We start from the raw sequence: 121,896 nt of genomic DNA, 5'->3' as shown, positions 1-121,896 counted from the left end.
GTAGTGTACTACTTCAGCCCACCGGTGTGTTGGAGAGTTAATTTACAACATTTACAATTTGAATATGACGTTTCGCTGGTAATTACATCCAGCATCATCGGGCAGCGTGCCAGAATAGTGAAGCAATCCACCTGCTTTCGGTTTTAAATATAGAAAGATGACGTAATCACTAAACCCATCAGGCGCAGAGATCAGAGGCAGAGGAGGGGGGTTATTTTAATTGACTACTATATTTAGTATACTCTTTGGTTCTTTCGGTAAAGTCACGTAGGTATAAAATAAAATAAATCACGACGTTTCGATCGCAATACAAGCGACCGTCATCAGGTGGAACAGATACAACAGGAGAACTGCTGACGTAGGAGAAAGAGCTGCTGCAACAAGAGTTCATATAGGATGTTGGTGGGCTCAACCCAAGGGTAAGTGGGCGGAGCTAGATAATTTGTACGGAAATGTAAATGTGAGAGATTAGCATGTCAATGTGAGACGGTCCCAGTCACCGGAGGTGTAATAAATCGGCATTTTGCGACCCCCACTGCTACTGTGTAGCATATTATTGTGCCAGGGACTCTATGAGATGATAGGACAATAGTCTGAGTCCATAATTGCCAATAAGTAACGGCTAAGCGGTTACAAGTGACTCAGAATTGTGCGCCGTTGTGTATACAGTCCACGACTTCCCTGAAGGCATTCACCTTCAGTGAGCGCGATGCAGATCACACACGGTTCGAATTCGACCCTCGATCGATGGCTGTGCCATCGCCGCACACGCATCGAATAAGAAGCAAGGGACAAGTCCTTACTTACTAATAACTCCTATCATTTTTCATTGCTGGAGGGGTTGCCCCCCCCTACCTGATAATTCTGGCTCTGCCATTGATAAGGTGGCTTGACCAGGACACGTGCCAAGATCGATGAGACTGGAGACGGATTGGGAGTCGATAACAAGCCCAAGAGGGAAGCCACCACTGCAGAATTGGCGATGTGAGATCAGCCCACGCACACGGGGAGATGCACTGTGCCATGAGAGTTGGAAATTATGTGGGCAGTGCTTCATACAGCCGTGGATGTAATATGGACGTCATTGATGATGGGGTCAAGTCAAAGGTTCCCGGGATATTTTGACGAGTGAAGATATGATAGGAATGGAATGTGGCAAGTCATCCGTACCCCCTCAGCATTTCCCTATGCAATAGCGTAACGTACGTTTGCACGGTGTGATACAAAGCCAGCCCTCTCGGTATGCGTTCGGTAGCAGTCATCGTGGAGAAAGAGGAACCAGGTGACAGCATTCGCATTACATTTTGGAAGTCCCCCTCTCCCCGAAACTCACCATTGTTACCCCAGCCTATGTTGCAAACGCGCCGTGCGTTTGCAAGTGCCGACAGGACATCGCTGTGAAGATATCGAGAAGGTTAATAGCAAACGTGGCGAGGCCACCGAGAGAGACTCTGGCTGAACGCGTCCACCACTGCTCCCCGAAACGGCGTCATCACTGGCAGTGGCGATGATGAAGAATCAGTGTGGGAGGCGACTGCTTTGAAAGGAACTCATATTTTTTTTTATTCTTGGTAAACGAGTACAGACCGTGGTACATTCCAAGAAAAATTTTAATAGACCCCGTAAATTATGGTGACTTATTTGTGTTGTATATGTTAAGAATTGGAGTCCAACAACGACTTCCGAGCGTGGGGACCAGCTTGCCCTTATTCTGACAATGAATCCACATCGCAGTGCCTTGTTATGTGTTCAGCGAGTGCTTAAACTTGTTGGCCGAAGCTCGTGGAGGTTACACAATTTTACAAAACAAACTGTATCTGAGCTACACAACTTACCCATTGTTTTTGTAAGGTAAAATTATGTTTTGCATTTGTATCTGCAAATTTATTCGGTTGCGTAACATTGAGCATGATGGATGATATATGAAAGCACGTTTCAGAAAAGATTACGCATGTTTAAAATGTTTCTCGAGCCCTTTTTAATTGGAAATAAAACACATCATCACAATCACTTCTTTTGGTTCTTAATTGTAGATAAACTGTATCCCAAAACTGCAACGAGGCCGGTATTTCTGAACCAGATGCAAGCATGGAGACACAAGGAAGACTTCACCGACTCGATGAAGGTATAGACAGATAATTACAACGTTAATATTTAGAATATAAACCAACTGACGTTTTTAACTGTAATGGCATGTGTTAAAGTTGTTAAATCGTGTTGAATCTGACACGTGGACTGCTTTTTCCCTTGTCCCAGTTGACTATAATTCATTTGTGATCATTATCCAAGGCGGCATGATTTCCAGGAAAAGAGCGAATGTCGATTGTGAACGTTATTGTTGAATTATTATCAGTCTACCCAACGAGTTCACTGTTTTGAATCTCCAATTTTATATGATGTAGGCTGTTGCACAAGTTAGGAAATCTCAGTCAAAATAAAAATCGAAAAAAATACATTCTGTGTTTATGTTAAGGGTTGTTATTGATTGGTTTCATAAATATAGCTTAATTATGTACTACATCAAAGAAGTTAAACTGAATTTCCCATCACCATCCCAGTGTCGATTAAATAGCATCCCTTTTCAAGAAAGGTGAGCAAGTGTTTTTCATCTGAATTGCAGTTATAATTGGTTGACATGCTTTCCCCAATTAAAAAGTGGCAGTTGCATGTTTGGCATTTGCCGAATCACGGCAAAGGGCCTCGGACTAAACCTCCAGGAATGTTCCCAATCTCGTCAGACCCCAGAGGCTCAGCAGCCTTGAGCCTGGATAGTGCTTGGATGGGTTGACCACTAAGCATGCCGGGTTGTTCTCGGCAGCTTCGTGTCTACGTGGGTGCCAAAGCAGCACATCCACTGTTCTACGACCATCCTGTCCACCTGCACTGACCAGCACGGTGAAGTATGGTCAACTAACTCCCATGTCATGGCGCGGAGAGGTCTAGAGTTTTCTTGTGTTGCCAAATGCTGCTAATATGATGTACTCCCAGAAGGCTGGCTTATGGAATGTGCAAAAAATACTGTTGTTGTATATGTAGAGGGACAGATATGTGCAGGATGTGCATTGTATACGTTTGGTTTTATGAGTGGATAACATGGGGGTTGTTTGAATACCAGCGGGAGGATGCTGCACCTGCCATCGAGCAAATGGACTGCAATTTGCCTTTGAACCTGCAAAGGAAAAGTTCAGCAGCAGGTGTCTCTCGCTTCAAAGGTGACCGAGACTTTCCTGGTTAAAGATGGCTGGGTTTGAAGGGTATTCCACGAGCAGAGGAGCCGAGGTGGTCTTGCAGAGCGAACTATGTTTTGAATCTAGCTGGTTGCACTGGGAATAAAGGTGACCGATGTTTGTGTGTATGTTCACTGTGTAAGCGTCACCATTGGGGAGGGGGTGGAGTGGTGGAACAGTGGTTAGTGCACTGTGCGTTGAACCCGGCAACCTGAGTTTGATTCCCAGCCACTGGCCAACATCCTTGGCCGATCATATCAAGAACCCGTCCTGGGCCTTCCCACTTCTCCAACTCGCAATGACCAGTGCGGTAAAGTACAATATGGTGTCATGTATTCTTTTCTCATAAACTATATAGGCTGTATACCATATTCATACAAGACGCGTAGTACACTGCAACCACACATACAAACACTCCACTATTTTTCGCCAGTTCATCTGCCACCTGGCAGAGACCTCGAACCACAACTTGTGATTCCGCTGTACACAAACCCTGCCACAGATGCAGTGGTGATGTCACCACCACCATCACAAAGTGGATACACTCAACAACTGTGCAGTGTCGTATCGGCTGCCTGTCTCAGCATATATATGTGTACATTTACATATACCGGAATTACATGAACATACATTTGACGGTTACCGTATTCAACATCGGCGCAACAGTGTTATCTTAAAGTGCAGTACTTCCAAGGCATCAATATAATAGTTGCATAGTCAGGTTAACAAGTCTTCGTCACCTGGGGCACGAGTTTAGAAAATGCTCATACAATCTGGGCAGGCAGCGATTGTAGTAAGATCCGTAATGCCGTTAGTGGAAACGTACAGACAAAATGTAAGTGACTAAGCGAGTCCGAGCCAGAGGGCGATGCTGTGGACACGCCAGAGGTGGCCATGGGAAATGTCGTCACTCCCACCAGCCAATCAGCTGTCAGGAAGACAACGCCGTGCAACGCGTCCGGCGTGACGTCGTCGCTCCACGCACTTTTGCAATGCTGTGGCTGCGGTAATGTTTTAATGTTGATTACATTTGTTATAAATGTGTTATTAATACTTATGTCAGCAGTAACTATGTTATTTTACTTATTATCGATTGACTTTGACAATCGGCATCTGAGTAATGGTGCTGGAGTTGTGACAAGTCTGAGCTGACGCAATGTTGAAAACTGCACGAGTCGTTCTGGAGCTTCGGGAGTGTGTACAACGATCCAAATTCCATTCCAAAATAAATTTTAGACTGTACCTCGATACTTCCACTTCTCTCTCTCCAGCTTCAGCAACCTGCCTTAACCAGCGTGGTGAAGAATGCTCAAACAACCCCCACGACCCGTATGGCGTGGGGAGGCCATCATCCAGCAGTAAAATAAAAAGGCAAAGGGCCGTACGTGTACATGTATAAAATGATGCAAAGCAACGGTAAATCGTAAGTGATACAAAGGTTGATAGTGGTCTTGCTGAAGATAACAAGGTCACCAAGGATGCTGTCAAAGATGCATGGATCAAAGTATTACTCTCAGGTTTGTTTAAGAAACGCGAGCCGGTTGCGTCTCAATGCGTTCAAATTCTTAAAATATTATCGCCGTCAGAGATCAGCAGCTGTAGCATCACTGCGGATCCGCCCAGATCTCGAGACGCCCCCAGCACACTCCCCGCGGATCTCAGAAGGACTTGTACACTGGCTCGGGATGCACTGCTGTTGGCCGCTTGATGACAATCTGCGCAGCGGGAACACCACGAGAGGGATTGCGTTATGCTTTATTTGTGTTTAGCAAAAAAAATATTTCACTTGAGTAATTATCCCTTGAGGTGCCACATCCCGTTTGCAAGGCTGTCCCGGGCGTGAATATCAAAGCCAGTCAACACACATGTACAGCATTTAATGGCGCACACCACCGGTTCATATGGAATGTACTTCAGCTGTACCAGTTGCAGACATTGTGCGAGTGAGTTTTACTGAGAGATTTTCACAAGTTGAGGCTGAATATGTAGTTCTACTCTACGTGCGATCGTCTTGCTAAGTGGAAAGTGTTCACCTGCGTCCTGTTGGGAGCTTCGATTTCCTCCCCATGAACGCCTTGTTGTTGCACTCTATGGTATTATGTTTAGGACAGGTGCCCACTGCTGGAATGAAACGAACTCGATATAAATGCATGTTCGTCGTCAGCACGGAATGCAGCAGTACTCACCTTCTTGGTGATATCGATGGGCTCTTGTTTGGCTTTCCAGCTTTTGAGGATGACCGGATGTTTGCTGCCAAGATTGGTGTTGCTAATTGATGTTAACCCTGGAGAAGAAGAAAAAAAATCACCAAGCTTTATTACAGGGGAAACGAAAGTGATGAGAACTCAAGCTGTGCAACCAACGTTGTGAATAATAACAAACTAAATATAAACGTCATGCGGAATTCACATTCTTCAAGGGCGTGGTAAATAATACTCACAGGGCACGTAGGAGCTTCTTGAAGAGGACCTCAAAATGCCATGCCTGTAAAAAAGGAAACAAACATGTTTGGAAACAATGCACAATGGAAATAGTCAGCACCTGCAACAAAAGCGATTGTGTTTGGTTGTCAGTGTGGCTGTAGGGCCAGCTTAAGCAGAGGACACTCAAGGGGGCCATTTTAGTTTCATCTTTGCTCAAACCATTGCCCTGCGCTGATATTTTAGGGCAAATACCGCTCCGTTGAAGTAAAAAAATGAATGTTTGCATTATTTTATGGCCTCGGCAAACAAAAATATTTGGCGAATACAATTGTTTAATAATGGGGCGCGCATAGACGCGCAATTGATGCGAGTCGTGCCAATGACGCAGGCCCTGTGAGGGTTACGGAGGCTCGCACACGTTCTTTTGGAGACGTCAAAAAGAGTTCCTACTTGTCAGAGTTGAGTGAATCCTTTTGCTTCTTGCAGAGACAGAAGGCCAGCAGCCCCAGCAGTAGCAGCAGCAGCAGCAATCCTCCCAGCACTCCAAACAGCACGCCAAAGAACACTCCACGGCTCACTCCGGTCACATCATTCTCACAAAACTGTCCGTTGAAGTTTGCAGGACATCTGTCAGAAGAAGAACAACAACAAACCAACGGTGTTGCTTAATGTCAATGTGATTGTCAGCATAACAGGTGTCTCACTTTGTCTAACGCCTGGAATTCATGGACACTAGGACCTAGGTTGTTTCCTTTCATCTGTACTGTGTTTAAGAAATGTACATGTCCTCTTCTGCTGTTGTATCACCCATGCTCTTGGTTGGTAGCTTTGGAACTCTCTCTCATCCTCTCTTTTCCCAAGTGCCGATAATATAGCTTATTTCAATAAACGCACGAGAAATATATCTGCTTTACTGTCTATTGTGCTCGATGTTGCTGGACACTTTGTGTTATAAACCTTCATACCAGCATTCAAAAACGTTATCATAAAAAAATGTGCACAATTCCATCGCAAATTCCAATCCGAATGGACGCACGTATGAGAAGAGGTCTACCGAGGATATGGAGCGATGAGATCGGTTGGTGTGCAGATGGATCATTGCATTGCAGTAAAGAAATGGGGAGGTCTCCATCCAGCAGTGGATTGATTATGGCTGATGATGCTGAATTCCATAACTCACGTGCACTGGACTCCAGCTGCCAGGTGCTGGCAGGTGCCACCGTTTTTGCAGTAGTTGGTGTCGCTGCACGGGGACTTGCAGATGACTCCCTGTGCGCTGTCTAAGATTAAAACGTAGCCTTTGAAGACTGTGTCGCAGCTGTAGTAGTTGAGGAGGACGTCTCTGGGAACTGTGGCAAAGGAGAGGTGGGAGGGACAGGTTAATTTGGGGGGACGTGTTGGCTGCACTCATGATGAGTATAGAAACACAACTTTGCATTCATGTTTGTAAATACAGACTCTCTAAATTGCATGCTGTGTTCGTTAAGGAAATGGCATGTCCCGTTCAGTACACAAAGGTCCATTCATTTCGGTAAATACAGATGTTTCTAAAAATCTGATTTGTTTTCACTTTTTTGTGTGTTCTCTGAAAACTAAAAAAAAATATGTATCCTCCAAGAACAGTTTATTTAGATGTTGAGTTCCTTATGATTATGATTCATAGGCCATGCGATGATCTGACCAAATTTGTGTTGTTGCGACCTCCACCACCTGATATAACCAAACAAGATTAGATTGTCATGTGTACAAGCATTCAACGTGCCGTGTCGTTGTGTTTCAGCTCACCAACCGCTAAGTTGGAGAACAATCTTCATAACCTAATTTGGAAACTAGACAGGACGTTTCATTTGAGGATGCATCAAACGTCCTCACTAAAACATCCAGGAAGTCAGAATAAAAATCCAGGATGTCAGACTATTTTAGAACTCTACTCCGACTTCCCGAATCTATTCTCAAGCGAACGTCATATCTAATCGCTGAATATGGTTTTGAGAATTGTTCTCTCAACTTGCCGGTGAGCTATTTGATTCTGGTTGTCTATTTCAGGTGGTGGAGGGTCTTAACGATGCAAATGTGGCTGGTTAATTTAGTTGCCTAACTCACAAATCCACTGTGAATCGTAACATTGACTGTGAAAGCCGATGTGTTTCATAACACTGTTGTTGCTAAGTCAGCGATTGAATTTTTCATGAATATCAACGTCACACAGCCCTACTCACCGATTGATTCCACTGTAAGATTTTTCAGGTGGATGGGTTCCAGTACTCTATTTTTGCTAAACGAGGCATTAATGCGTTGCTCAAGTGTGCCGTTGTAGATCGTTAACACATTTGCTTGGGACGTATATTTGAAACTGGCTATGATCACGGTTGTCAGCTGCGAGCCACTGGTTCCACTGGTGTGGACAAAAACACAACGCAGCAGTCAGTTTCACACGCACAGCAGAACAACAAGAATAATAATAATAGTAACTGAGTTCATGTGGTGGATGCGACATTCTTATAGCGCAAGGCTGTCCATGGAGGAAGGCGCTCCATTTCACAGTCTGCAGCAGTTTCACGATATGGGGCGATGTTACGATGTGTTATCGCAATTGAGTACTTTTTCAGCATCGGGATGTTTTGGCTATGAGAACCCGGATGAAATCCATGCAGAACCAGAAGTTAAATCATGAGATTATTTTAAGCTCGCTTTCAGGACAGGAAGTAAAACATCGTACTCAAAGTATTTGCTTAAAGCACTTACCTAAAGCCTGCGAGAGCTGTGCTGTCATAGATCTCAATTGCACTCAGTTTGTCTGCAACCTGCAGAAAGAAAGGTTTACTTACTCGCCACGTTTCATTTTGAACAGCAACAATGCAAATGTAGATGACAAGTGATGTTTAAACACATATATTTTCTTCGACATGGACACAGCTGTAATTTGGGAAACATCTCCATCATACTATTGACAAATATTTACTTTGCTAGAATATGTATTTTGCAATTCGATATGACATTTCACTTGAAACTCTGCCAAGCATCTTCAGGACAGGATAATTACTAGATAGTGCATTTCATTCCTGAAGGTAGCAATGAGTAAACATGCAAGGTGGGCCTGGTGGTTTGTGTGCTCCGTGTGTGCTCCGTGTGGCCACATCACGGGGCAAGGCAAGGTTGACCCTATTGGGGCTGCCGTACGTCAACATTCTGAGGAAGCAGTTCCCCCCTGTGAAACATCACTCTGAATCGATTGAGTGACATTATATTTCATCAGTCGTGTAACGCTGTGTGGAAGCTACTTGGCCTGTCAGTCCGAATGAAGCTCCAGGGTGTTCTCATCCAAAGTTATGCCCTCACTTCTCTATGCTTGTGAAATGTGAAGCCCTTTAAAGGAACATCTGTGCCAGTTTAAAACATTCAGGCTGACCTGCCTACAGCCCATCCTGGGTTTAACCAGACATGATTGTGTGATCCATAATAGAGATTTTTTTGGGTTAATTGTGTTGATTGTGTGAGCAGCTTACAGATATCATTGAAGATCTGGATGCAGTCTCATCATTAAAGCTTAATTCCATAAGTGCAAATTGCCTCAAGCAAATATCCTGCAGATTGAACAGAACACATTCAGAACTAAGCTACAGAAACATAGACTACACAGGAATATACTCACAGCCTTGGTGTGGTTCTTGGCATGCACTGTGTAGTAATCACTTGTGGTATCATTTAACTCATTCCTGTAATTTTCATTTAAGAACTCCAAGAAAAGCCGGTATTTCGCTTTCAGATCTGCGGGCAAGAGGAGGAGATGAACTTTGGCAACGTGTTCATGTTCATCCACAGCACACCAACCCCACTGCTTGTGACCTCATCACCGGCTGTCAACACAGATGATGAAGCTTCATCTGTCAATGCAGATGATGTAGCTTCGCTCGCTTGCCCACCGCTCACCTCCTGCTGTGCCGCCCGGTTCCTAACAGGCCACGGACCGGTACCGGTCCGCGGACCGGGGGTTGGGGACCCCTGACATAGACGGTAACCGGTCGATCCTTCTGGGTACCATTCGTAGCACGTATCATGAGAATAAGAATCGGTATAAACGGCTGAATCGTACGTGCCCAGCGCAGACGCCTTTCTGCCCACGTGCGGTGTACAGCGTGCGCACGGTCACCTGTGTATCTTAACGTGGCCTGAATGATCTCCTTGCCGTTCTGGCAGCTGTCTCCCCTGTAGCTGTCTCCACAAGAGCACTGCAGCCTGCACGTGGCCGTGTTGACGCTGCACGTGCCGTTGTTATCGCAGTAGCTCTCAGGGCAGCTCAGCCCGGGGCACGGCGACTCTGTACAGTCGCTACCTGCTCCACACAAACAAAACACACACGTGGATTGAAATTGCAAACAGACTCAACATTTTTATGTTATTGCAAAATCACATCAACAGCGCTTCGTAATTTATGTTCTCTTTTAACGAAAGTCGCCGTCTGGAACATCATTATCAGTAAACAATGCAGCCCCCCCCCCTCTCTCTCTCTGCATTCACGTCTCTCCTCAAACCCTCTTTCTCACCCCGAGCCGTCACACTCCCTTAATTGCTTCCTGTTTTTGAGTGAATGGCTGAGTGAGCGAGTGGGTGGATGAGCGAGTAGGTGGGCGAGTAAGTGGATTCGTGAGTGAGCGAGTGGGTTGATGAGCAAGTGGGAGGGTGAGTAAGTGGATTCGTGAATTTGTGAGCGAGCGAGTGGGTAGATAAGTGAGCGGGTGAATGAGTAAGTGGATTAGTGAGTGAGTGAGCGAGTGAGTGGGTGGGTGAGTGGATTCGTGAGTGGGTGAGTGAGCGAGTGAGTGGATGAGTGAGTGAGCAAGTGAGTGGTGAGTGAGTGGGTGGGTGAGTGGATTCGTGATTGGGTGGGTGAGTGAGTGGTGAGTGGGTGGGTGAGTGGATTCGCGAGTAGGTGAGCGAATGAGTGGATGAGTAAATGTGTGGGTGAGTGGATTAATGAGTGGGTGAGCAAGCAACTTTCTTCCCTTGCTCTTGCTCGCTCCCTCCCATTTTCTTCCGATCTCCCTGTGCGATTGTGTTCTCCGAGACTCCTGTTACCTTATGGATGCTCTACAATTACAAGTTGTTGTTGTTGTTAGGACTCACTGATATGATTTTGCTGCAATTGCACACTCGTTATGACCTGGCTTATAAGAGTTGCGCACTTATGAATGTAAGACTTAAGATATCAACGCATGGGCCTGACCTGATGTGCCCAGCTTGCAGGTGCACAGGAAACTGCCGAGCGTGTTCATGCAGTTTTGGCTGCTGTTGCAGACATTTGGGCTCTCCACACACTCGTCCACGTCCATGCACAAGTGGCCCCTGAAGCCGGGCAAGCAGCTGCAGGTGAAGGAGCCCGGGCTGTTGGTGCAGCTTCCGCCTCCGCCACAAAGCGAAGTGCCGTCGCACTCGTCAACGTCTGGCACAAAGAGAAGAGGAAAGATGCGAGGGCCACGTTCGAGCAGACCAAACCCCTCCGTCACACGCATGTGTCTCTGCATCGACAAAAATAAGGTGTTTTACACATGCCATCCGCCACACATCCTTCTGGGAGTGCGCACATGTTGTGATGTTTATTTGATGGTGTGTCATACATTCAAATTGTACCTCAAAATGCTGAACATTGAGAGCAACATTTTAGCATCATTTGAGAGAAAAGAGCGCCGCCACACTAACATTCAGAAATGCTTTTTGTGTTTAGTTGTCCCTCCAGCATTAGCACGGTTGGCTATGTGCAGTGCTAAAGAAGTTCAACATACACATACGGTCCACGGTTGGCGGTGAACATGACACGAACCAAAGAAAACGCCAAAGATACAACTCAAACACGATGCAGGGTACGCGGTCAACACGGCGCGAAGCAGTTGGGGTGAAAGTAAACACTTGAACTCCCGACATCAGGGAAATTCCGGGGAATGAACACCCAGGTGTCCAAATCAGCTCCCCTGTAGGATCCACCAGTTCCTTGCGCCGGCTCAGAGTGCCCAAATGCAGTGCTGAGAACTCATTCACAAGGCCGACGTGATGTTGCTTACCCAGACAGGACCTCCCGTTGCCGCTGTACCCGACAGGACAAGGTCCGCACGTGAAGTTCAGCGATGGCGCGGGCAGGTCCGTGCAGGTCACCCCGGAGAAACACGGGCTCTTCACGCAGGCGTCGTAGTCCTGGTCACAGTAGGTTCCAACGTAGCCGCTCGAGCACAGGCAGCTCGCGACCTACACCCACGGGCGCGCAGAGAGGCCACATCCATTGGGAACATGTTGATATACCTCCGACGTGCAAGGGCCGGTTGGAAATGGGAAAATGTTTTTTCCATCGTTTCAGTTGTCTGTCTGCCTCCTCTCGGAAACGTGAATGTGGTTTCTCATTTTTATGTAATTGTATTTGTTTCAATTCATGAAAATATTTCACCTGGGTAATCATCACTTGGGGTCGAACATCTCGTTAGCAAGGCGATCCCCAGGTGTCGATTGTCCCATACACAGCACACGCGTAACAACGCGAGTACACACACTTATTCTAAATCTAGCACGCGTGAGAATATCAACACCCATCCTCGAGGTCCTGTGGCACCTGAAACGATGCCGAGTCGTTGGAGCTGCTGAGCAGCGGCTGCGAGAAGTTGCAAGCGGCGTTCCGGCTGCAGTTGCACACGGTGAGCGAGAGCGCCACCCGCAATGAACTCCCTCCGTCCGAGGCCACCAGCCACACCAACGCCTCCCGCGTGGAGCTGGGCCGCCACCCCACCGAGCCGTTGGCTGGGGGAGAGCGACCGCACGTGGAGGGTGAGAGTGGTCAGGGCGATCGTTTAGCTGCTGTCTGTCCCTCACGCACGGCAGCGGCAGGGTTCTGATTGCAGTACGCATGCACTGGCAATTGTGCCCACGTAGGGCTTCCTTTAAATTAATTTAGGAACACCTTATATTTACACAATGTATAGACACTGATAAATATATGTCGGTTTAATTTAACGACTGCCGCAACTGCAAAGAAGACATCTACATCAACAAGTAATTTCATTAACCACGGCCATTCCATTGCCTGATGAAGGCCTTCACCTGCCATTGCCACCTCACACAGCTCTGCAATGCCACAATCCCATTCACTACTGCGCTTGCACTGATCTCATTGCTCCATCTCTGTGGTGGTCTCTTTCTCACGTCCATCACCAGTCTTATCTCTTGGCCATCGTCCCTCCTAGCCATGATGGGTCCTGCTCAACCCACTTATTTTTCTGAACATTAAATATGATGTATTTAATTTGTATTTGGCCCCTGATCTGTTTGTTCCAATTCCTGTCTCTTAGTGTCTTCCTGAGCATACACCCCTCCGCACGTATTTATGCAACTATCAGCTTTTTGTTTCATTTTCTTAGTCAGTTTTCATCTTTATGATTCATATGTCATAGCCGGTAACAGGCAATGGTGATTACACAAAAGAAGACATGCATCATGGCTGGGAAGCAGTTACCCAGAAAACAGTTCCGACTCTTCCTGCCACGAAGGTTTGTCTAACACACAGTGGATAAACGTTTTATGACAATGATATATTTACCGTAAATTGTGAAGTCTGAAGAATTCGGAGTGATCGTAAGGGTGATGGGGTCTGACTCGGGATCCACGACCGTGATCTGTAGAATCGTCGACTCATTCAACCGCGCTTGAACCTCGGTACTTCCGTTGATAGTTGGCGGCTTGTTGCCTGTTTAGTAGAGGATGGAGCGTGATGAAGAGCAGTATTTTATGGGGAGCTAGACATGACATACAACGCATGTCTGATGTATGAGACAATACATTTTTACTTCAGTGCAACATATTTGATCGGTTTTGAACATTTGACAGTGAGAGTGTTGTCTCAAGAATGGACTATATAAATATGTGCAGTTAAAGCGTTTATCAGTACAAATGTTGTAATTACGTGCACGTTCAATGTAAATATCATGGGACAATGACGTCGCTCAGTGGTAGCGCGTTCACTGCTTGTTGCAGAGGTTCACGGTCTGATTCCAACAGGCCACCCTGGTTATTAATGCGGTGGTATGAACCATAAAAGGCAAGTTGTCTGCTGCACAGTGAATGTTTAAGATCGCCGGATGTCAATCAACCATTGTGTGCCGGCGTCATGGTTCAAATTTACCAAATGACTAAAATGGGATTACAAATAGCAATCATCGCCATCCTACTGGCAGACCAACGCCGGTTTGTAGACCAGGTGGTCAGTCATCTTCTGCCCACATGAGCAGCTGCCACTTGGGGTGCCCTTACAAAAGTTGGAGATGAGATGCAAGCCACTTATGGCGTGTAAGGTGCTCTGAGACGCTGCGGTGTGAAGGGTGCTCCATCAAAAACAAATCGCTGCGATCAGATCACAAGGCCACTGATGGATTGTGCTGTTTTCATCGAAAGCTGCCCTCATGCTCACGTTGTGCTGCAGGATTCCCTGTCAGTTGCGAGTACTGCAGCCGTACCTGGGAGGCCTGGCCTGGGGAAGCAGCTGTAATTCCCTTCATTGTTGCGACAGTTTTCGGTGACGTTGTTGCAGATGAACGTGTTCTCCGCACACTCGTCGATGTCCCGGCAGGTGGGAGGGTCTCTGTAGCCGGGGAAGCAGCTGCAGTTGAAGGATCCTGGGCTGTTGGTACAGCTTCCATGACCACCGCAAGGGGACGTGACGTTGCACTCATCAATGTCTGACAAAATACATAGAGAAAATACCCGGGGTCACATTCGGTTACTTAAATATCCAACACCACTCCTGCACATTCGTGGATATCAGAGGCCAGGCCACAAAGCAGGTGAACTGCTGGACTCGTAATTGAGATCAACGATCATTGATTTTAAAGTCAACCCCATAACAAGTGTTTCATGATTCGTACGTGAAGATGTCCTTCAAAATAAAATGCTGCACCTATTTATTACCGGCAGTGTCAATTTATTATGAATCTGGTATATCTGCAAATCTATATGTGCGTCAGCGAGAGTAAGATCATTTATTTTACCAAGAACTTCAGCCGATATGGTTTCGTTAATATTCATTTTTGTACCCAGTGCCCTTTACACTGCGGCAACCCAGAGCGTGTTACAGCACATCTCATCTCAAACATTCAAAAGGGCACCCCCAGTGGCAGCGGTCAATGTGGGCATAAGGTGACTGAGCACCTGGCCTGCAAACAGGCATTTGCCTGCCAGTAGGGTGCCACGTTTGCTACGTGTAATCCAAATTGAGTCATTTGCAGGTCATTTTTTTAACTTGGCCAATTTGGACCATGACGTTGGCACACGATGTCATACTCATTTCGAATTATGTGAGGGGAACTTTAACATCCACTGTGAAGCAGATGGTGCATGTAGCATTTTATGCTTAATAAGCACACCACAGTATTAACCAGGGCGGTCGCTGGGCTCGAGCCGCAAACCTCTACAACAAGCGGTGAATGCGCTCCCGCCGGGACGCGTCACAAGGCCGACGTGATGTTGCTTACCCAGACAGGACCTCCCGTTGCCGCTGTACCCGACAGGACAAGGTCCGCACGTGAAGTTCAGCGATGGCGCGGGCAGGTCCGTGCAGGTCACCCCGGAGAAACACGGGCTCTTCACGCAGGCGTCGTAGTCCTGGTCACAGTAGGTTCCAACGTAGCCGCTCGAGCACAGGCAGCTCGCGACCTACACCCACGGGCGCGCAGAGAGGCCACATCCATTGGGAACATGTTGATATACCTCCGATGTGCAAGGGCCGGTTGGAAATGGGAGAATGTTTTTTTTCCATCGTTTCAGTTGTCTGTCTGCCTCCTCTCGGAAACGTGAATGTGGTTTCTCATTTTTATGTAATTGTATTTGTTTTTATTCATTAAAATATTTCACCTGGGTAATCATCACTTGGGGTCGAACATATCGTTCGCAAGGCTATCACGGGTGTCGATTGTCCCATACACAGCACACACGTAACAACGCGAGTACATACACTTATTCTAAATCTAGCACGTATATTCTATGCATTTCTACAGTGAAGAACACGCCCAGTCACACGCATAAAGGCATGTATATATATATAAATAAGTAGCCTATACCGACCAGTGCATATCGAATGCACTTTAGCTGTAATCGTTTTTTGTTATTCCCATCATGTCAGTGGTACGATCGCTGTGAATGCAGAACAACATCTCACAGTGCACGTGGTTGGCTTTACGAGAGTACGCTACGGCCACGTGAGAATATCAACAACCATCCTCGGGGTGCCTCAGCACCTGAAACGATGGCGAGTCGTTGGAGCCGCTGAGCAGTGGCTGCGATGAGTTGCAAACGGCGTTCCGGCTGCAGTTGCACATGGTGAGCGAGAGCGCCACCCGCGATGAACTCCCTCCGTCCGAGGCCACCAGCCACACCAACGCCTCCCGCGTGGAGCTGGGCCGCCACCCCACCGAGCCGTTGGCTGGGGGAGAGCGACCGCACGTGGAGGGTGAGAGTGGTCAGGGCGATCGTTTAGCGGTCTGTCCCTCACGCACGGCAGCGGCAGGGTTCTGATTGCAGTACGCATGCACTGGCAATTGTGCCCACGTAGGGCTTCCTTTAAATTAATATACGAACATCTTATATTTACACAATGTATAGACACTGATAGGTATATGTCGGTTTTATTTTCACGACTGCCCCAACTGCAAAGAAGACATCTATATCAACAAGTAAATCCATTAACCACGACCATTCCATTGTCGGATGAAGGCCTTCACCTGCCATTGCCACCTCACACAGCTCTGCAATGCCACAATCCCACTCACTACTGTGCTTGCACTGATCTCATTGCTCCATCTCCGTGGTGGTCTCTTTCTCACGTCCATCACCAGTCTTATCTCTTGGCCATCGTCCCTCCTAGCCATGATGGGTCCTGCTCAACCCACTTATTTTGCTGAACATTTTAATTTCTTTAATTTGTATTTGGCCCCTTATCCGTGTGTTCCACTTACTGTTTCTTAGTGTAACCCTGAGCATACACCCCTCCACACTTATTTATGCAACTATCAGCTTTTAGTTCCATTTTCTTAGTCAGTTTTCATCTATATGATTCATATGTCATAGCCGGTAACAGGCAATGGTGATTACACAAAAGAAGACATGCATCGTGGCTGGGAAGCAGTTACCCAGAGTACAGTTCCGACTCTTTCTGCCACGAAGGTTTGTCTAACACGGTGGATAAACGTTTTATGACAATGATATATTTACCATAAATTGTGAAGTCTGAAGAGATTGGAGTGATCGTAAGGGTGATGGGGTCTGACTCGGGATCCACGACCGTGATCTGTAGAATCGTCGACTCATTCAACCGCGCTTGAACCTCGGTACTTCCGTTGATAGTTGGCGGCTTGTTGCCTGTTTAGAAGAAGATGGAGCGTGATGAAGAGCAGTATTTTTATGGGGAGCTAGACATGACTTTCAATGCACGTCATATGTATGAGACAATACATTTTTACTTTAGTGCAACATATTTGGTCGAGTTTGAACGTTTGACAGTGAGAGTGTTGTGTCAAGAATGGACCGTATAAAAAAGTGCAGTTAAAGTGTTTATCAGTACAAATGTAAAGGGTGCTCCATCAAAAACAAATCGCTTTCATCAGATCACAAGGCTACTGATGGATTGTGCTGTTTCCATCGATAGCTGCCCTTATGCTCACGTTGTGCTTCAGGATTCCCTGTCAGTTGCGAGTACTGCAGCCGTACCTGGGAGGCCTGGCCTGGGGAAGCAGCTGTAATTCCCTTCTTTGTTGCGACAGTTTTCGGTGGCGTTGTTGCAGATGGATGTGTTCTCCGCACACTCGTCGATGTCCCGGCAGGTTGGAGGGTCTCTGTAGCCGGGGAAGCAGCTGCAGTTGAAGGATCCTGGGCTGTTGGTGCAGCTTCCATGACCACCGCAAGGGGACGTGACGTTGCACTCATCAATGTCTGGCGAAATACATAGAGAAAAAACCCGGGGTCACATTCGGTCACTTAAAGATCCAACACCACTCCTGCACATTCGTGGATATCAGAGGCCAGGCCACAAGGGACTTCTCTGTCGACTTGCCAAGACACTTCTCCCCATCGCCAGTGTAGCCCGCAGGGCAGGGACCACATTTGTAGCCCAAAGACGGAGGGGGCAGGTCTGTGCAGTTGATGCCCGGGTAGCAGGGGTTGGTCACACAGGCGTCCACGTCCACTTCACAGAACTGCCCAGCGTAGCCGTCCGAGCAGTTGCAGCCGGCGACCTGACATGTCGACCAGACGGAGCAAGCGTGACAGCAGAACGCGTGGCCTCAGTAACGGAGCTGTGTGCACCTCCAAATAAAATACGCAGTTGATTCACATACACACACTGCTTATTGTATTAAGACTGATTAATGGTATGCTATTTGTGTTTGTCTTTGACTGAAAATGCCAAAGTACTGTAATTGCCAAATACTATAATCAAGAATCGAACTATGTGGTTTCAACAGCGGTAGTCTATGTAACTAACAAGTCACTCCTTGTCGTAACTCAATCAGACAACGCTGACTGCTGTACAATATACTGCTCTCACTTGGAAGGTGGACTGGTTGTGTTGCACGCTGTACAGTGGTTCCGAGTAGAGGCAGGTGCTTTTGGCGCTGCAGTTGCACAGCGTGAGGCTGAGCGCCATCAGTGTCGGGGCCAGGCCGCCATCCGTGGCCACGACCCTAGCGAACACCTCTTTGGACGAGGTGGGCCGCCACGTCACCAAGCCATCGCCTGGCGAGACACACGACCATCAACGTAAAATAAGGACGGTCATAGTCATAATCATTATGCGTATATCCAGGTAAGCCATGCTGAGACCGAATACTATTTTTCAGGAGGGCGCATCTACATTTCAATAAATTGGCAAACCACCAAAAAATATGCAAATCTGTAAATGACGAAAAACCCCATGACAGAAAAATGTGCGCAGGCCGGGAAACAAACAGACATAACAACACGCAAAGGTGTGCATTGAATGTATAGAAGCTCTCAGCTAAATGCACGGTATGGTGATTTCTGTGAGAGGAAATGAGAGAAACCAGACAAACTGCATAACAGGGGGAGAGAACACGGGCTCGAGTCAGGAATTGAACCCAGGCCCTTGTTGTGAGGCACAAGTGTCACCACTGCGCCATCGTGGGAGTCGTGGTCAACAGCATCGTTGGTGGATTCAAGAGCATTTGTTTATCTTCCCACGATTTCACAATCGCCATTTGTGGAACCACTAGCAAGCAGCTGCCAAGAACAGATTTGTGACCGTGGGCTACAATTTCTGAGTGATAATTACATGATCGAATTCCACCACAGACTTTGTTCAACGACGTTTTGAAACGTCACATTTCTTTTGCAAGGGCGACATGAGGATAACAAAGACATCTTTCTTGTCTGAGACTTGGCCATTGCCACAGGTCGTGTAAACACATTGTGTAAACGTCATATAAGATTACACATGCAAATTAACTTGCAAATAATGGGCTATTAATTGCACGTGCTTGTGATAAGTCACCCACCCTTAGGGTGTGATGTAGAAAAACCTGTTTGTGTGTGCTTTTCGTACTTGATATATTGAGATCTGCAGACGTTGGGGTAATACTGATGTTGACATTATCCCCGTTTGGGTCCGTGACGGTCAACTGAACGCTGCTGGCCTCGTTCAGACGCGTTTGGATGACGTTGCGTCCTGTGATGTTGGGTGGCGAGTTGCCTGTCGAGAGAACCAATGCCATCGTCAGACAAATGCGATTTTATTGTTGTTGCTGGCAAACACAATGTTGCATATGAAGCCAACGAGTTGATCTCAATACACTTTAACGTTAAAACAATGACAATGCTACGGAGGTTGGGCACTTACTGATGATTTTGTTTTCGCTTATAAAAGCATCCGAGGCTTGTACAGTTGCTTTGCCGAAATCAAGGTCGCCGGTACTTAGAACGTCGAATATGCAGTCCTGGTTGCCTTTGCAGGTGCTTGCAATTGTGTCGAGGTTTTTGCTCTCGCTGAGAAGCTGCTCGTAGAAGGTTGGAACAAAGTTGTTGTTGTTGAAGATGTCCCAGCTTTCTCCACTTCCATACTGAAACAGGGAGCTGCTTGGAGTCACTTTCCCTGAGGAAATGAACGTCAGGTGCTGAATAAAGTTGACCAGACAGATGCTTGCATTGACAAATGTGGTGTGAATCTGGAGAGCTGTAGCGAATTAAAATGCCTCAGACCAGGTGGCTCGCAATTGGAAGGTTGCGAGATCAAGTAAAAAGTGGTTGTCCTATGGACAGATTCACCCCACTATAGGAATGTGGAATTTGCACCCCTGTCTCAGTGATGTTATCAGGAGGTGAGCACTCCCTACATGCTCATTTGAGCAGCAAATCACTTAGACTTACTGGGACAGGCATGGATATATATACAGGCGGCCTCTAATTCACGCCGTCTGATTTACGATGATCCACATTTACAACTTTTATACAGTGCCACCCTGGATTGATTTACGATGCATCATCGACACAACTCTGAACAAATTTGAACAGAGTCGGTCTGGTTTCCAATGTGACTTGGCGTGGAGCTTTTGTATGATCAAGTGTTTTGTGTAATTTTACCGATTAAACCCTTTTAAATATTGCTGATAAACGAAAAACACACATCGGCAAGTGATGTTTCTACTGTTTCAACTGTCTATGAGAAAATAAGGGTCCGATTTATGAAGGGGTTTCTCGAATAATCGTATGAACATGCGTCTGAAGATCCCGAAACCGTAGACGGACTTACACGTTGATCCAAACTCGTAAAATATCTTGGATTCTGAAGGAAGAGTGGTTCCGTCGAAGGGCAGGATGGTTCCGTCGGAAGCCTGGAAGTCATCGGTCTTGTTTCCGTTGAACACTCCTAGAAGGTTTCACGCGGCAAGGAGGGGGGTGTTGGATTGTCACGCGCTTGCCGGGGCCTTTCTCAACGCAGCATCCTCTCGTTGCCATCGCGACGGCTTTCCTCACCGAGCAGCCCCGTGGTCCTGCCGCGCATGGCCTCCGGCAGGGAGACGAGGAACTGCAGGGCCCCGACCGTGGCCGTGACCGTCACGGACGCGCCCGACGAGAACGAGGCCAGGAGGCTCCCGTTGGTCGCCATCAACGTGGTCCCGTTTATCGACGTGGGATTCCCTACGGGGGTAGACACATTGACACCGCTGTGTGTATATGTAACAGCACTTGCTCCTACTGTCTGTTCAGGCTATATGGGAGATCTTTGTCTTTGTATATCTATACACAATTTTGACAGATGTTGCACAGTACCTGGTGTAAAACATCGATACGAGGAAGACAAAGGCAGCCGGGCTTGGTGTTCTGCCGTTGGCTAATTGCTTTGCTACAGGAAAAGTGGTTAGAGGGAAACTTACCTGTCACGTTGAAGACAACGCCATTCAGGTAAAGGGAAGTCGTGTTGTCCACATTCAACTTCCATTCAACCTGTTGATTAAAAGGAAGCTGGTTGTCAAGCTGAGACTTGTCCTGACAACGTAAAGCATGCGGATTGGCATCTCAAGTAAGAATCCGGCCGCTCAATGTAGCGATTTGCACAATGGCGCTTTTTCGACAACGCAGACTGGGGGTTGCTGCAGCTGTCGCCATGGTGAAGAATGCTGAAGGGCATTTTATATCTTGCTAAATTTGGCGGGGGCAAGGAAGCAATCATAATAACAATGAAGAACATTGTTATTGCGCCTAAAATATTATTATTGAAACTTTTTTGCCATTTAAAATCATTGATTATTAGTATTAGGGCTAAATCAAGGGATATAAACCTCGCGGACCTGTGTCTGATTCCCAGTCACGGCGAATAGTAGTGACCAGTGAGATCTGAACCAGTCCTGGGCACTGACCAGTATGGTGAAGTATGGTCATACAATCAACATAGCTTGGAGATGCTTTCATCCAGCAGTGGATGGATGAAGGTATCTGTAAACTATTATATGTAACAATAATTATGCACTTTATAAAGCTTGTAATATTTAACAGACACAATTGACTGTGACTGTGAGGTGCAGAGCTGTTGGGGTAGGCTCTGGTTTTAGGTGCAGGCAGAGATCCACAAGTTAGACCAAGACGCAACATTTTGGAAGATCTCAATTTTAGCTAAAAACTTTTATCCTGTAGAAATCACTTTTATCCTCCAGAAATAAATATCGTGCGGCATTGGGCAACGTCTCTCTTGTTAGCACGAGGACTTGTTGCATGAGTACACGCACAATCTGAAAAGAGATCCTAAATTGTCCTCAATCTGATTGTCAGAATGCTTAAATCTGCAACGCGACCCTACAGTGGATATTGTGGAAGCAGCGGGGGCAGAAAAATCTACTTTTGTTCAACTCACCACCGGAGCACGGACCCACAGGCCCAACACATTAAGCGGCCAGAAACAAACAGCCCCAGCAAAGTTGTAATAGAAAAGACTGAACACGTTTCTTCAATTGACAAGATGATATATTTTTTTGGGAAATGAGAACAATGGGGGCATTCCAAAGTGGAGCAGTGCGATGGAAGAAACAGGAAGAGAAGAGTTGTGACCTGCAGTGTGGTGAGGGGTTGAGCGAGGGGGTGATTGAGAGGGTGAGCGAGTGGGTTTGTGAATGAGTGTGAGGAGTGGTGGGGCGTTGGTTAGCGTACTGCACTACGAACCCGGCGACTCGAGTTCGATTCCTGCTCATGGCCAACAACGGTGACAATGATCTGAACCGTTCCTGGGCCTCCCCTAGGTCGACTCAGCCTCAAATAAGTAGTAAACATCAGCAAAAATGTAGCTAGCCACCCACCGCCTCGTGTGCTGTGCCGGCCTTCATATGTGCTCGGTAACAGCACTTGCCCCGACAATCTGTGAGAAAGCTACACGGGGGATGTTTGTCTTTGCAGGTGAGTGAGTTATGGAATTGAGTAGGTGGGTGCGTGAATGGTGGTTGGGCACAATGTGGACCTTGAAGAGCAGGCACGACTGGCTTCAGCTGAGCCAAGTCAGCCAGACAATTGTGCTGTTCTCACGTTTCAACATGAAAAAAAATGCCTTTGTCAAGTTTTTTTTAACGTAAAAAACCCCCCAACAAGTTTGTCGAGTTGCTGAGGTGGCGAAAATTCCTCAACGTGGGTGAAGGAGCACGCGGGAGCACTGCGCTCGGCGCTCACCGCGGGGCTGCCCAACTGCCACGCCACCAGCGCCACAAAGCTCGTGGCCATGGACGTGTGGTTGAAGCCGGCGCGCTGCGTGCGCCCCTGGATCCTGAACTTGGTCCCGTTTCCATTGTCGGCGATGAGAAGATCGTACTCGCCCAGTCCGTTGAACGTGTAGCCCACGCCATCCATGGTCGTGATGTGCGGGTCGCCATACATCCAGCCTTCGCAGCGGCGCGAGCGTTCACACGAAACGGGCATTGAGCAGCAAGTCCAAAAACAAAGGTAACGGTGCAGCCTTGCCACATTTTTTTACACATCCCATTAGCAGCATGACCTTCTACTAGTGCATACATTTTGGCAACATTGATTCAATACAAGGAAAGCTCTGGACCGGTCTCGACACCCAATGTCTTATCAGCAGAGCCAGGCCAGCCCAAACCAGTGAAGGTGAACTTCCCATACGGCAAGAACTACACAACACAAATAAAATAAAAATGACACGTAAAGACCGCAAGCCTCACGCACAGCTGGCCCCGCACCAAAATAATTCGAGTGTATTTCACATCCCGTGAGCCACACGTCCCGTGAGCCACACGTCCCGTGAGCCACACGTCCCGTGAGCCACACGTCCCGTGAGCCACACGTCCCGTGAGCCACACGTCCCGTCAGCCACACGTCCCGTCAGCCACACGGCCGGCTGCTTTTGCAGCACTCACCAAACCGGGGGGGCCTGTACCCCCAGCAGGAGTCGGCAGGCCGCTTCTCGTAGTAGAGCGAGCAGTAGGAGCTGTCTCCCGAGTTCACGCAGCAGTCGGTATATGGCTGCACCTCCTGGACTGTCGCGCAGCAGTGAACAACGTTCGGCTGAATGTGTGGGCTCACAGAATCGTTAAGTGAACACAAAACAACATATACGTTATACGTTTCTGTGCATTAGTTGCGAGATTGTAAAATATATGAATCATCGCCGTCGGCCACGGTAAATCCGCTTCTTCATAAACACCTCCCCACACTGCCACCACCGGTAGCTGATTTACTACAGTCAAGGGCGGTCAGTAGCGTAATCATCACTCTTCTATTGCTACTACGATGGTTCCTGTTTGTGTCTGTAAACCTCACTCATTGATTCCTCAACCCATGTTGGGGACTCGCTCTACCATACTGTTTTTCCTCAAGTGCTCTGTGTTCAACCACCACACTGCAGGTCACAACAACACACTCACTGAACCACCCACTCACCCACCCACCCAACCACCACACTTAAGGTCACAACTAATTCATTCATCCACCACTCACCCACTCACTCACTCACCCACCCCACTACTACACTTCACACAGCTGCACTTTGGATATCCCTCCCATCATCTCTTTTCCCAAGTCCTCATAATTAGCATGCTGAATTCAAGAAACATTCTAACCATTGCCTATCACAACCTTGCTAGTTCCGTCTGTTGGTGGCCACGTGACACATTGTTCCCTTGGCGCTGCGCTCAGTGGCTGCGCTAAAAGAGAAGCTTACGTTTGTATTTGTTGGCTTCGCGCGGCAGCCACTGGCTGATGTACACATTGTAGTAGTAGTAGAACAAGCTGTAGTCGGAGAACCACCAGGGGTTGTTGGGCGGGTCCCAGGGCGTTGGCAGTAAGCGCTCGTGCTGGCCCGTGATGAGGGAGCCACGAACATCGTAGTAACAGCGCACGCCCGATCCGTCAGGGTTCTGCCACACGCTCTGCAGCGTGTACGCCGCGCCTGACAACGAGGGGAAAGCACGGCGGTTCACCGGACGACCTCACCAAATCATCTCAAGGCCAACGGATCGCCCGTGTCATCTCAAACGCAAACCTCCAAAGCGTTGGGCTTCGCAGGAATTGTGAACGCCTATTAGATGGCTTCCCCTGTGCCGCGACGTCGGTTGGGGGAGTTGCTCCGGCGTCCTTCACCACGCCGGTGAGTGTGGGTTGGTGAGGGCTCTGGGGATGCCAGCTATCACTCAACAACTGATGTTAGCCATGGCTGGCAATCAAACACAGGTCGCCAGGTTCATAGCGCAGTGCGCTCACTCGTACAATCGCCGCTGCACCCCAGTTATACAATGATAGATTGGGGAAGAGGAGGGCAGAAAAAGCGCTTTAAGGACGTCCTCAAGGCCAATGTGAAGAAGTGCAACAATGACATTGGCTCGTGAGAGAATACTGCCCAGGATCTCAGCAAAACCGAAACTCTTAAGACGACAACAGGAGGAGGAAAAACGGGTGCTGCAGGCGCAGCTGCAGGCGCAGCTGCAGCGCGTCGCAGGCCACGCGAGCGAGCCAGGGCGACGCGAGCGAGCCAGGGCCACGCGAGCGAGCCAGGGCCACGCGAGCGTGCCAGGGCCACGCGAGCGAGCCAGGGCCACGCGTCCTGCGGGGAAACACGTGGGGCACCAGCACTGCGATGACAGAGTCTGACGATCGCCAATCTTCAGACCCGCAGACACCAATGGAACACTGTCGACCTCAACACTCTGAGGGATTGCTAAAGAAGAAGAGACTAAAACAATCAAACAAAATAAATTAATCGTAAAAATCAGTCTTGATGGGAATGAGGTGAAGATAATTTGACTGCGTTAATTACCATCAAACTGCTTGGTGGGAAAGTTATAGTTTTGAATGAAGTCCCCATTGATGAACGTAGAGTCGAGCCTTCCTTGCCAGTATGAGCAGGGACATGGATTCCAGAACCAAAGGTTACTCTTCTGCTCTGTGTTGACCCAGCGCAGACAATCCCGCTTGCTGTTCACGTTGGTCATGCTGTTGGTCTCCAGTCGGTACAACCACGTGCCCATTTGGCCTGCCAGAGGAAAAAGACACAAAGCCATGGTCTTGTGAAAACCGTTTGCATCGGTTGTGGCTGTTTTGTCTTGTCAATAATAACAATTTCACTGTATACGGTGCCATTCATACTAATGACATCCCACAACGCTCTACATTGATCATGATTCTATCTACGTGGCTTTACCGAAAGACCCAAATAATATTCAACATACTGTAAGTCATGGCCGTTTTACCCGCACCTTGGCGTGAGCGGCAGAGTGAGCAGCTCCCAATCACAAGGCCTCGAGCTCAAATCCTGGTTGGGGGTTGACTCGGCCCATCATCCATTCAAGGTCAATAAAATATATACCAGTTTGTGGGGAAGCCAACAGTGGCTGTCTTACTTATTGACTCGTCCCTGCCATAGGCATGTAGAATTTCCACCGCTGGCTCAGGGTACTGAGCTGGAGAAGAGCACCGCTGTGCTCAATGCTAATTTGAGCCGGGCCACTTTCAGATTTTGATGACGCGCGGCGAGCCGAAGGCTCAGCGAGGGCGACCCACCTGTGTTGCCCACCACGCTGTCCGGGCTGTAGCGCACTGCAACACTCTTCGTCATGATCGGGTCGTTGTAGAACACGTTGTATATTCCCCTTGGGTGAGGATCGGTGAGGATGGGTGAGAGATGGGTGAGAGAGAGGTGAGGGAGGGTGAGTAAAACGTAGGATAGATTAATTAATCGGAGCAAATCCGTTCGCTATGTATGGTGCGAAAGAAGTTCAACGTACATACGTACACCCGACACAGCCAAACTAATTAATGGTCATCTGAACGAGTGTTGAACAACACGACAATTGATACTCAGCTCACCAGGAAGTTGAAGAACACATTTCTAAAATCAACTTGTGTAGCAATTAGATACGTGGCGCTGCACTTTAAACGATATCAAACATCATCAGGACAAGCTCGATGAAGTCAAGCGTAACAACATAGAAAGTCAGATGGCTCGTTAAAATTCAGCAAAGAGGAAGCTCAGCTTAGAGGATAGTGCAACCCCAAAAGTTACTGCCACGTGACGACATCTCGAGACAACAAGACGAGGCGGCACCACTCCGGCCTCTTTAAACATTCATGTAGATGCTATGAGGAAGGGTCAATGCCCATCGCATCGCTTTTCCTTTGAACGGTGTGCCATGGATGAATGTGTGGAGCTAGTGTCTTTTGTGCGCCACTGCCAATGCACCAGTGACAAATAATTTGCTTCATTTAATGAGGTTCAACTGCGGCAGGCAGATGGTCGTCAAAACAACAATGATAGTCGTCGTCATCGGGAGTGTCATGGTGTCTAGCCCCCACGCTGCTGTGCCCGTCTGTGCTGCAGCAGCAGCAGCAGCGGTGGCAGCCGTCGCTTGTTGCTGTCGCACGAGATGACCGTGGCGCGCTCGCCAGGCCCGTATGCACTACTCACGTGTGGTAACCCATGAGAACCTTGTTCAGGTTCGGGTCCCTGTTCAGCGGTTGCCACTTCATGCTGTTGTGCTGGAAGATGCTTAGGCAGAAAGAGAACACTCCATCTGTTGCAAGAATGGCCTGAAACGTGTTGGTCTGTGGGGTCGATGAACACAAACATAACACAACATGAAACGAATGCCTTTCTAACACAGAACACACTGACACGCAACATGAAACGAATGCCTAACTAACACCGCGTTGACAAGGGGCGTGGACACGTGATCCGTGTGTGCATTGTGGTTTCACAGCCTGCGGAGGGGGGCATGGGGGGCTGGGAGCACGGGGACCCAGTGGCCTTGCTTGGGGGTCTACCGAACCAGCAGTGATACATCCACTAATCTAGGGGGTGAATACGTCCGACAGTAATGGCCAGCGCACTGCGCTCAGAGTCAGGCAACCTGAGTTTGATTCCTGCCCCCGGTTGGCATCAGTGGCGAAGCGGCCCTATGCACCCCACCTCGCTATCCTGCACTGACCACGATGGTGAGCTGTGGTCAAACAACCGTCATGACTTACGCAGCGAGGAGATGCCTTCATCCAGCAGTGGATTGACAAAGGGCTGAAAGTTATTGTTATTGCGTGCATCTGCCTGTGCTCTTGAAACATTCTCTCTCTGCCTTCGTATGCACAGCTCAGAACTATGCAGCCAAAGGGACGTTTATTGTCGATGCACTACACTGACACGTCACACGTGGACTACCTCTCCAGACCAACAGCCTCTGTCATGGCCTGTGTTTTACATTCCAGTGACTAAGGCATTATATAAAAGCAGTTTTTTCCTCTTTAAATATTAAGTTCACGTTTAAATTGGCAGGTGTATCGTATGGAAATGACAACAGAGAATGATACTGTAATTAGAATTCAAACAAATTAAACAACTTAAAAGGTTCGAACTGTATAACTGAAACTTTATTTTTAATTTAATGTATTGATATATGTAATAAATAATAATAATGAACTTACAACTCAATACAATTCCAAATGAAGGTCTCTCATGCCATGTCAGCCATGGATATGGTTTGATCATACTTCACCGTCCTGGTCATTGCAGGTTCGTGGAAGAGGGGCCCCAGACTGGCTCAGATATCGCTCTCCACTGATGTGAGTCGTGGTCAGGACTCAAACTCAAGACACCAACGTTCATAGACCACTGAGCCACCACTCCATCACAACCAACACTCGATGCCACGTGAAGTTGCACAAATATTTTACTTGACATCGTTACGAATACTGTAAACAATCTAAACAAGCTGACATTACACCTCGCAATAGACATCTCTCCGCATTAAAAACAAAAGTATTTCTGTCCCCATTTCACCAGCCACACGGCCTTCTGCAAGTGAATGTTTTTAGCCGCATTGGTTTAAATCGAGCAAAATATGGACCGGTTTTGACACGCAGTATCTCACCAATGCAGGTGAACTGCCAATCACGTTAATGGATTATTTAGTGAATTGTAAATATAATTATTGTTTTGTGTTAAAAAAAAACAATGTGCTGTGTATATCCAAGGCAAACAATAGTGCATGCAATATCAACGATAAACTCAGAACAATTTAACCTGCAGTGCTGTAATAGCCACCACAGGAGTGTAAGTGCCATCACAGGAGTGTAAGTGCCATCAGAGGCTTCCTTCAATGTTTGTAAGTGAACAGCGAGCAGTCTGCTCGCGCTCCCGCCAGGGCACCGTCCTCTGACAAGTCTACAGCACTAGGTGCCAGCAAGGGGCTCTCTCTCATCCCGAATTATATTCCAATTGTGCTACTGACACCACATCGTACTTCCCTTGTGAGAACTCTTGCAGCGAGCAGTGCATCACCATGTGTTAAAGAACGTCTGACCTACAATTGAGCTCTTTTTCCACAGTAGGGGCACACCTATTACACACCTCTCAAGAAGTGTTCATTTCATGTCAATAATGCTGATATGACAATTCCTTAACGCTAAAACTAAATCAAGTGAAAGTGTAAATAAATGTGATTTCATTTTTTCGTGCAGCCACGCTTTCCCATTTTGAGAGCACCATCAGCTCGTTGGACGCGCGAAGCCAGTTTAATGAGGGGCGGCTCGAACCCGCGATCTTGGCGGGCCGGGGCTCGTCGCGCGCAATGACCCCTCACCCACCTGGCCTCCTCCTGCAGGTGGCCTGCTGGGAGACGCTTTACCTGTGATCCTCCGCTCAGTCCACTCGTGACACACTCATTGCCGCAGACACAAAAGTGTGGAATGTTTCGCGAGGAGTGTACGCACGTGTTGCGAGTTGTCGTTTTCTGTCACGGCCGGCACATTATCCCACGTTACTTTGAGGATCCAGGATGGTTGAAACGCGTTTACTGCACTGTAATCGCGCGCGATTACATTTTTCAGTGTGGTCACTATGTCCGGCACTAGATTCTGAGAACCGTCTAAGTTGTATTCCTGATGACATTAACAAAAAAGACACACATCCGTACACTGTGATTGCTGTAGCAAGAACACTCTAAAGTAATAATGTAATGTACAAAAAAAGTGTAAGTGTTTACGCAATGCAGGCTGTGTTGTCTGTGAGCTGTGTGTGTGCGTGAGCTCAGCGTGGGCTGCCAAGGTCGCAACCGCAATGCAAGGCATTGTTCCGCTGCCGTACCTGGTAGTAGATTTTCCCAATCCCTGCGGACAAGTCTGCGTCGTCCCAAAACACCGCGATTATTGCGCTGGCGCTGTTGCTTCGGAAGCCGCTGGACGGTGGGTTGGGGAAGGGGAACTTTGGAGCGTGGCGTTTGTCCTGGAGTATGAAGGCCCCATTGTCCGTGAACTGTGGATGAGAACGAGACGTTGAGCAACGCGCTCCTGGCAGCAGACATGTGCGAATATCACAAAGCATCGGAATAAACCTAAGCAATCAAATCGTAAATTAACAACCGTAATTTATAGCTCTTTGTCAATCCACTGCTGGATGAAGGACTGTCCTTGTTGTGTCAGTCAGGGTTGTCACCGCCGTACTTCACCACTTTGGTCAGTGCTCTGCGAGACAGGTGGAGGGTCCAGCACCGGCCCAGATATCCCTCGCTGGTGATGTCAGCCACCACCAGAAACTGAACTTAGGTCAGTGGGTTGAAAGCTCAGTGCATGAATTAATAATAATAATACCCTTTAAAATTCCAGGAAATCCTCGCTGAGTCTTAAGAATGTTTAAGGAGGGTGATGCTACATTGGAATGTTTGGCCAATGCAATGAATGAGAGTTTGGCTTCATGTGAGGAGTAAACCCACTGATGCAGGAAGATAACCCGCAGAGTTCCACGAAGATTGAATCTAGAGTACATTAAATCTTGACTTAAAGCTTTCGTGACTGCAGGAATACATATTCTATAGGTCTGTCGGTAAAGCCACGTAGATAGAAAAATAACCTTACAGGCTAATCTCTCACAATACAAAGGCCACTGCCCTAGCCTCTGTGGTTGGACCATCTCTAGCTCCACCCACCTACATTGATGCACCCATCTCAGGCCTATATGAGACCTTGTCTCAGCAGCTTCCTCTCTGTCTCACACCTGAAGACGATTGCTTGTGTTGTGATCGAAACGTCGTGATATTTTTATTATTATTTTTATATCTACGTGGCTTTACCGAAAGACCCATAGAAAACTAGAATCCATTGCTGTACTGACTTTTCCTGTTCACCAAGAGATAGAGGTCAGTATCCCATCCAAGTACTAACCAGGTTCAACTCTGCTTGGCTTCTGGGATCTGACTATATCAGGCACATTCAGGATAATTTAGTCGATGATTCTGTAAGAATTACCTTAACACAGACATATGTGTAAAACTTGTTTTACAAAGGAGAAACGTGATTTGTTTGGAAAAAAAAACTCACATAGAGGTAATTGTAGAATGTTTGTCCGAATGGAAATCCATATGGAATATTAAAAGTCGGTGAGACAAAGTCATTTCCTTCATGGGACATCTGGACATCTCCGACTTGTGATCCATAGGCAAAGAGCCGGTTTTCCACTGCAGGAAACAATGCATGAGCAGCATCCACAGAAGCACGGGTTACTACGCATTCCCTAAGTGTTGCGCTTACATTTGTAAGAGTCATGTGATTTGTTTTGTGTCCTTCCAAATCACAGAACTGAACTTCACAATGAAAAGTAACACAGTAATATGGCTGAAAATGAAGTTTTGCAATCAGTGCACCTCCGATTAGCCCTATTGGCTATGTATCGCGCGAAAGACGTTTAACATATATACATAGAAAATACCCACCGCAATGTGCATCAGAAGTGTTGAGATTAGATGAAGAAAATGGAATAAAAGCTGAAAGGTGTAAAAAAACATGGAGAGATGCATGCTTGGAATCGAGAGACAGACTTCGGAACTTGTGGACCAGGGAACAACCGCAAATCAGATATGTCACATTGTTGAGGAGAATAAGTGGGATTGGCTCGGACACATTGCTGGAAGTGATGATGGCCGATGGATGAGACTGGTAACAGAATGGCAGTCAAAGTCGAGAACGCTCCCAAGAGGACGACCACAACAGAGAAAAGGCGATGACATCAGCTCACGTGCAGGAGTGAGATGGATTCTGGTGTCATAAAACCGTGATACTAAGCAGGGAGGGATTCATCCAGCTGTGGATAGACCATGGCTGCTGATGATGACGATGCCTGCGTGCAGGCTTAGAGAGCCTTCAGAGGGCATGGGGCACAATGCATAGCCGCAGGAATTTGTATGCGTCATAACACGGCCAATTCCTGGTCTGGAACGCATGGATGGACACAGGAAAACATTTAACCCCCACTGGGTAACGCCCTGCACACACAGCTTCTGCTCGCAATTCCATCAACGGCTCAGCTTTGAGTCTCGGGGTGATACACAATGCCAATTCCGGAAAATGTTAAACCCGAGGGCTTGTTTCTGATCCTTTTGATTTGTCAGACTGAATGTTTTAGCGGTAGGGTGTGGGTTTTTGTATCACAGAAATGTGTATTGCTCAATGACACATCACATGTGTTGGTCTCCTAATCTGCCATATAAGTAGATACCATCCAATGTCTTGCATGGAGATAATGTGGCATTGATGGCTTCAGCCAGTTCTATGAGAAGCAGATTTAGCCACGAATCCACTCCTAACACCTCACAGCAGCATGGTGAGGAGCATTCATCTCTTCTCTGTGTGTGTCACAACGGCTGCACACTCGTTAGCTACGCGACCGGATTGTACGGCGTTTATCAAAATGGACTGGACTCATGAGAGTGTGCGATAAAAAATGTTCAGACTTAGTGCCTGAAGTTATTCATGACTGCCAGGCAAGGCCATGTTTCACCTCGGAACATTTTACATCGCGCCCACAAAGTGTCGCATTGGCTGGGTGGCTCAGTGGCAGACCGAGCCGCTCGCAATCGACGGAAGGTTGCGTGTTCAAATCCTGGTTGGGTGATGACTCAGCCCATCATCCCTCGGGGGTCACTCCAGCGAGTACCACTATGTGGGGGAAGTTAACAGTGGTCGTCTTATGCATAGACTCACCCCCACCATAGGAATGTGGAATTTCCACCACTGGCTCAGAGCTAATAGGGGATAAGCACCACCTCTAATCTCATTTGAGAGGGAAATTACTTTGAGAGTTAAAATTGCAGGGTGAATGACCCAGAAACCCAACACAATATCTGGAGCGCTGACTGCAACCGTGACTGCTTTTTCCCAGCATGCAACTGCGAGCGAGTGAGTGGAGCAGTGTGGAAGGCTGTGAGCCTGATGGATTGGTGCGAATGTTCCAGCTGATGAGTGTGACGTGTTCAACTGGACATGTTCAATACCTTGTGCCGCAGTTGCATTCGTTGTCAAGGGAGTCGTGGTGCTTGTGGCTGTCGTAGAGTTTCTTGTGGTAGAGATTTCCGCGGAAGTAGTGGCTGTCGTAATAGTTGTGTTGGTGATTGGGGCAGTTACCATGGTGATAGGAGTAGTTGTGTTGGGGACAGGGGTAGCTGTGTTGGTGATAGGGGTAGTTGTGATGGTGATAGGGCCAGTTGTATTGGTGATTGGGGCAGTTACCATGGTGATAGGAGAAGTTGTATTGGTGATAGGGGCAGTTACCATGGTGATAGGAGAAGTTGTGTTGTTGATTGGGGCAGTTACCATGGGGATAGGAGAAGTTGTATTGGTGATAGGGGCAGTTACCATGATGATAGGAGAAGTTGTGTTGGTGATTGGGGCAGTAACCATGGGGACAGGAGAAGTTGTGTTGGTCATAGGGGCAGTGACCATGATGGTAGGAGTGGTTGTGTTGGTGATAGGGGCAGTTACCATGGGGACAGGAGAAGTTGAATTGGTGATAGGGGCAGTTACCATGTTGATATGAGTGGTTGTGTTGGTGATAGGGGTAGTTACCATGGGGATAGCAGAAGTTGTATTGGTGATAGGGGCAGTTACCATGGGGATAGGAGAAGTTGTATTGGTGATTGGGGCAGTTACCATGGTGATAGAAGTTGTGTTGGTGATTGGGGCAGTTACCATGGGGACAGGAGAAGTTGTGTTGGTCATAGGGGCAGTTACCATGGTGATAGGAGTAGTTGTGTTGGTGATAGGGGCAGTTACCATGGCGACAGGAGAAGTTGAATTGGTGATAGGGGCAGTTACCATGGTGATAGGAGTAGTTGTGTTGGTGATAGGGGTAGTTACCATGGGGATAGAAGTTGTATTGGTGATTGGGGCAGTTACCATGGTAATAGGAGTAGTTGTATTGGTGATAGGGGTAGTTACCATGTTGATAGGAGTGGTTGTGTTGGTGATAGGGGTAGTTACCATGGCGATAGGAGAAGTTGTATTGGTGATTAGGGCAGTTACCATGGTGATAGGAGTAGTTGTGTTGGTGATAGGGGCAGTTACCATGGGTATAGGAGAAGTTGTGTTGGTGATTGGGGCAGTTACCATGGGGATAGGAGTAGTTGTGTTGGTGATAGGGGCAGTTACCATGTTGATAGGAGAAGTTGTGTTGGTGATAGGGGCAGTTACCATGGGGATAGGAGAAGTTGTATTGGTGATTGGGGCAGTTACCATGGTAATAGGAGAAGTTGTGTTGGTGATTGGGGCAGTTACCATGGGGACAGGAGAAGTTGTGTTGGTGATAGGAGCAGTTACCATGGTGATAAGAGTAGTTGTGTTGGTGATAGGGGCAGTTACCATGGGGACAGGAGAAGTTGAATTGGTGATAGGGGCAGTTACCATGTTGATAGGAGTGGTTGTGTTGGTGATAGGGGCAGTTACCATGGTGATAGGAGTGGTTGTGTTGGTGATAGGGGCAGTTACCATGGTGATAAGAGTAGTTGTGTTGGTGATTGGGGCAGTTACCATGTTGATAGGAGTAGTTGTGTTGGTGATAGGAGCAGTTACCATGGTGATAAGAGTAGTTGTGTTGGTGATAGGGGCAGTTACCATGGGGACAGGAGAAGTTGAATTGGTGATAGGGGCAGTTACCATGTTGATAGGAGTGGTTGTGTTGGTGATAGGGGCAGTTACCATGGTGATAAGAGTAGTTGTGTTGGTGATTGGGGCAGTTACCATGTTGATAGGAGTAGTTGTGTTTGTGATAGGGACAGTTACCATGGGGATAGGAGAAGTTGTGTTGGTGATTGGGGTAGTTACCATGGTGATAGGAGTAGTTGTGTTGGTGATAGGGGCCGTTACCATAGTGATAGTAGTTGTGTTGGTGATAGGGGCAGTTACCATGGTGATAAGAGTAGTTGTGTTGGTGATTGGGGTAGTTACCATGGTGATAGGAGTAGTTGTGTTGGTGATTGGGGCAGTTACAATGTGGACAGGAGAAGTTGTGTTGGTGATAGGGGCAGTTACCATGGTGATAGGAGTAGTTGTGTTGGTGATTGGGGTAGTTACCATGGTGATAGGAGTAGTTGTGTTGGTGATTGGGGCAGTTACCATGGTGATAGGAGTAGTTGTGTTGGTGATAGGGTCAGTTTCCATGGTGATAGGAGAAGTTGTATTGGTCATTGGGGCAGTTACGATGGGGATAGGGGTAGTTGTTATGGTGATAGGGGCAGTTACCATGGTGATAGGGGTAGTTGTGTTGATCGGGGCAGTTACCATGGTGATAGGGGTAGTTGTGTTGGTGATCGGGGCAGTTACCATGGTGATAGGGGTAGTTGTGTTGGTGATCGGGGCAGTTACCATGGTGATAGGGGTAGTTGTGTTGGTGATGGGGGCAGTTGCTATGGGGAGAGTGCTAGATTCGTTGGTGGGGTTTGCGATACTGGTCACTCCTTGTGTAACTGAAATAAAAAAGAAACATATAAAATAACACGTTTCATTTAGTCAAGTGAGAGGCATTGGAATACGAAATTGACATTAAGCAAAAATATTAAACCATAATGTAAAAAGTATTTTATAATAATACAGTACATGGCTTGGCACCTTCTTGTCTTTCAGTAGCCCTGGCATTGACCAGAGTGGACTAAGGCCCATATCTAACGAAGCGAGTCCTTGTCTATCCACTTCTGGTATTTCACCTGTATTTGTTTAAACAAGCCTGCCTTTATCTTCTTTGGTTCTTTCGGTAAAGTCACGTAGATGGAAAAAAAAGGAAAAATATAACTAAAATAATCATAATAAAAACCAAAAACTCACGACGTTTCGATGGCAACACAGGCGGTCGTCATCAGGCGGAGAGAAAAAGGTCGGTCCCCTTTTCGACGACTGCGACCGAAACGTTGTGGGTTTTTGGTTTTCATGAATAAATGTTATTATTTTTATCTTATTATTTTCCATCTACGTGACTTTACCAAAACAAACAAAGAATATGAATTCCTGCAGTCACGAAAGTTTCAAGTCAAAAGTTAAGCCTGTCTTTCTTGAGACACTAAATGGTAATATGGGTCCACAGTTTACTGTATGACACGAGTATTAAACTGGTATTAATCTAATGCTGTTGAAATTTTTCACTCTCAAGACGGCCGAGTGGTTGATTTATCTGCAGGGATAAGTCTGTATGCATGTAAGTACGCGTGTAAGTATGTATGTACGTACGTTGAACTTATTTTTCACCGTACGTGGCCAACCGCGTTCACCGGAGTTGCAAAGCAGGCGAATTTTTGTTGTTAGATTGTTACATATTTTCTGAGATTGTCACCTCTTATGAGTAGCATATCTCCATCCAGTTCAGCCCAGCTAAACTAGTATAGATGAGCAAGCACAACATGGGATTTACTGTGTTTCACAATTTCCAAAAATAATATTGCGTCCAATGTTTAAGGTCAACTTGACAAGACAAATATGCGTTTTTCTTGAGGTATACAAAGGCAGCTTTAGAAACCTGAGCGTTTCACTGCATTGCCCTTGTGAGTTTCGATTCTAATTTCTTAGCAACCCTTGCCAGGAAGGGAAAATGCTTTCTCTCAAATGCCCTCCCTTGATCGCGAGAGACGATAAACCCCATACCTCAGCAGTGCCGTGAAAGAGTCTGGTTCATGCAGCTTTAGACTCGGTTGCTACAAGGCATGCATGCACAATATGAAGACATGAGATTGGGCATTTGTGGAAGAGGTTTTGAGACTTTTGAGATTGATAGCTTTTTATAATAATCTGGCCATGCAGGATGATAAATGCTAAATACACATATCAGTTGCCGTGTCATTTAAATGCTGGAGTAGATGGTGAAGGCAATATTGGTTTTAAAGAGCCGACGATGCGTAACTTTGTATGCCACAAGTCCAGTAGTTGATGCAGATTTAGATTTGTACCGAGCGGTGCTTTAGAATCGCTAGAGTAGGGGCTCCAAGCCAGTGGTCCACGCTTTTGCGCTCTGCAGCGCTGTGGGAAGTGGACTATGAAAATGCTGAGGCACCACAGTTTTTTCACAAACACCATGTTTTATAAATGCCCATCGTGCAACTATTAACAATTGTCAATATAAGCTAAAACTAAACTTTTTTTTTCCCCTAGGTAAAGTCCACTGAGCTATTAGCTCTTTTTCAGAAGCGACCTGGCCACAAATCATAGCTCAAATATTATCATCGCATGTTTCTAAATGTGGAGGAGAAATCGGAGGACCTGGAGAAAAATCCATGCCACCACGGGGAGACAGACACGCAAACCCCAAATAGACAGCAGGAGGCGTCAGGGTGTGGCACGAACCCACGACCTCCTGCACACCAGGTAAGGTAGTTAACACCTCGCCACCGCGGCGCCCTTAAAGCCAGCCAATCATTTTTTGTGGCCTCTGAATTCACTTTTACAGTGATTTTAGAGTGGCTTTAATTTATAAACATGTCAATGGTGCATGGTAGTCTGTGAACATGTTTTGATGGTTGACAATGGTCCACTGGACCAACTTCGCCCATCAAATTGACGGCGGCTGTGGGAGACCAAGATGGGGCTGTGGCTGTAGTTGAAGGTTGTGTGGCAGAAAATGATGACGATGGGGGTGATATCGATGAATTTGATGATGAGGTTGAAAGCGTCACTAAAATGCCATGAAGTGTGGCATTCGGCCAATTTTTCAGAGCGTTGTTTTAAACTTTTATTCAAATTCGTACTCATGATAACATTCTAACTGTTGTGACTGACCCACCATCGCAATCTAGGCATCACAAGTAAATAAAGTTTGAAGCGACTCTTGTAACACTTTCATTGCCGGAACAATTCTTTGTTTGAAACGCTTTTGTTTACTATGTATTGGTTATCTGTAATCTCTCCGGGGCAACAAAACACCCATTTTTCCACGATGGCTGATAATCAAGATATTGTGACCACTCTCGTGCAGAACAAAATGAAAACGAAATAAGCTCCTGGATTAAAATTCTTGCTGATAAATGCTGTGCTGGAATTGTGCGCATTGCTGATTTTGCTGATGCCACAACTGGGCTTGGAGTGGCTTGCGCCACATCAAGCCGCACCTGTCCCAGCAATGCAGAACTCGTCTGCAGCCTTGGCTGCCTCACACGAGCCGGAGTGCGCAGGTGGGCACAGGTATGCACAGGTGAGTGTGACAATGGATGTGGCGCCAAGTGCCCCGCATTTGTTTAACATTCAAGAGGTTCCAGAAGTCGAGAAGGTCGAGGCCACGGTTACCTGACACCACTATCTGGGTTCTCAGATGCTGCTGCTGGGTAGGTGGGGCACAGATGCTCGCAGCCACGGAAATGGAACAAAGTAGTCATAAAGCGGGGGCGCAGTGGTTAGCGCCCTTGCGCTATTAATATATATCTCAGTTCGATACCTGGTCATGGCTAACAGCAGTGGCGAGTGATATCTGAACCGGTTTTTGGGCTCCCCGTTTTCATGAGGTATCATCGGAATGTTGGTGCAACGTCTTAAGGACATTTTGCATCATCTGTATAATATAATAATGGGTAAATCTTGATTTAAAGCTTTCGTGACTGCAGGAATTCATACTCTTTGTGTCTTTCGGTAAAGTCACGTCCATAGAGGTTACCAAAAAGATTTCCAAAATCATGAATAAACACAGGATCCAGGTTCGATTCAACACAGTACATAAAATTCGTGATCTGATCCCATCTGTGAAGGATGTGATCCCTGACATGCAATACCCCGGTGTCTACAAACTAAGCTGTGTCTGCGGCAGTAGTTACATTGGGGAAACTAAGCGACACGTCTCGGACCGTGTTCGTGAACATAACGCAGATCTGAAACACGGTAGGACCAATACCTCGGCCGTGGCTGACCATTGTTTTAACGCTATGGGCACGAAAGTACTATGCAAACCCACTGCCTATCATCAAAGATTTGTCCATGAAGCCATCCAGATATATAAACACAAACACAACTTTTTTTTTCTATCTACGTGACTTTACCGAAAGACCCAAAGAGTATAATAATGGAAAATTACAATTTTCAATCTACTACTCGGTGAAGGCTTTCCCATTCCTTATGGCCATGGGGGTTGTTTGACCATACTTCATCACGTTGGCCAGTGTGGGCTGATGAAGGGCGTGCACCCAGGACCAGTACAGATATGGCTCTCCACAGATGTTAGCCCAAGCCAGGAATCAAACTCAAGTACGCTGTGTTCATAGCGCATTGCTCGAACCACCGTGCCACAGTATCCAATGTCATGGGTCACACGCGAGCTATTGGCAGGAGGTGCGAGGAGTGCTCTCCGATGGAGCACCTCCTGTTAATCCAGTGGCGTTGGATACAGAGTGCGTGAGATGGAAGGGCCTTGGAAGACGAGGCTGGTGATCATGATGATGGATGTGACACTGTGGTATTCGCTATTTCAGGGACAATTTATGGGAATGTTTAAAGGTTCGTCAATGTACGCCCCTACATCACAGTGTAAACACAGTAGTTCATTGACATCAACCAGTGTGTGTTTATCTAATCATCATCATCATCATCAGCCATTTGTCTATCAACTGCTGAAATAAGGACTCCCCATGGCCTTGCGACGCTGCAATCCATTTCACTGCTTGCACACGAGCGGATCTCAGCGCTCCATCTCCACCGTGGCCCTCCTCTCTCTCTCTCCGGTGCGTTCTCAGATTCCTGCCATTCCGTCACCAGTCTCGTCCATCGTCTCTCCGAGCTACGGCGCATCCTGCCTAAGCCCGCACTCTCCTTCACGTTCAATACGATCGCTCCAATTTAATAGCAATCACATTACTGGAGCGCTGCTGTCATTTGTGCTTCCAGCTCTTAAGCGCTTACAATATAAAGCTGATGAGTGGAGCATGGACTCGAGAGAGGCCCGCCTGTGACCTGCTCTCAAACGTTCCCAAATTTTCAGGTATCTCACTTTAAATGAGTCGTGTTTGTTGCCTTATCCCCGTGCCTTTATTTTTGTCTCAGTATAATTCCGAGCATGCAAATATGCCTGCTTCAACTTGTCATAATTGTTGAACTTGTGTATAACTTTAACGTTGTCCACGTGTTTGATTCGTTAGGTCATAGTGGGTACAACACAGTGATTGAAAACGTTCTTCTTGAGGTACTGTGGTATGTTACATCTTCATCAAATGTCCTTTTCTAAAATGACTGCGAGCTGCTCTGTGTGACTTTTAGTCATCATTTTGTTCCTGATCCTTCTTCAGTAATTGCTCACGGTGTCCATACCCTACTGTATTTTACAGAGATGTCCCTCTTATATTTGTTTTGTTTAGAAAACGTGTTGTACACTCACCGGTAATGATCTTAACTTAAATGGATTAATCTTCGGATTTTGAATAAATGAAGGAGATGAACAACACGAAAACGAATCAAGATACATCCCCTACCTGAGACCGCGGTGCTGCTGTCGCTGCTGTGTACAAGGGGAGTATTAGTCGGCTGTGCCACGGCTGATGAAGCTGGTGGCACTGCTGCCGCTGTGGCAGCTGTGGATTTAGCAGCTGTTGTAGACGGAAGCGATGGCAAAGCGGAGGACACGGCTGTAGTTAGTGCTGCTGTTACAGGTGGTGATGATGACGGCGATGGAGTTGACACGGCTGTAGCTGTGGATGGGGTAGCTGTCGTTTGCATAGCTGTTGTACGTGGTGATGATGTTGTCAATGTAGTTGACACGGCTGCAGCTGTTGATTGTGCAGCTGTAGTTAGTGCTGCTGTTACACTTGGTGATGATGTTGTCAATGTAGTTGACACAATTGTGGCTGTTGATTGTGCAGCTGTGGATTGTGCAGTTGCAGTTGGTGCTGCTGTTACACGTGGTGATGATGTTGGCGATGGAGTTGACACGGCTGCAGCTGTGGATTGTGCAGCTGTAGTTTGTGCTGCTGTTACACGTGGTGATGATGACGGCAATGGAGTTGACACAGCTGTAGCTGTTGATTGTGCAGCTGTAGTTGGTGCTGCTGTAGTTGGTGCTGCTGCTGTACGTGGTGATGATGTTGTAAATGTAGTTAACACAATTGTGGCTGTTGATTGTGCAGCTGTAGTTGGTGCTGCTTTTATATGTGGTGATGATGTTGTCAATGTAGTTGACACAATTGTGGCTGTTGATTGTGCAGCTGTAGTTGGTGCTGCTGTTGTACGTGGTGATGATGTTGTCAATGTAGTTGACACAATTGTGGCTGTTGATTGTGCAGCTGTAGTTAGTGCTGCTGTTACACGTGGTGATGATGGTGGCGATGGAGTTGACACAGCTGCAGCTGTGGATGGGGTAGCTGTAGTTTGTGTAGCCGTAGCTTGAGCAGTTGTTGCAGGTGATGATGCCAATGATACTAAAATGATAGCGTAATGAAACAGTACTCACAGTTAGTCTATGCCAGTGTTACATTTAAAATTGTTTTAATACCTTATAGTTTCAGATGATTAGTCAAATTCACGGATAAAAACAATATGATAATCATACCTGGTGATGTTACATCTTCCGTAGGGGTAGGACTCGGTTCATCTGGAGTTGACACAATTGTAGCTGTGGATTGTGCAGCTGTGAATTGTGCAGCTGTTGATTGTGCAGCTGTAGTTGGTGCTGCTGTAGTTGGTGCTGCTGTTACACGTGGTGATGATGACGGCGATGGAGTTGACACAGCTGTTGCTGTTGATTGTGCAGCTGTAGTTGGTGCTGCTGTTGTACGTGGTGATGATGTTATCAATGTAGTTAACACAATTGTGGCTGTTGATTGTGCAGCTGTAGTTGGTGCTGCTGTTACACGTGGTGATGATGTTGTCAATGTAGTTGACACAATTGTGGCTGTTGATTGTGCAGCTGTAGTTGGTGCTGCTGTTACACGTGGTGATGATGGTGGCGATGGAGTTGACACGGCTGTAGCTGTTGATTGTGCAGCTGTAGTTGGTGCTGCTGTAGTTAGTGCTGCTGTTACACGTGGTGATGATGACGGCAATGGAGTTGACACAGCTGCAGTTGTGGATGGGGTAGCTGTAGTTTGTGTAGCCGTAGCTTGAGCAGTTGTTGCAGGTGATGATGCCAATGATACTAAAATGATAGCGTAATGAAACAGTACTCACAGTTAGTCTATGCCAGTGTTACATTTAAAATTGTTTTAATACCTTATAGTTTCAGATGATTAGTCAAATTCACGGATAAAACCAATATGATAATCATACCTGGTGATGTTACATCTTCCGTAGGGGTAGAACTCGGTTCATCTGGAGTTGACACAATTGTAGCTGTGGATTGTGCAGCTGTGGATTGTGCAGCTGTTGATTGTGCAGCTGTAGTTGGTGCTGCTGTAGTTGGTGCTGCTGTTACACGTGGTGATGATGACGGCAATGTAGTTGACACGGCTGTAGCTGTGGATGGGGTAGCTGTAGTTTGTGTAGCTGTAGCTTGGGCAGTTGTTGCAGGTGATGATGCCAATGATACTAAAATGATAGCGTAATGAAACAGTACTCACAGTTAGTCTATGCCAGTGTTACATTGAAAATTGTTCTAATACCTTATAGTTTCAGATAATTGGTCAAATCCATGGATAAAAGCAACATGATAATCATACCTGGTGATGACATATCTTCTGCAGGAGTAGATTCAGGTTCATCTGGAGGGGATGTTGGGAACTCTGTGATTGTCGGTTCTGAGGAAACATTTACCATTATTTTAATATGTTATACGTTCAGATAATGTCAAATGTATGGATGAAACCAACTTTATAATCATAACTGGTGATGTTATATGTTCCGTAGGGGTAGGACTAGGTTCATCTGTAAGTAATGTTGTGAAGTCTGTATTTGTTGGTTCTAAAGAAACATTGAAAATTGTTTGAATACTTTATAGTTTCAGATAATTGGTCAAATTCATGGATAAAAGCCACGTGATAATCATACCTGTTGATGATATTATATCTTCTGTAGGAGTAGATTCAGGTTCATTTGGAGGTGATGTTGGGAACTCTGTGATTGTCGGTTCTGAGGAAACATTTATCATTATTTTTATATCTTATACGTTCAGATAATGTCAAATGTATGGATGAAAACAACTTCATAATCATACCTGTTGATGTTACATCTTCTGTAGGAGTAGATTCAGGTTCATCTGTAGGTGATGTTGGGAAGTCTGTGTCTGATGGTTCTAGGGAAACAGTGAAAATGATTGAAATATGTTATATGTTCGGATAGTTTATCAAATGTGTAGTGAGCACTGGGATAGTGCGGGTACCACGCACAGCATGTGGTGGGGGTTCCTACGAGGGGGAGTGGGTGAGCGTCAGCCCAGGGGCAGGGTTGCCCCTGGCCATGGCACTCTGGTTGACCCCATAGACACGTGATCCGGAGAGTCCACACAAGGTGCCCCAGGTGGGGGGTTAGTGGGTGATCACGTGTCCAGGGAGAGCTCTAGAGAAGGATTGAGAGAGAATGCTCGAAAAGGTGGGCAGGGCCGACGGTGGAGCGGACCCGACCGTAGGGGGATATAAGGCGGGTCCCTGGGAGGGACCGGGGTCGCTGCATTCTACAAGCTGGAAGCTCAACACCTACAAGCGGGAAGCTCTACGTCTCATGCTGGAAGCTCTTTGTCTTACGAGGCAACCACGTGGTCAGAGACCAGAGTGAGGGTCCGACCCTTCGTAGCAGTAACTCCTCTGTATAGCCTAATTAGCTGGGTGGTCACAACCCTAGGCTGTATCGGGTAAAGAAGCTGTTATCGCTTTGTGTTACGGTGTTACAATAAAAGTGTTGCCTCTAAAAGGAACAACGTCTGCGACTCAGTTGGACTCACTACAAATGTATCAAGAATAAAAATATGATAATCATACCTGATGATGATGTTAATTCTTCCGTAGGGGTAGGACTAGGTTCATCTGTAGGTAATGTTGTGAAGTCTGTATTTGTTGGTTCTAGGGAAACATTGAAAATAGTTTTAACACCTTATAGATTCAGATAATTGGTAAAATTCATGGATAAAAGCAATGTGATAATCATACCTGTTGATGATATTATATGTTCTGTAGGAGTAGATTCAGGTTCATCTGTAGGTGATGTTGGGAAGTCTGTGTCTGATGGTTCTAGTGGAAAGTGAAAATTATTGAAATATCTAAAATATTCGGATAGTTTATCAAGTGTGTAGTGACATTGGGGGGATGTCACTGTATGGTGACCGCCCAGAAGGGCCATGCCGTTTGATGTTCCTACATTGTGGACAGCACCGTGTGGGTGGCTGTGTATAATACCAGCGCTACTAGGGCTTGGTGAGCACTGGGATAGTACGGGCACCACGCACATCGTGTGGTGGAGGCTCCCACGAGGGGGAGTGGGTGAGCGTCAGCCCAGGGGCAAGGTTGCCCCGGGCCATGGCACTCTGGTTGACACCGTTGACACGTGATCCAGATTGTCCACACAAGGGGCCCCAGGTGGGTGGGCTAGTGGGTGATCACGTGTCCAGGGAGAGCTCTTGAGAAGGATCGAGAGGGAACGAGAATGCTCGAGAAGGCGGGCGGGGCCGAGGGCGGAGCGGCCCCGACCGTAGGGGGATATAAGGCGGGTCCCTGGGAGGGACCGGGGTCGCTGCATTCTACAAGCTGGAAGCTCAACACCTACAAGCGGGAAGCTCTACGTCTCATGCTGGAAGCTCTTCGTCTTACGAGGCAACCACGTGGTCGGAGACCAGAGTGAGGGTCCGACCCTTCGTAGCAGTAACCCCTCTTTATAGCCTAGTTAGTTGGGTGGTCACCACCCTAGGCTGTATCGGGTAAAGAGGCTGTTATCGCTTTGTGTTACGGTGTTACAATAAATGTGTTGCCTCTAAAAGGAACAACGTCTGCGACTCAGTTTGACTCACTACAAATGTATTAAGAATAAATATATGATAATCATACCTGATGATGATGTTAATTCTTCTGTAGGGGTAGGACTAGGTTCATCTGTAGGTACTGTTGTGAAGTCTGTATTTGTTGGTTCTAGGGAAACATTGAAAATAGTTGTAATACTTTATAGTTTCAGATAATTGGTCAAATTCATGGATAAAAGTAACATGATAATCATACCTGTTGATGATATTATATCTTCTGTAGGAGTAGATTCAGGTTCATCTGTAGGTGATGTTGGGAACTCTGTGATTGTCGGTTCTGAGGAAACATTTACCATTATTTTGATATCTTATACGTTCAGATAATGTCAAATGTATGGATGAAAACAACTTTATAATCATACCTGTTGATGTTATATCTTCTGTAGGAGTAGATTCAGGTTCATCTGTAGGTGATGTTGGGAAGTCTGTGTCTGATGGTTCTAGGGAACAGTGAAAATTATTGAAATATCTTATATGTTCGGATAGTTTCTCAAATGTATTAAGAATAAAAATATGATAATCTTACCTGGTGATGATGTTAATTCTTCCGTAGGGGTAGGACTAGGTTCATCTGTAGGTAATGTTGAGAAGTCTGTATTTGTTGGTTCTAGGAAAACATTGAAAATAGTTTTAACACCTTATAGATTCAGATAATTGGTAAAATTCATGGATAAAAGCAATGTGATAATCATACCTGTTGATGATATTATATGTTCTGTAGGAGTAGATTCAGGTTCATCTGTAGGTAATGTTGGGAAGTCTGTGTCTGATGGTTCTAGTGGAAAGTGAAAATTATTGAAATATCTAAAATGTTCGGATAGTTTATCAAGTGTGTAGTGACATTGGGGGGATGTCACTATATGGTGACCGCCCAGAAGGGCCATGCCGTTTGATGTTCCTACATTGTGGACAGCATCGTGTGGGTGGCTGTGTATAATACCAGCGCTACTAGGGCTTGGTGAGCACTGGGATAGTACGGGCACCACACACATCGTGTGGTGGGGGCTCCCACGAGGGGGAGTGGGTGAGCGTCAGCCCAGGGGCAAGGTTGCCCCGGGCCATGGCACTCTGGTTGACACCGTTGACACGTGATCCAGATTGTCCACACAAGGGGCCCCAGGTGGGTGGGCTAGTGGGTGATCACGTGTCCAGGGAGAGCTCTTGAGAAGGATCGAGAGGGAACGAGAATGCTCGAGAAGGCGGGCGAGGCCGAGGGCGGAGCGGCCCCGACCGTAGGGGGATATAAGGCGGGTCCCTGGGAGGGACCGGGGTCGCTGCATTCTACAAGCTGGAAGCTCAACACCTACAAGCGGGAAGCTCTACGTCTCATGCTGGAAGCTCTTCGTCTTACGAGGCAACCACGTGGTCGGAGACCAGAGTGAGGGTCCGACCCTTCGTAGCAGTAACCCCTCTTTATAGCCTAGTTAGTTGGGTGGTCACCACCCTAGGCTGTATCGGGTAAAGAGGCTGTTATCGCTTTGTGTTACGGTGTTACAATAAATGTGTTGCCTCTAAAAGGAACAACGTCTGCGACTCAGTTTGACTCACTACAAATGTATTAAGAATAAATATATGATAATCATACCTGATGATGATGTTAATTCTTCTGTAGGGGTAGGACTAGGTTCATCTGTAGGTAATGTTGTGAAGAATGTATTTGTTGGTTCTAGGGAAACATTGAAAATAGTTGTAATACTTTATAGTTTCAGATAATTGGTCAAATTCATGGATAAAAGTAACATGATAATCATACCTGTTGATGATATTATATCTTCTGTAGGAGTAGATTCAGGTTCATCTGTAGGTGATGTTGGGAACTCTGTGATTGTCGGTTCTGAGGAAACATTTATCATTATTTTTATATCTTATACGTTCAGATAATGTCAAATGTATGGATGAAAACAACTTTATAATCATACCTGTTGATGTTACATCTTCTGTAGGAGTAGATTCAGGTTCATCTGTAGGTGATGTTGGGAAGTCTGTGTCTGATGGTTCTAGGGAAACAGTGAAAATTATTGAAATATGTTATATGTTCGGATAGTTTATCAAATGTGTAGTGAGCACTGGGATAGTGCGGGTACCACGCACAGCATGTGGTGGGGGTTCCTACGAGGGGGAGTGGGTGAGCGTCAGCCCAGGGGCAGGGTTGCCCCTGGCCATGGCACTCTGGTTGACCCCATAGACACGTGATCCGGAGAGTCCACACAAGGTGCCCCAGGTGGGGGGCTAGTGGGTGATCACGTGTCCAGGGAGAGCTCTAGAGAAGGATTGAGAGAGAATGCTCGAAAAGGTGGGCAGGGCCGACGGTGGAGCGGACCCGACCGTAGGGGGATATAAGGCGGGTCCCTGGGAGGGACCGGGGTCGCTGCATTCTACAAGCTGGAAGCTCAACACCTACAAGCGGGAAGCTCTACGTCTCATGCTGGAAGCTCTTTGTCTTACGAGGCAACCACGTGGTCAGAGACCAGAGTGAGGGTCCGACCCTTCGTAGCAGTAACTCCTCTGTATAGCCTAATTAGCTGGGTGGTCACAACCCTAGGCTGTATCGGGTAAAGAAGCTGTTATCGCTTTGTGTTACGGTGTTACAATAAAAGTGTTGCCTCTAAAAGGAACAACGTCTGCGACTCAGTTGGACTCACTACAAATGTATCAAGAATAAAAATATGATAATCATACCTGATGATGATGTTAATTCTTCCGTAGAAGTAGGACTAGGTTCATCTGTAGGTAATGTTGTGAAGTCTGTATTTGTTGGTTCTAGGGAAACATTGAAAATAGTTTTAACACCTTATAGATTCAGATAATTGGTAAAATTCATGGATAAAAGCAATGTGATAATCATACCTGTTGATGATATTATATGTTCTGTAGGAGTAGATTCAGGTTCATCTGTAGGTGATGTTGGGAAGTCTGTGTCTGATGGTTCTAGTGGAAAGTGAAAATTATTGAAATATCTAAAATGTTCGGATAGTTTATCAAGTGTGTAGTGACATTGGGGGGATGTCACTGTATGGTGACCGCCCAGAAGGGCCATGCCGTTTGATGTTCCTACATTGTGGACAGCACCGTGTGGGTGGCTGTGTATAATACCAGCGCTACTAGGGCTTGGTGAGCACTGGGATAGTACGGGCACCACGCACATCGTGTGGTGGAGGCTCCCACGAGGGGGAGTGGGTGAGCGTCAGCCCAGGGGCAAGGTTGCCCCGGGCCATGGCACTCTGGTTGACACCGTTGACACGTGATCCAGATTGTCCACACAAGGGGCCCCAGGTGGGTGGGCTAGTGGGTGATCACGTGTCCAGGGAGAGCTCTTGAGAAGGATCGAGAGGGAACGAGAATGCTCGAGAAGGCGGGCGGGTCCGAGGGCGGAGCGGCCCCGACCGTTGGGGGATATAAGGCGGGTCCCTGGGAGGGACCGGGGTCGCTGCATTCTACAAGCTGGAAGCTCAACACCTACAAGCGGGAAGCTCTACGTCTCATGCTGGAAGCTCTTCGTCTTACGAGGCAACCACGTGGTCGGAGACCAGAGTGAGGGTCCGACCCTTCGTAGCAGTAACCCCTCTTTATAGCCTAGTTAGTTGGGTGGTCACCACCCTAGGCTGTATCGGGTAAAGAGGCTGTTATCGCTTTGTGTTACGGTGTTACAATAAATGTGTTGCCTCTAAAAGGAACAACGTCTGCGACTCAGTTTGACTCACTACAAATGTATTAAGAATAAATATATGATAATCATACCTGATGATGATGTTAATTCTTCTGTAGGGGTAGGACTAGGTTCATCTGTAGGTACTGTTGTGAAGTCTGTATTTGTTGGTTCTAGGGAAACATTGAAAATAGTTGTAATACTTTATAGTTTCAGATAATTGGTCAAATTCATGGATAAAAGTAACATGATAATCATACCTGTTGATGATATTATATCTTCTGTAGGAGTAGATTCAGGTTCATCTGTAGGTGATGTTGGGAACTCTGTGATTGTCGGTTCTGAGGAAACATTTACCATTATTTTGATATCTTATACGTTCAGATGTCAAATGTATGGATGAAAACAACTTCATAATCATACCTGGTGATGTTACATCTTCTGTAGGAGTAGATTCAGGTTCATCTGTAGGTGATGTTGGGAAGTCTGTGTCTGATGGTTCTAGGGAAACAGTGAAAATTATTGAAATATCTTATATGTTCGGATAGTTTCTCAAATGTATTAAGAATAAAAATGTGATAATCATACCTGATGAAGATGTTAATTCTTCTGTAGGGGTAGGACTAGGTTCATCTGTAGGTAATGTTGTGAAGAATGTATTTGTTGGTTCTAGGGAAACATTGAAAATAGTTGTAATACTTTATAGTTTCAGATAATTGGTCAAATTCATGGATAAAAGTAACATGATAATCATACCTGTTGATGATATTATATCTTCTGTAGGAGTAGATTCAGGTTCATCTGTAGGTGATGTTGGGAACTCTGTGATTGTCGGTTCTGAGGAAACATTTACCATTATTTTGATATCTTATACGTTCAGATAATGTCAAATGTATGGATGAAAACAACTTTATAATCATACCTGTTGATGTTATATCTTCTGTAGGAGTAGATTCAGGTTCATCTGTAGGTGATGTTGGGAAGTCTGTGTCTGATGGTTCTAGGGAACAGTGAAAATTATTGAAATATCTTATATGTTCGGATAGTTTCTCAAATGTATTAAGAATAAAAATATGATAATCTTACCTGGTGATGATGTTAATTCTTCCGTAGGGGTAGGACTAGGTTCATCTGTAGGTAATGTTGAGAAGTCTGTATTTGTTGGTTCTAGGAAAACATTGAAAATAGTTTTAACACCTTATAGATTCAGATAATTGGTAACATTCATGGATAAAAGCAATGTGATAATCATACCTGTTGATGATATTATATGTTCTGTAGGAGTAGATTCAGGTTCATCTGTAGGTAATGTTGGGAAGTCTGTGTCTGATGGTTCTAGTGGAAAGTGAAAATTATTGAAATATCTAAAATGTTCGGATAGTTTATCAAGTGTGTAGTGACATTGGGGGGTTGTCACTATATGGTGACCGCCCAGAAGGGCCATGCCGTTTGATGTTCCTACATTGTGGACAGCATCGTGTGGGTGGCTGTGTATAATACCAGCGCTACTAGGGCTTGGTGAGCACTGGGATAGTACGGGCACCACACACATCGTGTGGTGGGGGCTCCCACGAGGGGGAGTGGGTGAGCGTCAGCCCAGGGGCAAGGTTGCCCCGGGCCATGGCACTCTGGTTGACACCGTTGACACGTGATCCAGATTGTCCACACAAGGGGCCCCAGGTGGGTGGGCTAGTGGGTGATCACGTGTCCAGGGAGAGCTCTTGAGAAGGATCGAGAGGGAACGAGAATGCTCGAGAAGGCGGGCGGGGCCGAGGGCGGAGCGGCCCCGACCGTAGGGGGATATAAGGCGGGTCCCTGGGAGGGACCGGGGTCGCTGCATTCTACAAGCTGGAAGCTCAACACCTACAAGCGGGAAGCTCTACGTCTCATGCTGGAAGCTCTTCGTCTTACGAGGCAACCACGTGGTCGGAGACCAGAGTGAGGGTCCGACCCTTCGTAGCAGTAACCCCTCTTTATAGCCTAGTTAGTTGGGTGGTCACCACCCTAGGCTGTATCGGGTAAAGAGGCTGTTATCGCTTTGTGTTACGGTGTTACAATAAATGTGTTGCCTCTAAAAGGAACAACGTCTGCGACTCAGTTTGACTCACTACAAATGTATTAAGAATAAATATATGATAATCATACCTGATGATGATGTTAATTCTTCTGTAGGGGTAGGACTAGGTTCATCTGTAGGTACTGTTGTGAAGTCTGTATTTGTTGGTTCTAGGGAAACATTGAAAATAGTTGTAATACTTTATAGTTTCAGATAATTGGTCAAATTCATGGATAAAAGTAACATGATAATCATACCTGTTGATGATATTATATCTTCTGTAGGAGTAGATTCAGGTTCATCTGTAGGTGATGTTGGGAACTCTGTGATTGTCGGTTCTGAGGAAACATTTACCATTATTTTGATATCTTATACGTTCAGATAATGTCAAATGTATGGATGAAAACAACTTTATAATCATACCTGTTGATGTTATATCTTCTGTAGGAGTAGATTCAGGTTCATCTGTAGGTGATGTTGGGAAGTCTGTGTCTGATGGTTCTAGGGAACAGTGAAAATTATTGAAATATCTTATATGTTCGGATAGTTTCTCAAATGTATTAAGAATAAAAATATGATAATCTTACCTGGTGATGATGTTAATTCTTCCGTAGGGGTAGGACTAGGTTCATCTGTAGGTAATGTTGAGAAGTCTGTATTTGTTGGTTCTAGGAAAACATTGAAAATAGTTTTAACACCTTATAGATTCAGATAATTGGTAACATTCATGGATAAAAGCAATGTGATAATCATACCTGTTGATGATATTATATGTTCTGTAGGAGTAGATTCAGGTTCATCTGTAGGTAATGTTGGGAAGTCTGTGTCTGATGGTTCTAGTGGAAAGTGAAAATTATTGAAATATCTAAAATGTTCGGATAGTTTATCAAGTGTGTAGTGACATTGGGGGGATGTCACTATATGGTGACCGCCCAGAAGGGCCATGCCGTTTGATGTTCCTACATTGTGGACAGCATCGTGTGGGTGGCTGTGTATAATACCAGCGCTACTAGGGCTTGGTGAGCACTGGGATAGTACGGGCACCACACACATCGTGTGGTGGGGGCTCCCACGAGGGGGAGTGGGTGAGCGTCAGCCCAGGGGCAAGGTTGCCCCGGGCCATGGCACTCTGGTTGACACCGTTGACACGTGATCCAGATTGTCCACACAAGGGGCCCCAGATGGGTGGGCTAGTGGGTGATCACGTGTCCAGGGAGAGCTCTTGAGAAGGATCGAGAGGGAACGAGAATGCTCGAGAAGGCGGGCGGGGCCGAGGGCGGAGCGGCCCCGACCGTAGGGGGATATAAGGCGGGTCCCTGGGAGGGACCGGGGTCGCTGCATTCTACAAGCTGGAAGCTCAACACCTACAAGCGGGAAGCTCTACGTCTCATGCTGGAAGCTCTTCGTCTTACGAGGCAACCACGTGGTCGGAGACCAGAGTGAGGGTCCGACCCTTCGTAGCAGTAACCCCTCTTTATAGCCTAGTTAGTTGGGTGGTCACCACCCTAGGCTGTATCGGGTAAAGAGGCTGTTATCGCTTTGTGTTACGGTGTTACAATAAATGTGTTGCCTCTAAAAGGAACAACGTCTGCGACTCAGTTTGACTCACTACAAATGTATTAAGAATAAATATATGATAATCATACCTGATGATGATGTTAATTCTTCTGTAGGGGTAGGACTAGGTTCATCTATAGGTAATGTTGTGAAGAATGCATTTGTTGGTTCTAGGGAAACATTGAAAATAGTTGTAATACTTTATAGTTTCAGATAATTGGTCAAATTCATGGATAAAAGTAACATGATAATCATACCTGTTGATGATATTATATCTTCTGTAGGAGTAGATTCAGGTTCATCTGTAGGTGATGTTGGGAACTCTGTGATTGTCGGTTCTGAGGAAACATTTACCATTATTTTGATATCTTATACGTTCAGATAATGTCAAATGTATGGATGAAAACAACTTCATAATCATACCTGTTGATGTTACATCTTCTGTAGGAGTAGATTCAGGTTCATCTGTAGGTGATGTTGGGAAGTCTGTGTCTGATGGTTCTAGGGAAACAGTGAAAATTATTGAAATATCTTATATGTTCGGATAGTTTATCAAATGTGTAGTGAGCACTGGGATAGTGCGGGTACCACGCACAGCATGTGGTGGGGGCTCCTACGAGGGGGAGTGGGTGAGCGTCAGCCCAGGGGCAGGGTTGCCCCTGGCCATGGCACTCTGGTTGACCCCATAGACACGTGATCCGGAGAGTCCACACAAGGTGCCCCAGGTGGGGGGGCTAGTGGGTGACCACGTGTCCAGGGAGAGCTCTAGAGAAGGATTGAGAGAGAATGCTCGAAAAGGTGGGCAGGGCCGACGGTGGAGTGGACCCGACCGTAGGGGGATATAAGGCGGGTCCCTGGGAGGGACCGGGGTCGCTGCATTCTACAAGCTGGAAGCTCAACACCTACAAGCGGGAAGCTCTACGTCTCATGCTGGAAGCTCTTCGTCTTACGAGGCAACCACGTGGTCGGAGACCAGAGTGAGGGTCCGACCCTTCGTAGCAGTAACCCCTCTTTATAGCCTAGTTAGTTGGGTGGTCACCACCCTAGGCTGTATCGGGTAAAGAGGCTGTTATCGCTTTGTGTTACGGTGTTACAATAAATGTGTTGCCTCTAAAAGGAACAACGTCTGCGACTCAGTTTGACTCACTACAAATGTATTAAGAATAAATATATGATAATCATACCTGATGATGATGTTAATTCTTCTGTAGGGGTAGGACTAGGTTCATCTGTAGGTACTGTTGTGAAGTCTGTATTTGTTGGTTCTAGGGAAACATTGAAAATAGTTGTAATACTTTATAGTTTCAGATAATTGGTCAAATTCATGGATAAAAGTAATATGATAATCACACCTGTTGATGATATTATATCTTCTGTAGTAGTAGATTCAGGTTCATCTGTAGGTGATATTGGGAACTCTGTGATTGTCGGTTCAGAGGAAACATTTACTATTATTTTTATATCTTATACGTTCAGATAATGTCAAATGTATGGATGAAAACAACTTCATAATCATACCTGTTGATGTTATATCTTCTGTAGGAGTAGATTCAGGTTCATCTGTAGGTGATGTTGGGAAGTCTGTGTCTGATGGTTCTAGGGAAACAGTGAAAATTATTGAAATATCTTATATGTTCGGATAGTTTCTCAAATGTATTAAGAATAAAAATATGATAATCCTACCTGGTGATGATGTTAATTCTTCTGTAGGAGTAGGACTAGGTTCATCTGTAGGTAATGTTGAGAAGTCTGTATTTGTTGGTTCTAGGAAAACATTGAAAATAGTTTTAACACCTTATAGATTCAGATAATTGGTCAAATTCTTGGATAAAAGCAATGTGATAATCATACCTGTTGATGATATTATATGTTCGGTAGGAGTAGATTCAGGTTCATCTGTAGGTGATGTTGGGAAGTCCGTGTCTGATGGTTCTATGGACACAGTGAAAATTATTGAAATATCTAAAATGTTCGGATAGTTTATCAAGTGTGTAGTGACATTGGGGGGATGTCACTGTATGGTGACCACCCAGAAGGGCCATGCCGTTTGATGTTCCTACATTGTGGACAGCACCGTGTGGGTGGCTGTGTATAATACCAGCGCTACTAGGGCTTGGTGAGCACTGGGATAGTACGGGCACCACGCACATCGTGTGGTGGGGGCTCCCACGAGGGGGAGTGGGTGAGCGTCAGCCCAGGGGCAAGGTTGCCCCGGGCCATGGCACTCTGGTTGACACCGTTGACACGTGATCCAGATTGTCCACACAAGGGGCCCCAGGTGGGTGGGCTAGTGGGTGATCACGTGTCCAGGGAGAGCTCTTGAGAAGGATCGAGAGGGAACGAGAATGCTCGAGAAGGCGGGCGGGGCCGAGGGCGGAGCGGCCCCGACCGTAGGGGGATATAAGGCGGGTCCCTGGGAGGGACCGGGGTCGCTGCATTCTACAAGCTGGAAGCTCAACACCTACAAGCGGGAAGTTCTACGTCTCATGCTGGAAGCTCTTCGTCTTACGAGGCAACCACGTGGTCGGAGACCAGAGTGAGGGTCCGACCCTTCGTAGCAGTAACCCCTCTTTATAGCCTAGTTAGTTGGGTGGTCACCACCCTAGGCTGTATCGGGTAAAGAGGCTGTTATCGCTTTGTGTTACGGTGTTACAATAAATGTGTTGCCTCTAAAAGGAACAACGTCTGCGACTCAGTTTGACTCACTACAAATGTATTAAGAATAAAAATATGATAATCATACCTGATGAAGATGTTAATTCTTCTGTAGGGGTAGGACTAGGTTCATCTGTAGGTAATGTTGTGAAGTCTGTATTTGTTGGTTCTAGGGAAACATTGAAAATAGTTGTAATACTTTATAGTTTCAGATAATTGGTCAAATTCATGGATAAAAGTAACATGATAATCATACCTGTTGATGATATTATATCTTCTGTAGTAGTAGATTCAGGTTCATCTGTAGGTGATGTTGGGAACTCTGTGATTGTCGGTTCTGAGGAAACATTTACCATTATTATATATCTTATACGTTCAGATAATGTCAAATGTATGGATGAAAACAACTTCATAATCATACCTGGTGATGTTACATCTTCTGTAGGAGTAGATTCAGGTTCATCTGTAGGTGATGTTGGGAAGTCTGTGTCTGATGGTTCTAGGGAACAGTGAAAATTATTGAAATATCTTATATGTTCGGATAGTTTCTCAAATGTATTAAGAATATAAATATGATAATGATACCTGGTGATGATGTTAATTCTTCTGTAGGGGTAGGACTAGGTTCATCTGTAGGTAATGTTGTGAAGTCTGTGTCCGATGGTTCTAGGGAAACATTGAAAATTGTTTGAATACTTTATAGTTTCAGATAATTGGTCAAATTCATGGATAAAAGTAACATGATAATCATACCTGTTGATGATATTATATCTTCTGTAGTAGTAGATTCAGGTTCATCTGTAGGTGATGTTGGGAATTCTGTGATTGTTGGTTCTGAGGAAACATTTACCATTTTTTTTATATCTTATACGTTCAGATAATGTCAAATGTATGGATGAAAACAACTTTATAATCATACCTGGTGATGTAACATCTTCTGTAGGAGTAGATTCAGGTTCATCTGTAGGTGATGTTGGGAAGTCTGTATCTGATGCTTCTAGGGAAACAGTGAAAATTATTGAAATATCTTGTATGTTCGGATAGTTTCTCAAATGTATTTAGAATACAAATATGATAATCCTACCTGGTGAGGATGTTAATTCTTCTGTAGGAGTAGGACTAGGTTCATCTGTAGGTAATGTTGTGAAGTCTGTGTCCGATGGTTCTAGGGAAACATTGAAAATTGTTTGAATACTTTATAGTTTCAGATAATTGGTCAAATTCATGGATATAAACTACATGATAATCATACCTGGTGATATTATATCTTCCGTGGGGGTAGAACTAGGTTCATCTGTAGGTAATGTTGTGAAGTCTGTATTTGTTGGTTCTAGGGAAACATTTACCATTTTTTTTTTATATCTTATACGTTCAGATAATGTCAAATGTATGGATGAAAACAACTTTATAATCATACCTGGTGATGTTACATCTTCTGTAGGAGTAGATTCAGGTTCATCTGTAGGTGATGTTGGGAAGTCTGTATCTGATGCTTCTAGGGAAACAGTGAAAATTATTGAAATATCTTGTATGTTCGGATAGTTTCTCAAATGTATTTATAATACAAATATGATAATCCTACCTGGTGAGGATGTTAATTCTTCTGTAGGAGTAGGACTAGGTTCATCTGTAGGTAATGTTGTGAAGTCTGTGTCCGATGGTTCTAGGGAAACATTGAAAATTGTTTGAATACTTTATAGTTTCAGATAATTGGTCAAATTCATGGATATAAACTACATGATAATCATACCTGGTGATATTATATCTTCCGTGGGGGTAGAACTAGGTTCATCTGTAGGTAATGTTGTGAAGTCTGTATTTGTTGGTTCTAGGGAAACATTGAAAATAGTTTTAATACTTTATAGTTTCAGATAATTGGTCAAATTCATGGATAAAAGCAACGTGATAATCATACCTGGTGATGTTATATCTTCCATAGGCGTAGGGCTAGGTTCATCTGTAGGTAATATTGTGAAGTCTGTATTTGTTGGTTCTGGGGAAACATTTCAAAATTATTAAAATATTTTATGCGTTCAGATAGTTGATCAAATGTGTTATGAATAACATGATGCTCATACCTGGTGATAATATTAAATCGTCTGTGGGAGTCGGACCAGGTTCATCAGTAGGTAATGTTGGGACATCTGTGTCTGTTGGTTCTAGGGAAATATTGAAAATGTGTTCGGATAGTTGGTCAAATTTATTCAAAATACAATATAATCATAGCTGGTGATGTAGTTATATCTTCTGTAGGGCTAGGACCTGTTTGTAATGTTGAGAAGTCTGTGTTTGTTGGCTCTGAGGAAACATCTCTCTTATCTATATAATATCTCGTATCATCTTATCTTCTTATATAATAATACGCCTACTCGCACTGGCGAATCGAACCGTCGAACTATTTGGTTTGGCGGAGCCATCCTCAGCCGGCTGTAATAAGTCCTAACGTCAACGCTAGGAGTGTGTGTTGAGAGTGTGTGTACGCGGGTGTGTGTCTGTGTGGGGAGCGGTAGTGTAGCGGTTAGCGCTACGCTACGAACATTCGATTCCCGCACGGCCAACACCAGTGATGATAGCTGAATCGGGCATGGGCCTCCCGTAGGTCGATTCCGCCTCAAATGAGTACCTAGTGCGGTGTGTAAGCATCGCCACTAGGGAGACAGACGCGGCCGGGCGTGGTGTTGGCCACCCACCTCCTCGTGTGCCGTGCCGTCCTTCATCGGTACTCGCTAACATCACTTGCCCCAACAGTCTGTTAACGGCTCTACGGGGGACTTGTCTTTGTGTTTACTGATAAGTAGCACTCTGCTCCTCATCAGAAAACCCTCACGGAAGTTCCGCGGATTCCTGCTCGTCAAACACTATCTTCTTATACGTTGTCATGGCCTTGTCAGTGTTTAATTTTTAAAACTGGGATAAACAACCGCTAACTCACAACTTGTTTCAAGTTATTCAAACAAGCACCAGTGACTTGTCAACCTTCCCCACCCCAATTCCGCATACAGAAGTGCTTGAACTACGAATTTTCCTGTTGATTTAAGGAAATTAATACGTAGAATAAAATGAGTGCAGAAGTTCACAAATGTTTATTTCTGCAAATGCAGCCACAGGCCAACTCGATTACCTAATTGTTCCTCGTTTATTAAGTGTTAATTAGATATACAAGGTTTTAATTATTAATCTATTAATTAACATTGAATGTGTTTCAATTACTTAGTTTGTCATGTCGTTGACATCGTTCATAACTAGAAAGGGTCTCTCCGCAATGAGTCTGGGTTTTAGAGATATTCCTGTACATCTTCAGGTCATGCCTTCAAAAGGAAAGGTGTCAGTTTTGTGTCTGTTGGTTCCAGAGAGCAATGCATGATCAAGTCGCTACCTATTAACTAAATGTTAGTCCACAAAAACGAAAAAAATCGGTGGCCCAGAGAATTGGATTTCAGAGCACTGAGCCAGTTTCGCTGAGATCCTGGGTTCAAATCCAGGCGAATAATCACGATTCAACCGGGCTCTTACGCGTAGTCAGTTGATATGCTCTGCCAAATCACCAATGACTGCACAAAAAAACTGCTTAAAGTTTGAATTGTTTCTTAATTTGGCTCAATTTCCAGCTTTGAGACAATATCAATTTGACTGTCATGCGCCCCCTACCGAATACAATTGAAAAATGTCGCTTGAGGGATTTTTCAGGAAAATTTCTTTGCAAAATAACTTGCTGTGTTCATTCTCTGATACACGGGGATCTGCACTGCTTGGTGAGATTTACGAATGGATTCTGCATCTCACGAAGCGGATAGAACATTTGTAATAAATGTGACGGGGAAAAATACGAACAAAAATAAATAATACATTTAAGTTGCTTTTTTGCATCAGATTTTAGTGGTAGTGCTGTAAGCAGAATATTTTCGTATGTTTCCAGACAGGCATTTACAAGTCCATTCGTGAGATTTCATCACACCAGTTTTAGTCACATACACATGAAAAAGCAAGCACGATATGCTTGTTCACTAACTAAAGGTGATAATATTCGTCATGGAACACGTTGGCCGGCCGAGTCTTGTGTACAAACACGAACCACCTACACGTGGTAGCAGACCAGGCAGTCTTTGCCATTGCTCGTGTGGGAACATCCCGAGGTGTGTGCGCACAACCGAACCACACAGTAACGCACAATTTGGATTCAGACATTCAGTCATTGGGCCCTCCACTTGCACACGGGCAAGGGGAATCGGTAGAACGGATGGCCGGGGGGAGGGAGTTCCACACTGCGGTCATAGCAGAGGAGAATTGGCAACCTCCCAACCGAGTGAATCTTAACTTGGGGGGTTTGACGTAAAGCCATGATTGATGGAGTGGAGAGGGCATGGAGGGGAGAAGATGGATGGCAGTGGTGGGAAAGGCTAATTCCCTGGAAGGTTTTGAAGATAGTAGGGGCGATCTTCATCTTGATCTGAGACTCTCTTTGGAGCCAGTGGAGGGATCGGAGCTTTAAGGGGAGGTTGGTCTCGTTCGCGCGTCTGGGTGAGGAGTGGGCAATGTCCAATTCAATTTGCGAGCGTACAAACACACGCTCACCAATTGCCCTAGCATGCCAAATACCAAGGCAACACTCATTACAAATATGTAATTTTCAATTTTGCACACAAAAGACGTATAGAGGTGTGGGCGATGGGATTTATAAGCGTCGTCGTAGATTTGGTGTTGAGGTTGTGTAGTTCTGAAAACACGCGAAGGTCCTTGGATGGCGCTACACATCGATGCAATGTATCCCTGGCCGTTATAGCGGCAGCTGCCTTCCTAACAACGCGTGTACCCACCGGCGATGAGGTTACATATATATTCAGGAGAAACGAGTGTGGTGGGTTCTTCACTGTGGAAGAGGTGGAAGTCTGTGTGTTCGTTGGGTATATTTAAAGAATGAAATAGTGGAATGCTGAATGTCACCAAATATAAACAACTCTTGAATATTCCGCAGAATTCTCAACACTCATCCCAACCCGCGAAACCGCACTTTTTTACGCGACTGAGAACACTCATGGCCTTAAATATGGGCGTGTATGGAGTATCAGCTGTTTTGTGCCGCAGACCTTGTGTCGAAGTGCTGTCGTAATTTGTTGAATCGGGGACTTCCGTTTGTTCCGTCATCGCTTCTGTAAAATCTGTGTCAGTAGGGGTCCAGAAAAATAAAGAAATTTACGTTGAGCAGGCAACAATTAGTTCGATTACCATCGCAACCCAAACTCTGGCCCACACAGTTCAGCACCACTGTCTGTGCTCCTTCAACGGAGGAGGAGGAAGAGCGACACGACACACGAACTCTTTCTCTGTCTCTCTGCTGAAGCCCTCTCGTCGTGCTCAGCAGCAGCAGCAGCAGCAGACCTCGACGTTGGGATCGCAAGAATGGAAATAGCAATGAGTGTAATTAATCAATTACCCATGTGGAAGACGTGCCGAGTACACTTGGCGATGTGAGATTGTCTGAGTGAGCTGCAGAAGGGCCTTGAGTAAGGACTGACGGTGGGTTCGAATCGAGCACACGCAAATGTTCCGAGTGATGTTGCCGCCACACATTGAGAGTGAACGAGGCGCTGTCCATTGTTCGCTTACACAGGCGGGGCCAACAGTCGTTCTCTTAGTGTCTCAGAGTCGCATTATTGTGTAGTGTATCGTGTAGTATTAGTGTAGTGGAGTCGATCATTGGGTGGTGTGTCGTATAGGATTAGTCCAGTCGAGTCGTATTAATTAAAGTGTATCGTCTTTGTGGAGTAGAGAATAGTCTTGTTGTGTAGTGTGTTGTCCAGTACCGGATTAGTGTACAAGTGTTTATAAGTCGAGTATACACGAGGTAGGAGCACCAAACACCAAGCAACTGATGGCATCGCCGCATGGGTTACTACTCGGCACCCACTTAAGATGTTTTGTTATCTTAACAAATGCCATACGAGAGACGACGTCAGGATTGGTGTGGGGTCTGTGTGTGTTGTTTCGTCAAAACAGTTACATGTCAATATATTTAACGAGGTAATTGCTCTGTAGCAGTCCTCATTCTGCTGATGAATGTGGTGATGATTGGGTATTCCTGGGGTTACAACAGCGTGCACGCGAAGATAAGGTGGAGGGAAGCCCTGTGTCTGTGGGTTCTGTAGATTATACAGCAACATGTGGGTTTTAACCAAACATACACAAAATAATAACAATAATTATTATGCATTCACAATGCAGACCTGGTGTTGAAGTGATGTCGTCATCATTTGTTGAATCGGGAACGTCTGTTTCTCCAGTCACTGCTTCTGTAAAATCTGTCCATGCAGGTTGATAATCATCATATTAATGGATAACAGTTATATCATTTATACTCTTGGTTTTTTTCGGTAAAGTCACGTAGGTAAAAAATTAAATAAATGAAAACAACTAAATTTAGTTGTTTTCATTTATTTTATTTTCTTTACCTACGTGACTTTACCGAAAAAACAAAGAGTATGAATCCTTGCAGTCACGAAAGCTTCAAATCTATATCATTTTTATTTTTTTACTTTTATCTCTCATGTGCAGCGCTTTGAAATTACCAATTTGAAAGACGCTTTAAACAACCGGATTTTATTATTATTTAATCATATCGCAATTAAGTTTGTAAAATTTATAGTGGTGAAGACGTGCGATTACACGTGGTGAGGTCAAATGATGTGAGCGAGCAAGATCAGTGGGATTTGTTTGATGCTTTTGACCAAGCATACAGATAACACGATTATGCATTCCAAATGCTGACCTGGTGTTACAGTGACATCGTCATCATTTGTTGTATCCGAGACGCCTGCTTCTGCCGTCACTGCTTGTGTTAAATCTGTTTCTGTGGTTTCAGAAGAAAAGTCTCATTATATTAATGGATAACAGTTATATGTTAAACTGAAGATGCTGTAGACATGAACATGACACCCAGTGATGGTAAAATATCTCAGTGGGTGGCAGCAACGTAACTCGCAATGGTGCAGTGTGTGCGTGTGTGTCTGTTCTGTTGTAAACATTATTAACCCCGTGTATTGGGTACAATTTAATATTCAATGCAATACTCGGAGAGTTAAATGCGTGATGGAATAAAGAGGCCAACAAGAGTGGGTTGGATCGCTTTTTGAAAGCGGAAATAAACACTGTGATTCAATAACCCCCAAACAACAATTTTCTCGTGGATTATTGACTCGTGGTCAAAACTGACTACGGAGCGGTGGCCAAAGTCGTGAACACGTCCGAGTGGACATTCACTGTGGATATGGAGCGATACAATCAGCCACATGGACTGATGCATCATGACACTACGAGGGTGGCGATGGCTTTGGGCAGAACATCTTCCAGCAGTGGCTACATCATGGTTGATGCTAATGATCATAATGTAGCTATGAGATAAACATGTACAATATATATCTTGGGTTAAAGTGACGTTAGCAAACATTGCAGCAACTCCTACGGTTTAGATATGAGTGTGCGTCTATAAGCACAATGAGTCATTACCAGCCGGCTGTTATTTTTTATATTCATGGGACTCATTAGGGTTAAATAATGAGCAACTCTGTCAATGTACTGCTGCTAGATGGAGACCTTCCGGCGTGTGGGTCGTGGTGGTTACTCACCCGGGTCGTCTGTTGATTCCTCTGTGGAGTTCACGGCTGGCGGCGTCTCGGTAGCGTCTGCAAAGAAGAGGAGCGGCGGTCACAGACACAACAACAACAGCAGCAGCAGCAGCCGCTAAGTGACGATGATGTCACCATGGCGCTTGTGCCAGACGAGGTGCACCTTGAGGCCACGTGAAGTATCGAAGGCTCACTGGCAGGATGTCACGGAACAGATCCATGTGCTATGGGTTGACTGATCGAGATGGCCGGCAGGTGCACACCAGCCGTGCTCCCCACTGTGCTGCCGAACGCTCCTCGCACGTCGCGCCCACACGCATCAGCAGCAGCATCAGCATCAGCAGCATCAGCATCAGCAGCAGCATCAGCATCAGCAGCAGCATCAGCAGCATCAGCAGCAGCAGCATCAGCAGCAGTGCCGAGCAGACCCAGACTTTGGCACTGAGCTCCCAAACAAATTGCCGTGCGTGAGAAGGGAAGAGTGCCTACCTGTTCCCGCGAACGTGAATTCATCCGCAGACGGTGTGTATGTCTCTTCCGTGCCAGATGTTGAGCTTGCGTCTGCTGTGACAAAGAAGAGCATTGCCGTCTTACGATTGCACAATCAGCATTCGGGTTGTTGTGGCGAATACAGGTAGTCCTCTACTTACGATGGAGATGCGTTACGACGACCCCATCGTAAGTCGAAAATATCGTAAGTCGAAGATGGCCTCGCCTACCCAGGAGTCTTAAAGAATGGTGATAATTGAGCAAAACAGAGCAATTTACAGTACCGTACGGTATAAACTAGATACTGTATGTATTTATTAATTACAATACTGTATTGCACAGTAAAATGTAAAGTAAAAAAGGTAAATGCTTAGCCTACCTATATGAACTGCAATTTAATAGAAAGTTTTTCCAGGAAACAATCCTATCTGCTATAAAAACGTTTAACATGCATTGAACGTATCGTATCGTGTTAACCTTCAAATGAAATTGCTAAAGCTACGTATCATACATGCATTGAACGTATCGTCACATATAATATTGTACTGGACTCACCAAGATTATGTCCGTCGTCTGCATACTTGAACGATGTTAAGTTGTTGATGGCAATTTTCTCGTATCGCTATCGCCATCGTAAGATCGAAATATCGGAAGTCGGAGCATTGTAACTCGGGGACTACCTGTATAAGTTACAAAGTAACTAAACAGGCGACATCTGCTTCTCATATCTGTCGCTCCATTAAATAAATAGCAGTATATTTACACATCCCTTCAGCCTTATAACTTTATGGAAGTGCCTAATTTTGGCACCCTTGGTTTATAAATCAAGACAACGCTGGAGCGGGGTTTTGACATGCAGTGTCTCATCAGCAGGGTCAGGCTAGCGAGCTGTCTGCGAACGTATCTCTCTACATTCCTTCGCTTGCTTTAAACCCAAAGATTCCCGGTGATACAAATACTGCAGTAATGATCCTGATACAGTGAAATATCCATGGTCACCTGATATTGGCAAATGTTCCTTCAGAGTGAGAGAGTAACTCGCCGGTCCTTATTAGCGGGAGGAACAAGCATTCGTCCATAACTCTTAAAAGGAAAAACTAAACTATAAAATGGATGACGTTTCGGGCAATAGCTCTTCATGTGCCATGAAGAAATGTTGCCTACTATAGAGTTGTTTTCCTTTCAGAGGAATGTATTAACAAATGTGTGGAATTTATGTTATCCTTGTGCACCAAGGTCAAATGGTTAACACCAAATATAGTTTGTGTAAGTGATAAGTCTTTCCTGTTTGAGGCGAGCTGGCAAACTTAACTGTGAGCTTTAGACCGTGACCCCGAGCAGGCATTGGGAGCAGAACCTTCGTCCTCATCAGTTATTCGTATGCTCAATAAAAGTGAAGTACTCTGTAGCCCCACGCAATCAAGCGGTCATCTCACAACGCACTCTCATCGGCCACACGAGGGAAATCAGAACCACCTCGCGTGGAGCCCACGAGTGAAGTAGGACTTGGTGTTAGCTCTCGGACAATAGCCACAAAGTGCCCGGTGTGGTGCATGGTTCGGGTTAACCAACACCCAACATACTCAACATCTAACACACTCAATATATAACAGATACACCAACATCTAACACATTAACCAACATATAACATATAAACCAACATCTAACACATTAACCAACATCTAACAGATACACCAATATCTAACACATTATCCACACACGCGCCCTGTGTCTCGAGAGCATTCTGTTCCTCTTATTGGAGAGCTCGCATTTTATCATCTGAAACTATAAATATTTTCCTTATTTTCTTTACAAATTAACAAGTGACAAGATACAAGGAATATTTTCTAAATATTGTGAGTAGGACTCAAACAATATTTAAAGTACCTTATTTTGTATATATATCACGGTAATACACAAATAACATCTCACTAAAATTAATATTATATAGAAAGCCCTTGTCTTGTCAAACCATTTACAACTAGTCTCAATTGTCCGTGTATAATTACTCTTGATTGCTACTCACCGCTGCATAGCAGAATAACCCACAGCGTCACAATGAAGACAACACATCTTGTAATATTCTTGCTTGTGAAGTTCAGCTTAGACATGGTGTGGTTTTCGATCTTTGCGCGTAATTGATTTGAATGTGTTAATTTAAGGTGTTGCTCGGCTCTGAGTTAAATGCGGTCTGGAGAGAGGGGAGGTGTCGTCCCGGGGTTAGCTTTGTCGCCCCGCATGTCGTCACACCCTCACTCACGGGCCATGCAATGCCGTGCATTCTTCCTATCGACGTTACAAAATACTCAGGTATGCGTCCAGATTAGGCGATGAGTGGAGCAAGTGACAATACATAACCATTACGTCTGGCCTGCCTGACGATAAGCCGCCGTCCATTTAGAGAGCCCTGCGGAAGTGAACGTGGCATCGAGAGACGATCTGCAATCGTATCTCAAGATGCTCCTTTACAATCGTAGAGTTATCAGGATAGAGGGGTGGGGGCAGAGTGATGGGGGGGGGGGGGCTAGGGTCGCCAGATTGTCCACCATAGACCTCAATCAGTCATCTGTGCTCGCCTATGGAATATTCGCGCGCAACGCGATGGGGGTACCAGACTTCGGTACAAATCAGCTCTTATCACCCGAACACACGCGTCAATTTACGAACTATCCGGGTCAAACCTGGACAGGTGGCAACCAAAGGAGGTTGGTTAGAGCCGACAAAGCAACACTGAGGCACAGCGCGGGGCGCAACAATAATACAAATTAAAACAATTACAACAACAACAATTACAACAACTACAACAACCAAGGAGTCCCCGGTCGGTGGAACCCACCACTCACCAGGGGACTCGGGTGTGCGCTGCAAGTGGAATGATGCCAGCGCTGTATTTTAGAGGCGGGCAGCCCTTGACAATGTTCTCAATGTGCCGTGACGTCTCGATATTTTTCCAATTGCGCATGAAATGCCTGGTTCAGTAACCAAAAGTAATTACACAGGATCACTGGTTGGCGAGGTATTTTGGTCAAAGATGAATCACCTACGCATGGCAGTGGTCTACAAATCAAGTGTTTGCCATCGGGTCACGTGTTGATGTTGGACTGCCTGACATCCTCTGTGTGTGCGTTATGGGCAGAGGATTGAATGGGGGCCTTGAACAGAAGGCAGCAGCGGAGTGGACGGGGGGTAAAAGGGAGATAATACAATATGGGGTTAGGGTTAGACTGACCCCCCCGTACTCGACATCTGTGAAAAAGAGCTTCATAGGTAATCGGATTTCTCTTGCAGTCAAAATATTCGGATTCTGAGTAACTCAGAACCAGAGCCCGACATTTATCGGTGAGCACCTGAGCCTGTTATGAAAACCGCGCAGTCTCCTGAACTGGTCCTACACAGCAACATCAGTGCCACATCTCGGGACAGGTCAACTCCTGCTGAAGGAATACAGACGCCGGTCATGGCAATTGTTTGACCACATTTCATCAAGCTGGTCAGTTCGGGTTAGTGAAGATGGGTTCTGATATCATTGTCCACTGATGTTAGTTTGCCGTGGCCGGGAATCATTCAGGTTGTTGGGCTTATCGTGCAATACGCTAACCGATGCTCCTCCACTCCCTCCCTCCCTCCCACCACTCCTATACAAGGAATACTAAACTAAAAGATTGCATTGTGGCACGCCATTCAAGGCCAGTTCCCCGCGAGCTCAGGGTACAATGTGGATGCATTGCGAAAACCGGGCAAAGGTGCAGAGCTGCAAATGATTGCTCACACCACGGCCAGGCCTCCGCTCGAGCAAATTTTCGAGGGGATTTGGCCTCCTCTTCTACGGTGGGCACACGCCGTGGCCACCGTAGAAGAGGCAGCAGCAGAGAGATTTGAGAAACTATCCCCATCATTTTGACTGCCACGCCGGGAGAAGGAATCGAACCGGCGTCCTCTGGATTGCAATTCCATTGTGGTGCAGATGTCTTGTGACCCCCAATGAATTGACACCTGTTTTCCTTCGCATATTCATTTGTTTTAAATAAACATTACTTTAAATACACAGTATTACGTTTTAGATAATTTAATGGTGGTCACAAGGCATGTGGATCAGCCTGTACAATGTCCCAACCGTAATGCCACTGTGGTAGCTCTGCGCTGTGCTATTAGCGCCACCTGCAGCCTAGAGTGAGAACACTGCAACTCGGCGCACGACACGTGTGTGTGTGTGAGTGGGGGGCTAAGTGAAAGATAACGTGTTTGCAAAAAAAGGATAACAAATAGCTTGCGTGATCTCAAACTGCAGAGGCATTGTAAACACCTGCGATGCTGGCAACACCTGTGACTCTCACATCTCGATACGTGTCGCCAATGCAATGGCAAACACGTGGGGTGTAGACTGTAGAGGCTTAACAAACGAGAAAATGTTCACTGCCGAGAAGGAATATGAACACCGATTGAGCTCACAGATCCCTGTAGTACTTTCATGGGTGGGACCTTTATGGACACCCGGTACACTAAGAATGTACGCATCGAGTCAATGTGGCATGTGTAGTGTCCTCCTTCCTCCCGGCATGTGTGTGCATGTGGTGTCTGGTGCACACACTCAGACGAGGTAGTTGCAGGAGGCACCGTCCACACCAACTCCGGCCTCCTCTCTCTCGAACACGCTGCCGTACAGCCCGGCCTAGACACGACCCTAACCGCGTTGCACCGACGGTGTCGACCAAGACAGCCAACCACTGTCCGGCTGTGCAATGATCGGGCGAAGGCGGCAGCGACGAAAGCGACGAAAGCGGCGACGAGACGAGACGAGTCCACTCCCGGGAACCGGCAGCCCGGAGCTCTCTGGGCACTCCACTGCTTTTATTCCCCTCGGCGCCGCTTGGCTCTGCCCTAGCCGCGCCTCCCTTCTCGAACCCACCAGAGGGTCCCAGGGGCCTCCCTATGAGGTCTTCCATGACCCTTGCCCCAGTTCCTCTGCCCTGCCGGCAGAGGAACTGGGGCTAACTGTCCACCGCAGTTGCCGCTGCTGGACAGCAATCGGCGCTGTCACTACACACGTATGGAAATACACTTCTGCTTGTACATGCTGTGATTAATTCTCAAAGCATTGGCAACGGTCTCTGATGTGCCATCAATACCCATATTGTATTGTCAATACGATCCACCACAACAGTTTATTTTATATTAATTTTATTTGTAACTTGTGCTTAATTTAACATACATTAATTTTTTTTATATATTTTATTTCAATATATTAAAGAAATATTTGATTTGGTGTGTGTAAACATTGTGCAATGGATAAAAGTTTTAGCTTGGAAAATAATGTGCAAATAGTATTTTGTTGTTACTCAGTGTTGTTCACGTGAACATTTACATTACTCCCTTCAGCGATGGCATAGATTCCATATAGTTAATGTTTTGGGTGCAGCCTATTGCCTGTCAATAAAATATTTCTTACAAAGTTCAAAAAGTTACAGATACCCATGAGATTCCCCTGATAATTAAAAACTAAAGTAAACGTGAACGTCAGCGTTGTGGCAGTGTGGTAAACTGGAGGACGCTTCTAGATCACAATGGAAGTGCCCTAAATGATAAAAACCCAACAAAGTGACTCATTTTAAAAGAAAAATCTGAAAAATTAAAGTTTTTAGATTTGGCCGTAACAGTGACAAAATCTGGATAATAATGTCCCAGACCACTTTAACATTCAGGGTGTCAGCAAAAGCAGTACTTTTACAGATTCCCTTCAGCACTATCAAAAATGTTGCCGCAATCGGAGTTTAAACCACCAAAGCCAGGTAAACTCTCACTTCGTCATCTATGCACTCCAATACAGAAATATATGTATCTAAAATATATTATTGGCTTATAATATCAATGTTATAGATATATGCGATATAACCATGAAATAAATTTAGTTTATAGTAAAAATTAAAGTTTACATTCACTTGCATCGGTTTATAAGGAATTTTTCCAGTTTTGAAGAATGTATTTTTCTATTTAAAATATTTGTAGAACTGTATTCGCGGTGTTTATGGGACGATGGGAATGTGACGGCGTTGCTCAAGTTGGGCGGGCCCTCGGGGACCTCGCCATGCGTCGTCACGTTTCAGGGATTCTGTCACAGTCTTCATTTGGCTTGAGAGTCATTGTCATCCGCCGTCACCACGGGGAAACCGTCTCCTCATTGACTGCTCATTGAATCCTGGTCCATTGGCTTGGGGTGCACAATGGTCGGGCGCTTGGTGAAAATCTGGTCATGAAAAAATATGCACAGGGCAGAGCAATTAGTGAGATCAATTTCTGTTATTTTTGCATCTTCAATGAACAAAGCGTAGTTTTTCACGTGCAAACTTGAAACTGCTCCACATACAAACCAGATATTAGATAGCGCATTTGACAGATTAAAAGAAAAAAGAAAATCCCCAATACCGTTGTTACTTAATTGGGATTACACACAGCAGCGACATCGCCCCCGACTGCACAAACTTAGCAGTACCCTCCTGAAAAAGAGTCTTGAGGCTCAGTGAGGATTTCCTGGGTAAACAAACATAATAATAACATAACATAATATTGAAGACACAACTGTTTGCTAGTTAATGAGTTCTTGGTTTAACTGGACAAGGAAAATGTACAAACATCTTACAGGCATGACCTCGCTTAGCATTCAAGAAACGCTCATGGAATCAGCACTAACAGAAGTCATTATATAATTGCATATATTTCGCGATGCATTCCCAACGGTGTTATTTCTTTCGTATGAGCAATATATGAGGACTTAATTGAGGCATGTGCATTCTACTGTACTTGTCCTACAAGGCAGTGGTGGGGGAGCTGCTTTTAGGTGGAGCCAGAGACTATCCCAGTCTCGTCAGTTCTCACCTGACCAGACAAAATAGTTTTTTTCAATGTGATCTTGTGAATACGAATCGTTATAATCGAATCACGGGGGCTGGGGTCTGATTGCATCAGAGCGCAAGTCGCTCTCATTGGCTGAGCGTATAAGAGGGGGGGAGGGGCATATTTTCTCATTCTCACTCATTAGAGCTTTTGAGATTATTTCGTTTTATTTTTGTGAGTCAAAATGTTCTCCAGGATAAAGTGTGCTATAACGAATAGGCGTTCCACAGGGTCGAGCAAAGTGCTGTCTGCCTATACTTTTGTAATGGCAAGATGCTACTTTCAGACCACATTGCAGTGTGAGGAAACCATAAAATGATAACAAGACATAGTAGCCAAGAGGTTTGACTTAGGCTGTATGTGAAGACCAAGTGGCAACATTCATATTTTGTTTTGTGTGCTTATACCTGGACACAAATATTGCTAACGATATATCACACAGTGATGTGAAATACAACACAGTTACAATTTAATTTAGATTCATACAAAATCTAAATGCAACTGTATTACAAGACACTGCACAGCAACAATAAATATGCATTTATTTTAAGAGTGAAAGAGGCACTCGTTTATAGACAGAGAGGTTTTGAGCCCGGACTTGAACAAGGGCAGGAAGTCAACAGCAAGGACGTCTGGGGGCGAAGGGAGATCCAGACTATGGGGCAGCAGAGGAGACTTCCCACTGAGCAAAGGTTGACTGGAAGCCTTTGACAGAAAGCCTTTTATTGGACCCTGCATTTCAACATCCACATCTGCATTGAACAAGTAATTCTCCTCCAGATTATTTTGTCTGTGTGTGAATGTGCTTACCTTGGAGCTTATATCGATGTTATCGAGTTTAGTTTTCAAGCCTTTAAGAGTAATGCCCGGTACATTTCCTTGCAGAGTTGATTCGTTCATTGATGACAGCCCTAGAAAGGATTTTTCCAAATTAAACTTAAGGAGTAGTTTTAAATGACCAGTGCACAACATGATAATGACGCGAAATGTAATTTCAACACACGGAGTAGAAATCAGGAAAACATGTGAGCTACATGTGTTGTGAATTAGAGTAATACTTACAGGGTATATAGCTTCCTCTTGACGAAGATCGCAGGATGCTGTGTCTGGAATGAAGATAAAAAGCAAAATAATCACATCACTTGAAATTTCAACTGCACCTATTTTTCAAGCAAATTTAACTATTTAATGCATATCTTAGGAACGAATGCCACCGATTTCATCAGAAAATAATCTGTGTAACATGCATTCGTATTTCCATCATTAAATCTGACAGTAAAACTCTGCTCGTGGATGAGTGTATATGCCCATATACCCTGTAGACTTGATAAAGACGGTGCATATTCAGTGGAAAATGTGTGTGGGTTCTTACTTGTCATCAAAGAGTGAGCTATTCTTCTTCTTGTAGAGACAGAAGGCCAGCAGCCCCAGCAGCAGCAGCAGCAATCCTCCCAGCACTCCAAACAGCACGCCAAAGAACACTCCACGGCTCACTCCGGTCACATCATTCTCACAGAACTGCCCGTTGAAGTTTGCAGGACATCTGTCAAAGGAACACAACAACAAATCAACGGTGTTGCTTAATTTAATACGTAGGATTTCACGACCAATATATATATTAAAATACTGTACATTGCGGGAGTAACTGATAAACTAGCCAGATGTTTGGAAAAACAAAACATCCGAGTCAGATTTGGCACCGTACACAAAATAATATCTGGTACAAAAGATGTATTACCGAAGCTATCAACAGGAGGTGTGTACTGGATTCATTGCACGTTTGGCAATGCTATGTTGGGCAGTCAGGACGAATGATCAGCACGAGACTACAAGAACACCAAATAAATATTAAATACTCCCAAATACAACTATCGGCAGAGGCAGAACACGCGTGCCAACAAGGACGGTCAATTGATTTTGATAATGTTGAAGTTCTGTGCAAAACTAGTTACTACTGGCCAAGGCTAATTAGAGAATTTATCGAAATTGAGAGAAATAAAAATAATTTTAACCGTTCAGATAGCTACAGGCTTGGTGCTGCTTGGAAGCGAATCATCAAGTAATACATTGTTTAAATGCATGCCTAAACAGGTCACCATACTTCAATAGGGATTACCATTGAACAATAGTGCACACAATTGACAGGAAGTACAAGAGCAATGGATTTGCGTAATGCACATGCATAATTTACGTTGATTCCCATACAAATTACCTTATTGGCATTGGATACCGATAGTCATTTATATGCATTCATTGATCCCTCCCCCCAATTCGCGCAAGAAGCTGCTCATAAGTGTTGTCATCACATCTACCCCTCTATTTAAGGAAAAAAACAGGAGGATTTCTCTACAAATCTAGCTGTCGCCTGATGAAGCTAGTTGTAATTACTGGCAAAACATCGTCCTCAGATTGTAAATGTTGTGGCTTTGCTCACCAACAAACACGTGTGCTGTACTAGTAACGATTTGGCATGTTCTGTTTACGTGACAACCCTTACTAATTGGCTGTGTCGGGTGGTGGCGGGTTTAACGACACATTTATATATTTAAATGATCTAACCCCAAAACCTCTATTATGGATCCCTATTATCTAGCTCAATTCAATAAAGGTGCCAGAAATGCATCTGCATTACCATCTATTGTGCTCGATGTTGCTGGATACTTTGCATTATGAACCTTCAGCCCAGCATTCAACAACGTATTCACTTAAAATGTGCACAATTCCATCGCAAATTCCAATCCGAATGGACGCGCGTCTGAGAAGACGTCTACCGAGGATATGGAGCGATGAGATCGGTTGGTGTGTAGATGGATCATTGCATTGCAGCAAAGAAATGGGGAGGTCTCCATCCAGCAGTGGATTGATTATGGCTGATGATGCTGAATTCCATAACTCACGTGCACTGGACTCCAGCTGCCAGGTGCTGGCAGGTGCCACCGTTTTTGCAGTAGTTGGTGTTGTTGCACGGGGACTTGCAGATGACCCCCTGTGCGCTGTCGAAGACGACGACATAGCCATTCAATTCTGTGTCGCAGCTGTAGTAGTTGAGGAGTACGTCTTTGGGAACTGTAGCAACGTAGAGGAGGGAGGGACAGGTTAATACAAGGAGACGTGTTGGCTGCACTCATGATGAGTAGGGCTTCAGACAGAACATGATTGTAAAGGTTTTAAAAAGTAAAATTGGACAACCTAAAAATACAGAATTTCATGTTGTGGTCAATGATAAAATAACTTCACTCTCTAGTAACATACACTTCTGAAGTGATGTCACCCAATGAAACTCACCCACTAAGTCTTCCACCAGATTATCAAGGTAGATGACGTCAGTTGATCGCTTTCTTTTGTTGAAACTGTTTCTTATTGTTTGCGTGAGCGAGTTGTCGTAGAACATTATGACATCCTTGGTGGAGGTGTAGTTGTACTTGGCTGTCATCTCTGTTAACAACACCTTGTTGCCTTGGTCACTGCAGATATGAATAATACACACAATCCCTTTACAGGCGTTGTATGATACAGAGATTCACATAGCAATTGTGGTATAAACCTTTAGCATGTTACAAGCTTTAGTATTTAAATGTAGAAATAGCATCAAATGAATATGCACCTCCAGCATGTGGTTGCCACTCAAATACAAGTCAAAGTGAGTTCATGCTCAAACAAGCATTAAGGCAGTACTCAACTGCAGTTTACAGTCCTCTGCCCGTGTAGATATTTCACATTCCTATGACAGCGACGAGTATATCCATCGGATAATCACTGTTGACTTCCCCACAAAGTGGTACTAATTGTATCGACCCCGGAAGGATGATGGTCTAAGTTAACTTCTAACCAGGATTTGAACTCGCAATCTTTAGATTGTGAGCCACTTGCCCTCCCGGTGAGCCAGCTGGTGGGGTAGTGATGACACCGTGTACTGAACTACATTTATTCCTGTGGGTTCTACAACAACAACACAAGAGCCATTCTGCCAGCCACTAGTAACTCTTACAATGTGATCATGCTCAAGTATATACACAACGTCTCTTGCCAAGTAACGATACTGTTGGTAGTGCAGCACATCCCGAATTTGAGATCACAAGATTCAGACGTGAAAAAATGAGGGTCCACCATCCCATCCAATGGGAGGTCAAGAGTGGCTGTGGCGTCTTAGGGAAACACTGGTCCCCAACAGTGAGCCTTACAACTCTACTGAGCTGTGTAGATCTTTTCCAGAAGCGACCTGGCCACAAATTATAGCTCAACGAAGTGGTTTATCACGTGGAAATTCATAGCAGCCAAATACTCGAAACGCTTGTTTTGTAAATGTGGAGGAAAAAACGGAGGACCCGGACAAAAATCCACGCATCCACGGAGAGAATGTGCAGACTCCAAATATAGAGCGGGAGTCAGGATCGGGTCGAACTCAAGACCCCGCATACCAGGCGAGGAAGCCAATATCTCACCACCGTGGCGCCCATCAGGACTATAAATACATATGAGCACTGCTTAATGCTAATTTGAGTACAGGTATTCAGATTTTGTCAAATAAATTTGTGTTACTTACAGAAATCTTTTCAAGCTGATATCATAGAATAAAGAAACACTTGACAGCCTGTCTTTAACCTGTTGAGAGAGGCATCAATTGTGGTGTTAAATGCATATTTTATGCATACATGAACAATACAAACACGCAGTTTACCTCATGATGACTTAGATGACCAACACGTGAACCATTACCATAAGTGTTAAATTACATACCCTGACAACATAGCACCTTATCGAAGTCTACAGCAGTCATTGTATGGCGAGACTGATAACATAGGAATGTGTAATTTTCACCCCTTAGTTTCAACATTAAAATTAGTGGAGCCCTGAAGCTCATTTGAGCAAGGGGACACTGTGAAATAAGCTAAATACATAGAAAATTGTTTAAATTGTATATACGTATAAATATATATTAACTCAACAAATGCCTGTTTTAGGATGTAGTGCATTCCAGTCTAGCAACACATTCCAGCAGCAAACGGTCAAGTAGAAGTCACGCTGACAATAGTGAAAACAAATCTAAGATTACATTTTTAATCCGATGTTATTAATCCATACGAAAGAAGAAAAAGAAGATCGTTCGTGGACAACTCCAACTTCCCAATGCAGAACTAGTTTATCCATTGAATAAACGATCATGAAGTCCCCCGCATACGAGCCCCAACAAGTCCCCCACATACGAGCCCAAACAAGTCCCCCACGTACGAGCCCAAACAAGTCCCCCACGTACGAGCCCCAACAAGTCCCCCACATACGAGCCCCAACAAGTCCCCCACATACGAGCCCCAACAAGTCCCCCACGTACGAGCCCCAACAAGTCCCCCACATACGAGCCCCAACAAGTCCCCCACGTACGAGCCCAAACAAGTCCCCCACATACGAGCCCCAACAAATCCCCCACATACGGGCCCCAACAAGTCCCCCACATACGAGCCCCAACAAGTCCCCCACATACGAGCCCCAACAAGTCCCCCACATACGAGCCCCAACAAGTCCCCCACGTACGAGCCCAAACAAGTCCCCCACATACGAGCCCCAACAAGTCCCCCACATACGAGCATCAACAAGTCCCCTACATACGAGCATCAACAAGTCCCCCACATACGAGCCCAAACAAGTCCCCTACATACGAGCATCAACAAGTCCCCCACATACGAGCCCCAACAAGTCCCCCACATACGAGCCCAAACAAGTCCCCTACATACGAGCATCAACAAGTCCCCCACATACGAGCCCAAACAAGTCCCCCACATACGAGCCCAAACAAGTCCCCCACATACGAGCATCAACAAGTCCCCCACATACGAGCCCAAACAAGTCCCCCACATACGAGCCCCAACAAGTCCCCCACATACGAGCCCCAACAAGTCCCCCACATACGAGCCCCAACAAGTCCCCCACATACGAGCATCAACAAATCCCCCACATACGATCCCCAACAAGTCCCCCACATACGAGCCCCAACAAGTCCCCCACATACGAGCCCAAACAAGTCCCCCACGTACGAGCCCCAACAAGTCCCCCACATACGAGCCCAAACAAGTCCCCCACATACGAGCCCCAACAAGTCCCCCACGTACGAGCCCCAACAAGTCCCCCACATACGAGCTCCAACAAGTCCCCCACATACGAGCATCAACAAGTCCCCCACATACGAGCCCCAACAAGTCCCCCACATACGAGCCCCAACAAGTCCCCCACATACGAGCCCAAACAAGTCCCCCACGTACGAGCCCCAACAAGTCCCACACATACGAGCCCAAACAAGTCCCCCACATACGAGCCCAAACAAGTCCCCCACGTACGAGCCCCAACAAGTCCCCCACATACGAGCCCAAACAAGTCCCCCACATACGAGCCCCAACAAGTCCCCCACATACGAGCCCCAACAAGTCCCCCACATACGAGCCCCAACAAGTCCCCCACATACGAGCCCCAACAAGTCCCCCACATACGAGCCCAAACAAGTCCCCCACGTACGAGCATCAACAAGTCCCCCACATACGAGCCCCAACAAGTCCCCCACATACGAGCCCCAACAAGTCCCCCACATACGAGCATCAACAAGTCCCCCACATACGAGCCCCAACAAGTCCCCCACGTACGAGCCCCAACAAGTCCCCCACATACGAGCCCAAACAAGTCCCCCACATACGAGCCCAAACAAGTCCCCCACGTACGAGCCCCAACAAGTCCCCCACATACGAGCCCAAACAAGTCCCCCACATACGAGCCCCAACAAGTCCCCCACATACGAGCCCCAACAAGTCCCCCACGTACGAGCCCAAACAAGTCCCCCACGTACGAGCCCCAACAAGTCCCCCACATACGAGCCCAAACAAGTCCCCCACGTACGAGCCCCAACAAGTCCCCCACATACGAGCCCCAACAAGTCCCCCACGTACGAGCCCCAACAAGTCCCCCACGTACGAGCCCAAACAAGTCCCCCACATACGAGCCCCAACAAGTCCCCCACATACGAGCATCAACAAGTCCCCCACATACGAGCCCCAACAAGTCCCCCACATACGAGCCCAAACAAGTCCCCTACATACGAGCATCAACAAGTCCCCCACATACGAGCCCCAACAAGTCCCCCACGTACGAGCCCAAACAAGTCCCCCACATACGAGCATCAACAAGTCCCCCACATACGAGCCCCAACAAGTCCCCCACGTACGAGCCCCAACAAGTCCCCCACATACGAGCCCCAACAAGTCCCCCACATACGAGCCCCAACAAGTCCCCCACGTCCGAGAGCTCCAGAGAAGGCCGTCCTCACGTTGGTGACCCACCACTTACAGCTCCGATGTAGCTATCTCTGCGCGTCACGTATTCCGGATTGGCGCTGTCCGTTAAATAGCTGTCGTACGTCTCGCCCTGAAAGGTGAAGTTCAGCCGGTAGATTGCATTCAATCCTGCACGGAAAGAAACACAACCACTCAAGCACAGATCCACTGCTCATCCACAACACCCTCGTTACTGCTGACCGCAGCACTTGGCTCAGCGCACAGCGGTGTACAAGGCAGTGTCAGCTAAAAATCAAAGGGATGCCGCCGATACAGCTGCTCAATCAATTGCCATACACGATAAGGAAATTAATGAATTAGATGCTTAAATACCTGGCACCTCAAATCGCCTAACACACAAATCACAAAAAATACAAAACATCCCCACGCATCACCCCATGCACAATAGAGGAGTGACACGTATGTATGTTAAACTTCTTTTGCACCGTACGTAGCCAACTGTGCAAATCGGAAGTGAGGGACGAACTCACTCACACTGGGGGAGCGACTCACCCATTCATACCAAAGAGCGACTCACTCACAATGGGGAGCGACTCAACTCACATCGAGGGAGCGACTCACTCACCCACTCACATCGGGGGAGTTTAACATACATACTCACTCACTACTCACACTGGGGGAGCAACAGCCTCCAAGAGCTCAAGCATCATCCAAATCACCATAAGCATGACTACCAGGCCTAGTAGTGAAGAGAAAACGTGGCTCTGTGCTGCTGCTGCTGTCACGGTGGTGTCTGTGCCCCGTGGAGATGTAGAATGTGGACTCACCTGTGACTTTTAACTTCGCCTGAAAGATCTCCTTGCCGTTCTGGCAGTTGTCTCCCCTGTAGCTGTCTCCACAAGCGCACTGCTGCTTGCACGTGGTCGTGTTGAGGCTGCACGTGCCGTGTTTATTGCAGTAGCTCTCGGGGCAGTTCGAGTCGGGGCAAACTAGACTGCAGCTGCCATCTGTTCCAGATAAAATTACGGTTGTTATAAACACGAGGGTCACTGCATTACAGTAAACACGTATTGCCAAGTTTCTTAATGAAATGTAAATAACGCTCTATGTAATCAGGAACGCCTCACATCCACTCAATATTGTTTTATTGGTGGGTGCTGCATAGGGATATTTGGCCAATGTCTTAATGTTTTGCATGACAGAGAAGTAGTTGAGAAATTACGGTTAGCTACGCACGGTGCGAAAGAAGTCCAATCTACATACATACAACAAACACATTTCTGTGATTGAGCAAGGGTTTAGGAACATGAGGGGGGAAAAAGAGGATGGGGAGGGAGTTCCAAAGTCGAGCAATGTGAGGAAAAGACATGTTGTATCCTACAATGCTATAGGATGCAACATTTATGATAGAGTATGGATGAGAGGAAACTAACTGGTAGAATGCACATTTGACATGGGTAGGAGGTATGAATTCGTGACGCTCATGGGAACAACGATTGTGGTCGTGGCAACAAAGGGGTGACAACCGACTGAATGGCGGTGAGAGAGTGGCTGGAATTTATCAATGAGCACAGCTTCATTGGTCTGCCCAGATGATTAATGTTGGATTCCATTGAGCACAGTCAGGTAGGAACTAGGGAGTTCCATCACAAACGTGACAACAGTATTCCACCTTGGCCAGATCTGCGATTTGTACAGTAGTGGCTGACGAGAGATGAACCAGGCTTTTGAGCTTCATCGTGCTTCCGGAGCCTAATATGTACCGTACCTGTTCCACAATGTCATATACAGTGATTGTACGAGGTATAATCACGACTCCAATATGGAGAAAAGTAACACTGTCAGACGTGTTTGGATAACCCGTTACTGCAGGTAGTGACTAGCTTTTACTTCAGTTGAAAGTGACCAGGTTCTTGTCAACCCGACTCAAGGATTGGTTTGAAGTCAGTGGTGACTGACAGTGATGGCACAGCACAGTGAACAGCTGCGTCTGTTACTACCTGGTTGTGATTTTAATACATCAAACCGAATAATTCTGAGTACATTTGGTTCATTCATTTCATATCCATCGTACCAATGGAGTGCGATCCACATCAAACCATTTGTGGGGACAGGCCTGCACATGGTCAGTAACGGTGCTTAAATCATCAGCGGGTTGTCGTGTTTGATGGAATTAAAGCATCTCCGACTAGCATGGTTGGTTGTGTATGGCGCGAAAGAAGTTCAACATACATACGTACAAAGCATATGCGTATGCCCTCACTCTTATGAGCATGTGAGCATATCATGTGAGGTGTACCATTATTATTTATTCAACTCAACCAAACTCACCTGCTGGGTGAGTGAATACGGCTGGAGTCCGATGTGCCAGTGTGTGCCAGTGTGTACCGTGCGCTGGAATACACCGAAGGGCCTCACCTGACACGCCCAGCTTACAGTTGCACTTGAAACTGCCGAGTGTATTCACGCAGAGCTGGCTGCTGCTGCAGATGTTTGGCTGCTCGGCACACTCGTCGATGTCCAAGCAGGCGGGAGGGTTTCTGTAGCCGGGGAAGCAGCTGCAGTTGAAGGATCCTGGGCTGTTGGTGCAGCTTCCATGACCACCGCAAGGGGACGTGACGTTGCACTCATCAATGTCTGGCGAAATACAGAGAGAAAAGACCCGGGGTCACATTCGGTTACTTAAAGATCCAACACCACTCCTGCACATTCGTGGATATCAGAGACCTGGCCACAAGCCACGTGAACTGCTGGACTCGTAATTGAGATCAACGATCATTGATTTTAAAGTCAACCCCATAACAAGTGTTTCATGATTCGTACGTGAAGATGTCCTTCAAAATAAATTTCTGCACCTATTTATTACAGTCAGTGTCAATTTATTATGAATCTGATATATGTGCAAATCTATATCAGCGGAAAGCGAGAATAAGATAATTTATTTTGCCAAAATCTTCAGCCGATATGGTAACCCAGAGCGCGTCACAGCACATCTCATCTCATACATTCAAAAGGGCACCTCCAGTGGTAGCGGTCAATGTGGGCATAAGGTGACTGAGCACCTGGCCTGCAAACAGGCATTTGCCTGCCAGTAGGGTGCCACGTTTGCTGCGTGGAATCCAAATTGAGTCATTTGCAGGTCATTTTTTTAATTTGGCCAATTTGGCCCATGACGTTGGCACACGATGTCATACTCATTTCGAATTATGTCAGGGGAACTTTAACATCCACTGTGAAGCAGATGGTGCATGTAGCATTTTATAGTTAATAAGCACACCGCAGTATTAACCAGGGCGGCCGCGGGGCTCGAGCCGCAAACCTCTGCAACAAGCGGTGAATGCGCACCCGCTGGACACGTCACAAGGCCGACGTGATGTTGCTTACCCAGACAGGACCTCCCGTTGCCGCTGTACCCGACAGGACAAGGTCCGCACGTGAAGTTCAGCGATGGCGCGGGTAGGTCCGTGCAGGTCACCCCGGAGAAACACGGGCTCTTCCCGCAGGCGTCGTAGTCCTGGTCACAGTAGGTTCCAACGTAGCCGCTCGAGCACAGGCAGCTCGCAACCTACACCCACGGGCGCGCAGAGAGGCCACATCCATTGGGAACATGTTGATATACCACCGACGTGCAAGGGCTGGTTGGAAATGGGAGAATGTTTTTTTCCATCGTTTCAGTTGTCTGTCTGCCTCCTCTCGGAAACATGAATGTGGTTTCTCATTTTTATGTAATTGTATTTGTTTCTATTCATGAAAATATTTCACCTGGGTAATCATCACTTGGGGTCGAACATCTCATTCGCAAGGCGATCCCCGGGTGTCGATTGTCCCATACACAGCACACGCGTAAAAACGCGAGTACACACACTTATTCTAAATCTAGCACGCGTGAGAATATCAACACCCATCCTCGAGGTCCTATGGCACCTGAAACGATGCCGAGTCGTTGGAGCTGCTGAGCAGCGGCTGCGAGAAGTTGCAAGCGGCGTTCCGGCTGCAGTTGCACACGGTGAGCGAGAGCGCCACCCGCGATGAACTCCCTCCGTCCGAGGCCACCAGCCACACCAACGCCTCCCGCGTGGAGCTGGGCCGCCACCCCACCGAGCCGTTGGCTGGGGGAGAGCGACCGCACGTGGAGGGTGAGAGTGGTCAGGGCGATCGTTTAGCTGCTGTCTGTCCCTCACGCACGGCAGCGGCAGGGTTCTGATTGCAGTACGCATGCACTGGCAATTGTGCCCACGTAGGGCTTCCTTTAAATTAATATATGAACACCTTATATTTACACAATGTATAGACACTGATAGGTATATGTCGGTTTTAATTTAACGACTGCCCCAACTGCAAAGAAAACATCTATATCAACAAGTAATTTCATTAACCACGGCCATTCCATTGCCTGATGAAGGCCTTCACCTGCCATTGCCACCTCACACAGCTCTGCAATGCCACAATCCCATTCACTACTGCGCTTGCACTGATCTCATTGCTCCATCTCTGTGGTGGTCTCTTTCTCACGTCCATCACCAGTCTTATCTCTTGGCCATCGTCCCTCCTAGCCATGATGGGTCCTGCTCAACCCACTTATTTTTCTGAACATTAAATATGATGTATTTAATTTGTATTTGGCCCCTGATCTGTTTGTTCCAATTCCTGTCTCTTAGTGTCTTCCTGAGCATACACCCCTCCGCACGTATTTATGCAACTATCAGCTTTTTGTTTCATTTTCTTAGTCAGTTTTCATCTTTATGATTCATATGTCATAGCCGGTAACAGGCAATGGTGATTACACAAAAGAAGACATGCATCATGGCTGGGAAGCAGTTACCCAGAAAACAGTTCCGACTCTTCCTGCCACGAAGGTTTGTCTAACACACAGTGGATAAACGTTTTATGACAATGATATATTTACCGTAAATTGTGAAGTCTGAAGAATTCGGAGTGATCGTAAGGGTGATGGGGTCTGACTCGGGATCCACGACCGTGATCTGTAGAATCGTCGACTCATTCAACCGCGCTTGAACCTCGGTACTTCCGTTGATAGTTGGCGGCTTGTTGCCTGTTTAGTAGAGGATGGAGCGTGATGAAGAGCAGTATTTTTATGGGGAGCTAGACATGACATACAACGCATGTCTGATGTGTTAGACAATACATTTTTACTTTAGTGCAACATTTTATTGGGTTTGAACGTTTGACAGTGAGAGTGTTGTCTCAAGAATGGACTATATAAATACGTGCAGTAAAAATGTTTATCAGTACAAATGTTGTAATTACGTGCACGTTTAATGTAAATATCATGGGACAATGACGTCGCTCAGTGGTAGCGCGTTCACTGCTTGTTGCAGAGGTTCACGGTTCGATTCCAACAGGCCACCCTGGTTATTAATGCAGTGGCATAAACCATAAAAGGCAAGTTGTCTGCTGCACAGTGAATGTTTAAGATCCCCGCATGTCAATCAACCATTATGTGCCGGCGTCATGGTTCAAATTTACCAAATGACTAAAATTGGATTACAAATAGCAATCATCTCCACCCTACTGGCAGACCAACGCCGGTTTGTAGACCAGGTGGTCAGTGATCTTCTGCCCACAGGAACAGCTGCCACTTGGGGGTGCCCTTACAAAAATTGGAGATGAGATGCAAGCCACTTATGGCGTGTAAGGTGCTCTGAGACGCTGCGGTGTGAAGGGTGCTCCATCAAAAACAAATCGCTGCGATCAGATCACAAGGCCACTGATGGATTGTGCTGTTTTCATCGAAAGCTGCCCTCATGCTCACGTTGTGTTGCAGGATTCCCTGTCAGTTGCGAGTACTGCAGCCGTACCTTGGAGGCCTGGCCTGGGGAAGCAGCTGTAATTCCCTTCATTGTTGCGACAGTTTTCGGTGGCGTTGTTGCAGATGGACGTGTTCTCCGCACACTCATCGATGTCCCGGCAGGTGGGAGGGTCTCTGTAGCCGGGAAAGCAGCTGCAGTTGAAGGATCCTGGGCTGTTGGTGCAGCTTCCATGACCACCGCAAGGGGACGTGACGTTGCACTCATCAATGTCTGGCGAAATACATAGAGAAAAGACCCGGGGTCACATTCGGTTACTTAAAGATCCAACACCACTCCTGCACATTCATGGATATCAGAGGCCAGGCCACAAGGGACTTCTCTGCGGACTTACCAAGACAATTCTCCCCATCGCCAGTGTAGCCCGCAGGGCAGGGACCACATTTGTAGCCCAAAGACGGAGGGGGCAGGTCTGTGCAGTCGATGCCCGGGTAGCAGGGGTTGGTCGTACAGGCATTCAAGTTTTCGTTGCAGAACTGCCCAGTGTAGCCGGCCGAGCAGTTGCAGCCGGCGACCTGACATGTGGACATGAAAAAGAAAGCGTGGCCTGAGTAACGGGACTGTGTGCACCTCCACACACACACAGTTCATCTTCTTGGTTTTTTCGGTAAAGTCACGTAGAAGGGAAGTAATAAAATAATAAAAATAAAACATAATAAAATTAAACAATTCTCACGACGTTTCGGCCACAACGCATTGTTGTGGCCGAAATTGTTTAATTTTATTATGTTTTATTTTTATTATTTTATTACTTCCCTTCTACGTGACTTTACCGAAAAAACCAAGAAGATGAATCCCTGCAGTCACGAAAGCTTTAAATCGAAACACACACAGTTGATACACACACACTGCTTATTATATTAAGACTGATACACTGTATGCTATTTGTGTTTCTCTGTGACGGAAAATGCCAAAGTACTGTAATTGTAGAATACTGTATTCAAGCATCGACCTAAGTAGAGCAAGGGCTCTGTTAGCCGGCATCCGTGGGTTAATCAAACACGCCGGTTATAATCTGAGAGTTATACTTATGATTCACCACGTGTTTCCGAGTAAGTACAACTTTTCAAGAAATTAACTAAACTTAGATTCTAACAATGGCATAATAAATAATAAACTCTCTTACAGATGTACCCACCGGTCAGTTGTGGCGCATTCTAAGTTGATAAGTTGACTGTGGAGAAGTAGTGGGGCCTTTTAGAGTACTGTACACTATACAGTAACATAGCGTACAGTGGTACAGTACACAGTGGTACAGTCTGTACAGTTCTGTATGAACAGACAGTCGCAAGAGCCGTCATTTGGCAGCGTCGCAAAGCTCCCGTGAGCAACAGCGCATCTCTGAGAAGCGCACGGCAAGATGCCGGATGGTTGTCGGGAATTTTTACGGTTGCCTGAAGGAAGATTGATATTCTCGTCTGTGACAGATGCCGGTTAATAGAGCATTCTGGATGGTAAAGTGCCGGATAAGAGAGGTTTTGCCGTAGTTTCAACAGCGGTCATTTAAGAAACTAACAAGTCACCGCTAGTCATAACTCAATCAGACCGCGCCGACTGCTGTAAAACAGGGGAGGTTTGTTTAAAAAAGTACAAGTTCTCACTTGGAAGGTGGACTGGTTCTGTTGCTCGCTGTACATTGGCTCCGAGAACAGGCAGGTGCTGTTGGCGCTGCAGTTGCATAGCGCGAGGTTGAGTGGCATTAGCGTCGGGGTCAGGGTGCCGTCTGGGGCCCTATTGCCGTCCGAAGCCACGACAGAAGCGAACACCGCTTGCGAAGAGGTGGGCAGCCACACCACCACGCCGTCCGCTGCGGAGAGACGGCCGTGTTAACGCGATACACCGCAGCGGCTGAAACGTCTTCTCCAACCTGTAGGTTGCAATGACTGACAGCTGGGTGGAGGGACGTTCCATGAATTGACATCTGGGTGGAGAGTTGGCACGGTTGTTTGCACATTGCGCTGTAAACCAGGCGACCCAATTACCGGCAGCGGAGAGTGATATCTGGACTGGTCCAACCTGCTCTGCCCAGCATGTTGAACTATGGTCAGAGACACCCACTCCTCTCTCACGTTATGGTTCAAGATCCCTAGTACGGATGTGGTGTTGCAAGGCAAGGAGGGGGGTTGTGGTGGGATGGGGAAGAGGGAGCCTGTGCCCTGGACCTGCGCTTCGGCAGTGGATTTAGGGGGATTATAATGTATTGTTATTATTTCGCTGTTTACTTGGAAAGCCTCACTTGAGTCTCAAGACTCGGTTTCAAGAGGATCCTGGCAAGTTTTGGCAGTCTGGGGCAATGTTACTGCTGTGTGTAATCCCAATTAAGTAATATGCAGGACATTTTTTAGCTTGCGGATGTTTGGCCAAAATAAGTTAAGCTTTGTTAATGAAATCATACCATGATGGTATTTATAATTTGTCCTAGAAATGGTAAGTGCCCTCATTTATGAGGAATTTTAAGAACTATGTATATGTAAAGCTAGCCATTGTGGAACATAAATACAGAAAGCTGAAACATGATTTGGATTGAGGAATAGTTAGGGTATTATTTCAAATTATTAGGACATTAAAACATACTGCGGTTGGTACTAATCGTATTTATTTGATGCATTATATTTAATCTTCAAGGTTGGTGATATGCGTTTACTGTACGTCATTGTAATTAAAATGTTCCATTAAACATATAAGTTAAAACCAGGAGAGCGCCCACGGCAGAAGCGGTCTCTCTCTCATGGGAACTCTTGAGGCAGGATTCACACATTGGCAGTTTCCATTTAATCCGAGTTTTGGCGAAAACGTGCCGATGTGTCCATCACGAAAATTGGGGTAAATCACCACGGTGAAGTGTTTTGACAGTTTTGTCACGATCTGAATCTGATCCAATAATGTGTGAACTCTCCTGAAATATCAAGCATTTAAGGTTGTATGTCCGTGAGCGTCTCCTCAATGGAACATCCAGTAGACCATGGCTGACACTCGGGCAGCTCTGGGGTGGGACGAGCACGACCAAATGTCCATTTGGCCCACCCAAGACCACTTTCTTTAGCGGTATAATATACCGCTAAGGAAAGATGACTGCCATGGCGGCCGCCTCGTACATCCGAGAGGAGCTGGAGCCGAGACTATGGCATAACACAGGGCTACGTTCAGTCCCTTGGATACCTGTGATATTTATATCTGGAGATGTTGAGGAGATGGAGAGGGTGATGTTGTCTCCGTCTAGATCCGTGATGTTGAACTTGATTGTCTTGGCCTCCTTCAAGCGCGTCTCAAGCACAGGACTGCCGGTAATATTGGGTAGGGAGTTACCTGTTCATCATAAAAAAAAAATACAGATTAAGTAAATACTAGAAAGATGCTTGTCAATACATATGATGTACCAATGTATGAATATGGGAAAAGCAGGAGAATTTTTGTCGTTAAAAGGTCAAGTAGACGAGGGGGGGGGGAACTGGCGAAAGACATTGATATCAGATGCAGAGGAGACTGTCAATTATAGGCAGAGGAGAATATGATGTTCTACAGCCTGGACTTTAAATAAGCAACAGAGTTAGCTGTGTGCACAGCCAAAGGGAAGGTAAATCAAGAAGAGCAGGTCATGTTTCAAGCAGTCACCCTGGTTTTTGTAACAGAACTTAAAGTGCACAAAGCTGGGATTCTTACGGACAACTGTGTTAATCTTCTCGAACGTTGAGTTGGCCTTCTTGGATTCAAGGGCGAAGAGTATGTCTCCTGTGCTCAGGGCATCGAATATGCAAGCATCACTGCCATTGCAGAGAGCTGTGATTTCCTTTGTTTTGGTTGCATTTTCTTGTAAAAGATCATCAAAGAATCTTGGCACGAAGGTGTTGTTGTTGAATATTAACCAGCTCTCACTGCCATTGTAGCTGAACAGTGAACTCTCGTTTGTTATTTTCCCTGGGGAACATGTGAGAAGATATTTAGCTCAATGAAACGGACATTGTACAACTGCGATAAGTTAGGCATGTAACACGTGCAATGTGTTAGATATGTCGGGTTTTATTTCTCATGGATTAATTTCTAAGGCACCTCAATTCTTAACCCCCCAATTCCTACCATCTCCCCCAACAAGGAGGGCAGGCAAATGTTTTCCAGAGCCCAGCACTGGAAAGCTCTGGCTAAAATTAAGCCCTTATTATATGTGCATATTTACTACCTTTACATGTCTTTTTAATTAGAGCCTTGCATATCCTCATTGAAGCATAACACTCAAATACGGTAAGAAATGTGTTATTACTGTAATAAATGATTTGTGAATTAGCATACATATTTTTTACTTACAGGATTGTCCAAATTCAAAAAATATTCTGTCATCCTTCGGAGGTTTGTCTCCATTGAATGGCAAAATGGTGCCATTTCTTGCTGTAAAGTCATCTGTCTTGTTTCCATTGAATACTCCTATAAATGTCATAAAAAACAGATACGAAAACAAATTAAGAAGCCTGAAATACGAGGACAGTACTCTCAGATGTAAATCACCAGAGGCAAAAGCAAGTGAGCACGTTTTCTTCTCCAGTCAGTAACCCTCATCACACGTTGTCAGTGGCTGGCCTACCTGCCTGTGACACGAATGTGTCACTGCGTCATGTAAGGATTCTTAATAGCTATAATAATAATTGAATACATTTGAAATGTGTGCCTTTCTTACAGTGCAAGGCTATCACAGAGGCGCAGTGTTTTACAGACAAGGGTTGTAGTAGTTTCACAGTAGGGGGTGCGATGTTGCTATGTGTGATGCCAATTGAATAATTTAAAGGTATTTTTTTTACTTTGCAAATTTGAACCATGGCACAAGCACATAATGGCCTCATTTCAAATTATGTCACGGAATATTTAACATTCACCGTAAAGCTGATATGTCGTATTTTTATAGTTAATACCCCTAAAGTAATATCCAGGGTTGCCTGTCTGGTTCAAACCCAGAACCTCTGCAAATAGTAGCAAACGCACGATCGGATCACCATCTCTGACTTATTAACATGGCTATTCCGGCCTTTGCTGCTAATGCCATTAATGGTTGCCTTGTGCAGAATTAACAATCACTGATGGCAAAATCCTGACAATGGAAGTGGAGACGTGCAATAATTTGTTACATTTCACTCAATCTTTATAGCTGTGTGTACATACATTTGATGTTATAAGCATATCGTCTGTATTGTCTGGTTGAGATGCTTTATTTTGGGAAGCCAAAGTCTGGTTACACTTTAGGAGACAATAAAGAATAAGGCTGACTTACAGAAAACCTTACCATCTGATTGGACATGACCACTCGCGATGAGGATCTTTTGGATGTGAGTGGGTTGTGACAGAGTCTGCCCGGATATCGGGTAAGTTAGCTCACCGAGCAGCCCCTGGGTGTTGTTGCGCATCTTCTCTGGCAGGGAGATGAGGAACTGCAGGGCCCCCATTATGGCCGTCACCGTCACGGACGCGCCAGACTTAAACGATACCACGGTGCTCCCGTTGTTCAACATCACCGTGGTCCCATTTATTGTGGTGGCATTTTCTGCAGGGGTTAAAAACAATTCCGGTGTTTCGATTGTACAATGGTGAGCATTTAGAGCAATACTGTTGTGGTATGAATATCATGTTAGTTTAAACATATTAAATATGGAGTGCTTGGCACAATTATGTTGACCTATTCATGATGCCCTATGTTTGATTCCCAGCCATGGCTAACATCAGTGATGAGTGATATCTGTAATGGTCCTGGGCCCTCTTTCACCAACCCGCACTAACCAGCGTGGTGAAGTGTGGCCAAACAACGGCCATTACCGACGTGGCGTGGGGAGGCATTCACCCAAAATTGGGCAGTGAATTATAATTTTATTCATTATGTACTAAGCAGCTAAAATAACTGGTAAATGGATGCCCAAGCCAGGGAGGAGGTATGAAGTGTAGGAGGCCACATTCAGAGAATCTCATCAGCTTGCAGTGGTGCACTAGGCCTGGATAAAGGTTGACCACTGTTTGAAACACAACCTTAAGAAGTTGTATATCTCGTCATTTCCATCATTGTACTTAATTGAAGAGTGGCAAACATTAGTACGTCTTGTGTGGATCGAGGCCGTTAATTCAGCTGATGCATTATGGAATTTACCTGAAACATTGAATTGATATCCTTCAATGTAAAGCAAGGTTGTGTTCTCCTGATCCAGTTTCAACTCCACCTGTTGAGTAAAAACATGGGTATGTTACAAATCTGTGACCTGCCCCATTAGTATTCCATTGCGCTGCAAGTGGTAAGCAAAGAGTTGTTTCCTTGACAATATTACATTTTAAAACACAATGTAAATTGATTGAAGCTCTAATGTTGTTTACAGGATTATAGCTATGGCTGGGGAAATCTGTAAATAAAACCCCTAGATTAGCATCGTTTCTGTAAAATGAGTGAGAAAAATCGACACCTTTATTGATGGGTTTATAGTTTTATTGGATGGCATAGCTCAATGGTAGCATGTTCACCATTTACTGCAGAGGTTTGCGGTTCGAACCAAGCAGGTCGCCCTGATAATTACTGTGTGTGTATTAACCATTAAATACGTTCAGTCTGCTTCATAATGGCCGTTGAAGATTCCCTAATGCCATTTAAATAAAAATACGTATGGTGTGCCATTTGCCAAAATCGAATCATTACCTGCAAATTCCTCATTTTGGATTGGACATCACAGCAAGCATCGCCCCCTATAGGCAGACTATTGCCTGATTGCAGGCGAGGTGCAGCTGCCACTGGGGGTGCCCTTTCAACCGTTTGATATGAAATGTGATGTAAGTCACTTATCGCAAATAACGCACTGTGAGACACTGGGATAAAGTGTGTCTCAATAACAAATCACAATCATCATTTATTGATGGGTTGGAGCATTAAGTAATTTGCAGTATTTTTAAAGGCCCGTTCCTTACCCTTGGGCATCCTGTCTGCATCACCACCAGCGCCACGAAGCTCGTAGCCATGGACGTGTGGTTTTCCCCCGCGCGCTGCGTGCGCCCCTGTACAACGAACTTGGTCACGTTTCCATCGTTAGCGATGAGCAGATCGTACTCGCCCAGGCCGTTGAACGTGTAGTCCACTCCGTCCAGTGTGGCGATGTGTGGCTCGCCAAACATCCAGCCTTTTCAAAGAAGACACAACACACAAGTGGAGGTAAAACATTAGTTTTGCTGTGATGGTGCTCGCAGTGCAGTCAATACAATCCCCTAGCGAGAAGGGTGCCTCTAATGGTAAAATCAGCCTCTGCTGAATTCTTAATTTCAGAATGGGCCCATGCTCCACAAAAAGCCATCAATCCAAAATGACATCCAAAACAGGGCACGAAATAGGAATAATTATTTAAAGGCGGTTTCATCAATATCAAAAGGTGGAGGTGCAGCCCTGCAATTGCTTTTTTCCGTCACTGGTGGTGGAAGGGCCTCCCGGAGAGGAAGCTCGAAAGAGCCCCTCTATAGGGTATTTGGCCTACTCATCCACGCTGGCCACACTTCTCGGAAGAGGTGCGAGCACCGACAATTTACACACCACAGCCAACGTGCCGATCGACTGTGGTGTATCCATTTATACTGCTGGGTGGCGAGAGGCGGGGGATTTAAGAAACTTGAACATTGTTTCAATTGCCACGCCGGGGGAGCAAAGTGATGATTATTACAACACGGCAGTATCGATATACTCGCATGAAACTGGTTTGATGTGCATAACTTGGGGTGTGTTGAAATTTTCTCTCCACTTACCAAACCAGGGGGGACTGTAATTCCAGCAGGATACCGCGGGACGCTTTGTTTGGTACAAAGAGCAGAAGTAGTTGTCTCCTGAGTTCAGGCAACAGTCCTTGTACGGCTTCACCTCGTTGGCTGCAGTGTTCAGAAGCACACAGAGAAGCATACAGCATGGTGTAAATTAACAGCATGGAGTTTTAAAATTAAAACGTCTATAACATTGAGAATAGGTTTTTCCCTTTTTTCTGGCAAACAAAACAAGTGTTAACATGTTAAAACAACCAAGCTGAAACCTTTTACGAGGAATCATGTCTGCATTAACCACAATACTTGTGGTCAATATCGTTTTTTTTGGGATAGATCGCGTAAATATTAATGTCGTTAAACCCGCTACTACCTGACACAGCCAACTAGTAAAGGTTGTCACGTAAACAGAACGTGCCAATTCGTTACTAGTACAGCACACCGGTGTGCTGGAGAGCAAATCCACAACATTTACAATCCGAGTACGACGTTTTGCTAGTGATTACAACTAGCATCATCAGGCGGACAGCCAGATTTGTGAAAAAATCGTGTTACACTAACCATGAACATGTGCCATCTCTTTCAAAGTGGATGTTAACAATTCTGTGACGTCTTTTGAAAGGAGTACAGTCATCCATTGTGTGGTGGCGATTTGGTTCAAATTTGCCAATTTTAAAATGTAACTACAAATTACTCAATGGGATTACACACAGCAACATGGGCCCCCTACTATGAAAACTTGTCAGGATCCGCCTAAAAATATTCTTGAAACTCAGTGAGGCTTTCCTGATTGCTATGCATACTGTACGTATGCATGTTGAACTTCTTTCGCACCGTACGTAGCCAACCGTGCTAATTGGAGGTGCGGGGTAAGGACAACTAACTAAATATAAACAAGCAGTTCTTCAGAAATGCTGATGATGAAAGAATGAATTAAACACAACAGGAACTTACTGTAGTAATTGTTGGCATCCGTTTGCAACCATGGAATGTAGTTCTGGAAGTAGATGTAGTAGAACCAGTACTCATTCCAGAAGAACCACCAGGGGTTGATGGGCGGGTCCCAGGGCGTTGGCAGCAAGCGTTCGTACTGCCCCGTGATGAGGGAGCCTCGCCAATCGTAGTAACAGCGCACGCCCGATCTGTCGGGGTTCCGCCACACGCTCTGTAGCGTGTACGCCGCGCCTGTGGCAGCAAAACAAACCCAAGTCAAATACGATACGCGTACGCATGTTTAGTTGAAGGCAGTTCCACAAGTTCGGCAAACTCACGGCCAACATTTGGAAAAGGTGGGGAGCATCCGCGCTTGTGGGAGCACAGCAGAGGCATACAACAATGGCTTTTGCTGCACCGCCCTCTGCTGCCCACGGCGCGAGGTGGTACAATCCGCCGCATTGCTTACCTGGGAAAGGCTTGACTTGGTATCCGTAGTACTGGATAACGTATTCGTCTATGAAGTTCATGTCCATCATTCCTTGCCAGTAGGAGCACGGGCACGGTGTCGAACCCCAGAAATGCATCGTTTCGTGATTGACCCAGTTGAGGCAGCTCTTCTTGCTGTTCACGGTTGCCAGGTTGTTGTTCTCCAGTCTATACACCCAGATGCCTTTTACACCTGGCCCACATAAAGACAACATTTTCAAGACGCAATAAACGTTAGGTTACAGACCTTTGTCAATCCACTTCTGGAAGGCTTCCCCACGCCACTTGCCAGCTGCTTGCTGAAGCGCGGGGGCGGTGGGGGCACGGACGGGTGCAGATACTCACTCGCCACTGATCACATAGCCATGGCAAGGACTCGAACTTAGGTGGCCGGGTTCACGGTGCAGTGTGCTCACCACCGAGCCAATTGTATGTTGTTATGCAATACTTGAGAACACACCAGGTCGCATGCAAAGATGCACAGATTCATTTATGATGAATAGATTCTCACTCTCACGATGCCACGTGGCCTCATCTGTGGGTAGGGTGTGCTGCGCGCTACCGAACGTAGCCGACTTCTACCTTTTAATGTTTTATACTGTTCAGTGTATTGAAGCATTCCTATTTATCGAGGGCTTAAATGTCCCAGAATCTCAAAGTGCCTTGACATCTCATACAATCATTCTGATGCTAAGCTGGATTGTTCCTCGACGTTTGGGTGACCTGATGAAAGCTGTCCCTATGCGGCAGCAGGTGACGCAACACCATCCTGCAAGTGGGCTTAGTCTGTCAGTAGGGGGCGATGTTGCGATTGGTAATTACAAACAATTATAATGAATGATCATATTGTACAAAATGTACAGTATGTACTGCAAGTAAAACATGTAAACAAACACCACTGAAGCCACATCAAATCTCACGAACCACTGCTACAGCAGATACCGTGCAGAGCAGCACTCAACTGGGACTAACTGCCGCGTGATCTGTCATCATACAAACTATTTTACATGGACGTGTACAATTATTGTCTTCGTTAAGTCGGTGAATTGTCTACTTGTTTATTTTGTTACTTATATTATCCACAACGATGCGAATGGTTATTTTGCGTGATACTGTTATGTAGGGCACGGCATACCATCTACCTTATTTTGAAGACTTGTAACAGGCATCAAACTGAGCACGTAATACATAATTTTAGAATTGTATACGTTGTATATAATTAGTTCATATAAACTATGTATAATTAGTTCATATTAACCATTCAGTTAATGCAGGTTCTAGATTCAGCATCATAGTAAAAAAAACCCTTCTTGAATTGCGACCCCGAATCATGATAATGAATGGCACACGTGAGTGGACAGACCTGTGTTTCCTGTGACGTTGTTGGGCTTGTATCGCACTTCAGCGGGCTGACTCCGAATCTCGTTATTGTAGAAGACGCCGAAAACTCCTCTGTGGTTTGAGCAGATGAAGCAGTTACAAAACAGCACACCGCGTCCTCCAATGTGATCTGTACGTTGCATTGTTTGGTTTCCTCATCACCATTGATTATTTGGCATTCACGAGGCTGTTATGGGCACCGTCTATTCTGTTTGGTGTAATTTCGCAGTGGTTAGCCGATTGCGCTATGAACCAATCAATTCGTGCCTGCGATCAATGTTAGCCACCAGTGATATCTCAACTAGGCCTTAGGCCACCTCATTCACCAAACGGACAAGCGTGGTGAAGCATGATCAAACAACCCCATCACCAAACAGCAGAGGTGTGGACTCGAGTCATGTGACTTGGACTCGAGTCAGACTCGAGTCATGAATTTGATGACTTGCGACTCGACTTGGACTTGCATAACAATGACTTTGTCCCACCTATGAGATGTGGACTCGAGTCATGTGACTTGGACTCGAGTCAGACTCGAGTCATGAATTTGATGACTTGCGACTCGACTTGGACTTGCATAACAATGACTTTGTCCCACCTCTGCCAAACAGGTGGTTGTACCCCAGACAACCTTGAAAACGAGTTGTTGCATCTTTTGAGTATTTTCCAGAGTAAAACATTGTAAATACACAGAGTATTTAAAATAAAATATAAGGCTACCAATGTGTGGTAGGCCCAACCGGGGCACATTGTAATGTGGCAGCCCTTCCCTCAACGCCATAATCCCCTAGGGCAACGTTATGGCAACGTTGTCGGAAATTGTGGCTCACTGTGTTTCCTGTGACAGAGCACGTGGTTTTGAGTTTCCCCCACCATCGCAGTAGACACGACGAATCCTTCCCATGCATGTCTCTCCACATACAAATTTAGTAGTTTCCACTTCTCGTCAGCCACAAGCTCTTCTCGGAGTATTAGTTCAACACAAGCAAACTCTGGACTGGCTTCAACCAATCAGTTTCTCAGCAGCGGTCAGGCTTGCTTAAACTAATGGTGGTGGTGAACTGCCAGATGTTTAGAAGCAAGGACCCTCCATGAAGGATTATGGGTCATGGTTTGACACAAGACGACACATTTATATGTACGCGATCTAATAAAAAAAACATTTATCATCGAGACTAGATACAATCTTCTCAGGTTTTTTCGGTAAAGTCACGTAGGTAAAACATCAAAATTAATGAAAATAAAATAAAATAAAAAACAAAAATCACGACGTTTCGGAGGCAACACAAGTCTAAAACTAGATACAATGTTGGGTTAAATGTATACAACAAAGGTTCTCCCTTAAAAAACAGTGGTGGTTTCAACGGTTTTTTTATGTGACATAAAGGACCGCCTCCCTCTACCTGCTACTAATAGCCCATATAGTTAGTGCTGAGTGCTCACGTGTGGTATCCCATGAGGGCGTTGTTTGCGTTTTTGGCCCTCCGGGATATTTGCCAGTTCATCCTCTGGAAAATGCTGATGCAGAACGAGAACACCCCATCCGTGACCAGGATGCCCTGGAACGTGTTCGTCTGTTGAGGGTGGGGCGAGCACACATTCATTCACGACGCGGCCAATGTTACGGACGTTGCTTTCAAGTGTTTACATTCTCAACAAGATGGCAGGAGAGTGTTAATGTTGCCTGTTTACCCAGGGAAGCCTTGGTCCAAGACTGTTTTAGGAGGGTCCTTCCCTGGTTTTGCAGTAGCAGGCGATGTTACTATGTGCAATCCAAAATGAGTAATTTGCTGGTATTTTTTAACTATTGGGATTTTTGTCCAATAGCAGTTATATTGTATGATGTTTTTAGAAGATATATGAGCAAACCGGGCAACCCGAAGGAAACTTATCAAGAACAGGGGAAAAACATAATTATAGATTCCACACAGAGAGGCACCTAAGTCAGGAATCAAACTCAGGCCCTTTAACGCCACCCTGCCATGTTGCAGATTTTTCCACAAATGTTCTCTATTAGAGTGCTATACATGTTAAAGCTGTATTAATTTGACTTAGCAACTGTAACAACATAATACACCGTTGCGCAAGGAGGAATCGAGCAGCAGGTGGATGCAGTGAAATAAATAGCATAAGTTATCACGGTAGACATCACTCAAGCCAGAATGCCCTTTTTGATTCGCATTTGATTTAGCTATCTCATGAATGGGAATTAATTTGCCGGTGCTGATCTAACAATAGAGGAGAATGATTTTTATTGGCTCTGAATTTTATCTTGTTGATATTTATAGATCACATTGTCACACTTTGAATCTTGGTAAATGTGGAAAGATAAACACGTTCTCCAAGGTGGGACGGGGGGGAGAACGTTGATAATTAACTGAAGCGATTCAGGTTGGCTAAACTAATGTATTTCCAAGATTCTTAAAACATATACAGTGTGTGTAGTATACGGTAGTGTACTGTTTATATCCTATTTATTGTCATTTATAGATTTGAATTTTGTTTGGCGTTAGGCAAGTGCTAATGGGGTCCCCATAGCATAAAGGTTACAGAGTTATCTCGGTATATAGAGTTCCCAGAGGCGTATGGCAGCAGCAAACATTGATGACTGCATTGTACTGATGAGTCCTAACGAGGAAGGAACTGCTCTACAGTTGTGTCTTTGTTTCACTGCTTCGTGTTCAGTTGGTGGTTCTAAAAGCCAGTAATGGCCACACATTCAGCTCTTTTGAGCTGGTGGACAGGGTAAATGTGCTTTTGCACATTTTATGGCGGTACCCCAGGGTACTAAATAATACAAAATGGCCGAGGCAATTAAATATTTAGTTTCTGGGACACATTTTTCCAGGGGTGTACTTAACTCCGCGACTGGGGTACCAATCAATCCTAAATCAGTGCTACTCCGCGTCCACGATGTCGAAACGCCAAACATCAGCATAAAAAATCCGTTATCGAAAAATTCAACTTTGAATCGTGCATTGTGTACAGCTCGTTGAGATGAGTCGATTGCCGCATCGACGACCATCAATAGACTAAAAATGACTGCATCACGGACATTGTGCGAGAGCCCGGGAACTATGGTACCCCGGGGTACCGTCGTAAGGTTCATTTAATGCACACCTTTGCATGTTAAGATTATGACTCACGTGATCTCTATTGTTGTTTTCAAACGAAGCAGGGACTCCCTCCCAAGTGACTTTCAACATCCACGAAGGCTCAAAGTTTCCCATGTTAGCGTATACCTTTTTAATGAGATTTTTGGTTTTTGTCTTAATATCCGCATCAATTCCATCATTGTATTCCTGAGAAAACAATACACAATGACAAGTGAAAAATAGAACAAATAAATTTAAATGAAATGGAAACACTATTAATTCCATTGGTAGAGGTAATGATTGCACATAATGTGGCTTGTATTGCTCAGATAATACATGCAATTCCTGTCAATTAAACAGGACGTCGATAATGTCAGGTGGTTGAGAATAGTGATGGAGTGACAGCCGATGGAGGAATTAATTCAGTTCACGTGCAAGTGACAGATGGATTATTGCATCATGAGACTGTGATAGATTTCGACGGCTTCGGGAAGCCTTAATTCAACAGTGGATTCAAGATAGCTGATGATAATGAATTGAAGGTCATGTACTGTACATGGATCTTGTTTGGACTGCTGGGATGGTGTATGTGATGCTATCGTTTATATATGTCTGCCGCACCTTGAAGTAAATGTTTCCAATTCCTGCGGAGATGTCTACGTCGTCCCAAAACGTTGCCACAATTGCATTGGCACTGCCACTTTGGAAGCCATTGGATGGCGGGTAAGGAAATGGAAACTTTGGCGCGTACTGATTGGTAGAAAACACGAACACTCCATTCTTGGTGAACTGCCGAAACAAGGGGGTCAAAAAGAGAACAACCACACCAAGGAATATTCATTTAGACTTTGCAGAAACATAGTAATAGAAATACTTAATTTTAACTATCACATTGTGGGTAAAACTTAGATTGAAGATATTCATATATTCTGATGCATTACTAGATGTGGCCTTAGTAGTCCCAGGTTTTACTATATGAAAATCACTCATAAGCTAATCAGTACCGAGGTTGTCAAGTTTCATGCATAGTGTGTGTGACTACATTTAACAAAGCATTTCTCCATGTCTTTCATTTAAAAACTGTTAAGTGACTAATATATCCATATACAGTAGGACCATTCGGACAAAACCACAGGTCAAGTTACTTGGATTTTTCTTCATTTGATGTAACTGTCCCAAACTGTCAACTTAAAATATTGCAGCTATGTGACGGTAGATTATGAAGGCACGTAAACCCACGAGGTTCGGAGAGTACACAACTGGTACAGATTGTGAAGATTAGAGTTAAAGCTTATCCATCGTAATCTTGTCCTAGACAGATTAAGCCCTAAATTGACCCTATGATGAACATTACGCGAGTTCTATGAATGAAAGACTGACTCAAGGATGGGCCAATTAAGTATCTTGTAATGTAGATTTTTGCTTTGTATGACATTTTTCGACGAGCAATACACTGTTGTAATAATCTCTGCGAATCTCTCGATACAACTGTATTCCTATAAGCTCTTGTTGCATTCTTAATAAAACAGACTTTCCTGAAACTAAAAATGCACAACCCTTTTGGTGGTGGTGATAGAATCCTTGACAGGACAAGGGGAACACTCACGTAGACGTTGTTGTAGAATGTTGGTCCCAGCGGAAAGCCGTAGAGCACGTTAAACGTCGGGGACGCGGACACAGTAAGTTTTGTGTCATTTGCATAGGAAAGCAGTTCGTTCTCCACTGTGGGCAAACGTTGTGGAAGTAAATTCAGCAACACAACAATTGGTATTTGGGCAAACATTCAGATGCTGAAAAATTACTCAATTGGGATTACACACAGCAGCAACATCGCCCCTGACCGCGAACTTGCAGGGGCTCTCCTGAAACAGTGCTGAGGCTCAGGGAGGCTCTCCTGGTTAACTTCGTGTATATTGGAGGAAAATGCCAGTATTGTTGGTAACAAACAACTCAAATTGATTCTTGCCAAAATAATTAGAATTATAGTCAGAATTGTAGTTTGTGAATTTCTAATGACGATGCAAGCACATGAGCTGCAAAAACACAGCAAGGCCATGCCAATGATTTGGTGTTGCTTTTTGCAGAATGATCAATTGTCGATATGGCCAATAGGAACTACACATACTCTAATGGAATGCATTTGTATGGACCGTTTCATACCTTGAACCACGACTTTAGTTGTGGTTGACGGCGATTTTGTCGTTGTAGTAGTTGAAGTAATAGTAGTAGGTGTTGTTGTAGTATTAGTAGTATGTGTTGTTGAAGTAATAGTAGGAGGGGGTGTTGAAGTATTAGTAGTAGGTGTTGTTGAAGTATTAGTAGTAGTTGAAGTATTAGTAGGAGGGGTTGTTGAAGTAATAGTAGTAGGTGTTGTTGAAATATTAGTAGGAGGGGTTGTTGAAGTAATAGTAGTAGGTGTTGTTGAAGTATTAGTAGTAGGTGTTGTTGAAGTATTAGTAGGAGGGGTTGTTGAAGTAATAGTAGGAGGGGTTGTTGAAGTATTAGTAGTAGGTGTTGTTGAAGTATTAGTAGGAGGGGTTGTTGAAGAATTAGTAGGAGGGGTTGTTGAAGTAATAGAAGGAGGGGTTGTTGAAGTAATAGTAGGAGGGGTTGTTGAAGAATTAGTAGGAGGAGTTGTTGTAGTATTAGTAGTAGGTGTTGTTGTAGTAATAGTAGGAGGGGTTGTTGAAGTAATAGTAGGTGTTGTTGAAGTAATAGTAGGTGGGGTTGTTGAAATATTAGTAGTAGGTGTTATTGTAGTAGTAGTAGGTGTTGTTGAATTAGTAGTGTTAGGTGTTGTTGCAGTATTGGTAATTACAACAGGTAGTGGAGTAGTAGTTGTGTTAGTCGGTGTAGTGGTAGTAGTCAGAGGGGGTGTTGTCGGACAACCACCACAAGTAGTGTTAAGGGGGGAAATTGTGGTTCTGTTTGTTTGGATCGTAATAGAAGAGCTAATTGGTTGTGTGATTGAAGAGATGTTGGAGATTGTGGTTATATCTGTTGATGTTGTTGGAGGTGGGCTTGATGCTGTGATTAGTGCTGCTGTTGATGTGGATGCTGTTGTTGATGGCGATGGAGTTGATCTGGGGGGGAATGCAGTTGTTGTTAAACCATGTGTGGTTGGAGCTGCAGTTGTTGTTAAACCATGTGTGCTTGGAGCTGCGGTAGTTGTTGGTTCAGGTATCGTTGGGGCTGGAGTTGTTGTTGGTTCAAGTATGGTAGGAGCTGCAGTTGTTGGAGCTGCAGTTGTTGTTAAACCATGTGTGGTTGGAGCTGCAGTTGTTGTTAAACCATGTGTGGTTGGAGCTGCGGTAGTTGTTGGTTCAGGTATCGTTGGGGCTGGAGTTGTTGTTGGTTCAAGTATGGTAGGAGCTGCAGTTGTTGGAGCTGCAGTTGTTGTTAAACCATGTGTGGTTGGAGCTGCAGTTGTTGTTAAACCATGTGTGGTTGGAGCTGCGGTAGTTGTTGGTTCAGGTATCGTTGGGGCTGGAGTTGTTGTTGGTTCAAGTATGGTAGGAGCTGCAGTAGTTGGAGCTGAAGTTGTTGTTAAACCATGTGTGGTTGGAGCTGCAGTTGTTGGTGCTGCTGTTGTTGGTCCAAGTGTTGTTGGAGCTGGTGTGGTTGGGAGTACAGTTATCGGTGCTGCAGTTGTTAGTCCAGGTGTTGTTGGAGCTGCAGTTGTTGTTAAACCATGTGTAGTTGGTGCTGCAGTTGTTAGTCCAGGTGTTGTTGGAGCTGCAGTTGTTGTTAAACCATGTGTGGTTGGAACTGCGGTAGTTGTTGGTTCAGGTATCGTTGGGGCTGGAGTTGTTGTTGGTTCAAGTATGGTAGGAGCTGCAGTTGTTGGAGCTGCAGTTGTTGTTAAACCATGTGTGGTTGGAGCTGCAGTTGTTGTTAAACCATGTGTGGTTGGAGCTGTGGAAGTTGTTGGTTCAGGTATCGTTGGGGCTGGAGTTGTTGTTGGTTCAAGTATGGTAGGAGCTGCAGTTGTTGGAGCTGCAGTTGTTGTTAAACCATGTGTGGTTGGAGCTGCAGTTGTTGTTAAACCATGTGTGGTTGGAGCTGCGGTAGTTGTTGGTTCAGGTATCGTTGGGGCTGGAGTTGTTGTTGGTTCAAGTATGGTAGGAGCTGCAGTTGTTGGAGCTGCAGTTGTTGTTAAACCATGTGTGGTTGGAGCTGCAGTTGTTGTTAAACCATGTGTGGTTGGAGCTGCGGTAGTTGTTGGTTCAGGTATCGTTGGGGCTGGAGTTGTTGTTGGTTCAAGTATGGTAGGAGCTGCAGTAGTTGGAGCTGAAGTTGTTGTTAAACCATGTGTGGTTGGAGCTGCAGTTGTTGGTGCTGCTGTTGTTGGTCCAAGTGTTGTTGGAGCTGGTGTGGTTGGGAGTACAGTTATCGGTGCTGCAGTTGTTAGTCCAGGTGTTGTTGGAGCTGCAGTTGTTGTTAAACCATGTGTAGTTGGTGCTGCAGTTGTTAGTCCAGGTGTTGTTGGAGCTGCAGTTGTTGTTAAACCATGTGTGGTTGAAACTGCGGTAGTTGCTGGTTCAGGTATCGTTGGGGCTGGAGTTATTGTTGGTTCAAGTATGGTAGGAGCTGCAGTTGTTGGTGCTGCAGTTGTTGGTCCAGCTGTGGATGGGAGTACAGTTATCGGTCCTGCTGTTGTTGGTCCAGGTGTAGTTGATGTTGTTGGTGTCGGTCCAGGTGTGGTTGGGGCTGCAGTTGTTGATGCTGTTGGTGTTGGTCCAGATGTAATTGGTGCTGCAGTTGTTGGTACTGTCGTTGTTGGTACAGGTGTTGTTGATGCTGCTGGTGTTGGTCCAGGTGTAGTTGGGGCGGTAGTTGTTGGTGCTGTTGGTGTTGGTCCAGGTGTGGTTGGTCCAGGTGTTGTTGATGCTGCTGGTGTTGGTCCAGGTGTAGTTGGGGCTGCAGTTGTTGTTGCTGCTGGTGTTGGTCCAGGTGTAGTTAGGGCAGTAGTTGTTGGTGCTGTTGGTGTTGGTCCAGGTGTGGTTGGGGCTGCAGTTGTTGATGCTGTTGTTGTTGGTCCAGGTGTTGTTAGGGCAGTAGTTGTTGATGCTGTTGTTGTTGGTCCAGGTGTTGTTAGGGCAGTAGTTGTTGATGCTGCTGGTGTTGGTCCAGGTGTAGTTGGGGCTGCAGTTGTTGATGCTGCAGTTGTTGATGCTGCTGGTGTTGGTCCAGGTGTAGTTGGTGCTGTAGTTGTTGGTGCTGCAGTTGTTGATGCTGCTGGTGTTGGTCCAGGTGTAGTTGGGGCTGCAGTTGTTGTTGCTGCTGGTGTTGGTCCAGGTGTAGTTAGGGCAGTAGGTGTTGATGCTTCTGGTGTTGGTCCAGGTGTAGTTAGGGCAGTAGTTGTTGGTGCTGTTGGTGTTGGTCCAGGTGTAGTTGGGGCAGTAGTTGTTGGTGCTGTTGGTGTTGGTCCAGGTGTAGTTGGGGCTGCAGTTGTTGTTGCTGCTGGTGTTGGTCCAGGTGTAGTTGGGGCAGTAGTTGTTGGTGCTGGTGGTGTTGGTCCAGGTGTGGTTGGGGCTGCAGTTGTTGATGCTGCTGGTGTTGGTCCAGGTGTAGTTAGGGCAGTAGTTGTTGGTGCTGTTGGTGTTGGTCCAGGTGTAGTTGGGGCAGTAGTTGTTGGTGCTGTTGGTGTTGGTCCAGGTGTAGTTGGGGCTGCAGTTGTTGTTGCTGCTGGTGTTGGTCCAGGTGTAGTTGGGGTGATAGTTGTTGGTGCTGTTGGTGTAGGTCCAGGTGTGGTTGGTCCTGGTGTTGTTGATGCTGCTGGTGTTGGTCCAGGTGTAGTTGGGGCGGTAGTTGTTGGTGCTGTTGGTGTTGGTCCAGGTGTGGTTGGTCCAGGTGTTGTTGATGCTGCTGGTGTTGGTCCAGGTGTAGTTGGGGCTGCAGTTGTTGTTGCTGCTGGTGTTGGTCCAGGTGTAGTTAGGGCAGTAGTTGTTGATGCTGTTGTTGTTGGTCCAGGTGTTGTTAGGGCAGTAGTTGTTGATGCTGTTGTTGTTGGTCCAGGTGTTGTTAGGGCAGTAGTTGTTGGTGCTGTTGGTGTTGGTCCAGGTGTAGTTGGGGCTGCAGTTGTTGATGCTGCTGGTGTTGGTCCAGGTGTAGTTAGGGCAGTAGTTGTTGGTGCTGTTGGTGTTGGTCCAGGTGTAGTTGGGGCTGCAGTTGTTGTTGCTGCTGGTGTTGGTCCAGGTGTAGTTGGGGCTGCAGTTGTTGTTGCTGCTGGTGTTGGTCCAGGTGTAGTTGGGGCTGCAGTTGTTGTTGCTGCTGGTGTTGGTCCAGGTGTAGTTGGGGCTGCAGTTGTTGTTGCTGCTGGTGTTGGTCCAGGTGTAGTTGGGGCTGCAGTTGTTGTTGCTGCTGTTGTTGGTCCAGGTGTAGTTGGGGCTGCAGTTGTTGTTGCTGCTGGTGTTGGTCCAGGTGTGGTTGGGGCTGCAGTTGTTGATGCTGTTGGTGTTGGTCCAGGTGTAGTTGGGGCTGCAGTTGTTGATGCTGCTGGTGTTGGTCCAGGTGTGGTTGGGGCGGTAGTTGTTGGTGCTGTTGGTGTTGGTCCAGGTGTTGTTGATGCTGCTGGTGTTGGTCCAGGTGTGGTTGGTCCAGGTGTTGTTGATGCTGCTGGTGTTGGTCCAGGTGTGGTTGGTCCAGGTGTTGTTGTTGCTGCTGGTGTTGGTCCAGGTGTAGTTGGGGCTGGAGTTGTTGTTGCTGTTGGTGTTGGTCCAGGTGTAGTTGGGGCTGCAGTTGTTGTTGCTGCTGGTGTTGGTCCAGGTGTGGTTGGGGCTGCAGTTGTTGTTGCTGCTGGTGTTGGTCCAGGTGTAGTTGGGGCTGGAGTTGTTGTTGCTGTTGGTGTTAGTCCAGGTGTAGTTGGGGCTGCAGTTGTTGTTGCTACTGGTGTTGGTCCAGGTGTAGTTGGGACTGCAGTTGTTGATGCTGCTGGTGTTGGTCCAGGTGTAGTTGGGACTACAGTTGTTGATGCTGCTGGTGTTGGTCCAGGTGTGGTTGGGGCTGCAGTTGTTGTTGCTGCTGGTGTTGGTCCAGGTGTAGTTGGGACTGCAGTTGTTGATGCTGCTGGTGTTGGTCCAGGTGTAGTTGGGACTGCAGTTGTTGATGCTGTTGGTGTTAGTCCAGGTGTAGTTGGGGCTGCAGTTGTTGATGCTGCTGGTGTTGGTCCAGGTGTAGTTGGGACTGCAGTTGTTGATGCTGCTGTTGTTGGTCCCGGTGTAGTTGGGGCTGCAGTTGTTGATGCTGCTGGTGTTGGTCCAGGTGTTGTTGATGCTGTTGGTGTTGGTCCAGGTGTAGTTGGTCCAGGTGTTGTTGAAGCTGCTGGTGTTGGTACAGGTGTAGTTGGGGCTGCAGTTGTTGATGCTGCTGGTGTTGGTCCAGGTGTTGTTGATGCTGTTGGTGTTGGTCCAGGTGTAGTTGGGGCTGCAGTTGTTGATGCTGTTGGTGTTGGTCCAGGTGTAGTTGGTCCAGGTGTTGTTGAAGCTGCTGGTGGTGGTCCAGGTGTTGTTGAAGCTGCTGGTGTTGGTCCAGGTGTAGTTGGGGCTGCAGTTGTTGATGCTGTTGGTGTTGGTCCAGGTGTTGTTGGTGCTGCAGTTGTTGGTGCTGTTGTTGTTGGTCCAGGTGTAGTTGGGGCTGCAGTTGTTGATGCTGCTGTTGTTGGTCCAGGTGTGGTTGGTCCAGGTGTTGTTGATGCTGCTGGTGTTGGTCCAGGTGTGGTTGGGGCTGCAGTTGTTGTTGCTGCTGGTGTTGGTCCAGGTGTAGTTGGGGCTGCAGTTGTTGTTGCTACTGGTGTTGGTCCAGGTGTAGTTGGGACTGCAGTTGTTGATGCTGCTGGTGTTGGTCCCGGTGTAGTTGGGGCTGCAGTTGTTGTTGCTGCTGGTGTTGGTCCAGGTGTAGTTGGGGCTGCAGTTGTTGTTGCTACTGGTGTTGGTCCAGGTGTAGTTGGGACTGCAGTTGTTGATGCTGCTGGTGTTGGTCCAGGTGTAGTTGCGACTACAGTTGTTGATGCTGCTGGTGTTGGTCCAGGTGTGGTTGGGGCTGCAGTTGTTGTTGCTGCTGGTGTTGGTCCAGGTGTAGTTGGGACTGCAGTTGTTGATGCTGCTGGTGTTGGTCCAGGTGTAGTTGGGACTGCAGTTGTTGATGCTGTTGGTGTTAGTCCAGGTGTAGTTGGGGCTGCAGTTGTTGATGCTGCTGGTGTTGGTCCAGGTGTAGTTGGGACTGCAGTTGTTGATGCTGCTGTTGTTGGTCCCGGTGTAGTTGGGGCTGCAGTTGTTGATGCTGCTGGTGTTGGTCCAGGTGTTGTTGATGCTGTTGGTGTTGGTCCAGGTGTAGTTGGTCCAGGTGTTGTTGAAGCTGCTGGTGTTGGTACAGGTGTAGTTGGGGCTGCAGTTGTTGATGCTGCTGGTGTTGGTCCAGGTGTTGTTGATGCTGTTGGTGTTGGTCCAGGTGTAGTTGGGGCTGCAGTTGTTGATGCTGTTGGTGTTGGTCCAGGTGTAGTTGGTCCAGGTGTTGTTGAAGCTGCTGGTGTTGGTCCAGGTGTTGTTGAAGCTGCTGGTGTTGGTCCAGGTGTAGTTGGGGCTGCAGTTGTTGATGCTGTTGGTGTTGGTCCAGGTGTTGTTGGTGCTGCAGTTGTTGGTGCTGTTGTTGTTGGTCCAGGTGTAGTTGGGGCTGCAGTTGTTGATGCTGCTGTTGTTGGTCCAGGTGTGGTTGGTCCAGGTGTTGTTGATGCTGCTGGTGTTGGTCCAGGTGTGGTTGGGGCTGCAGTTGTTGATGCTGTTGGTGTTGGTCCAGGTGTAGTTGGGGCTGCAGTTGTTGATGCTGTTGGTGTTGGTCCAGGTGTAGTTGGGGCTGCAGTTGTTGTTGCTGTTGGTGTTGGTCCATGTGTAGTTGGGGCTGCAGTTGTTGATGCTGTTGGTGTTGGTCCAGGTGTTGTTGATGCTGTTGGTGTTGGTCCAGGTGTAGTTGGGGCTGCAGTTGTTGATGCTGTTGGTGTTGGTCCAGGTGTAATTAGGGCTGCAGTTGTTGATGCTGCTGGCGTTGGTCCAGGTGTAGTTGGGGCTGCAGTTGTTGATGCTGCTGGTGTTGGTCCAGGTGTAGTTGATGCTGTTGGTGTTGGTCCAGGTGTAGTTGGGGCTGCAGTTGTTGATGCTGCTGGTGTTGGTCCGGGTGTAGTTGGGGCTGCAGTTGTTGATGCTGCTGGTGTTGGTGCAGGTGTAGTTGATGCTGTTGGTGTTGGTCCAGGTGTAGTTGGGGCTGCAGTTGTTGTTGCTGCTGGTGTTGGTCCAGGTGTAGTTGGGGCTGCAGTTGTTGATGCTGCTGGTGTTGGTCCAGGTGTAGTTGGGGCTGCAGTTGTTGTTGCTGCTGGTGTTGGTCCAGGTGTAGTTCGGGCTGCAGTTGTTGATGCTGCTGGTGTTGGTCCAGGTGTAGTTGGGGCTGCAGTTGTTGATGCTGCTGGTGTTGGTCCAGGTGTAGTTGGGGTTTCAGTTGTTGATGCTGCTGGTGTCGGTCCAGGTGTAGTTGGGACTGCAGTTGTTGATGCTGCTGGTGTTGGTCCAGGTGTAGTTGGGACTACAGTTGTTGATGCTGCTGGTGTTGGTCCAGGTGTGGTTGGGGCTGCAGTTGTTGTTGCTGCTGGTGTTGGTCCAGGTGTAGTTGGGGCTGCAGTTGTTGTTGCTGTTGGTGTTGGTCCAGGTGTAGTTGGGGCTGCAGTTGTTGATGCTGTTGGTGTTGGTCCAGGTGTTGTTGATGCTGTTGGTGTTGGTCCAGGTGTAGTTGGGGCTGCAGTTGTTGATGCTGTTGGTGTTGGTCCAGGTGTAGTTGGTCCAGGTGTTGTTGAAGCTGCTGGTGTTGGTCCAGGTGTTGTTGAAGCTGCTGGTGTTGGTCCAGGTGTAGTTGGGGCTGCAGTTGTTGTTGCTACTGGTGTTGGTCCAGGTGTAGTTGGGACTGCAGTTGTTGATGCTGCTGGTGTTGGTCCAGGTGTAGTTGGGACTACAGTTGTTGATGCTGCTGGTGTTGGTCCAGGTGTGGTTGGGGCTGCAGTTGTTGTTGCTGCTGGTGTTGGTCCAGGTGTAGTTGGGACTGCAGTTGTTGATGCTGCTGGTGTTGGTCCAGGTGTAGTTGGGACTGCAGTTGTTGATGCTGTTGGTGTTAGTCCAGGTGTAGTTGGGGCTGCAGTTGTTGATGCTGCTGGTGTTGGTCCAGGTGTAGTTGGGACTGCAGTTGTTGATGCTGCTGTTGTTGGTCCCGGTGTAGTTGGGGCTGCAGTTGTTGATGCTGCTGGTGTTGGTCCAGGTGTTGTTGATGCTGTTGGTGTTGGTCCAGGTGTAGTTGGTCCAGGTGTTGTTGAAGCTGCTGGTGTTGGTACAGGTGTAGTTGGGGCTGCAGTTGTTGATGCTGCTGGTGTTGGTCCAGGTGTTGTTGATGCTGTTGGTGTTGGTCCAGGTGTAGTTGGGGCTGCAGTTGTTGATGCTGTTGGTGTTGGTCCAGGTGTAGTTGGTCCAGGTGTTGTTGAAGCTGCTGGTGTTGGTCCAGGTGTTGTTGAAGCTGCTGGTGTTGGTCCAGGTGTAGTTGGGGCTGCAGTTGTTGATGCTGTTGGTGTTGGTCCAGGTGTTGTTGGTGCTGCAGTTGTTGGTGCTGTTGTTGTTGGTCCAGGTGTAGTTGGGGCTGCAGTTGTTGATGCTGCTGTTGTTGGTCCAGGTGTGGTTGGTCCAGGTGTTGTTGATGCTGCTGGTGTTGGTCCAGGTGTGGTTGGGGCTGCAGTTGTTGTTGCTGCTGGTGTTGGTCCAGGTGTAGTTGGGGCTGCAGTTGTTGTTGCTACTGGTGTTGGTCCAGGTGTAGTTGGGACTGCAGTTGTTGATGCTGCTGGTGTTGGTCCCGGTGTAGTTGGGGCTGCAGTTGTTGTTGCTGCTGGTGTTGGTCCAGGTGTAGTTGGGGCTGCAGTTGTTGTTGCTACTGGTGTTGGTCCAGGTGTAGTTGGGACTGCAGTTGTTGATGCTGCTGGTGTTGGTCCAGGTGTAGTTGGGACTACAGTTGTTGATGCTGCTGGTGTTGGTCCAGGTGTGGTTGGGGCTGCAGTTGTTGTTGCTGCTGGTGTTGGTCCAGGTGTAGTTGGGACTGCAGTTGTTGATGCTGCTGGTGTTGGTCCAGGTGTAGTTGGGACTGCAGTTGTTGATGCTGTTGGTGTTAGTCCACGTGTAGTTGGGGCTGCAGTTGTTGATGCTGCTGGTGTTGGTCCAGGTGTAGTTGGGACTGCAGTTGTTGATGCTGCTGTTGTTGGTCCCGGTGTAGTTGGGGCTGCAGTTGTTGATGCTGCTGGTGTTGGTCCAGGTGTTGTTGATGCTGTTGGTGTTGGTCCAGGTGTAGTTGGTCCAGGTGTTGTTGAAGCTGCTGGTGTTGGTACAGGTGTAGTTGGGGCTGCAGTTGTTGATGCTGCTGGTGTTGGTCCAGGTGTTGTTGATGCTGTTGGTGTTGGTCCAGGTGTAGTTGGGGCTGCAGTTGTTGATGCTGTTGGTGTTGGTCCAGGTGTAGTTGGTCCAGGTGTTGTTGAAGCTGCTGGTGTTGGTCCAGGTGTTGTTGAAGGTGCTGGTGTTGGTCCAGGTGTAGTTGGGGCTGCAGTTGTTGATGCTGTTGGTGTTGGTCCAGGTGTTGTTGGTGCTGCAGTTGTTGGTGCTGTTGTTGTTGGTCCAGGTGTAGTTGGGGCTGCAGTTGTTGATGCTGCTGTTGTTGGTCCAGGTGTGGTTGGTCCAGGTGTTGTTGATGCTGCTGGTGTTGGTCCAGGTGTGGTTGGGGCTGCAGTTGTTGATGCTGTTGGTGTTGGTCCAGGTGTAGTTGGGGCTGCAGTTGTTGATGCTGTTGGTGTTGGTCCAGGTGTAGTTGGGGCTGCAGTTGTTGTTGCTGTTGGTGTTGGTCCATGTGTAGTTGGGGCTGCAGTTGTTGATGCTGTTGGTGTTGGTCCAGGTTTTGTTGATGCTGTTGGTGTTGGTCCAGGTGTAGTTGGGGCTGCAGTTGTTGATGCTGTTGGTGTTGGTCCAGGTGTAATTAGGGCTGCAGTTGTTGATGCTGCTGGTGTTGGTCCAGGTGTAGTTGGGGCTGCAGTTGTTGATGCTGCTGGTGTTGGTCCAGGTGTAGTTGGGGCTGCAGTTGTTGATGCTGCTGGTGTTGGTCCAGGTGTAGTTGATGCTGTTGGTGTTGGTCCAGGTGTAGTTGGGGCTGCAGTTGTTGATGCTGCTGGTGTTGGTCCGGGTGTAGTTGGGGCTGCAGTTGTTGATGCTGCTGGTGTTGGTGCAGGTGTAGTTGATGCTGTTGGTGTTGGTCCAGGTGTAGTTGGGGCTGCAGTTGTTGTTGCTGCTGGTGTTGGTCCAGGTGTAGTTGGGGCTGCAGTTGTTGATGCTGCTGGTGTTGGTCCAGGTGTAGTTGGGGCTGCAGTTGTTGTTGCTGCTGGTGTTGGTCCAGGTGTAGTTCGGGCTGCAGTTGTTGATGCTGCTGGTGTTGGTCCAGGTGTAGTTGGGGCTGCAGTTGTTGATGCTGCTGGTGTTGGTCCAGGTGTAGTTGGGGTTTCAGTTGTTGATGCTGCTGGTGTCGGTCCAGGTGTAGTTGGGACTGCAGTTGTTGATGCTGCTGGTGTTGGTCCAGGTGTAGTTGGGGCTGCAGTTGTTGTTGCTGCTGGTGTTGGTCCAGGTGTGGTTGGTCCAGGTGTTGTTGATGCTGCTGGTGTTGGTCCAGGTGTGGTTGGGGCTGCAGTTGTTGATGCTGTTGGTGTTGGTCCAGGTGTAGTTGGGGCTGCAGTTGTTGATGCTGTTGGTGTTGGTCCAGGTGTAGTTGGGGCTGCAGTTGTTGTTGCTGTTGGTGTTGGTCCATGTGTAGTTGGGGCTGCAGTTGTTGATGCTGTTGGTGTTGGTCCAGGTGTTGTTGATGCTGTTGGTGTTGGTCCAGGTGTAGTTGGGGCTGCAGTTGTTGATGCTGTTGGTGTTGGTCCAGGTGTAATTAGGGCTGCAGTTGTTGATGCTGCTGGTGTTGGTCCAGGTGTAGTTGGGGCTGCAGTTGTTGATGCTGCTGGTGTTGGTCCAGGTGTAGTTGGGGCTGCAGTTGTTGATGCTGCTGGTGTTGGTCCAGGTGTAGTTGATGCTGTTGGTGTTGGTCCAGGTGTAGTTGGGGCTGCAGTTGTTGATGCTGCTGGTGTTGGTCCGGGTGTAGTTGGGGCTGCAGTTGTTGATGCTGCTTGTGTTGGTGCAGGTGTAGTTGATGCTGTTGGTGTTGGTCCAGGTGTAGTTGGGGCTGCAGTTGTTGTTGCTGCTGGTGTTGGTCCAGGTGTAGTTGGGGCTGCAGTTGTTGATGCTGCTGGTGTTGGTCCAGGTGTAGTTGGGGCTGCAGTTGTTGTTGCTGCTGGTGTTGGTCCAGGTGTAGTTCGGGCTGCAGTTGTTGATGCTGCTGGTGTTGGTCCAGGTGTAGTTGGGGCTGCAGTTGTTGATGCTGCTGGTGTTGGTCCAGGTGTAGTTGGGGTTTCAGTTGTTGATGCTGCTGGTGTCGGTCCAGGTGTAGTTGGGACTGCAGTTGTTGATGCTGCTGGTGTTGGTCCAGGTGTAGTTGGGGCTGCAGTTGTTGTTGCTGCTGGTGTTGGTCCAGGTGTAGTTGGGGCTGCAGTTGTTGTTGCTACTGGTGTTGGTCCAGGTGTAGTTGGGACTGCAGTTGTTGATGCTGCTGGTGTTGGTCCAGGTGTAGTTGGGACTACAGTTGTTGATGCTGCTGGTGTTGGTCCAGGTGTGGTTGGGGCTGCAGTTGTTGTTGCTGCTGGTGTTGGTCCAGGTGTAGTTGGGGCTGCAGTTGTTGTTGCTGTTGGTGTTGGTCCAGGTGTAGTTGGGGCTGCAGTTGTTGATGCTGTTGGTGTTGGTCCAGGTGTTGTTGATGCTGTTGGTGTTGGTCCAGGTGTAGTTGGGGCTGCAGTTGTTGATGCTGTTGGTGTTGGTCCAGGTGTAGTTGGTCCAGGTGTTGTTGAAGCTGCTGGTGTTGGTCCAGGTGTTGTTGAAGCTGCTGGTGTTGGTCCAGGTGTAGTTGGGGCTGCAGTTGTTGATGCTGCTGGTGTTGGTCCAGGTGTAGTTGGGGCTGCAGTTGTTGATGCTGTTGGTGTTGGTCCAGGTGTAATTGGGGCTGCAGTTGTTGATGCTGCTGGTGTTGGTCCAGGTGTAGTTGGGGCTGCAGTTGTTGATGCTGCTGGTGTTGGTCCAGGTGTAGTTGGGGCTGCAGTTGTTGATGCTGCTGGTGTTGGTCCAGGTGTAGTTGATGCTGTTGGTGTTGGTCCAGGTGTAGTTGGGGCTGCAGTTGTTGATGCTGCTGGTGTTGGTCCGGGTGTAGTTGGGGCTGCAGTTGTTGATGCTGCTGGTGTTGGTGCAGGTGTAGTTGATGCTGTTGGTGTTGGTCCAGGTGTAGTTGGGGCTGCAGTTGTTGTTGCTGCTGGTGTTGGTCCAGGTGTAGTTGGGGCTGCAGTTGTTGATGCTGCTGGTGTTGGTCCAGGTGTAGTTGGGGCTGCAGTTGTTGTTGCTGCTGGTGTTGGTCCAGGTGTAGTTCGGGCTGCAGTTGTTGATGCTGCTGGTGTTGGTCCAGGTGTAGTTGGGGCTGCAGTTGTTGATGCTGCTGGTGTTGGTCCAGGTGTAGTTGGGGTTTCAGTTGTTGATGCTGCTGGTGTCGGTCCAGGTGTAGTTGGGACTGCAGTTGTTGATGCTGCTGGTGTTGGTCCAGGTGTAGTTGGGGCTGCAGTTGTTGTTGCTGCTGGTGTTGGTCCAGGTGTAGTTGGGGCTGCAGTTGTTGTTGCTACTGGTGTTGGTCCAGGTGTAGTTGGGACTGCAGTTGTTGATGCTGCTGGTGTTGGTCCAGGTGTAGTTGGGACTACAGTTGTTGATGCTGCTGGTGTTGGTCCAGGTGTGGTTGGGGCTGCAGTTGTTGTTGCTGCTGGTGTTGGTCCAGGTGTAGTTGGGACTGCAGTTGTTGATGCTGCTGGTGTTGGTCCAGGTGTAGTTGGGACTGCAGTTGTTGATGCTGTTGGTGTTAGTCCAGGTGTAGTTGGGGCTGCAGTTGTTGACGCTGCTGGTGTTGGTCCAGGTGTAGTTGGGACTGCAGTTGTTGATGCTGCTGTTGTTGGTCCCGGTGTAGTTGGGGCTGCAGTTGTTGATGCTGCTGGTGTTGGTCCAGGTGTTGTTGATGCTGTTGGTGTTGGTCCAGGTGTAGTTGGTCCAGGTGTTGTTGAAGCTGCTGGTGTTGGTACAGGTGTAGTTGGGGCTGCAGTTGTTGATGCTGCTGGTGTTGGTCCAGGTGTTGTTGATGCTGTTGGTGTTGGTCCAGGTGTAGTTGGGGCTGCAGTTGTTGATGCTGTTGGTGTTGGTCCAGGTGTAGTTGGTCCAGGTGTTGTTGAAGCTGCTGGTGTTGGTCCAGGTGTTGTTGAAGCTGCTGGTGTTGGTCCAGGTGTAGTTGGGGCTGCAGTTGTTGATGCTGTTGGTGTTGGTCCAGGTGTTGTTGGTGCTGCAGTTGTTGGTGCTGTTGTTGTTGGTCCAGGTGTAGTTGGGGCTGCAGTTGTTGATGCTGCTGTTGTTGGTCCAGGTGTGGTTGGTCCAGGTGTTGTTGATGCTGCTGGTGTTGGTCCAGGTGTGGTTGGGGCTGCAGTTGTTGATGCTGTTGGTGTTGGTCCAGGTGTAGTTGGGGCTGCAGTTGTTGATGCTGTTGTTGTTGGTCCAGGTGTAGTTGGGGCTGCAGTTGTTGTTGCTGTTGGTGTTGGTCCAGGTGTAGTTGGGGCTGCAGTTGTTGATGCTGTTGGTGTTGGTCCAGGTGTTGTTGATGCTGTTGGTGTTGGTCCAGGTGTAGTTGGGGCTGCAGTTGTTGATGCTGTTGGTGTTGGTCCAGGTGTAGTTGGTCCAGGTGTTGTTGAAGCTGCTGGTGTTGGTCCAGGTGTTGTTGAAGCTGCTGGTGTTGGTCCAGGTGTAGTTGGGGCTGCAGTTGTTGATGCTGTTGGTGTTGGTCCAGGTGTTGTTGGTGCTGCAGTTGTTGGTGCTGTTGTTGTTGGTCCAGGTGTAGTTGGGGCTGCAGTTGTTGGTCCAGGTGTGGTTGGTCCAGGTGTTGTTGATGCTGCTGGTGTTGGTCCAGGTGTGGTTGGGGCTGCAGTTGTTGATGCTGTTGGTGTTGGTCCAGGTGTAGTTGGGGCTGCAGTTGTTGATGCTGTTGGTGTTGGTCCAGGTGTAGTTGGGGCTGCAGTTGTTGTTGCTGTTGGTGTTGGTCCAGGTGTAGTTGGGGCTGCAGTTGTTGATGCTGTTGGTGTTGGTCCAGGTGTAGTTGGGGCTGCAGTTGTTGATGCTGTTGGTGTTGGTCCAGGTGTGGTTGGGGCTGCAGTTGTTGATGCTCTTGGTGTTGGTCCAGGTGTAGTTGGGGCTGCAGTTGTTGATGCTGCTGGTGTTAGTCCAGGTGTGGTTGGGGCTGCAGTTGTTGATGCTGTTGGTGTTGGTCCAGGTGTGGTTGGGGCTGCAGTTGTTGATGCTGCTGGTGTTGGTCCAGGTGTAGTTGGGGCTGCAGTTGTTGATGCTGCTGGTGTTGGTCCAGGTGGAGTTGGGGCTGCAGTTGTTGATGCTGCTGGTGTTGGTCCAGGTGTAGTTGGGGCTGCAGTTGTTGATGCTGTTGGTGTTCGTCCAGGTGTAGTTGCGGCTGCAGTTGTTGATGCTGCTGGTGTTGGTCCAGGTGTAGTTGGGGCTGCAGTTGTTGATGCTGTTGGTGTTGGTCCAGATGTAGTTGCGGCTGCAGTTGTTGATGCTGCTGGTGTTGGTCCAGGTGTAGTTGGTGCTGCAGTTGTTGATGCTGCTGGTGTTGGTCCAGGTGTCGTTGGGGCTGCAGTTGTTGATGCTGCTGTTGTTGGTCCAGGTGTAGTTGGGGCTGCAGTTGTTGATGCTGTTTGTGTTGATCCAGGTGTGGTTGGGGCTGCAGTTGTTGATGCTGCTGGTGTTGGTCCAGGTGTAGTTGGGGCTGCAGTTGTTGATGCTGCTGGTGTTGGTCCAGGTGTTGTTGGGGCTGCAGTTGTTGATGCTGCTGGTGTTGGTCCAGGTGTCGTTGGGGCTGCAGTTGTTGCTGCTGCTGGTGTTGGTCCAGGTGTGGTTGCGGCTGCAGTTGTTGATGCTGTTGGTGTTGGTCCAGGTGTAGTTGGGGCTGCAGTTGTTGATGCTGTTGGTGTTGGTCCAGGTGTAGTTGGGGCTGCAGTTGTTGATGCTGCTGTTGTTGGTCCAGGTGTAGTTGGGGCTGCAGTTGTTGATGCTGTAGTTGTTGGTCCAGGTGTAGTTGGAGCTGCAGTTGTTGATGCTGCTGGTGTTGGTCCAGGTGTAGTTGCGGCTGCAGTTGTTGATACTGTTGGTGTTGGTCCAGGTGTAGTTGGGGCTGCAGTTGTTATTGCTGCTGGTGTTGGTCCAGGTGTAGTTGGGGCTGCAGTTGTTGATGCTGTAGTTGTTGGTCCAGGTCTAGTTGGAGCTGCAGTTGTTGATGCTGTAGTTGTTGGTCCAGGTGTTGTTGGGGCTGCAGTTGTTGTTGCTGCTGGTGTTGGTCCAGGCGTAGTTGGGGCTGCAGTTGTTGATGCTGTAGTTGTTGGTCCAGGTGTAGTTGGAGCTGCAGTTGTTGGTGTTGCTGTTGTTGGTCCAGGTGTGGTTGGGGCTGCTGTTGTTGGTCCAGGTGTGGTCGGAGCTGCTGTTGTTGGTCCAGGTGTGGTTGGCACTGCTGTTGTTGGTCCAGGTGTGGTTGGGGCTGCTGTTGTTGGTGCTGCTGTTGTTGGTCCAGGTGTGGTTGGGGCTGCTGTTGTTGGTCCAGTTGTGGTTGGAGCTGCTGTTGTTGGTGCTGCTGTTGTTGGTCCAGGTGTGGTTGGGGCTGCTGTTGTTGGTGCTGCTGTTGTTGGTCCAGGTGTGGTTGGAGCTGCAGTTGTTGGTGCTGCTGTTGTTGGTCCAGGTGTGGTTGGGGATGCTGTTGTTGATGCTGCTGTTGTTGGTGCTGCTGTTGTTGGTCCAGGTGTGGTTAGGGCTGCTGTTGTTGGTCCAGGTGTTGTTGGTGCTGCTGTTGTTGGTCCAGGTGTGGTTGGGGCTGGTGTGGTTGGGGCTGCTGTTGTTGGGGCTGCTGTTGTTGTTGGTCCAGGTGTGGTTGGTGCTGTTGTTGTTTTTCCAGGTGTGGTTGAGGCTGCTGTTGTTGGTCCAGGTGTGGTTGGTGCTGTTGTTGTTGGGGCTGCTGTTGTTGGTCCAGGTGTGGTTGGTGCTGCTGTTGTTGGGGCTGCAGTTGTTGGTCCAGGTGTGGTTGGTGCTGCTGTTGTTGGGGCTGCTGTTGTTGGTCCAGGTGTGGTTGGTGCTGCTGTTGTTGGTGCTGCTGTTGTTGGTCCAGGTGTGGTTGATGCTGCTGTTGTTGGTCCAGGTGTGGTTGGTCCAGGTGTTGTTGATGCTGCTGGTGTTGGTCCAGGTGTGGTTGGGGCTGCAGTTGTTGATGCTGTTGGTGTTGGTCCAGGTGTAGTTGGGGCTGCAGTTGTTGATGCTGTTGGTGTTGGTCCTTGTGTAGTTGGGGCTGCAGTTGTTGTTGCTGTTGGTGTTGGTCCAGGTGTAGTTGGGGCTGCAGTTGTTGATGCTGTTGGTGTTGGTCCAGGTGTTGTTGATGCTGTTGGTGTTGGTCCAGGTGTAGTTGGGGCTGCAGTTGTTGATGCTGTTGGTGTTGGTCCAGGTGTAGTTGGTCCAGGTGTTGTTGAAGCTGCTGGTGTTGGTCCAGGTGTTGTTGGGGCTGCAGTTGTTGATGCTGCTGGTGTTGGTCCAGGTGTTGTTGATGTTGTTGGTGTTGGTCCAGGTGTAGTTGGGGCTGCAGTTGTTGATGCTGTTGGTGTTGGTCCAGGTGTAGTTGGTCCAGGTGTTGTTGAAGCTGCTGGTGTTGGTCCAGGTATTGTTGAAGCTGCTGGTGTTGGTCCAGGTGTAGTTGGGGCTGCAGTTGTTGATGCTGTTGGTGTTGGTCCAGGTGTTGTTGGTGCTGCAGTTGTTGGTGCTGTGTTTGTTGGTCCAGGTGTAGTTGGGGCTGCAGTTGTTGATGCTGCTGTTGTTGGTCCAGGTGTGGTTGGTCCAGGTGTTGTTGATGCTGCTGGTGTTGGTCCAGGTGTGGTTGGGGCTGCAGTTGTTGATGCTGTTGGTGTTGGTCCAGGTGTAGTTGGGGCTGCAGTTGTTGATGCTGTTGGTGTTGGTCCAGGTGTAGTTGGGGCTGCAGTTGTTGTTGCTGTTGGTGTTGGTCCAGGTGTAGTTGGGGCTGCAGTTGTTGATGCTGTTGGTGTTGGTCCAGGTGTTGTTGATGCTGTTGGTGTTGGTCCAGGTGTAGTTGGGGCTGCAGTTGTTGATGCTGTTGGTGTTGGTCCAGGTGTAGTTGGTCCAGGTGTTGTTGAAGCTGCTGGTGTTGGTCCAGGTGTTGTTGAAGCTGCTGGTGTTGGTCCAGGTGTAGTTGGGGCTGCAGTTGTTGATGCTGTTGGTGTTGGTCCAGGTGTTGTTGGTGCAGCTGTTGTTGGTGCTGTTGTTGTTGGTCCAGGTGTAGTTGGGGCTGCAGTTGTTGGTCCAGGTGTGGTTGGTCCAGGTGTTGTTGATGCTGCTGGTGTTGGTCCAGGTGTGGTTGGGGCTGCAGTTGTTGATGCTGTTGGTGTTGGTCCAGGTGTAGTTGGGGCTGCAGTTGTTGATGCTGTTGGTGTTGGTCCAGGTGTAGTTGGGGCTGCAGTTGTTGTTGCTGTTGGTGTTGGTCCAGGTGTAGTTGGGGCTGCAGTTGTTGATGCTGTTGGTGTTGGTCCAGGTGTAGTTGGGGCTGCAGTTGTTGATGCTGTTGGTGTTGGTCCAGGTGTGGTTGGGGCTGCAGTTGTTGATGCTCTTGGTGTTGGTCCAGGTGTAGTTGGGGCTGCAGTTGTTGATGCTGCTGGTGTTAGTCCAGGTGTGGTTGGGGCTGCAGTTGTTGATGCTGTTGGTGTTGGTCCAGGTGTGGTTGGGGCTGCAGTTGTTGATGCTGCTGGTGTTGGTCCAGGTGTAGTTGGGGCTGCAGTTGTTGATGCTGCTGGTGTTGGTCCAGGTGGAGTTGGGGCTGCAGTTGTTGATGCTGCTGGTGTTGGTCCAGGTGTAGTTGGGGCTGCAGTTGTTGATGCTGTTGGTGTTGGTCCAGGTGTAGTTGGGGCTGCAGTTGTTGATGCTGTTGGTGTTGGTCCAGGTGTAGTTGCGGCTGCAGTTGTTGATGCTGCTGGTGTTGGTCCAGGTGTAGTTGGGGCTGCAGTTGTTGATGCTGTTGGTGTTGGTCCAGGTGTAGTTGCGGCTGCAGTTGTTGATGCTGCTGGTGTTGGTCCAGGTGTAGTTGGGGCTGCAGTTGTTGATGCTGCTGGTGTTGGTCCAGGTGTCGTTGGGGCTGCAGTTGTTGATGCTGCTGTTGTTGGTCCAGGTGTAGTTGGGGCTGCAGTTGTTGATGCTGTTTGTGTTGATCCAGGTGTGGTTGGGGCTGCAGTTGTTGATGCTGCTGGTGTTGGTCCAGGTGTAGTTGGGGCTGCAGTTGTTGATGCTGCTGGTATTGGTCCAGGTGTTGTTGGGGCTGCAGTTGTTGATGCTGCTGGTGTTGGTCCAGGTGTCGTTGGGGCTGCAGTTGTTGATGCTGCTGGTGTTGGTCCAGGTGTGGTTGCGGCTGCAGTTGTTGATGCTGCTGGTGTTGGTCCAGGTGTGGTTGGGGCTGCAGTTGTTGATGCTGTTGGTGTTGGTCCAGGTGTAGTTGGGCCTGCAGTTGTTGATGCTGTTGGTGTTGGTCCAGGTGTAGTTGGGGCTGCAGTTGTTGATGCTCCTGGTGTAGGTCCAGGTGTAGTTGGGGCTGCAGTTGTTGATGCTGTTGGTGTTGGTCCAGGTGTAGTTGGGGCTGCAGTTGTTGATGCTGCTGTTGTTGGTCTAGGTGTAGTTGGGGCTGCAGTTGTTGATGCTGTAGTTGTTGGTCCAGGTGTAGTTGGAGCTGCAGTTGTTGATGCTGCTGGTGTTGGTCCAGATGTGGTTGGGGCTGCAGTTGTTGATGCTGCTGGTGTTGGTCCTGGTGTAGTTGGGGCTGCAGTTGTTGATGCTGTAGTTGTTGGTCCAGGTGTAGTTGGAGCTGCAGTTGTTGATGCTGCTGGTGTTGGTCCAGGTGTGGTTGGGGCTGCAGTTGTTGATGCTGCTGGTGTTGGTCCAGGTGTAGTTGGGGCTGCAGTTGTTGATGCTGTAGTTGTTGGTCCAGGTGTAGTTGGGGCTCCAGTTGTTGATGCTGCTGGTGTTGGTCCAGGTGTTGTTGAAGCTGCTGGTGTTGGTCCAGGTGTTGTTGAAGCTGCTGGTGTTGGTCCAGGTGTAGTTGGGGCTGCAGTTGTTGATGATGTTGGTGTTGGTCCAGGTGTGGTTGGTGTTGCTGTTTGAACTAGAAATAACAAACAAATACATTTCAGAGAATACAAGATTAACAGAACACATCAAATACCAAACAACTCATGTAACTGTATTAGCAAGAGGTTAATTATAAGTACATCCCTACATTATTTATTTGTATCCAATATTCAAAGTAACTTCACTGCTAAATCACGATCCTCACCATCCACATCACTCCGAATGTGTGGTGTATTATCCTTTATGTGTTTGGTTTTCACGTGAATACTGTTTTGTTAACCACACAAACAAAAGTGTTCAACGACAAATTTATCCTGAAACTCTGTTTTTTCCCCCCTTTACACATGTAGTGACTTCGGACACGGACTGTTGAGGGTTTCCTTATTAACTTTAACTTGACTTAAGACCGTGGCGTCGCGAGATAGCGGCGACGTGGATACATTGATGACGAGAAGACAGTGCCGATGAGAGAAGGCAGCAATGGCGAGAAGACAGCGACGACCGCCCGAACCCCAATCAAACAGCCCCGAACCTTGCTCCTTGCTCCCTTTTTATCCCCAGCGTGGCCCTCCACTCTCCTTGGCCCCACCTTTGATCTTAAACCCTCTGGCGAGTTCCCGAACCTTCCTGGGGCTTGCCGACATACTGTCTTTACACATATATTTTAAATGGTCCACTCATTATGAAGCTTATCTCTACTTATTTTCTTGTTTGAATGTAAGCGAGGTTATAGTTCTTGCCCACTTAAATGACAGGGGCCATTTTAGTTAAGACGTTATTTTTGGCTTTTAAATGCTGTTTCCTCGTATTTCCTGAAATGTCATGAAATTAAAAAAATCCCCTCAGGACCTTCCATCAAAGGGCAAGTTTGTACCCTGAAGCCTCCCATGTTTGTCCCTCGGGCAGCTGAGGTTGTGCAAGCTTATTTGTGTGCATACTTTGCATGCATGCAGACGTGGGTAGGGTGCAGTCTGTGCTGAGTGACCCCGAGGCTATGGGCCGGTGTGACTCAGGGAGAAAACATGGCATGTAGACGAGTGGGGCAGCTATTTTTGCAGGTAGATGCGGTGATACATTTCATGCAATGATTCTCATGGTCCAACTCAGCAGACGACCTTACTTTTTTGCATTACCTCTGCATCGGTTGGGGTGTAATGAGGACCACTTTTACTCTTTCTTTAATCCTTTCTTCCCCAATTGTGTCCAGATTGTATTGTAAGCATCATTTCACGAGAAGAAGAACCCATACTCTCAGAGTAGTGCATCCCTTAATATTTGAAAAATGCCCCCTGGAAGCAGATACTACAGAGCTACATCTGAGATCCCTTCAAGTTACCTCTGTTCCACATTAGGATGGGATGCAATTCCCCACTTGTCCTTACACCGAGAGAGCATGTTCGTCGTACGACAGTCAACCCAATCTTGTTTTTTTCTCATAGCTGAATTCTACCAAATTAAGTGCAGGACCAAATTTAATGTAATGGATTTTTATTTGTGCAGTCATTAGTGACTGGGCTGAAAATATAAATTTCATTAAAATGTGAAATCTGTTTAATCACATGTGGCTGAAATCTGGATGAGAACCCAGGAACCCAGCGGTGCCCAGTCAGTGCTCTGAGTTCTGATCAACAAAGCCACATTATGAAATACATTTTCTTATCTTTTTTAAGTACAATGATACATGTCTGTAATACAGCACTTTAGAGGCAAAGGCCAATTAATCATGTAGAGTTGTGAAACTCTCAAATTCGCTGGGCTGCTATGTGGCCAGGAGAGAGCATTCCAGCAAATGGTCTGTGAACCCATCATTGCAGTGATTTGAGTTGTTTTACTCTCGATTTTCTCTAGGCACTCCAATTTCCTCCAACTTGCAAAACACTCAATTATAATGAATTTTCCAAACATCTCAATGCATGACCCTATTGAAAAACAAATTAATTGAGGCCTTCATGGATATATGTAATTTTATTTTTATTCAATGGCTAATACAGTATATCGTAACATTTTGGTTTTGTGTTCATATTTTTTTTTGGTCAGATCACCTAAACAAAATGTGTGTCATAAATCCTCCTCCATCCAACACAGCCAATTGATATAGTTTTCGCTTGAACAAACATGTACTTTATTACTGCTTCAGCACACTGGTGTGTTGCAGAGCTATCTCGCAACATTTAAATGAGTACGATAATTTTCTGCCAGTTACAACCAGCATCCTCACAAATTAGCCTTTGGCTTTCCCCTGGGCCTTAAATTGGGGGTGTGATGTCTTCAATGAGCAATGACAAAAGCTGGGGAGCATCAGCACTAGTGCTACGGACATCAACTTTGGCCCTTGTGTACTTTGTAGCCGAGTACTGTGCACTAATATGAACCAGAAGTGGTCACATTCAACTTGTTGATGTCTAACTGAACACTGCAAATCGGTATATTAATGGAACCCTCCAGTCGACCCCAACACCCTGGCTGCCCGTGCTGTCACACATCTCTCCCCCCCTACCCATCTGCCGCAACGCTGCAACCCTCTGGGAAGTCCTGCAAATCAAGGAAAACATTCGCCTTCACATTCATCAGGACCTCAATAACGTCCATCGTCATCGCTAGAAGTCACCCCAAGCCCGTTTGGACCCACGCGCTTCACCTCCAACAATGCGACTTCAACTCCGATGAAGCCTGGAGAGCTGAATGGAGTTCAAAGGATCTCACAAACAAACACCTTGTGGAAGACCCAACGCAGAAGATCGCTGAGTTTGCTCTTCCACGAAGCTCATGGTCTACCCTAAACCGCATCCGCACAAACCATGGCTGAAGCGGATACCTAATGCACATTTGGAAAATTAAAAACTCTCCAGTGTGCGACTGTGGTCATCCTAAACAGACCGTACAACATCATGGGACCGCCCTTGCCAGTATCAAAATATAAGAATATGTTTTACCCTTTCTGGCAATAAAACAGGTGTTAGGATGTTAACCCACCAAACTGAAACCTTTTGCAAGGATTCATGTCTGCATTAACCACGATATTTGTGGTGAACATGCAAACAAAAAACATTCTATGAGACTAGGCTTCAAATAAAGCTGTCTATGATGTGGACCAATCAGTTTCGAAGACAACATAAATTGTTAGTTATTGAAAAATATAAATACATACCCTCACGTGGTAAAACAGGTTAGGCATAGCTAATTAGTTGTACTAGACCAGGGGTCGGCAACCTGCGGCTCCGGAGCCGCATGCGGCTCTTTTGAACCTTGACCGCGGCTCCGAGGCGGATGCTAGCGAGGGGAGGAGGCGCACTGTGACACCTGCTCTGGCGTTGCCGCTGCTGACAGGTCGCCGCTCCGCTCCACACTGGCCGCCCGGTGACAGGCAATAACGTTGCCGTTGCTTTGTCACATGTTTGGAAGAAGTAAAAACCTTCCTGGGCAGCAAAGAGCTCACCTTTGCTGAGCTGGAACAGCCAGAGTGGCTGGAAAAATTACATTTTATGGTAGACATGACAGCACATCTAAACACGCTAAATACAACCCTTCAGGGGAAAGGAGGCACAGCCCTGCACATGCTGGAGGAGGTTTTGGCATTCGAGAGCAAGTTGACAGTGTTTGTCAAAGATTTACAGAGAGGTACACTGTCTCACTTTCCCTCTTTGAGAGAGTTCAAACAAAGTCATGATACGATAAATTTGGAATATTTCAAGTCTGCAATCACCACAATGCAAAGTTCGTTTGGGAAACGATTCTGTGAGTTCAGAGAGGAAAAAACGACATTATCCTTCCCTGTCACTCCCCTGGCGATCGATCCATCCCTATTGAATATGACTGCATTTGCAGGTGTAAGTCAACCTGATCTTGAGATGGAACTGGCCGATATAGCCGACAAAGATATATGGGTGTCCAAGTTCAAATGCTTGACCGCTACTCTTGAGGATGTTGCCCGTCAGAAGGCCATTCTGGCTCAGAATCATAAATGGAGTGATATTGAAAACCTTCCCAAACAGGACAAACTTGTATTCGAAACATGGAATGCCATCCCCAACAC

The 121,896-nt window shown here is 46.7% G+C and overlaps 1 protein-coding gene across 16 annotated transcripts; it reads right to left on the bottom strand.

The window, feature by feature from the left end:
- Positions 1–1,963: 1,963 nt before the first annotated feature.
- On the bottom strand, positions 1,964–65,020 carry LOC144728469 (uncharacterized). 16 transcript variants are annotated; one of them, XM_078607935.1, is made up of 92 exons: positions 64,868–65,020; positions 62,842–62,916; positions 62,353–62,409; positions 61,497–61,577; positions 60,955–61,029; positions 59,818–59,889; positions 56,812–56,892; positions 56,649–56,726; positions 56,484–56,561; positions 56,316–56,396; positions 56,151–56,228; positions 55,986–56,063; positions 55,818–55,898; positions 55,653–55,730; positions 55,487–55,567; positions 55,319–55,399; positions 55,155–55,232; positions 54,990–55,070; positions 54,822–54,902; positions 53,930–54,010; positions 53,762–53,842; positions 53,597–53,674; positions 53,431–53,475; positions 53,263–53,343; positions 52,502–52,579; positions 52,336–52,416; positions 52,168–52,248; positions 51,109–51,189; positions 50,945–51,022; positions 50,779–50,859; positions 50,611–50,691; positions 49,720–49,800; positions 49,552–49,632; positions 49,388–49,465; positions 49,222–49,302; positions 49,054–49,134; positions 48,889–48,966; positions 48,726–48,806; positions 48,558–48,638; positions 47,667–47,747; positions 47,499–47,579; positions 46,739–46,816; positions 46,573–46,653; positions 46,405–46,485; positions 45,514–45,594; positions 45,346–45,426; positions 45,182–45,259; positions 45,016–45,096; positions 44,848–44,928; positions 43,957–44,037; positions 43,789–43,869; positions 43,029–43,106; positions 42,863–42,943; positions 42,535–42,612; positions 42,146–42,403; positions 41,430–42,014; positions 40,357–41,298; positions 32,929–35,394; positions 30,980–31,116; positions 29,751–29,918; positions 29,378–29,545; positions 27,084–27,220; positions 26,180–26,268; positions 25,437–25,652; positions 24,345–24,572; positions 23,542–23,661; positions 22,838–23,046; positions 21,061–21,130; positions 20,660–20,824; positions 20,436–20,552; positions 19,527–19,778; positions 19,233–19,379; positions 18,219–18,406; positions 17,727–17,907; positions 17,384–17,605; positions 16,889–17,035; positions 15,916–16,100; positions 15,154–15,334; positions 14,140–14,361; positions 13,227–13,373; positions 12,246–12,430; positions 11,707–11,887; positions 10,875–11,090; positions 9,801–9,983; positions 9,303–9,418; positions 8,396–8,454; positions 7,870–8,045; positions 6,831–6,999; positions 6,101–6,277; positions 5,668–5,711; positions 5,414–5,511; positions 1,964–4,942 (listed from the first exon to the last, which is right to left on the bottom strand). In XM_078607935.1, the coding sequence occupies exons 1-92, from the start codon at positions 64,950–64,952 to the stop codon at positions 4,886–4,888; spliced, it is 13,860 nt and encodes a 4,619-aa protein (XP_078464061.1). In that variant the 5' UTR covers positions 64,953–65,020; the 3' UTR covers positions 1,964–4,885. The 16 variants fall into 16 exon arrangements, with proteins under 16 accessions (XP_078464061.1, XP_078464064.1, XP_078464063.1 ...); XM_078607938.1 differs by having other exon boundaries at positions 55,653–55,727; XM_078607937.1 differs by having other exon boundaries at positions 56,151–56,225.
- Positions 65,021–121,896: the final 56,876 nt, after the last annotated feature.

Source organism: Lampetra planeri, chromosome 28 (genome assembly GCF_965212315.1).
Source record: "Lampetra planeri chromosome 28, kcLamPlan1.2.h2, whole genome shotgun sequence".
In the NCBI taxonomy this organism is placed as follows: domain Eukaryota; kingdom Metazoa; phylum Chordata; class Hyperoartia; order Petromyzontiformes; family Petromyzontidae; genus Lampetra; species Lampetra planeri.
The sequence above is the reverse complement of the archived record's forward strand: the minus strand, read 5'-3'. Positions and strand labels throughout refer to the sequence as shown.

What these genes read in the sequence shown, in the direction of transcription:
- LOC144728469 (XM_078607935.1), bottom strand. Translation starts at nt 64,952, where the DNA reads ATGTCTAAGCTGAACTTCACAAGCAAGAATATTACAAGATGTGTTGTC. An exon ending in GGAAGATATAATATCACCAG is followed by an intron (nt 56,397 to 56,483) that starts GTATGATTATCA and finishes ATGTTTCCCTAG; the next exon opens with AACCATCGGACACAGACTTC. An exon ending in GGCAGTTGGGCAGCCCCGCG is followed by an intron (nt 21,131 to 22,837) that starts GTGAGCGCCGAG and finishes TTTAATCAACAG; the next exon opens with GTTGAATGGAAGTTGAATGT.